The sequence below is a fragment of the Cibotium barometz genome, chromosome 63 (assembly GCF_041138505.1).
Source record: "Cibotium barometz isolate CiBa-2024 chromosome 63, ASM4113850v1, whole genome shotgun sequence".
In the NCBI taxonomy this organism is placed as follows: domain Eukaryota; kingdom Viridiplantae; phylum Streptophyta; class Polypodiopsida; order Cyatheales; family Cibotiaceae; genus Cibotium; species Cibotium barometz.
The window spans coordinates 33105244-33249422 of NC_141108.1; positions in this window are offsets into that span (position 1 = coordinate 33105244).

Here is a 144179-nt window from a genome sequence, read left to right on the forward strand (position 1 = left end):
ACCAAAGGAACTAGACAAATTTCATTGCTACTACCCGATTTTCATGATGCTGTAGGCCATCCTACTGCTTTTTCTCATTCTCATTCTTCTCTTACAATTGAGCCAAGCCCTCTTAAGATCTTGCTAACCATCATTTAAGAAACCCACGGCACAAAACTAAGCAATTTTGGTCCACTGGAGTCGTAAAGAAGTAGAAAACAAGTCAAGAAAAATCACCCTAAATTCGCATTTTATGCACTTAGCAACCTAATTGAGGATGAACAAGTGGAGGTAGTGCCACTTTAAAATAACAAAGCATTGGGCCTCATTGCTTAAAACCTTGGTGATAATGTGATTAGTCTCACAACAAGGATGCCAAATTGGCATAGTAGGAGCTTGATAAATTTTTTGGCACTGACTTAAAGAGCTCAAAGATCAATCTTGTCATACAGTTTTATGAGCTCAAAGGACACAAATACCATGGCACAACATATATAAGTTTAAAGCTATCAAGAAACATTTAGTGCTTTAAAGAAAGTTATCGAAGAAGATAAATCCATTACTATGTACTGTTAAAGAGTGTTGACAAAGAACCATATGAATTACTTGTTGTGCTACACTTAAAAATGTGCCCAATACTAAAATTCAAGACATAGAATTATATTTATTTGAACATGAATCAAAAATCAAGGATAAAGAACCATTAAAATCATATTCAAGTTGTTATGGCTCACCCTAACCCCCCTTTGAAACACATCCAACAAGAGATTACCTGGTGAACCACAACTATTGTAAGATTCCTCCTCAGCCTGAATAATGAATAAGCTTTACTTCAATCCCCTGAAATCATTCCCTATTTTTGAATACAAGAAAATATTATTTTTCCTTGTTTTTGCCTAGAGAGATAAAAATTCTAGAGAGTGATAATTCAATATTGAGATATTTTTGGATAAACAAATTCTCCTAATATCAAAAATATTTTTTCTTGAAACAAAAATTCATAATAAATTTTCCAAGGTGCATTAGGAATCAATTAAAAATGATTTAAAAGACCTTAGCCTAAGGGTCAAGATTTTTAGAAAATTTTGGATTATGGTCCAATTAAGGTTCCTATGGGCCAATAAGATTAATCCAAGTGTTGAGGTGAGATAAATCCAATGAATAAAAGAAAATACCCAAAAATGAGTAAATGCTCACATAAGATGAAGAGTTGACTGACTATAAGGTTTATTAGTTAAAAACTATGAGATATTACTAAAAGAATGAGATATTTTGGTAATGATACATTTTTGACACCTTGGTAAGGAGGGGGGAGACTTCAAGGAGGCACCTATTTCACACATGTGAATGAGATTTAAAATAAAAAACATTAAGATATTTTTATCTTTCCTCTCTCTTGGATCAAACTAGATCAAAATGGGAGCTAAACTGGTCTAAATCTTGTCTAAATTCAGCCAAACTGAACCTGAAAAATTCTAGAACTTAGTTGGACTCAGTTAGTGGCCTCCCTCACCTATAAATAGACTCTCATTCTTTTGTATTCTCATCTGTGAACTAGACCATGCCAGTATTACATTAAAATAAGTATATTTTCTATTATCCCCTAATAATCCTCTACAATTTGGAGAGATTGGAGTTTCTCTCTCTCTTCAACCTTCCTTGGAGATTTTCTCTCAACATACTAACCAATTGATTGGCTGGGGACTTCTTCTAAGAATAGAGAAGCAAGAAAATCAAGAGGTAAGATGTGATTTTATGGTTTTTTCTCTAATATTCTAAATGTTTTCACTTCTCAACCCCTCTCAAGCTTGAGAAGTATTCAAATAAATGATTTTTTTAATGCAAATGAAGCTCTCTAATGAATTCTAATGATTAATCATAAAAAGATTATCTTTATGCTTAATTAGGATGTTTTTTAAGTATATCTCTCTCCCCCCCAAAGAATGGTCATTCCTATGACCAATTCTCTATTCAAATGATGCTTCTCATGGAGAAATTCTCAATTCTAAAATCAAACTCTATGCTAGTTAAGCTAGAGGCTAAGAAAATAGCTTTTATGCTTTAATGTTACATAAATTATGAAAAACTTAGGAATTAATTCCATAAATTGGATTTAGTTCCAATTGATAGTTACTCTATCATAATCGTATTACTAAGTTTTATTCTTTTTAAAATTATTAAAAATTATCAGTAGCTATGGTAAATTTTTTATAAATTAATACATAAGTCATTTTTTTTGCATAATGTGAAAAAAGGACTTCCTACCATATTCTAGGATTAGTCATCCTATGCTAAAAGAATAATTCTCATCATATCCATGGAAAATTAATTTTTAATATTTATGCATAAATAGTTAAAATGAAAAAAGAGAAATTTTTAGTAATTTCATTTTATGATAAAAGAGAAATTCCCATGATAATGGAGATCCATGTATTTTCAATGGAGAAAGAGAAAAATAGGTATATTAAAATAATGAATATTTTTATTTAAAATTAAAGAGAAATTTTAGATAAATTATTTTTATGCATGAATAAATTTAAATGATGAAAGAGGAATTCCCATCTTATTTGGAATTCAATCATTTAAATGGAAAAAGTAGAATTCTTGTCATATTTAAATTAATGGATATTTTTATTTAATTTTTAAGAGAAATTTTAGTTAAAATTATTTTATGCATGAATAAATTTAAATGATGAAAGAAGAATTCCCATCATATTTGGAATTCAATCATTTAAATAGAAAAAGAGAAATTCTTGGTATATTTGGAATATTGAATATTTTTATTTAATTTAAAGAGAAATTTTAGATAGATTTATTTTATGATAAAAGAGGAATTTCCATGACATTTGGATTGCCCTCATTAAATGAGAAAAAGAGGAATTTTAAGCTTATTTAAAAAAAGGATAATTTTATTTAATTAAAAGAAGAATTTTTATGATATTTAAGTAGAGAAAATTTCGAATTAATTTTTAATGACAAAAGAGGAATTTTCACCATAATTCCACCTAGGAAATTAAGGTTGAGAAATTAAATGGTAGAAAGAATATCTTTAGATATTTTATGTGGCTAAATCACCAAATTAGTATTTACCCAAAAATAGATTAAATGGAAGAAGAGTATTTTCATTAAAACCCAATATTCTCTAATAAAACCTTTTCTTAATCTACTATGGAAAAGAAAGAATGAAATTCACAAACTTGGAATTTCCTTATGATTAGAAGTTCAGTAGTTATTTATCTGAGAAAATCCTTGTTAGAACTAAATCGAATGATTATGGTTACTCTACGAGAGGGATGGATAGTAAACCTACTTGTCCATCTCTCGATCTGAATCAAGCAAAAACTTCGTGACCAATTCCAGTTCCTAAATACAAAGAATAGACTACCATTGAATCAAACTAGTTTTTCTTTGACTGAAATTACCAAGAATCTAGTTGGACAATCAGTCAAATGATGGGTAGATTGCCTTGATGAGAGATCAAGGATTCTCGTTATGAAATTGGGAAATTAAGGAAAAAGGGGTTTTGTGGAACCAATCTCAAACTGGGAATTTTACTTGCATAGAACCTTTGTTTTCATTTAAAAGACTGTTTTACGCTAGAATGCTGGAGGAAGCATTTGGCATGTGTTTTACTAAGAGGAGATTCATTTTGCAACAGCTGGTGATGGGGAGTCATCGAGGGTCATCGCCGCTCGCGGCAAAGCCTACCGAAGTCTTGAGACTAGACTCGATATGGTTAAAATGGTGCGCTTTCGGTACGATGGGCAAGGACCGACGAAGCAGTTCTTGAGTGAAGTGCTAGGACACCTAAGTAGGATCCTAGAGGGTTCTGACCAGGTGATGCACGGGCTCGCGGTTGCTAGGACACCCATGCGTGTGTCAAGGAAGATTCGGATGGACTAAAAAGAATGACTTTTGTGAATCAAATTTTGATATTGGATCTTGTTGGTTGGCCAATGGAGAGTCCAGGTGACATATTTTGTAACACAATGGACTCAGAATTTTGGAGGATGATCATTAGTAATATTATGATTTCTATTGAAGGATTGTTTTAAAGACAATCGAATCTATTATAAATGGCAATTTCATATTGGGTGTGTATGTGGAATGCCTACCTTAATTTTTGCATGAAACGACGGCTCTAGGGGGCCCGGGAACTCTTTTCCTCACGTACCTGGGCAAAACATAACCAAATCTTAATAAAGGAATCCCACCAATACAATGGTCGGCTAACCCATGGGCCGTGGTTGGCTAGATCGGAGGATTCCTGTGATTCCATTAAGATAGGAAATGTTGCGTTAGTTAGATTAAGTCCTGAGTGAGAAGACCCTTGTTCTATGGGAGGGAATCAGCGGGGCTGTGCCTCATTAAAGGAGGAAAAAAACGGTGATTCTATGGACCAAGTGCAAGTCTCTTCTTTGATCTAACCATGTGACTTCAAGTTTGGTCGGATCAATTTAACTAGTTAAGACTTTGACTCGTTAGATTAATTCCCCTGTTAGAAGATTTTCCCTGGAGGAATCGTCCGTGCCTTCTAGGGGAGGGAAGTTTTTTCAGGGTTGGTTTCGGAGGAACCGCTGGGCTAGTCTCTTGTTCGCGATGGCGGGCGAGGCCCCGAGTGTGGATCCCTACCCCATGCGCGAGGCTGACACTGCTTCCGCGGCCAATACCCTCAGAGGGGCACTGCGAAGGAGGGGCGGGGGTCTCACAACTGTCGTGAGGATCTTTCTATTGGTCGAGCTCATAGCCCTTGAGGTCTCCAAGCTCTACAACTGTCGTGAGGATCTTTCTATTGGTCGAGCTCATAGCCCTTGAGGTCTCCAAGCTCTACAACTTCTTGAGAAGCAATTCCACCGTGCGTCGCGAGTCCCGAGCGTTGTCACACCATTGCGTGGCACTATGAGTACTCGTCCCTCCTCTCACCTCACTTCACACACACACACTCACTAGCATGCATTAGGGAGAGAGATAAGCAAGAGCAAGACTCAATTGCATAATGGGAGAGTATGTTGTATTATGAGAGAAATTCACTTATATACATGGCCATAAGTGTTCGCACTCACTTAAATTATGGCCGAACGGGCACTTTAGGGTCATAAGAGGCCTAATGCTATTACAATTACTACTCTCATAATATATCCATGAAGTACATCACTTTGGACTTCATCCTAACTTGCTATACCACATGCTCTTGAAGCAGAAATCGCCCCATAAATACTCCGTCATACCATTATGGGTGCTTGTCCAAATTGTAGATTTGGAAACCATTGCTTCATATCTTGAATGTATGACTCTTTGGTGTATCTACCTTGACTCCTTGATCAAAGATAATGGTGGTAGCTCTTGTTAACCCTAAGAATGGGTTAACAAGAGATGGGTGCTAGTGCACATGCTTCAACAAGGATACTATGATGGTAATCCCATCATATGGTTGCCCAAATCGAAGAACGTGAAGAAAGCCTCACCACCACCACTGACTTCAACCCGAACAGCTTTACCTAAAGTTTGAAAAGAATGGAGGCCCAAGCATGTCTCACTCATGCCCTTTTTTCCCACCATTTAATCTATTTTCAACCAACAAATCTAAGGGTTTCTATCATCTAAAGAAAAGACTGAAGAGTTATTATAGTTCTATTGACTCAATAACAATGTCTTGGAGCAAGCATGAATGACCCATAATGAGGACTAAGCCAAGACTATAAGAACGAAGACTCAAAAATAAAATATGCATAATCTAGATTAAAAATTATGTGAACAAATGAAATAACATTTTACCATTAATATACATAATTTTTCAAGTTAAACTTTTAAAATTGATATTTACAAGCACTTTTTAATTTAAATTGCTCACAAACTTATACTTTGGAATAAAAATAACCTTGTATATTATTATGTTCTTTGTAGATATAAAAACACAACCATAAATGTTATTATAATATATTATATAGCAAGTTAAATGCTTTGTCTAAAATCTAATCAGAATATGAGATAAATTTAGGATTATAAATACAATAAGTTTTTCAAACTAGAGTGTGTAGAGTTGAAAATATGAAATTGTTAGACAAAGTCCTAATAAGAATAATTAAGAAGATATTCTGGTCAATCTATTTTCATGGTGTCTTGCTAATTCATGGGGTTTTCTCTACGATGGGTGTGTGGAATTATATGACTACATGTTCTTTTTTCTTGCAAAAATGTTGTGCCCTAGTTGGCAGTGGGGATGCCAAGGCAAACCTTTAACAGTGTGAATCCATCTTATAAACTAAAATGACATCCCTAAATCCTATCCATAGGCTCATTAATCAACGCCTTATTCATGATTAATCTTACATGTCAGACACAAGAACTCATGCTATTGATTATTCAATTTCATGGATCCATGCTATATAGTATAACCTTTCCACTTATGTGAATGCTACCTATATGCCCATTCTCAAATGAAAGTGTGCGCATACTTTATCTAAGTAAGAAAATGATGATGCTATACATAATAGTGGTGTTAAAAGTGAAGAAAGTGCTAATGCGATACATAGTAGTGATGACAAAAGTGAAGAAGAGTAGGTGAACTCAATGATGACATTGAAATTTTTGTCCATAGTTTGTATTTTAATCTCTTTTCTCTTGTGTAGAACTCTGTAAAAACTAACACAATCAATTGACACTTCAATCATTAACTATTATTGAATTTATGAAAGTATGTATTTTGTTTGAGTACTTGAATTCAAAAATTAAATGCACGAGAGTGGTTGAGTGACTTGCTTTGGTGTTGCTTGGGTCTCCATTCTTGTCTAACTTTAGGTGAAGCTGTTGGGGTTGAAGTCGGTTGGTGAGGCTTTCTTCACGTTGTTTGATTTGGGCAACCATATGATGGGATTACCATCATAGTATCCTTGTTGTTGAAGCACATGCATAGGCACCCATCTCTTGTTGACCCATTCCTAGGGTTAACAAGAGCTACCACCATTATCTTACATCAAAGAGTCAAGGTAGATACACCAAAGGGTCATATATTCAAGATATGAAGCAATGGTGTCCAAATCTACAATTTGGATAGGTTCCTATAATGGTGTGACGAAGTATTTATGTGGTGATTTCTACTTTAAGAGCATGTGGTAGCAAGTTACGATGTAGTGAGTCATGCACACATCATGATGAGTCAAGGATTAATCTCCTAATACTTTGTTAAAATCAAAAATTTTAGTTCACTTTTCTTGATCTACAGAGTGAATTTCAATATACAATGTTAATATCCTACTCCTTCCATGTATCCCTTAACTCACACCCCCGACTCACAACAATGTGAGGAGCACGCGTCCCCTTGGTGCTCACGTGCCTCCTCGCATTGTAGTGAGCCACGCACACATCATGATGAGTTGGGGATAATCTCCTAGTTATTTTGTTAAAATTAAAATTTTTAGTTCACTTTTCTTGATCTACAGTGAATTTCAATATACAAAATCCATATCCTACTCCCTCCATGTATCCCAACTCACACCCTTGACTCGTGACCGCGCAAGGAGCATGCATCTCGTTGGTGTTGACGTGCCTCCTCGCATTGTAGTGAGTCTGTTGGGCCCTTAGAGATAGCCGCCTGTAGACTGGGACAACTGTTTCCGGCAGAGCCAGCGAGCTGGAGCAACATCGGAATGTTAGAGCCGATGTACTTACACACTAGTTAATTAGGTCATTACTTTTGTAAATCAGCCATGCTTGGAGCATAAGGGTATCTTTGTACCACTCTATGACTGCAAGTTAAGCAGTATAAAATGATGTAACCAGAATTCTAAAAAGGCTACTATGCTGTGGCTGATTTTTGATTGCCATTATAAATTCTATCGCATATTGCTAAGGCTATATATTTATCTTTGTGAATCGAAGAAGACCATTCTATATCATTCTATTTATTCATTAACTATCTGTCTATTCTGTATGATCTGTCTTGTCTATTATTTCCTATGAATCGGTCTGTTAAGTCTTTTGCATTTCATGTGATAAATCGAGATCATTTGCATAAGTTGGTCAGTCTTAAGTAATCGTTCCATTGCACAGTCACCTGTAATCGATAAGTTATTTTTGCATCGTCTTGTGCATGAATCATATCAGCCTGGTGTATTCCTATATGCATAACTAGAGACACTTAGTAGGTTGATCGGGATAACGATCAGTCCCAACAATACTTTAGCAATGACGATGCATCTTGTTGCCTTGTTATTTTGCTGCTTGATTTTCTTTGTGTTCGAATCAATTTCCTTGTGTTCAAATAAATCTTTCATGTCACCACATGAACTGCGCTACTTGGTGCGACTCGAAGAATTTCCTCTGCATTATGTCCACAATCATGAGACTGTAGTGGCTTCTGTAAGTTTGAGTGAATCTCTAAGACCCATCATTAAACCTGAAACATTACATTACTTGTATGGTATTTATTAATTGACACTTACCCTTGGCTCTATAACCCAATATAATGAGTCGGTTGAATTCACCCATCAGAACCACTGAGGGATGCCTAGGTAGGAATAGCTATCCAAAAGTAGAGTTGTCCATAATAGGGAATCTACAATATAAACTTCATTCTGTTTTGCGATAATGGAAGTTTAGTTATAATATTACTGCATAAACAAAAAATATACAGATCAACACCCTACACAATAATAAAAAAAATCCCTTACAACTCAAAAAAAGAAAACTTACCAAAGAACAACAAGCATGATGCTGCCGTTCACCTCCCTCAAAGAATTCAACAAATAGTATAGTGTCATTGTTGGCAACCACCGCCTTTCCTGATACATACTGAAGGTGACGTACTAGACGGGGCCAAGAATAGTGATTTCCTACAGCTGGATCTATGCAGCTTTGCACAAGCCTCATAGCGGCCCACAAGAATAACCTCCACTGCAGTATGCCTCCACTCGGCATGCACTCTCACCCTCCTCCTTCACCTGCTATGGGATGACTTTCACCAGCTTGAATGCTGGGGCCCACTTCCCTGGAAGAATTGAGACAAGTGTCCCTTCCATACACGAGTACTTAAAAAACTTTAACCTCATTGCGAGGCCTTCTCGAAAGAGGTAGCAAGGATACTCTTCATTTTCGGGTCTCAAATTGGAAGAATATCGAGGACCCGATTGTACCTATACCTAATCTGCCTTATGGACCTTAGGTCCCTATAAAAAATAGTCACATGGTGTGTGTGTGCTACCATGTAATCAAAGTCTTCAAAAAACTCTACAAAAAAGTCTTCAGTTGCACCGTAGAGACTAAAGGTAGCCCAGCGTCGACACCTGCCATTTGACGTTTAGGTTGGCGTCCTTGCAGATTTGTCTCACGACCCTCTAGAATGGAAATTTTGCAATAGCCGACTATATGTACCTCTGTGCTGGCTTGATCTCTCTGAGGACACAAGTATACTTCTACAGCCTCCTCCATCTCCATGCTTGCATCATCGTCCTTGCCGATTTACCACTATCTTACAAAGTTGCTATTTCGGCAAGGTGTGGATTGTCGACCCTATGAGTAGTAGACTTTGTGCAATCCATCTTTGAAACTCTCAAGAAGAACAAAAGTAAGGAGAAACGTAAGCAAGCAAAAAAACAAGAAGGCAAAAGTGTAAGGGGGGCACCGGTCTTGAGGGAGGGATACTCGAGCTATTAATGTGTGAATATATGGATATATACGATGCAAGCATGCAAGCATTAAATGCAAAGAATGATCAGTGTTTTTAATTATGACCTTGCATGCATATGGCACACTCATGTACATCTCAGACATATGGTGGCGAGGAGGATCTATACAACCATGCACATTTAATGCAAGGAACTTGACGGATATGTAGGTGGACATGTTTCATACATGCATGTCTTTAAGCTATATATATATATAGACTTCCCTCTTTGTTTTGCACTCATATGAATACAATAGATGCATTTCCAAATCCCAATTGTATGTTTTTTCTTGTGTTTTTTTGTTCACCACCAACAACTTACCACAGCGCAAGGGGGCACCCCCTCCCCACGAGAGAGGGTGTCCCTTCGTGCTATTAAAAGTTGGGCATGACCAACTCACCACAGCGTGACAAGGCATGCCCACCCCCACAATTTGTGCCCCCTCGCGTTATGGTAACACGAGGGGGCATCAGGTGGACATGCCTCTTTGTGTTATGTTGAGTTGGGCCCGCCCAACTCACCATAGCACGAGGAGGCATGTCCACCCCCGCAAACTGGTACCCCCTTCTGTTACCATAACGCGAGGGGGCACAAATCGCGGGGGTGGACATGCCTCATCACATTGTGATGAGTTGGGCAGGCCCAACTCACAATACCCAACTCACCATAGCACAAGGAGGCATGTCCACCCCCCATGACCGGTGCCCTCTTGCGTTGTGGTGAGTTGGGTATTGTTTGTGCTATATTTTGCAATTAGGCTTATTATTTCTTGCTACTTTTGTTTTAGATGGAGAAGTGTGGGAAGAGAAAAGCAACCGGTGCCGACATTCTCTCATCATTCCTTGGCAGACTACACCTTGAGAGCAAGGAGCCCGACATTGCAAACAATGCTCAATTGTGATTTTCCTCTTAGCACTAACATTATTGTGTCGAAATAGGAGAAAATAGTTGAGAAAGAGAAGGAATTTTGGAATCTCACTTCATCGAGTGAAGTGATTATTGATTTTGCAAAGTTTATACATATCAGTGATTTCAAAATATTTGACTCCCATAGTTTCAGTCAGAAGGTTAAAAGGGATCTTCTCAAGGTGCCAGAGACTTTCAAGCTGGTGAATTGGATTTACCCCATCCATTGGTGCAAGTGTCCACTCATCATCTATGAATATGGTTTGCTCTATTTCTTACACGTGCTCGATGATGATTGAGATAAAGATGCTGATGATAAGGTCGAGAAAGAAGCAGTTGAGGTGTCAAGATGAAGATGAACTTGTCGAAGTAGAGGAAGAAATTGATGAGATCGAGGAAGAAAGGGAGAGCTAAATGTTTGATATTGACCGGCTCGGGTGTGAAACTTTGCTAGTTTCTCAAGAAGAGTGCAATGTGTATGTAACGAGGAAGTGGACATTGTCATCACTCTAGCTCTTCCATCAATTCCTATAGGAGGTTGCAATTATGTTTTGGTATTGAAATTTTAGATCTTAGGGAAGACTATTGTCTTGGGATCATTGCCCAAAATCTTGAATAGTTGGTAGTTTTTTTTTTTTGGAGAGGATGATAGATATGTATCCTTCGACCTCCATAGTGATGATCAATTTCATTCGACGTCGGGCATTATCAATGCTATTTGAGGATGCTACTAGCTATGAGGAAGTGGGTCTCCCCATAGAAGAAGAATTTCAAAAGATTCAAGAGAGACTCAACATTTCAACCTTGAGAAGGAATTTGGAGCAAGGAGAGTCCTTTAGGGGGAAAGAGATGACAACTAGCATCAACCTCTAGCATGATAATCTACTTATTCTTTCATCATCCCTATCCCTAGTGCATAATTTTTTTGTATATTCTTTCAAGGTGACTCTAAACTCTCTGAAGTCTTTTTTTTTTCATTTTGCAGTTATTTATCTTTGAGGATGATTTTCTCCATCGTAGAAGTAAAGGTAAACATACCGGTGTGTTTGGAAAGGACTTTGCACTCGCCAAGTATATAAAGTGGTTCAAGTATCCATAGGTTGTTATTTTCCACAAGAATTACTCCAAAGACAACACAGCTTTTCCTTTGTTTATAATCAAGAACTTGTTAAGATATCTTGGGGGCTATCCAGTTAGGTGGAATAGTGAGACAGAGTAATGTTTTTTGGAGAAGAAAATAGCTCTACGAATCTTTGGCCAAGGACCAGCCACCCATGCACTGAGAAGTTCATACTACTTGTCATACACAACGTATGCCGCTATCGGTTGGTGTCAAGGATCCCAAGGTGCTAACGGATTATGGAAAGAACGAGTTTCTTAGAAATGGAAGGCAAAGGTTTGATCAAAGGAAGAAACTTGAGGGAAAAGCAAAAGATTAGCCTTCTTCAAAAAGGATTAAGCTTGACAACGATGATGCTACAAAGGAACACAATAGTCTTTAAACTTCTGAAAGTTAATGTCAATCCTTTGCATTGTGATACATTCTCAATACAGTTTTCCATCTTTTTGGCACAACTGTTAATACATTCTCAATATAGCTTTCCATCTTTTTCCATCAATATAATTAATCTTTTTGTGATTGTAATGTTTTCTTCTTGTATTCAAATATGTGCAATTATAATCATTCCACTATCTCAAGGATATGTGCTTTTTTTACAATCATTCCACTATCTCAAGGATATGTGGTTCTTTACAATCATTTCACTATCTCAAGGATATGTGATTCTTTACAATCATTGCATGTCTTATAACTTTCGTTTCTAGTTTCAAACTTTCTACAATCTAACTTAAGTAGAAATTTTGAGGGGTATCATTGCACATCATTTGAATCTCTTGTCTCAGTAAACTCATTGGCCAATATCTCTCTACATTGATGATGATTGGCTCATGACCCTGCCAAATGAACTACTACATCTATGATAGGATAATGCTTAATGTTTGCCTTACAATGAAGTACCTCTTTCAAAACAATTACAAATTTAGTTACATGAATCTTGCATCCTTGCACTCTCATTGGTTCAGCCTTTATTTATTTAATATTTAGTTAGAGGACCAATTTGAGAGTCTGAATTCCTCCTAATGATGACAGAAAAATTTATCCGAAATCACCACAACATGAGAGGGCTGTGTATACAAATAAATAACTTATCCAGAATCACCACATCATGAGAAGGCACCATTGCCATGTGTTTGTCACATATGCATGAGCATTTAATGCACCACTGCCATGTCTCTATCACACGTATAGAAACTTGTCCATGTCATCGCTCTCCCACCTCTGTCACATGCAAATTTGTTATCAATGTGACACAATACTACTATCTATCATGCAGTCGTACACCTTTATTTCTATGTAGATTTGTTTATTTATACCCCATGTTTGGCAATGCGTACACTTTTTCTTCGCTCCCTTGACATAACAATTCGTTCCCCTCTCTCAGAGTGCGCATGTCCTTTGTCTCACCATGCTTCTTGCTATCAAAGCTTCACCCCCTCTCTTAGTAAGGCATGCACCCTAAACCCTTATACTATATTCAAAATGTGATGTTTTTGTTCATTTCATAACGTTTATTCCTTTACTGTCTTTGAAATCACCACAACACAATTAAGGCTATCTCCATGCATGTTGGAATAGTCTATTCGCGTTGTGGTAATTATATCTTAATAATAAAAGAAAATTATTACTTTATGCATAAGAATAATAATAATCAATATGCATCTTCTATGCATGAAAATGACACTTTTAGAGTATAGAATTGATAGGAATTACTCTTTTAGCATAATAAAACATCATTCTTATTTCCAAAAATTTTGCTATAACCTCCTTTGTATGGCTGACCATTTTTTAAAATTTTTTACTTAATTTTATCTTAAAAATTAACTCTAATTGATTTAAAGTAATCTATACTAATCAAAATTCACTTATAAAAGAGAAAACATTATAAAAAGTTTAATTCTAATAATTTTCACTTAACTAGGATAAAGAAGGGTTGATTCTAAGAAGAGAGAGGGGAAAAGCCTTTCGATCAAGGCATAACATCCATTTATCACTTCAAACAATCATAAACATTAGAAAAACATAAAATCAATAAACAAGAATCTCTACTTACATAATTTCTTGGAGCTTTAGGCTTGTTATTACAAAGGGGGGTTTGAAACAAAAGAGTTGCTTGTTACAAAGGGGGGTTTGAAACAAAAGAGTTGCTTGTTATTACAAAGGGGGGTTTGAAACAAAAGAGTTGCTTGTTACAAAGGGGGGTTTGAAACAAAAGAGTTGCTTTAAAAAAATGGTTAACATCTAAGATCTCTAGATCATGTCTCGCTCGCCTCGAATGCGCCGAGCTAGTTACATGTCCTTGGTAGATATGGTAATCCTCTTTGCATGTATTGCAAGAAGGTTGGTGTCTTCAAGAAGCCCAACAAGGTAAGCCTCGGAGGCTTCTTGCAATGCTTCAAGGGCAATCCCCTGCACACGAAACTCTATTCTATATCGTTGGAGAATCTTCTTCACTGTGCGAGCAAAAGGGGCTCTTCTTATGAGCAACTCAGTGTTCCTCTGATAAAACTTGATTTCTTGTAGAGCCCTATGCCCTTGGCGCATCCTTCTCCTTGGAGCTCTCTGTGTTGTGTTAGTGTGTTGGCGAGGTTGGGACTTCCTTGGCTTGAAGAGCTTGACCTTTCTACGCTTGCGCGCACTTGCAAGAACCTCCTCTTGGTCTCTCTCATAGTCTGAATCCTCCTCCTCCTATTGCTGTGGTACCTGTGTATCAAGTTCCTCCCGAGTAGGTAGGGGACCCTGTCGTCCTGGTAGTAGGGTCTTGCCACCTATGGTGCTACGCAATGTAGGAATGTTTTCACCAACCCAGTCGAACTACTCATCATTGGCCTCTCTGTCTTGATCTCTGGGGTGGCTGCATTGTGGGGTCTTCTTCACACGCTTCCTCCCACTAGAAGAGCCTACATGTGTGTGCACTGGAGTTGCTGTGGGAGGAGGGTTGCTCTAGTGATCCCATTGGGCGTGTCCTAGAATCCAAGGGGTCACTCTCTTCTGTGGTGTCGCCAGTATGTGGTTGTTGGGTGCCTTGCACTGTGTTTTGTGAAGGCATGGTAACACGTGCGGTGTTCTTGGTGCATGCCATATCCATGTACGACTATGCTAACATGGTGATGTGCTGGTGTCCTTACATGGGTGTCTATGTAGATCTTGAGCTCAAGCTCTCTAAAAAAGTGAAATGAAAATGAAGTGAGAGAAGGAACTATTAATAGTTTTTTTAAGGGAAAAAAAACTAACTAAACTTATTTTCTTGGCCTTATTACATCTAGATTTATGCTGGTGCGTGCACAACCCAATGCCTCCCTTGTCTCATTCATGCATGCCAAGCACCATGCCTATGGGGAGCATTGGTCTGTAATCATTCAAGACGAGCATGACTTTTTGCAGCCTTGCGTGCCTCTTGCGCAAGCTTAGATTGTTGGGGCCGCTCCCTAACCAATACCCTTCCAAAGGTTGTGCGATAAAACCAATTGAACATCTCTTGTAGATAGTTTGTACGTGTTCCTCTTAGAGAAGCTCCACCTCCATGTCTTGTATTTTTGAAATAAACCCCTCTTGCTTTATAATGTGATTTCTCCATCCCTTGGATACTCCACATGTCGAGCGATCCATACTTGTTCATGAAATATGTACCATGCGCATAAACTATGTGCTGTACACATGACAATAGAATTTAATTAGAAAAAGTCAAGGTTAAAACACCAATTTATTTTTTTACTGTATAACTTACCATATAGTGTGTTACTTTACTCTCTCCCCAGCGCCTGGTACACTTTTGGTGAATTCTATGATATGTTGTTGGAATGATGCTCGTTCTTGGGCAGTTGTGCTACTTTGATTCATAATGCGAACCACGTTATTGAAATTTATCCAAAGCTATTTGCCCATATTTACAAGAGCTGGCATTGGACAATCTACATTTGTGGTGATTGCACACAGGTCTCTCCAGATTCCCCGAGTCTTCTTTGAATTCTCAATGTTTGCTGGCTTCTCCAAAAATCTCCTTGCCTTTGATTCAGTCATGGAGACCTTTTGAGCAACCTTGTATGACATACTAGAGGCCTGCTTATTCACTCCAATTTTCACGTTTTCGCCATGGCAGCCCAGAGAATTCAGAAGATGCTCTAATTTACCAAGGGCTGCAACTTTCCTCTCTTATGTAGTAGGCATTGTGAATGCATAATCGATATGGCACTTAAGCAATCGATCAAAGATTCTCATGAATGCATGAAGTGTGCAAAAGTGAATATTAGTGGAAAATTAATGATGGGGCTCCAATGGACAAGGACATCTTGATGTCGTGCCTTGAGCACAACCCATCATGCATTTAATTGTCTTCAAATCTCCCCCAAGATGCCAATCCACCTTGAACTTTCCTATGTTTTCTACATCTAAAAGTTGACCATCAATTTGCTTTTTGATTACATCTGTTATCCAGGGAGTCCTTTCAAACATCCATGTCAATACCTCATGTGTCTCCTTCGGTACCTAGAATGCACCAAGCCACCAGACCTCTTTCTCAGATTGCACACTAAAACTTGGTTTGGTAGTCTTTTCCCATGCACAAATCATGGCCTCATTCATGAGTGTAATGCTCATACGTTCTAGCTTCCGATCTTTCACAATTTGGTACTCATCTAGCTTGAGCACAAATGAAAGTGTGCTCCCCAAAACTGTAAATAAACAATAATTTATAATATTCAAAATAAAATAATCGTTTCATTTTCTACTGAAAAACATGAATAGTAGCAATTGCAAGTTCTCACCTTCGAGTGAAAGACCATAGAACTTCACCATAGCTTGTTGTAGTCTCTCAATATGAACAAAGATGTTATTGTAAACATCATAATGAAATTATGAACTTGTTGTCTTGATTTTCTTTCTGCTTGACCTTGTGTCTAATGTTAGTGTGTCCTCAATGTGATAAAACTGTCCTATAGCTCGCTGCACATCATCATTATTGATACACTAGACATTGTGAATCACCTTAAGTGTAGGAAATAAAGTGCCAGTGATTCCTTGTCTTAGAAATGCATCTTTTACAACCTAACGGATTGCTTGGTACCCTTTCATGCTGATTCCAGCTGCATCACAAGCATGTTGAATTAATGAAGAATCGATGGAGGTGGTAATCTCGCTCACTACATTGCTCACAATAGCTTGGTGTATTTTAGGATGATGAGGGTCAGTAATATTTGAGAGAAAATCCTTGGTATTCAGAATGGCTTTGACCAAATCCTTCCATCCCTCTTCATTAGAACCACACACCTCTGCAGAAAATTCCTGGTAGAACACAAATCATGAATATTTTGTTTAAATCACTGAGTGCATAATGAAAGTTTATGTTACTTTGTTGTACAAATCCTTTCTTCCATGCTCCACATTTAACGTAAGAGATTTTATACCAGCCAATGTCTTTTTGCGTTCACACGAGCACCATTTGGCGTTGCTTTGAGTCGTTTGATAAGTTCCTCTAGCCTTTGAATCTTTGCATCCTTCTCCACATTCTTTGCCGACGAGGATCTCCTTCATTTTATCTGATGACGTTTTAAGTCCTTCTTGACATTGTAAAAGGCTGAATTGTGATGCTTGCAATTGAGATTGGAGAATATGGGTTTGCCAAGCTCCACTTGTAGTCAATCTTCTACAGTATCCTAACAAGCCAAGCTCTCCTTCACCACCAACAAATTGCATAAAAGATGATAAATTAAGGAAAGGAGGGTTCGCTCTTACTGGAGGGTCAACTGGATAGAGATGCCCATCAACCCAAAGATCTATATTTTTCTCCTTAGCTATCCTACGAGCTTGGACAGATTGTGCATCAGTAGGATGAGTTTTTTTAGAGCTGCCATACTCTTCAGGAATACGAATGTGTAAATCAACCTTCCATTTTCTAGCTTCACAAGGGGCTATACACATAGCTTACAAAGGCTCCATAGCTAAGCAGAGGAAGAAGCTAAAGTAGAGAGAGAGATCTTTTTGATATACAAATATACTAACATGGAGTTTTTCATCTCACAATAAATTATATTTATAAGAAAATTTAAAGAATAATAATTTTTGGGGTCCCCACAATTTCGAGATCTGACAGTTAGTTATGTTTATGGGGTTGTGGTGGGGACCTGACAATTAGTTATGTTTATGGGGTTGTGGGGACCTGACAGTTAGTTATGGATGTACTAGCTTCTGACAGGCTTCTGACGTGACCCTTGAATTACAAGCTTTTTGGAGGGAAAATTTTATTTTCATCATACATATTGGTTGGGTGGTGTTTTTCCACCTCAAAATGTAAAAAAATAAAAAATAAAAAAATTTTACTTTTTGGGACCCACCTAAATACGAGAATGTTTTGCTGATGTGGAAGGGAGATATGGTGGGAGTTAATGAGAAAGGAGATTTCAAACTGACAAGAAAGATTCAATTTATAGAGAGTGAAGATAAAAAAATTCAAAAAGTAAGAGAGAAAGTATGAGAAAAGTCAAAAAGTAAGAGAGAGAGTATGAGAATATTCCCTTTAAAAAGTGAAACTCGAGGGGTATGGCTGATGTGGCAAGGCAAAAAATAGGGGTCATCATAGCCTTTGTCTCCCTTAAGCCCAGCTTTTTAAGCTCTAATCCCTTAAAATTAGGAATCCTTTAGGAGGCCCTTTTTGGGTCCAAAAAATTTCTAATGTTGAGTTTCACATTCTCCAAAAGCCTAATGGGCCTTAAAGATGTTCCATTTGCCATTTTAACAATTAGATCTCCTCTTTTTAGATCGGGTTTTTCCCAGTTTTCCCAACACCATTTTGTGATGATGCTAACCCCCACGCCACCATCCAGAATAGCCAGTGCCTTTACCCATTGTGATGAATCGAGATTGTAGCATTAGTGTCGTCACTTTCATAATAACTTCCCAATTAATTAACTAGTATCTTGACGACTCTGGTTGTTCTTTCCCTTGTGTGCTTTAGGGTTATTTCTACCAGAGGTGATAGAACATCCTCTGTAGTGTTGGCTAGCCTTAGTCCACCTTCTACCCATTCCTTCATGTCTGCCCATAGTGTTTGTGAACTACGTAGTAGCAATTGTCCCAATGGCATTTGCACAGAAGTGGACAGTGCAGCCCCGCAAGCTTCCTATGTCTCTGGGTTCTCTGGCAATTAAGGGTTCCTTCCATGTTTGTTGCATATCCATACCTAGGGAAGGAATGGATGGACTCACCCTGTGCATCTTCCTCAAACATTCTTGACATTGTGTTTGCTTGAGATCCTCTTCCGTCTCTTCTAGAATTGGAGTAGGTACGTCCAATTCTCTTTCCCTTGTTGGCTCGTTTCTTGGATACATTGTATCCCTAACCCAGTTAGCCCTTAGCTTAGCCCTTATCTTGGCTTCATGAAGCCGTTGACATTCTTCTACTAAGGCCCTGGCATCTTCAAGCTTCCTTATCTCCTCTTTGGCATCTGGGTATTCCCGACTCCTTCAGGGGTTGATGGTCTTTCCCCTTGCATCTCTAGGTTGGGCTCTTATTGGTTTACTGCTTGATCCCCTTCTTCTCTCTCAATTGGGTGGATCCAGTGTCAATCGTATCTTCTTCGGATCCATCTTGGATTTTGACCCTGGTGTCACCCTTACCCACTTTTTTTCACTCTTCTTCTTCAACCAATTCTGGAAGTGGTTGCATCTACTCGGTTCTTCCCCTTGTCCCCCAATTGGGTCTGGGCTCATGTTAGGACATTGAGTGGCATGATATTTCTAGGCTACACACTAATGGTCCGAATAGTGGCTTGGTTATTAGAAGTGGAAGTCAAACCACTTGTGCGGTATGAACAATCCTTGATCAAATAATCAATGCCACATTTAGTACAAGTACTAGCATGTCATTGGGCAGAGCAAGCAATTGTTGGGGTTGTGGTGCGTATGAACCACATTCTTGTTTGGACACTTAGCAATTCGATGCAGCCCACCATAACCAAAACATTATAGCGGTCCTTTGTCCTTACCCTTCCACTATACCGTGGTTCAAAACACAAGTACTGGCGTGTTATTCTATAGGACATAGAATTTTGGTGCGATCTCTGCAACTTTCTCATAGTACTCTCCACTAAGTTCTACTTCACGCACCATATCAATATCTTCTGATGGCTCTTCAATCAATACTTGGTTGATTTTAGCATGTGGTGGTTGTGGTGGTAGAACAGGTGGCGGCGGTAGAGGTGAAGTATCTTATACCCAAAACATCCCCCTAGGTAAATAGGAAGCATTAGGCTATCCTGTAGAGCTGCAGTGATTTGCACAGGTGGTGCTGGTAAGGCCAATGGAGCTCTAGGTGCCGACAGTTGTACCGACAGTTGTACAACTGTTTGAAACCTTAGATATCTGCACATTGAAGTGTCATGATTCCCTAATTTGACACAGTGTGACAATAGAGTAGTGGCTTGCTCTTAACTGTGGGCATTCGGTGGTAGTGTGATTTAATCTGCACATAGAGCACCACACCAATTCTCTATGGGGCTAAAGATGGGTATGCCCATCTTTAGCCCCATGCTTAGATGTTTCTCTTCCCTCCTTTACCTTAAATTTCTCTAGTATTGCATTACTAAGCTCTTCCACAGTCATGTTTCTAACTTGCTTGCTCCGAGTTCCCATCTCATGGTAACTCGAAACATGCGAAGTCGTTGTTGTTGAAGATATTATGATATCTTTCGGTTGTGGTAATTCTAACATATTATCTTCATATTCAATTTGCCAGTTTACAACATTTATGATGTGTACTTCTATGTTGATAAGCTATCCACCTATATTTTATATTGATTGTGTAGGGCCACAGTTTCACAACTACGGTTCTACTTCATGCCAGGCTGAGGAGAGAGTTGGGACAACATCACCTTTACTAGCACCCCCTAGCCATATGACAACATTGTTTAAATTATTTTCCCATTGCTCAAGTATGCTTTCTTGTATTTGTCTTAATATTGATCACTTTCACTTTTCAAGACACCAAACTAGATGCAGTTCGGTGATAGGTGTCATAGCTCACTCTGGAGTTGCAAGAGTCACACACACCAAGAGATTGAGCGTCAGAGACAATTAGTCTGTGAGGTGAACGTGGAGAGAAGGATCGCATACTATCGCGTGGAGCACTACATGAGGGAGTGTTAATCCCATTTTGGATTAACAAGTATGCTCCTCCAATTGAGGCATCATGTAAAGGTACTATAAAAGTTGTACATTATGAGATATTAGCCACCCAAGGCCTTAGTTAAGTAAGTTTGGACGCCCAAGTGTGAATAAGGGCTAAATGTATATAGGGTATTTTCTCATAATGAATAGACACAATCCCCCTTTATGCTATATTGAGAGCTCTTCTTTGTGTCTTGAGAGAGATTGAGTGAGAGCATTCTAGCACTTGTGCCTCTTCTATGCTTGTATGTTGTATGCTTGTGTTGGAGAGTGAGAGAGAGTGATTGCCTTATGTGACGGTGCAAGCGACTGTATAGTGACAGCATGGCAGTGGAGCTTGGAGGTTTGGAGCTTAACAAGTGAGCTTAGAGGCCTCAAGGGACTCAATTTTGAAGCATTGGTAAGTGCCCTACGACAGTTGTGTTCTATTGCTCTTCCTTTAGGTGAATGCATTGAGTTGTGGACAAATTTGTGTGCAACTTCAATGGAGCTAGGCAATGGTAACATGTCAAGGGTGCAAGAAAGATAAGGAAACTATTCCTCATCTCTTCATCTCTTGCACCAGAAAGCAAATCGGCACTATCCTTTTTACAACAATGCATATATCCCAATCACCCACAAGAGCTTAACTAGAAAGAGCTCCTATTGGGAAAAGCTAATGGGTGTTCTACTAAAATATCGAATGTAATTAGATCAACCTTTCTGTGGAATGCATGGATCAGTAGAAATATGATGCTATTTCAAAAAAAAAAGTTTGATATGCTCTAGGGATTGAATAGCTCCTTGATTCTGCAGATGCGGACTGCACTAAAGGATGCGACAAAATTGCTGCTAGCTAAGATAGAAGAATTGAACAGTTTCTGGTGGATAAGAAGGATGATGATGGGGATAATACCATGGAAGAAATCAGAGTTACAGAGTCAAAATTGATTTACAAAAAGAGGAAACTAATGGCAGCTACAAATAAAGATGAAGAATTAATGCATTATATCATGGACCTCATTGAGATTGAGGCTTCTCTATGAATCTGTAGTGTTGATAAGGAGTTAAGCTTCTCCGTGAAAAAAGCTTTTTTGTATTTAGTATGTTAGACTATTTTCTGCCCCCTTTTTACTTAATATAAATTTTAAGGTTTGTCTCAAAAAAAATACATATTCTAAATGAGTTATTTTTGTGTATTAAGATAGAATCACCACAACGCAAGTAGGCCATTTCTACGTGCATGGAGACATCCCTATCACATTGTGGTGATTCAAATGGAAGTCAAAGAAAAATGCTAACATGCCATTTCTACATGCACGTTACTTTCATCAAAATAGATTTTTATGCATAAAGAAATAATTTTCTTTTATTATGAAAGTGTTACTTTCATCAAAATAGATTTTTAGGCATAAAAGATTATTATTTTATTATAAAAGTGTTACTTTTATCATATTTGATTTTCATGCATAGAGGTATGCATAAAAGATTATTATTTTATTGTAAAAGTGTTACTTTTATCATAAAATAATTGATTTTCATGCATAGAGGTATGCATAAAAGATTATTATTTTATTGTAAAAGTGTTACTTTTATCATATTTGATTTTCATGCATAGAGGTATGCATAAAAGATTATTATTTTATTGTAAAAGTGTTACTTTTATCATATTTGTTTTCATGCATAGAGGTATGCATAAAAGATTATTATTTCATTGTGAAAGTGTTACTTTTATCATATTTGATTTTCATGCATAGAGGTATGCATAAAAGATTATTATTTCATTGTAAAAGTGTTACTTTTATCATAATTGATTTTCATGCATAGAGGTATGCATAAAAGATTATTATTTCATTGTAAAAGTGTTACTGTTATCATATTTGATTTTCATGCATAGAGGTATGCACAAAAGATTATTATTTTATTATAAAAGTGTTACTTTTATCATATTTGATTTTATGCATAAAAAGGATGCATAAGAAAAATTATTTTATTCTAAAAGTGTAATTCCTACTAAATTGGATTTATGCATGGAAAGATGCATAAAGAAATCTATTTTTAGTTCAAAAGAGTTATTTTCGTCAATTTTGATTTTATGCATAGGAAGATGCATTAAAGATTTGATTTGCTATTCAAAAGTGTCATTCTCATTTAAAATGAATTTATGCATAGGAAGATGCATAAAAAATTGATTTTTATTTTGAAAGTATTAGTCTCCTTAAATTGGAATTTATGCATAAATAAATGTGTAAAGAAATCTTATATCAAAAAAAAAAGAATTCTGTTGTATTCTATAAATAGATATGAGGATGTGAAACGAATCAATTAGATGAAAATGAACGAGGAATAGATGGAGATGTATGTATGTGAAAGAATAGATGTAGTTATATGTATGTGAAAGAAATGATGTAGTTATATGTATGTGAAAGAAATGATGTAGATATGGAATGTGGATGTGGATGTATGTAAATGTGAATAAGGATGTGGAATGTGGATATGGATGTCTGGATGTGAATGGAATGTGGATGTGGATGTATGTAAATGTGAATAAGGATGTGGAATGTTGATATGGATGTGAGATGTGAATGTGTGGATGTGTGAATGGGGATATGGATGTAGATATGGAATGTGAATGTGGATGCATGTGAATATGAATGTGGATGTGTGAATGGAGATATGGAATGTGGATGTGGATGTATGTGAATGTGAATGAGGATGTGGAATGTGGATATGGATGTATGGATGTGAATGTGAATGTGGATGTATGAATGTAGATGTGGATGTGGATGTATGAATGTGGATTTGGATGTGGATGTATGAATGTGGAAGTGAAAATGGATGTATAAATGTAGATGTGAATGTGGATGTACGAATGTGGATGTGTGTGTGGAATAATGAATGCAAATATGAATGTGAATGGATATGAAGTCGATATGAGCGAATGGATGAGATGAGATGTCATGTGAATCAGAATGTGTGAATAATATAAGATCTAAACGAATGAGATATAATGAGAAATGGATGTGAGGAGACGTAATGTAAATTAAGAAAGATAGGAATAGATGTTATGTGAAGTGAATGAATCCTATGTGATGGGATAGAAAATGATGTATCTGGTCAAGAATGGATACACATATGAATTGGAATTGGATTATGTAATATGGATTAATGTGGAATAATGTGGAAAGATGAGAGTTCAATATAGAAACTGTATTTGTGACCTGTTTGTAAATGACTGTTTTATGTCAAGAATACTGGGGAAGCATTTTGACCATCTTGTGATTAAGGTCGTGCAGACCTAACTGATAAAGTTGCAACTGTTGATGGAGAGTCAATGGAGGATGTCTCGCATAGCAAGGTCGGCCGAGGTCTTGACCAGCCTCGGTTCGATTTAAATGGTGAGCTTCCGGTACGGTGGATGAGGGACCAAGGAAGTGGCCTATGAGTGAAGTGCTAGGTGACTTGCGAAGGATCCTAGAGGGTGCTGACCATACGGTTCTCGGGCTCTGGGTCGCTGAAGATACCCACACCTACATCGTGGAAGATATTGGAACAAGGAGTAAGAGTTGTTTTCTGAAGCCGGGCATGGATCTGGTTGATTGACCTTGCTGGTCCTCAACGGATGAGTCCATGGCTCTCTTATATGGATCTGTTGATTGATCTTGCTGATCTTCAACAAGGATTCCATCTTGATTTTTATATGTGAAAATATTATCGGGTATTATGAGCTAGGAACTATTGAAAAGGCCTCTGAGTGAACAGGTGGTAAGCGTTCTGGTTGCCAATGATGACATAAGTGCACCGATGAATGTATGATTGGAAATATGGATTCAACCAAAGATTTTGAGGATTGTCATCAGTGACATAATGGTTTCATTAAAGGATTGTTTTAAAGTTAGCTGATGTTGAGAAAAAGGTAATTTCATATTGGGTGTGTAAGTGATGTGACTAGTTTTATGTTTGCATGAACTTCTGGCTAGGGGACCTGGGAACTCTTTTCCCTGGTACCTGGGACAAAACCTAACCAAATTCCTAATTGGATCCCATCACTATAGTGGTTGGGAGTTGGCTAACCCATGGGACTGGATGGGGTTAGGCTGGACTGATGGATCCTTAAATCGAGACTCAATTTCTGTTTAGTTCGATAGATAAAGTAAATCCCAGACAAAAATTATTCTATGGAAAAAGGATCAACGGCTGTGCCTCTCGATGAGGAAAAAAGCGTTGGTCTCTATAATCCAAGTGCAATCTGTCCCTTGATCTGACTATGGAACTTACGAGTTTGGTTAGATCAGTTTAATTAGTTAAGGCTTTTGACTACGTTAGGAAAAAGTTATCCTGGTGGAATCGCCTGTGCTTTCCGGGCAAAGGAAGTTTTCCGGGTTCGGTTTTGGAAAAACCGATGGATTAGTCTCTAGTCTGGATATCCGCCGTGGGCGAGGCCCCGAGTGTGGGAACCTACCCCGTGCAAGAAGTGCTACTTCCGCTCTACTAGCACCCCGAATCCGTTGCGCGGTGGGGACATTGATCTCACAGTTGGTATTAGAGCTATTTGGCTAATGAGGATCAATCGAGAAGCCAATTATGTCAAAAATTTATCAAGAGGCACTAAAAGGTTGTAATTGTGTGATAAAATTCATACAATTTGATATTCAAACTGAAATTCGTAAATTGGTAATTGGGTCTTCAGACAGAAGTACTGCAATTGTATGGAATCCCTGACTTGCTTGAGGCCTAGACATGATGGTATTTACCTTATAGTTCCAAGAACCATGACTACCCGTATATACCGAGGGTATAACTGCAGCTCTTTACTGGCTATATATACGAGTAAATCTAATACTTGAAATTATAAGCATTAATGCTATCCAATTGATGAATTCGAATGTGGTTGATATGATTTTTAAATTCTGGTTGAGAACAGATGAGTTGATTTGGATTCTGATTGAAAACTGATGATCCCTGAAAATTGGTTGAAATGTAATAAGCTGAGCGAAACTGCAATGAGGATGAATGGGACGAGTCCCTGTGATAATGTTCGTTAGCTGGAATGACGTTAATGACTTCAGCCAATCACTATGAGATTAGTGGATTGTGGTGGCAGATTGCTACTATTAACTTTTGATCAGTGGATCAAGTTAAGGGACGATAAATTAAAAATATGAAAAATTGAAATCCCCATGGAGGACTGTTCAGATGGAAAAATTTAGTCTAATGGACCATTATTGTGATAAAGATGTTAATGAGATATTCTGAATGATTTGTTATCTGATAATGCATTCTATATGAGTATCTTTATCCCTTGATTCTGTGGGGAGCCGACCTATTTAGAGAACCTCGAAATCAGTTGAATCAAAATTCGGATTGAATCATAAATAAAGAGACTTAACAAGAATTTTCGTGTTGATAGGAACATGGACCGAGGTCGTCGTGGTAGAAATGTTAACCCCCAACTCGATGAAGAAGAGCTCAACTTGGATGTTCGTAAAACTCTTCATAGTTCACAGCCTGGACCTTTCAAGGGGGTGAAGGGAAAAACTTGGGCGAGATTGTGGAGAAGTGGATCGAATCAATGGAAGAATACTTCGATGTCACTGGGTACAATGAGAAGAGAAAAATGGCTCTTGCAAGGCTAAAGATAGTGGAGACAGCTAGAGTGGCATGGAGAAACCATTGCGAGACAAACCGTCTCGACCAAAATACCCAAACATGGACCGATCTCAAGTCTTACCTCAGAAAGAGGTTTTGTCCCCCAGGCTTTCTTGAAATTAAGATGAATGAGTTCTTGGAACTAAAACAAGAAATCCGAAAAATTGAAGAGTAACATCAGGGGCTTTTGCCCTTCTCCTTAAATATTCCCCTCAATTGGATGAAGAGCAACTCATGGCCAGGTTCATTCGGGGAATGAAGAACGAGCCATTAGATACTTTAGTCAAGAATGCCAAACCTATTTCCATGGCCGAAGCAGTTCGGTGGCGGATGGCAAAGGATTTCGCCAAAGCCTTTGATGTCAAAGTCCCGCCAAAGCCAGCACCATTGCCTTTCAAAAGATTTTTATTTCCAGAAGGTGATTCCAGCCTTCCTCCACCTAAGAGATATCACGGTCAAACCTAGGGTATGGGAAGTTCCGAAATAGAAGAAATGTCCTTTTCTCGAAACTCAATCCCCTGGAATTCAACTTCAGAAGTTCCACCCTTGAGCAAGAGAGTGAAATGCTATAACTGTCATGGATTTGGACATTGCAGCATGGATTGCCCAACTCCTTTTGGATCAAGGTTTTCAGGGCAAGAATATCAAGGATCAAGATTCTAGACTCCGGCCCCTTCCGTCTAAAGGTTCTATCTGCCAAAATCAGGGAAGTCCCAGAGGTAGAGACCCTCTATCCAACCTGCAGTTTCAACCCAAAGTAATGCAAGATCTCCACCTTAGAATAGGGGAAGTCAAAGAGAGTTATTCCCAAATCGGTTGTCCACTTCCAAAGCAGTAACGCTGGAAGTGATTGAAGAAGAAGAAAAAGAAGTGATTGAAGAAGAAGAAGAAGATGAAAAAGATCATACTCCACCCGTGAGATGAGGACATCTCGCGTTTTTTAAGTGGGGTAGAATGTAAGATTCCTCCCCCCAGCCCTCATGATGTCCAGTATCTTCCCCTGTAATTCATTCCCCTCTTCAGAAATATAAAAGATCTTGTTTCTAGCTGTTTTTGCCTAGAGAGAGAAAATATTCTAGAGAGATAATATTCAGATTTTAAATATTTTTGGATAGAAAAATACCCCATCTTATTAAGAAACAAAAGTTCAAAAAGATTTTCAGAAGGTGCATTAGAAATTAAGTATAATCTGTTCAAGAGGCATTATCCTGGGAGTGAAGATTTTTTTAAAATTTTAAATTAAGGTTCCTATGGACCAATAAGATTCATCCAAATGTAGGGAGGAGATAAATAGAAGAATAAAAGGAAAATCCCCTAAAAAATGAGTAAATACTCACATAAGATGAAGAGTTGACTAAGGACAATGTTAATAGTTAAAAAAGAGAGATATTTAGGTAAAATGATGCATTTTTGACACCTCTACATAGGGGAATTCCCCTCATGAAGAGGGCACCTATTTCACATGCTTGAATGAGTTTTAAACTCCCAAATAATGAGATATTTTCATCTCTCCTCTCTCATGTTTCAACTAGATCCAAAAAGTGACCAAAACTGATCCAAAAATGGTCAAAAATTGACCAAACTGATCTGGAAAATTCTAGAATCAGTTGGCTTGGTTAGAGGCTCACTTTTTTCTATAAATATAAGCCCTCCCCTTTGTTGAAACTTAATAGTGTTTTATGCACTGTTACTCTGCTCCTCCTAAGCCAAGAACTGTGAATTTATTAATAATTCACTAGTTTTTGACATTTTCCTCTTTCAAAGATTGGTGGCCACTCTTGTTATAAACAAGAGTTGAACCCTCAAATCATCAAGCCAAGGAAAGCTCCAAGAAATTATGTAAGTAGAGACTCTTGTATTTTTCTTTATTGATTTTATGTTTTTTTAATGTTTATGATTGTTTGAAGTGATAAATGGATGTTATACCTTGATCGAAAGGCTTTTCCCCTCTCTCTTCTTAGAATCAACCCTTCTTTATCCTAGTTAAGTGAAAATTGTTGGAATTAAACTTTTTATAATGTTTTCTCTTTTATAAGTGAATTTTGATTAGTATAGATTACTTTAAATCAATTAGAGTTAACTTTTAAGACCAAATTAAGTAGGAAAATTTAAAAAATGGTCAGCCATACAAAGGAGGTTATGGTAAAATTTTTGGAAATAAGAATTATCTTTTATTATGCTAAAAGAGTAATTCCTATCAATTCCATACTCTAAAAGTGTCATTTTCATGCATATTGATTATTATTATTCTTATGCATAAAGGAATAATTTTCTTTTATTATGAAAGTGTTACTTTCATCAAAATAGATTTTTATGCATAAAGAAATAATTTTCTTTTATTATGAAAGTATTACTTTCATCAAAATGGATTTTTAGGCATAAAAGATTATTATTTTATTGTAAAAGTGTTACTTTTATCATATTTGATTTTCATGCATAGAGGTATGCATAAAAGATTATTATTTTATTGTAAAAGTGTTACTTTTATCATAATTGATTTTCATGCATAGAGCTATGCATAAAAGATTATTATTTTATTGTAAAAGTGTTACTTTTATCATATTTGATTTTCATGCATAGAGGCATGCATAAAAGATTATTATTTTATTGTAAAAGTGTTACTTTTATCGTATTTGATTTTCATGCATAGAGGTATGTATAAAAGATTATTATGTTATTGTAAAAGTGTTACTTTTATCATAATTGATTTTCATGCAGAGGTATGCATAAAAGATTATTATTTTTTTGTAAAAGTGTTACTTTTATCATATTTGATTTTCATGCATAGAGGTATGCATAAAAGATTATTATTTTATTGTAAAAGTGTTACTTTTATCATAATTGATTTTCATGCATAGAGCTATGCATAAAAGATTATTATTTTATTGTAAAAGTGTTACTTTTATCATATTTGATTTTCATGCATAGAGGTATGCATAAAAGATTATTATTTTATTATAAAAGTATTACTTTTATCATCAGGGATTTAATATTCACGTGATCACAAGATTTTTTGTGATAATAACACATGTGAACAAGTTATTCACATGTTCTCATGTTACCGTTCACAAAATAACAGGTCATTTGCCATTTGGGAACCCCTTAAAAGCTTAGCTACACCAAAGAAGTGAGGGATGTCATGATGTAAGAAAGTGTGATTGCCTTTGAGCACATGATGGAAGACAATTGCAAAATGACAAAAAAAGGAAAGAATTTTGAATTTATGATGCAACCATCGGACTAGGTGACTGCCTTAATGAAGAATTACATGTGTCATTGTACGATTGGTCCAAGAAAAGTAATCGTTTCACGGTGTGAAGCACTTTGGACCAGTTCACAGCATGAGCTATTTTGTACCAATTCACGGCGTGAACTATTTTGGATTAGTTCGTAGTGTGAACCCTTAAGATTGGTTCACGTTGTGAACCTTTTTGTACCTAGTTCACGGTGTGAATTTTTTTGGATCAAGTGTGTGCAAGATTGATACCTTCTATTTCTCATCATGCTCAATCATTCAAACATGCATTTAAAAAAGCGAATGATACCCAGTTTTACCTTCTATCCATTTTGTGTAATGGATACCTTCATCTTTTTATTGCCATGGGAACTAAGGTGGCACTTTGGCACTTCTGGGAAGGTGTTGTTGCAGGCGTTTTAACTCCGTGTGGGAGTGTTTGATTCTTCCCTCCATCCAACTAAACAATTTTTCCATTGAGTCCTATGGATTGGGGCTTGTATCAGTGTCTATTTGTTGAACTTTCTTTTTTCTCCCTGTAAGGTCCTTGTCTAGCTCCTTCATTGAGGTGGTTACTGGTATTGTTTTGGTTATATTTAACCCATCTTGTTGGGTTGGCTTCTTCCTCCACAATAGTGTTTGTGCATTTTGAGCATTGGTTTTAGTTGGGAGTTGGTTCCGCATACCTTTACTACCCTTTTCTTTGTATTCGAAGGTGTTTGCCAACAACAACAGTGCCACTAGGTGGGGTTTGGCACCCATACTGTCGTATTGCCTTGTTAGTAATCTTGTGCCATTAGCAAATCCTTTCAGACCCATTGCTTACGAATGCCTTGTGGAGTGTTGATTTATCTGGAGTACCGCCAACTTACTTGTGAGAGTGAAGGCCATTTCTGTTCCTTGACTCCCTTTTGAACCCTTCTTGTTGTTTCCTTATTAACGTCCTTATGGAGCTGGTTTCTAAGTTGAACCTTAGACACCCATTGCTGTGACTTAGGGAGATTTTTGCATAGGGATTGCGGAATTGCTGCCTTTTTGCTTCATGAGTTGATGTCACTGTGCTTGGTGTTTCTATCTCCTCAATCATGGCTTGCTTCCCTATGTTTATCGGGCTCCATAAGGGTACGGATATGACATTGTCACCCTCATTTAGTAGTCCTGACCTCTTATCCCATTGGATATTACAATTGCTGGTGCAAATCTAGGATCGTCCTAGGATCATCTCCTCTTCCATTGAACCTACAGGCATGACAAACACCTTCCCCACCAAGGAATTATTTCTGATGGACATGTTAACACTTAAAAATCCCTTAGCTTTCATAGTTTTCAAGTGCACACTGCATACTTGTGCATTGGTGGTTTCAAGGTGTGGTTTATCTAAGGCTACCCATGTCTCATATGAGATCAGGTTATGACTTGATCCCATATCTATCAATGCAATTTGTTGCATGACATTTAGCCGTAGAGAGTCCCACCTTGAGTCATGTTGGCTCAATGTTCAATTCCTCTTCGTCCAAAAGAGTTAGTGAAACCATGTTCATGTGAAACATTCTCTTCTAGAGTAATTGTTTGTTGGCTTTGGCCTCCCTTGTTGTCACCTCTTCTTGAGCTTGCTGGATTTTTTCCTTTGCGAGTTGCTTTTGTTGTTTTAAGAGATGTTCTTGCAAGAGCATCTCTTGGGTCAGTGGTCTAAAATATTTTTTGAATTTTCTCCCATTGACGTAACCCTCCATTTGTATGCCCTCAATTGTCTCAATTCTAATCGCCCCCCCTGAGAGTGTGATCTTAGACACTCGGAAGGGTCCTAGGCCTCTGTACTTGAGTTTCTTTTTCCTAGTGCTTCCTACACCATACATGAGTGAGGAAAAGGTCCCCCCTTTCCAATTCTTTTTGTTTTAATTTTTTGTTGAGCCAATGTTTTCTGCGTAGTTTCTCAACCATGAGTCCATGTGATGCAATTAGTCTAGTCTCATCAAGCTTCTCTAAATCTATTAGCCTTTTAGCTAATGCATTCTTCCTCAGACGTTCTTGCACTACAATCCTTAAGCTCGGAACTAGGTATTCCATTGGCATTACTACCTCAACACCATAAGCTAGACGAAAGAGAGTGTATCTTGTCTCGCTACCTTATATGATGTTCGATATGCCCATAAGGCTATTGTCAGCTTATGCTCCCAAACAATCTGTTTGACTTGCTTCCAAATTTTTTGTCTCGGGACAGTACACACAATCTTTTTTGTACTCTTTGCTTAGCCATTAGCCTGTGGATAATAAGGTGATTATTTCCGATAGACTAATAAGAATCCGACAAGTAAATGATCAATCACCTCATTAATGAAATGTGAACTGCGATCACTAACTAATTCTAATGGGTAGCCCAATCTCGAGATAATTTGCTTATATAAGATTTTTGCTATTGTTCGTGCATCAGCTTGCTTCGAGGATCTGGCTTCTACCCATTTGGTAAAATAGTCTATGGCCATGATTACATATTAGGCTTGTGAGATGGATGTGCCGTTGGACTAATGGGTCCAACAAAATCAATCCCCCATTTCTCGAAAGGTTATTTTACAATAACAGGGGTGAGCGGCATCCTGTCCCTTTGTTGGGGGATAGCAAATCGTTTACATTCCTCGCACCTTTTAACAAACTCTATGTGGCATCCCCAAACAACGTAGGCCACCATAGTCCTTCTTGAAGTACCTTGTGAGCCGTAATCTCTCCAGCAAAATGCCCTCCAGCTATCCCCATGAATGAGCTTTATCTAATATCATGTGACGAACTCATCTTCTCTCACACATCTTCTTAGGACATTGTCCTTACCTAGCTTATATAGTTAACCCGCAATCAATTGATAAGGTGCAGCAAGCTTGATAAGTCGCTACATTTTATCTTTGTTCAAGGGTGTTTCTTGTGGAAAACCATAAGCTAGATAATTTGATATCTCCTCACTCCATTCGGGCACCATGTCTAGTTTGAACAAACACAAGCATCAGGGAGGTCATCATCAAAACCAGTTGTTGGATCCCCATTTGGAATTCTTGACGTATGATCGGCCAACACATGTTGTTTCTCCTTTCTTATTACTGTAACTATAAAGTCAAATTCCAGTAGTAATAGTAGTCCAGCGTGGGATTCTTCCCATGTGGTGCAAGGCTTGTTTACTAAATATAATAAGTCCTGATGGTCCACGAAGAATACGAATTTGTTGGCCAATAGGTAATGTCAATACTTCTTGAGTGCATAAGCCATGGCCAACTCTTGAGTGCATAAGCCATGGCTTATGCATTCAATACTTCTTGAGTGCATAAGCCATGGCCAACTCTTCTCACTACTCTGTGGTGGTGTAATTCACCTCTGTATCATTAAATTGACGACTAGCAAAGCAGACTGGATAGTACAATTTGAACTCGTCAGGCTATGCTAGTACGCATCCAATAGCAAAGTTGGATGCATCGATATGCACATGAAATATGAGGTCCCAATTGGGGGTCTTAGAATTGGCGCACTAGCCAATGCCTACTTCAATTAATCATATGCTTCCTCCTTTATTGATTTCCTCCTTTACAATTGATGCATATTTAGGATTAATCTGGTATAGTTTCCATTTGGTTGGTCTTGATCCTTCCATGATTGGGATCATATGTTGCACCACCTCGGGTGGTACACTCTTCATCTCCTTGTAGTTCCAAGCACAAAACAATCCTTAAATTCCCTAAGGAGAGTAACGAGCTCATTTTCTTCAGCCAAAGTCAAGTCCTTAGTAATATAAATAGGTTTGGCTTCCTCCCATGGTCCCGTAATATCAACTTCCTTGACTTTAGCAGGGCCATCGTATGATGTGGACAATCCATCTTCCTTATTCCTTTTTTCCGTCAATCGGACCACTTTTCGTTCGTGTCATAGTGTAGGTTTTGAAGTGGTTTGGTACTAAAAGCAAGTCTAGTTTATCTTCATTCTCACTTTTTGTTTTAGCCCCCATGAATTTCTTGGCCTCTCACTCGACTTCTGGCCAAAGTTTTGTTCCGTTTTCGACACCCGGCTTTTGTAAGCTTAGGTGTTTCTGGTTCTTGAAGGATGACTTTCTCCTTATGTTTCTTGTTCTTGAAGGATGACTTCCTCCTTATGTTTCCCTTCAAGTGAACTACTACCTTTGGCTAGAGGGCACCTTGTAGTCTAATGTGGCACGACAGACCAAATTAGCCAATCCACAATTGGCTCACCTGCTCAAAATCAGAGTGGTAACATTTATTATCAGTTATTGCTTCCGTAGGTGGAGGAAAGCTCCCCCAGTACACACACAAGAGGGGGCTATGCAACATTTATCACAGATGATGCACACCCCAAGTTGTAAGATTTTGGAATACAAGACTAGAGAAAGGAATTCTTAACAATTCTAGAATACAACCATGTATATATGTGTGCACCACCAACTCAATGATTTGATCCCTTGTACATGCCACTAGGAGATGGACACCTCTGGAATTTCAAGAGGCCAAGCAGTGAGATTCGCATGTCTATTATAACTTCCCAATCTTCATGCTAGCTACATTTAGAGACATAAGGGAACAAAGAAAACACATGCTGAATTGCATACAGGCATGGCGTCGTATTCTAGACCCAGCAATAGTGGCCAGTGTTAGATTCTTAAAATTTCTTGTGGTCCTTATCAATCAACCCAAGGAACCATATGATAGATATGAAGCTGAGAAACTACGATTTGACATGAATCAAGGTCCATCTGATAGAGGCATGATATTGTACTATCATTGCCTAAGGTGTCTTCCTGCCTACATGCATGTCGAGGACATGGTGGACATAGGGTTCTGGAGATCACACTCAACATTTAGAAGAACCCTCAAAATGCTTCAATCACACCAAAACTTTTACCGTCTCATGAGTTCGGTGACCAGGTCTTTCGACCTCGGTAACAGGTTCTGAGGACAAAAAATACATCATGTGGGGTGGGGACGTTAATCCCATTTTGGATTAATAATGTTGAAGTGATTTTTTTTTAACTCCCACCTTATGAGCAACAGGATCATTGTGGCTACTCTCCATTTTGAGAGAATAGGTTCTTATGTCAACCGCGTAGCTTTTGCACTTACACTTCACATCCAGAGGGGTGAAAAGGGAATTGTGAGTTTGTCTTTGATGCACTCATAAGTCTCCGTTTAGATGTGGGAATTGATTCTTGAATTTTTGGCCCAAATGTTGTTGAGGCGGTAGGTAAGAATGCTGGTTGGTTACCATTGGCGTTATTCGAACACATAAGCTCTTGTGTGTAGGTGCTGAATGCACAAGAGTGGTTGAGTGACTTGCTTGGTGTTGCTTAGGCCTCCATTCTTGTGTGTAGGTGCTGAATGCACAAGAGTGGTTGAGTGACTTTCTTGGTGTTGCTTAGGCCTCCATTCTTGTCGAACTTTAGGTGAAGTTGTTGGGGTTGAAGTCAATGGTGAGGTTTTCTTCACGTTGTTTGATTTTGCCAATGTGAGATCCTTGACCCCACTGCACAACGAATTCTTGGGTGCTAGCAGCAGAAGTAGCACTTCTTGCACGGGGCAAGGTCCCACACTCGGGGCCTTGCCCACGAATATCCGGACAAGAGACTAATCCATCGGTTTATCCAAAACCGAACTCGAAAAAATTTCCTTTGCCCGAAAAGCACGGGCGATTCCACGAGGATAACTTTTCCCTAACGTAGTCAAAAGCCTTAACTAACTGAATTGATCTGTCCGAACTCGTAAGTTCCATAGTTAGATCAAGGGACATGTTACACTTGGATCATAGAGACCAACGCTTTTTTCCTCATCAAGAGGCACAGCCGTTGATTCTTTTTCCATAGAACAATCTTTGTCCGAGATTTACTTCATCTATCGAACTAAATAGAAATTGAGTCTTGATTTACGGATCCATCAGTCCAGCCTAACCCCACCCAGTCCCATAGGTTAGCCAGCCGCCCAACCATTGTAGTGATGGGATCCAACTAGGAATTTTGTTAGGTTTTGTCCCAGGTACCAGGGAAAAGAGTTCCCAGGCCCCCTAGCCAGATGTTCATGCAAACATAAAACTAGTCACACCACTTACACACCCAATATGAAATTGCCTTTTTTCTCAGTATCAGCTATCTTTAAAACAATCCTTTAATGAAACCATTGCATCACTGATCACAAATCCTCCAAAATATCCGGTTGAATCTTAATTTCCAATCATTCCTTCATCGGAGTATCTATGGCATCATTGGCAACCAGAACGCTCACCACCTGTCTCAGGGACCTTTTCAATAGTTCCTAGCTCATAGTACCCGGCAATATAATCACTTATAAAAATTCAAGATGGAATCTCCATTGAAGATCAGCAAGATCAACCAACAGATCCATATAAAAGAGCCATGGACTCATTCGTTGGTTGAGGACCAGCAAGGTCAATCAACCAGATCCATGCCCGGTTTCAGAAAACAACTCTTACTCCTTGATTCAATATCTTCCACAATGCACGTGTGGGTATCTTTGGCGAACCAGAGCCCGAGCACCGTATGGTCAACACCCTCTAGGATCCTTTGCAGGTCACCTAGCGCCACTCATAGGCCGCTTCCTTGGTCCCTCATCCACCGTAACCGGAAGCTTGCCATTTAAATCGAACCGAGGCTGGTAAAGACCTTGGCCGACCTTGCTACACGAGATGTCCTCCGTTGACTCTCCGTCAGCTATTGCAACTTTATGAGGTAGGTCTCCACCATGACCACATTCTCAAGACAGTCAAAATGCTTCCCCAGCATTCTTGACATAAAACAGTCATTTACAAAATAATTTCTATAAAAACAGTCATTTATAAACAGTTTCTATAAAACAGTCATTTATAAACAGTTCACAAATACAGTTTCTATAATGAACTCACATCTTTCCAGATTGTTCCTCGCATCAATCCATATTACTTAACCCAAATCCAATTCATATGTGTATCCATTGTTGACTAGATACATCATTTTCGATCCCATCACATCAGATTCATTCACTTCACATAACATCCATTCCTATCTTTCTTAATTTACATTACGTCTCATCACATCCATTTCTCATTACATCTCATTCGTTTACATCTTATATTATTCATTCACATTCTGATTCACATGACATCTCATCTCATTCATTCGCTCATATCGACTTCATATCCATTCACATACATATTCGCATTCATTATTCCACATACACATCCACATTCATACATCCACATCCATACATCCAATTCCACATCCGCATTCATACATATACATCCATATCCACATCCATACATCCACATCCACATTCATACATCCATATCCACATCCACATCCATACATTCATTTCCACATCTACATCCACATCCATACATCCATTTCCACATCCACATTCATACATCCATATCCACATTCCACATTCATATATCCACATCCATATCCACATCCATACATCCATATCCACATTCCACATTCATACATACACATCCATATCTACATCCATACATTCACATTCACATCTACATCCATACATCCATTTTCACATCCACATTCATACATCCATACATCCACATCCACATCCACATCCATATCTACATTCACATTCATACATCCACATCCATATCTACATTCATACATCCACATCCATATCTATATCCATACATCCATTTTCACATCCACGTTCATACATCCACATCCATATCTACATTCACATTCATACATCCACATCCATATCTACATTCATACATCCACATCCACATCCACATCCACATCCACATCCACATCCACATCTATACATCCACATCCACATTCATACATCCACATCCACATCCACATCCACATTCATACATCCACATCCATATCTACATCCATACATCTATTTTCACATCCACATTCATACATCCACATCCACATCCATATATAGAATGTAAGAGAATTCTAATTTTTTTGATATAAAGATTCTTTACACATCTAATTAGGCATAAAGACAACTCTAGCAGGAATAACACTTTTATAAAAATCCTTTTATGCATCTATTTATGCATAAATTTAATTTTAAGGAAAATAACACTTTCGAATTTAAAATAAGCCTTTTATGCATTTTACTATGCATAAATTCCATTTTAATGAGAATAACACTTTCAAAATAAAAATAAATCTTTTATGCATCTATCTATGCATAAATTCAATTTCAATGAAAATAATACTTTCGAAATAAAAATAAATCTTTTATGCATCTTTCTATGCATAAAATCAATTTCAATGAAAATAATACTTTCAAAATAAAAATAAATCTTTTATGTATCTTTCTATGCATAAAATCAAAATTGATAAGAATAACTCTTTTGGATTAAAAGTAAAATTCTTAATGCATCTATTTATGCATAAAATCAAAATTGATGAAAATAACTCTTTTGAATTAAAAATAAAATTCTTTATGCATCTATTTATGCATAAAATCAAAATTGATGAGAATAACACTTTTGGATTAAAATAAATTCTTTATGCATCTTTCCATGCATAAATCCAATTTAGTAGGAATTACACTTTTAGAATAAAAGAATTTCTCTTATGCATCTAATTTATGCATAAAATCATTTATGATGAAAATCACACTTTTAATATAAAAAATATCTTTTATGCATATGTTTATGCAGACAAATCATTATGATGAAAATCACTCTTTTAATATAAAAAAATTTCTTTTATGCATCTAATTTATGCATAAAATCATTTATGATGAAAATCACACTTTTAATATAAAAAAAATATCTTTTATGCATACAAATCATTTATGATGAAAATCACTCTTTTAATATAAAAGAATTTCTTTTATGCATCTAATTTATGCATAAAATTATTTATGATGAAAATCACACTTTTAATATAAAAAAATATCTTTTATGCATACAAATCATTTATGATAAAAATCACTCTTTTAATATAAAAGAATTTCTTTTATGCATCTAATTTATGCATAACATCATTTATGATGAAAATCACTCTTTTGAATTAAAAATAAAATTCTTTATGCATCTTTCTATGCATAAAATAAAAATTGATGAAAAGAACACTTTTTGGATTAATTTAAATTCTTTATGCATCTATCCATGCATAAATCCAATTTAGTAGGAATTACACTTTTAGAATAAAAAAGTAAAACTTATTTTTACACAATTTTAGAAAATTTTACCATAACCTCCTTTGTACGGTTGACCATTTTTTAATTTCTAACTTTCTAAAATCAACTAGAATTTCACCAAGAGTATTTAATTCATTCTAATGTAAGCAATTTCTACTTATTTAAGAGAAGCATGATGAAAAACTTGATTTTATCCATTAATCATTCATCTAGGATAAAGAATGGTTGGATTTACTAAAGAAGAGAGGGGAATGCCTTTTTTTAAATGAGGCATAACATCATATTAATATTAGAGAGGAAAAAAAATCATAAAAACCATAAAAATTAAGCATATATGAAAATTTATGTAGTTCCTTACTTCCATTCATCAATTAACTTCAATAGCATTAAAAAGCAATTTCAATTAAGCTTCTCAAGCTTGAGAGGGGTTGAGAAGAGAGAAACATTGAGAAATTATGGAAAAAGATCAAAATTCACACTTTACCTTACAAATTGCTTGATTCTTTGATCACGATAGAGGTCCCCAACCAATCAATTGGTTTAGTATGCTGATGGAGCCACCAATGGATATTGAAGAAGGAGGGAAGCTCTAATTTCTTCAATTTGGAGAGAATTTTAGAGAATAGAAACAATTAGCATTATTTCAGCATAATTTTGGCATAGTATATTTCTCCTATTTTTTTACAAAGGGCTCAGGTTCTATTTATAGGAGAGGGAGGCTCTAACCAAGACCAACTGATTTCTTGAATTTTTTAGATTCAGTTTGGTTGAATTTGGACTAGATTTGGACCAGATTTGGACCTAGTTTGGTTCCTTTTTGATTTGGTTTGATCCAAGAGAGAGGAGAAAAAAATATCACATTATTTTTTAGTTTAAAACTCATTCAAGCATGTGAAGTAGGGATCTCCTTGAAGGGACTCCTTTTTCTTACACATGTGTCAAAATGGAATCATTATACCCAAAATATCTAATTTTATTAGTAATACTCATAGTTTTTTACTAATAAACCTTGTACATAGTCAACTCTTCATCTTATGTGGGCATTTACTCATTTTTGGTTATTTTCTTTTACAAATTGGATTTATCTCCTCTCCACACATGGATTGATCTTATTGGCCCATAGGAACCTTAATTTAAAATTTTTCAAAAATCTGGACCCCTAGGATAAGGCCTCTTGAGCAGATTATACTTGATTTCTAATGCACCTTCTGGAAATCTTTTTGAACTTCTGTTCAGGGAAACTTATTTTAATAAGATGAGAAATTTTTCTATCCAAAAATATTCAAAATTTGAATAATCTCTCTCTAGAACGTTTTCTCTCTCTAGGCCAAAACAGACAGAAACAAGATCTTTTATATTTCTGAAGAGGGGATTGATTACAGGGAAAGATACTGGACATCCTGAGAGGCTGGGGAGGAATCTTACAGCCAACCATATGATGGGATTACCATCATAGTATCCTTGTTGTTGAAGCATATGCACAGGCACTCATCTTTGATGAACATTATAAATTAGTAGTAGCTGATGTGCTTGGTGTTGAGGTTTCCTTCTTTGTGCAAGCTTATGGGCTTTGTGATGCGCTTGGGAATCCAAGGTTTGGTATTACTTTGGTAGTACCCTTGTGCTTGCAGTAATCTTTTTGGTACCCACAGATATTGACTTGGTGGAGTTCTTTGAGGAACTCGCATAGGCTTTTGTGGATGGTGTTGTGGAGTACTTTTCTTTATCCTTAGCCTCTTAGTGTTGCATTGAGGAAGAGGGATTGACTATCGAGGCACCCATCTTTGATTGGCACCTTTGTAGTAGCTTTGAGCTACAAGTAGTTGCTTCTTCACCCATATATTGATACCATTAAGATACCTTGATTTTGGTTGTCTTGGGGGATGGCAATCCCTCTATCCTTGCCATGTATGATTGCCTAAATGCTCCTTAATAAGCAAGCACACCTTTTTTTTTCTTTTCATATTTTCTCAAAGCTCAGCCTCAAGAGGCCTAGTGTTCTCGTCGTGGGGTCAGCCGTTCGCCCTAATTAGCTTAGGTGCTATACGCACGTGAACGACCTTAGAGATATTTTTTTAAAAAAAAGTGCATGCTAGTAACTTCCCAGATGGAAAAGGTCCTAAAACCTATTTTCCATCGTCTCAAGATGAAAATTTTTTCCCTGTTTCGTAGCACATTTTTTGAGGGTGTTTCAAAAGGAATTTTGAAAAACTCTGTATGAGAGAGTTATAGTATTTTTGGAGTATTATAACTGTGTCTCCCTGAGTCATTCGTGATTTTGTTGTTTAGACTCTCAAAAAGTAACCCGAATATGGTTCAATGTCATTTTCGCGCTATTTTTTGTAATTTTTCGTGCTTTTCGGGCTATTTTTTGCCTCGATTTCTAGGTTGAATTTTGAGGCTGCTGGTCGGAAGTCAAAACGATTGATTTTGATTTTAGATGACCAAGACCAAAGTTGAAGAGCTCGATGTCAGCTTTTCGATGAGCCCTTATGTGCCTTTATTGGATATACGGTTTACGAGCCTCCAAACAGGGGTGTTTTCCACAGTCTTTTTTTTTGGGCCGATGGACCCCCTTTCATGCTGTGAAACCTTAGGGTTTCATGCCATGAACTAGACTTCACAGAAAAATTAAATTCAAATTTTTTTTGGGCATGAATGAAGTCTTTCATGCATGAAACCTTAGGGTTTCACGCCGTGAACTGGACTTCACAGAAAAATTAAATTCATTTTTTTTTTGTGGGGGCATGAACGAAGTCTTTCACACCATGAAGAACCGGACTTCACGAAAAAATTACATTCATTTTTGTGGGCGTGAACGAAGTCTTTCACACCGTGAAACCTTAGAGTTTCACTCTGTGAATTGGACTTCACGAAAAAATTAATTTTGATTTTTTTTGAGCGCAACGAAGTCTTTCATGACAGACTTCATGAAAAATTAAATTCGATTTTTTTTGGGCGTGAATGAAGTCTTTCACGTTGTGAAACCTTAGTATGCTTCTCCAATTGAGGACATTAATATGTGTCATCATGTAAAGGCACTATAAAAGTTATACATTATGAGATATTGGCCACCCAAGGCCTTAGTTAAGTAAGTTTTGGGCGCCCAAGTGTGAATAAGGGCCAAATGTATATAAGGCATTTTCTCATAAATGAATAGACACAATCTCCCTTTGTGCTATTGAGAGATCTTCTTTGTGTCTTGAGAGACATTGAGAGAGAGCATTCTAGCACTTGTCCCTCTTATGTGCTTGTCCCTCTTATGTGCTTGTATGTTGCATGATTGTGTTGGAGAGTGAGAGAGAGTGATTGCCTTATGCGACGGTGCGAGCGGACTCTACGGTGCTGACAGCATAGAGGTGGAGCTTAACAAGTGAGCTTGGAGGCCTCAAGGGACTCAAGTTCGAAGCATTGGTAAGTGCCCTACAATAGTTGTATTCTATTGCTCTTCCTTTAGGTGAATGCATTAAGTTCCCTCTTAGAGGTGTGGTAGCCCATAATAGGGAGTGGAATAGACTTGGCAGAGATGTAGCTTGCCATTGTGTGATGCCGAGCATTGCTTTCTATCCCCTTCCTCCAGAATCTTTGGTTGACGAGGCCACGAGTGCAGACACCAATATTGCAGCTTGTGGAGTTTGCCTCAGCAAGTTTGACACTTGGAGGTGGTACACATTAGGGTTCCACCACCAGTTTCATATTGCCTTGTCCGCTCATTGGCAATGATTGCTAGGTGTCCAACTTGTCAGTGCAGTGTAGAGTTTGGCCTATATTGCCTTAGGGGATAGATGAATTGTATCTAGGGTCAGCAGTGAATGTGGATCTTGTCTCATGGAGGCCCATCGGTAGCACTGAGATCATCGGGGCAGGCTATCCTAGATATCATGGCAAATGATGGATATGTTGCTGAGGATATGCCTAAGGATTTTGAGATTCCTATAGACCGGTATTTATCACTAGAAGAGGAGGAGGCATAGAGAGTATGATGGGCCCTCATCGACGAGTTCATCTTACAAGCTTGGTAGGTTGCTTTTTACGCACCCCAGTTGGAGCAAGGAGTTTGGTGGACTGAGGTCTCGAGGCACGTATATCAGGTCGGTGGAGAAGTCTACATGTGGTCGTTTTGTTGCTCCCGTGTACGCTGACCTCTACTTATGGGAGGTGAGGCATGAGCATAGAGGCCAGGCGATTGACCAGGAGCTTAGTGATGCTGCTGCTCCTACATGTGGTGAGTCCTCAGCCATGGCAGAGGAACGTCTTACTTAGAGGACCATTGCAGAGAGTGAGTTGTACAAGAGATGAGGAGGAGGTAGCCATCTTGAAGCTTATCAGATCCTCTCAGATGAGGATTAGTCATCATGTACATGTATATCACATCATGCTTTTGTATCGACTAGTCTACATGCCATTTGTATTTATGATCTCATGTTTCTATATATGACATCCACCAGTTAGATCCCATTTGATTTATATATTAGACTGTCTTTTGTGATTTTTTATTTCTATAAATTTTAATATATTGGACTATGTATTTTGTGATTTTTAATTTTTATAGAGTTTGTATATGTAAGGTGCCATGCTATTCTCTGCATAGGGGACCCCTTGGGCACTATGCAAAAAATAGTGAGTGGTGGTAGCACATCGTCCCGCCCATCCGGTGTCCAATGGCAATCTTTATTACGAGTGGCGAGGTAGCAGCCCCATGGATCCACTCACAAAGTTTCACCACCATCTGACATCGTATGATAATGTTGTCCCACCCAAACCCAATATTTTTTGCATAGGGGACCCTTTGGTGGGCACTGCAAAAAATACGAGGTGGCAAACACACCGTTCCACCCATCTGGCGTCCGATGGTGAAAATTTGTGAGTGGTGGGGTAGCAACCCCATGGATCCGCTCGCAAAGTTTCACCCCCATCGAATGCCATATGATAAATTTTCCCCACCCAAACCCGCTATTTTTTTGCATAATGGACCCACCCAAACCCGCTATTTTTTTGCATAATGGACCCCTTGGACACTATGCGAAAAATAGGGGGTGGAAACATACCGTCCTGCCCATCCAGCATCTAATGGTGGTAAAACTTTGTGAGTGGTGGGGTAGCAGCCCCATAGACCCAGTTGTAAATTTTCATCACCATCGGACATCATACGATAATGATGCCCCACCTAAACCTACTATTTTTTACATAGGGAACATGGCAACACACCGTCTCGCCCATCTGGCGTCTGACGGTGGTGAAACTTTGTAAGTGGTGGGGTAGTAGCCCCATGGACCCACTTCACAAATTTTCACTATCATCATCGAACATCGTATGATAATGATGCCCCACCCAAACCTGCTATTGTTTTGCATAGGGGACCCCTTGGGCACTATATGAAAAATAGCGAGTGACAAACACACCGTCCCACCCATCTAGCGTCCGATGGTGGTGAAAATTTGTGAGTGGTGGGGCAACAACCACATGCACCCACTCGAAAAGTTTCAATCCCATCGGATGCCATATGATAATGTTGCCCCACCCAAACCCGCTATTTTTTGCATAAGAGACCTCTTGGGCACTATGCAAAAAAATAGCGGGTGGCAAACACACTTTCCCACCCATCTGACATCTGATGGTGGCAAAACTTTGCGAGTGCTAGGATAGCTGCCCCATGGACCCTCTCTGAAAAAATAGCGGGTGGCAAACAAACTTTCTTGCCCATCTGACATCTGATGGTGGCAAAACTTTGCGAGTGCTAGGATAGCTGCCCCATGGACCCTCTCTGAACATTTCACCCCCAACATCAAATGTTGTATGATAATTTTGCCCCACCCAAACCTGCTATTTTTTTAAGTCACATGGTCAGATGAAGAAGAGACTTGCACTTGGTCCATGGAATCACTACTTTTTTCCTCATTTACGAGGCACAGGCGATGATTCCCTCCCACAGAACAAGGTCTTCTCAAGATTTAAAACTAAATAACGTAACTAATCGTATCTAGTTGTTTCTTAGGAATCCTCCGATCCAGGCCCATGAATTAGTCAACCACTACCGGACCACTAAATTGGTGGGATTCCTTTATAAAGATTTGGTTGGGTTTTTTTGCTCGGGTACCAAAAAAGAGTTCCTAGGCTCCCTAGTCGGCAATTCATGCAAAAATCAAGGTAGGCATACCACGTACACACCCAATATGAAATTGCCCTTTATAACAGATTTGACTGGCTTTAAAAATAATCCTTCAATAGAAATCATAATATTTTTGATCATCATTTTCCAAAATTATGAGTCCATTGTATTACAAAAATGTATCCTCCTCTGAACTCTCCGTTGAAGACCAATTGGCCAACCAACGAGATCCAGTATCAAAATTTGGTTCCCAAAAATCTTTCCTTTTTGTCCATCCGAAATCTTCCTCGACGTACGCATGCGCGAGCCCATGCATCGCCTGGTCAGAACCCTCTAGGATCCTCCTTAGGTGTCCTAGCACTTCACTCAGGGACCGCTTCGTCGGTCCTCGCCCATCGTACTGGAAGCACACCATTTTAACCATATCGAGGCTGGTCAAGACCTTGCAAGCTTTGCCCGCACGCAACGTCCCTTGACAACTCCCCAGTTGTTCAACGAACCTCCTCTTAGAAAAACATAAGCCAAATGCTTCCTCCAGCATTCTAGCGTAAAACAGTACTTTGAACGAAAAAGAGAGGCTCCAATGCAAGTAAATATTCAGTTTGAGATCAGTTCCAAAAACCCTTTTTCCATAATTCCGAGTTTCATAATGAGGATCCTTGATCTCTCATGAGGGTAATCTACCCATCATTTTGTCCATTTGTCCAACTAGATTCTTGGTGAGTTTGGTCAAGGAAAAACTAGATTAGTTTTAGTAGTCTATTCTTTGGATTTAGTAATTGGAATTGGTCGAAGTTTTTGTCGAGAGAAGGACAATTAGGTTTACTGTCCGTCCCTCACGTAGTCTAACCAAATTCATTTGGTTTAGTTCTACAAGGATTCCCTTCAACTAAACATCTAGATTTTTGGTAAATATCAATTTAGTGATTTTACCAATTAAAATATCCAAAGATATTCTTTATGCCACATAATTTCTCAACCTTAATTCATTAGGTAGAATTATGATGGAAATTAATCTTTTGACACTAAAATTTAATTCAAATCCATCTTTTCTTAAATATCATAAAAATTCTTCTTTTAACTAAAACAACAATACCTATTTTTTTGAATAAACTTGAAATCCTTCTTTTTCTCATTTCAATGAGTGCAATCCAATTATCATGGGAATTTATCTTTTACAATAAATTAAATCTACTTCCAATATGGTAATCCTCTTTCATCATTTAAATTTATCTATACAAAAAGATAAATTTAACTAAATTTTCTCCTAAAATTTAAATAAAAATCTTCATTAATTCCTTTACACTAGGAATTACACTTTCCTCATTTAAATATTTGGATTCCAATATAGTGGGAATTACTCTTTCATCATTTAAAATTTATCTATGTAAAAAGATAAATTTAACTAAAATTCTACTTTAATTTTTAAATAAAATATGCATTATTTTAGCATCACAATTTTTCTCTTACTTCATTAGAGTACATGGATTTCCATTGTCATGGGGATTACTCTTTTAACATAAAAATGGATTACTAGAAATTTCTCTTTTTCATAATTAACTATTTATGCATAAACATAAAAAATAATTTTTCATGATTATAATGAGAATCATTCAATTAATCTAGGATGATTAATCCTAGAATATGGTAGGAATTCCTCTTTTCATAATATAAATGAAAATGATTTATGTGTTTATTTTTTAAAAATTTTGCCATAGCTTCGCTGCTATTACTGATAATTCTCAATAAATTTGAAAGAATAAAGTTTAGTATTATTCATGTGATTAGAATAACCACTAATTAGATCATTATGCAATTATGGATTGATTCTTAATTTTACCATAAATTTAATAGCATAAAAGTATTAAAAAGTCATTTTTTTGGCCTCCAATTAGACAAGCATAGAAATTACTTTTAGATTAGAGAAATGCTTCATGAGAAGCTTCATTCGAATTGAGAAAAGGTCATTGGAATGACTATTCTTTGGGGGAGAGAGAGAAATGCTTAAAAACCATTATAAATTAAGCATAAATGAAAATTTATGTGTTTCTTCATTACAATACATTAAAGAACTTCAATAGTATTCAAAAGCCATTCAAATTAATGCTTCTCAAGCTTGAGAGGGGTTGAGAAGAGAAACATTTGGAGATTTAAGAAAAAGAAGACAATAATCCACACTTTACCTCCTAGTTTACTTGATTCTTTGATCACAGTAGAGGCTCCCAACCAATCAATTGGTTTGGTATGTTGTTGGAGTCTCCAAGGAAGATTGAAGAGAGAGAGAAGCTCCAATCTCTTCAATTTGTAGAGGGTTTTTAGAGGATAATAGAAAATAAGCTTTACTTAGAGTAATACGGGCATAGTTTAGTTCACATATGAGAATACAAAGGAATGAGGCTCTATTTATAGGTGAGGGAGGCCACTAACTGAGTCCAACTGAGTTCTAGAATTTTCCAGCTTCAGTTTGGCTAAATTTGGACAAGTTTTGGACCAGTTTGGCTCCCTTTTTGATTTGGTTTGATTTAGGAGAGAGGAGAGATAAAAATATCCTATTATTTTTGAGTTTAAAACTCATCCACAAGTGAAATAGGTGCCTCCTTTTCCTTATCCATGTGTCAAAAATGAATGATTACTCCAAAATATCTCATTTTTATTATTAATACTTCATAATTTTTAACTAATAAACCTAGTACTTAGTCAACTCTTCATCTTATGTGGGCATTTACTCATTTTTGGATATTTTCTTTTATTCTTTGGATTTATCTTATCCCAACACTTGGATTAATGTTATTGGTCCATAGGAACCTTAATTGCATCATAATATTTTTTTTTCCAAAAATCTTGACCCTTAGGCTAAGGTCTTCTAAATCAATTTTTATTAATTCCAATTGCACCTTGAAAAATCTATTTTTATGTTTTGTTTTAGGGAAACATTTTTTTTGATATCTGTAGAATTTATTTATTCAAAAATATCCCAATATTTATTTACCACTCTTTAGAATTTTTTATCTCACTAGGCAAAATAAGGAAAAATAATATTTTCTTGTATTCAGAAACATAGAATGATTACAAGGGATTGAAGTAGAGGCTTAATCAATATTTAGCCCAAGGAGGAATCTTACATCCTCTCCCACTTGAAAAACGCGAGGTGTCCTCATCTCGCAAAGTGGGGGTAATCCTTCGCTAACTCTTCTTCTTTCTCCCAAGTGGTGTCTTCTAGAGGGAAGAACTTCCACTTTAGTAAGAATTCTCTGAGGACTTTGCTCCTGAGAATCTTCTCCTGAACGTCAAGGATTTCCTCAAGTTGGAGTACCATCTAGCCTTGAGTCAGAGAGATCAATTGTTCATCACCCATCAAGCATGTGACTCGGGCTAGGTACATACTTCTTAAGCAAACTGACATGGAATACATCATGTACCTTGAGATGGGGAGGCAGAAGAAGTTTATAGGCTAGATCGCCCACTTTCTTTATGACAGCATACGGCCCACAGTATCTGGGAGAGCTTCTTGTACTTCCCTAAGGATAAGGAACTTCTTTTTGGTCGTACTCGAATGAAGACCATATTTGATTCTTCAAACTCTCTCTCAGATCTCTTTTTATCTGCATAATGGTTTTGTCTGTCTTGGGCTACCTTTATATCTTTGATTGAATGCATCTCTTGGTTCATGTCGTCAAGCATTTGTCTGGACATTTTGATTCTGATCAAAATGTCCAGACAAATGCTTGACAACATTGATTGCATCTCCTGGTCCATGTCGTCAAGCATTTGTTTGGACATTTTGATTCTGATCAAAATGACCATTGACTTGGTCTGATCAATGGATCAGACCAAGTCAATGGTGTAAGGCAATCTTGTCCATACAAAGCTTTGAAAGGACTTATCCTAATGCTCCGATGATAAGAAGCATTATAATCGAATTCGACCAAATGTAGATGACTTGATCACTTCTTGGGTTCCTTGCTGTAGCATGACCGAAGGATATCTTCAATTACTTGATTCACACTTTCTGTCTGGCCATCGGTTTCAGGGTGATAGGCTATGCTGAGATCCAAGAAAGTTCCTACTGCTTCAAAGAACGCAGTCTAGAATTTTGATGTGAATTTGGGATCTCGATCACTTACTATCCTCATGTGGGTAAACCATGCAATCTAAAGATCTCCTTAAGGAAAACTTTGGCAACGTCTACTGTAGAGTATGTTTCTTTCACTGGAATCAGATGGGAAACTTTGGTTAGCCTGTCAACTACCACAAAAATGGATTTGTAACTTGATTGCACTAAAGGTAATCCAGTGACAAAGTCCATACTGATGCGTTCCCACTTCATCTGTGGAATGTCTAGAGGCTATAGTTTCCCTGGCATCTTGACTCTCTCTGCCTTGACTCTTTGGCACATCAAGCATTTTCACACATGATCAAGTACATCCTTTTTGAGTCCTGGCTAGAAGAAGCTTTTCTTCACTCACAGACATATAGGTTTTTATAAACCCTGGATGTCCAGCTATCACGCTACACTCATGGGCTTCTCTCAGAGTTCTTCCCTTTATTCCCTCATCATTGGGGATACATAGTGGATTATTATAATACATGCATCCTTCATCCAATTTGTACCCAAGAACTCGCGGCCTCTTTGTCTTGATCTCTGGGGTGGCTGCATTCATTAGGAACTCAATGGAGTCTTCTTGGGCCCTTTTATTTGGCAGTTTAAGGGAGTCAAACCTTTTCTCTTAAGAAGAAACGTTTTCTAATTTGAAGCTTCAAAACGGCTACTTTATTCGAATTTGAATTTTGGAGGAAAAATGGATTTTAAAATCTAGCAGATAAAACCATATCATGTAACATATCTATGGAAAGCTCTTGATGCATAGATCACAGATCTGTAATCTCCGCTCAAATCGGAGCTTGTATGTAGAAGTTATGGAGGTCCAAAAATTGTAAAATTGCCCCCTCCCCCTTTTGGGGGGAAAAGTGCACCCTTTGACCACTCTTACACCTCTCTTACAAACCCATGGTTTTTGCTTACATGGCGAGCTCCTATTTGTCAAAAAGTTAAATGTTTCCATAACCTCATGGCAAATTAAAGGGCCCAAAAAGACTCCATTGAGTTCCTAATGTGTGGGGTCTTCTTTGTTGAGATATCGAGCTCATCTAGTGAGGCGGTGGACACTGATGACCTGCTTGGGGGATAGGCCCCACACTTACACCACTGGCATGGTTGGTGAGATCATGGGTGATATACAGCTAGTGGGATGACAGGCTGTGTGGTGACAGCCATTCTAGAGACTAGCATAGTTATAGCACCAGCTCATTTAGTTGGGTTCACACTATAGAGAACCCTAGTATGTATTTGGTTGAGTACCTTTTCATATGGTGTGTACTCTTATCCTTGTATATGGTGTGTTGAGTGTTGTGTGAAGAAGAAGATTTTCACCCTCTCACCTTGTGTTCTCTTTTAGGGTTTTATGAGTGTGTGTGTGCTTGCAAGAGCTCAAGCTCTCTTCTCCCCTACATCTTTTCATGGTATCAGAGTTTGGTTCATGCTAAGGGCTGAGCTGCAAGCAAGAGAAGCACAGGAAACGGTACGAGGGTAAGAGCTTCATCTACTCTTCCCTATTTGTGTTGGCGAGACTACACCCTTGTCGGGAGCTCTACGGGAGGCACTGACAAACGATCTCTGATTGAGGAGCTTTCTTCGTGGGGCTAAAGCTATAGGGCAACTATACTGTACTATTGGATGACTTTTTTTGGACCGAAAACGCGTTTTGGGCACGTCACGACCTCCGTTTTTCAGAAAGCAAGCGATTTCGAGCTTTACGCGGGTAAGTCATCAATTCTCTCCAGAACTCTGTTTTAAGAACTATAGGAAGACAGATTGGTTGTGCAGACATTGTGTGTGCTGCAAGGAGGTCAACAGTTGCCATTGGGTGTATGTATACACATTGAGGTCACTGGTTGTGACATTTGAGTGTAGTACAGTACTACTGCAGACAATACAGTAGTTTGTGCAGGACAAACCAGAGTGACATTTGAGTGTAGTACAGTACTGCTGCTGCAGACAATACAACAGTTTGTGCAGGACAAACCAGAGTGCTGTTTCTGGTAAATTTGTGTGTCTGGCAAGATGTCAAATGATGGCATAAACCACATTGTTGCTGAGAAGCTTGATAAGAACAACTTCCATGCTTGGATGTTCAGGCTAACAAATTTCTTGATGGGAAAGGGTTACCGGGACTATATAGAAGGTGAGCATGAAGAGGCACCGGAGATACCGGAGATCAATCGGACTGCTACAGATGTGAAAGAGTTCAAGGATTGGAACCAAGGAGCCAGAAAAGTTATGTATTGACTCTCTACTATCAGTATACAGGACACCATGATTGGGCACAGAGGAGGCGTGGGACACCTTGGTAAAGCTCTATGAAATGAATACCAAGGCACGAAAGATACAATTGAAGAATGAACTTCATACTATGTGGAGAAAAAGAGTATGTCTGTGAATGACTATGCATTGAAGATCAAGGGTATTATGGAATCCCTTGCATCTATTGGTGTTTCAGTAGTTTTAGTAGATGATGATGATAAGGTGGAAGTCTGTCTACGTGGTCTCGGGCCACAATACAAGGCATTCAAGATGTCTATTCAGACTAGGGAAAACATTCCCAATTTCACAGATTTGGTGTCTATGTTGATTATAGAAGAGAAGAGCTTGGGTGAAGACCAACAGTTTTCACAAAACAAAAACAATTCAGAGCAACAGGCCTTCTACATAAGTTCAGGAAGAGGACGAGGTAGAGGAGGCCGTGGATGCGGCCACGGAGGTGGCCAAACAGGTAATTAGAATTATGGCCAACAGCAACAGCAACAACAACAACAGTCCCAAAATTCACAATAACAATAACACGCAAGTGGAAGAGGCCAATTTAGAGGCAGGGGGAGTCAAAGAGGTCGTGGCAAAGGCAATATAATGATACACATGGATGCTTTTATTGTGGTAAGCCTGGACATGTGTAGGCAGATTGTTATAAGAAGCAGGCTGACATGCAAAATGGAAAATTACAGCAAAACAACTATGCATCCTCGAGCAGAAACAATGAGGATAATGAAAGGTTGTTTGTTATACAGCATGCCGTTAATGCCATGTCGAAAAATGTTGAAGCAGCACATAAAGATGATGTATGGTACGTTGATTCAGGTGCTTCGAACCACATGACAAAGTCATGGGGAGTGGTTCAAGGAGATGAAAAACCTTGAAAGACTAGGTTTTGTGGAAACAGGGGATGACACTGCTCATCCCCTGCTGGAGATGTACCATTGTCTATGCAGGATGGCAAAGTGAAGTACCTTGCAGATGTACTTCACGTTCCAAACATAACAAAGAATCTGGTTTCAGTTGGCCAGATGATTGAGCAGGGTTTGCAAGTTCGGTTTAACCCTGATGGTTGTTATGTTGAAGACTTTAAAGACAAGTGCAGGTTGGTTGCAAAAGGCAACAAAGTGGGCAGAATGTTTACTTTGAATGTAAACATGCCTGAAGTGAGTGCTGCGACGTTTGCAAATGGTTCAGGAATTGTTGCAGACACAAACATTTGGCATAAAAGAATTGGACATGTGAATGTACAGAGAATGAAGTCTATGCAGACTAAAGGAATTGTGATAGGGCTGCCAAAGTTTAAAGTTGAATGTATGCAGAAAATATGTGAAGCATGCCAATTTGGAAAGCAAACAAAGCATGTATTTCCACATGACAAAAATGTGAGCAGAAATGCACTAGATGTTGTGCATTCAGATGTATGGGGTCCTACAAAGACCGTCTATGGGAGGCTACAAGTATTATGTGACATTTATTGATGACCACACAAGGAAAGTGTGGGTATACTTCATGAAGGAGAAGGGTGAGGTGTTCACTCATTTTCACAATTTCAGAGTTATGATGATTGAAAAGCAAACAGGGAAAGATGTAAAGTGCCTAAGGTCAGATAGAGGGGGAGAGTACTTCTCCAATGAGTTCTCTGCATTTTTGAAGAAGAATGGTATTTGGAGACAATTTACATGAAGATACACTCCGTAGCAAAATGGAGTTGCTGGAGCGCAAAAACAGGCACATTGTTGAGATTGCGCGAGCATTGATGGGAGAGAAGAATATGCCGCATAGCTATTGGGCTGAGGCTGTTTCTACTGTAGTTTACATCATGAACAGGACTTCAACTGTAGAATACATGATGTAACTCCAGAGGAGAGGTTTACTGGCAGAAAACCTGATTTGTCTCATCTGAAAGTCTTTGGATGCATTGCATATGTGCATGTGCCAGATGAGCTGAGAACTAAGCTGGATCCAAAAGCTGAAAAATGTGTGTTTATTAAATATTCCCTTGAGCAAAAGGGATATAGGTGTTATAACCTTGCTACACGTGAGTTAAGGGTAAGCAGGGATATAGGTGTTATAACCCTGCTACACGTGAGTTGAGGGTAAGCAGGGATGTTGTTTTTGATGAGATGAGCAGCTGGTATGCTGCTAAAAAAGAAGTTGTTGGGCTGATGTGAGTGGAAATGTGGTTGTACAAAATACAAGTCAGCAATCACACAGTCTTTGAGTGGACTAGGAGAGTCCTCATCTAGTGGTTCAGTTGTTGATAGACCATGGAATGGTAGGCTGTGTCATAATACCAGTCCTGCAAATGTGATTAGTACATCACATAAAGGCAAAGAGAAAGTGGTTGAGCCCCTCAGTATGCCTGGCATTTCTGCAGGGCATTCTCATGTTGATGGAGAGTCTAGTGACTCAGAGATGAGCCTTGATGAGGATCTTGGGATACCAGCTAGAGAACACCTGGTGTCAAGAAGGGTTTGGAAGCCAAAGCTGCGAAGATCTGGGAGAGTGAAGAATCCTGTGTAGTGGTTTACCTATGATGGTTATGTGGCACATCACTATGCATACATGGCAAAAGTTGTATAGGTTGTAGAGCCCACACGCATTGATGAGGCTGTTGGAAATGTGTGTTGGGAGAAAGCTATGGATGAGGAGATAGATGCACTATATGGAAATGAGACTTGGGATTTAGTGCAATTGACTGAAGGTAAGAAAGCCATTGGATGCAAGTGGGTATACAAAGTAAAACATAACAGTGATGGAAGCATAAGTAGGTACAAGGCTAGATTGCTGGTAGCCAAAGGATATGCGCAGACATATGGCATTGATTATGAGGAAACTTTCAGCCCAGTTGCCAAGATGGCAACAGTGAGAGTTGTGATAGCAGTGGCTGCGTCAAAGCAATAGTCTTTACATCAGATGGATGTAAAGAATGCATTCTTGCATGGATATTTGCAGGAAGAGGTGTATATGTTACAGCCACCTGGTTATGAGGATGTGAGTCACCCCGAGCATGTTTGTAGGTTGAAGAAAGCCTTGTATGGCTTAAAACAAGCACCAAGAGCATGATTTGACAAGATTTTTGAATATCTTGTCACTATTGGCTTTCATGTAGCCAATGCAGATTTCTCGCTGTATGTGAGACATAGTGATAGAGGGGTTGTGCTTGTTGTCATCTATGTAGATGACCTGATCATTACGGGGGACCATGATGCAGAGATCTTTGATGTAAAGATCTTGCTTAGACAGAAGTTTGAGATGAAGGATCTGGGGGAGCTCGGATATTTCTTGGGCATTGAGGTGATTAGGTCATCACATGGTATTGGATTACTGCAGAGACAGTATGGCTTGGACATGTTGTCCAAGTATGGTATGATAGGCTGTAAGCCTATCTTTGTGCCATTGGATCAGAATGGCAAGTTGAGTGAAGATTCAGGAGAGATTTTTGAGGATCCTACTATGTATAGGCACATAGTAAGCTTGATCTACATGACGATCACCAGGCCAGATTTGAGCTATGCTGTTGGGTTGGTGAGTCAGTTTATGTAGGTTCCTTGGAAGCCAGTTTATGTAGGTTCCTTGGAAGCCACATTTGGATGCATTGAGCCGCATACTGAGGTATGTGAGGTATACTTTGCATTGTGGACTATTTTATGAAACTGGGACAGAGATATGTGTACATGGGTACATAGATGCTGATTGGGCTGGTAGTATCTCAGATAGAATTTCGACTAGTGGCTTCATGTTTTCTTTGGGGAGTGCTGCTGTGACTTAGAGCAGCAAGAAGCAGCCTACGGTTGCTCTATCCAATACAGAGGCCGAGTACACAGGTGTTGCTATGGCAGCATGTGAAGTAGCTTGGTTGAGAAAGCTACATGCAGATTTGGGTCTATTAGTGGATAGACAAGTTGTCATTTTCTGTGACAACATTAGCAGTATACAGTTGGCTAGGAACCCAGTTTTTCATGCTCACACGAAGCATATAGAGGTCCACTACTCGTCCACTACCATTTTGTCAGAGAAAAGGTTTTGGCAGGAGACGTTAACCTTGTTTATGTCAGCACACAGGATCAGGTCGCTGACATCTTCACCAAAGCATTGGGTACAGAGAAGCTCCGCAGATTCAGGGCTTCGCGAGATGGAGTTGAGCTCAAGGGGGAGTGTTGAGATATCGAGGTCATCTAGTGAGGCGGTGGACACTGATGACCCGCCTGGGGGATAGGCCTCACACTTACACACTGGCATCGTTGGTGAGACCATGGGTGATATGCAGCCAGTGGGATGACAGGCTGTGTGACAGCCATTCTAGAGATTGGCATAGTTATAGCGCCAGTTCATTTAGTTGGGTTCACACTATAGAAAACCCTAGTATGTATTTGGTTGAGTACCTTTTTATATGGTGTGTACTCTTATCCTTGTATATGGTGTGTTGAGTGTTGTGTGAAGAAGAAGAAGATTTTCAGCCTCTCACCTTGTGTGTTCTCTTTTAGGGTTTTGTGAGTGTGTGTGTGCTTGCAAGAGATCAAGCTCTCTTCTCCCCTGCATCTTTTGATTCTTCACATGCTTGCTCCCACTAGAAGGGCTTGCATGTGTGTGCACTGGTGTTGCTATGGGAGGAGGGTTGGACTCTGGTGATCCCCTTGGGCGTGTCCTAGAATCCAAGGGGTCACTCTCTTCCGTGGTGTCGCCAATATGTGGTCGTTGGGTGCCTTCTTGTAGCACTGTGTTTTGTGAAGGCATGGTAACACGTGCGGTGTTCTTGGTGCGTGCCATATCCATGTACGCCTATGCTAAGGTGGTGATGTGATGGTGTCCTTATGTGGGTGTCTACGTAGATCTTGAGCTCCTCTCTAAAAAAGTAAAATGAAAATGAAGTGAGAGAAGGAACTATTAATAGTTTTTTTAAGGGGAAAAAAAACCTAACTAAACTTATTTTCTTAGTCTTTTTACATCTAGATTTATGCTGGTGCGTGCACAACCCAATGCCTCCCTTGTCTCCTCATTCGTGCGCATGCAAGCACCATGCCTATGGTTGGGGAGCATTGGTCTGCAACCATTCAAGCCGAGCATGACTTTTTGAAGCCTTGCATGCCTCTTGCGCAAGCTTAGATTGTTGGGCCCACTCCCTAACCAATACCCTTCCAAAGGTTGTGCGATAAAACCTATTGGACATCTCTTGTAGATAGTTTGTACGTGTTCCTCCTACATAAGCTCTATCTCCATGTCTTGTATTTTTGAAATAAACCCCTCTTGCTTTATAATGTGATTTCTCCATCCCTTGGGTACTCCACATGTCGATTGATCTATACTTGTTCATGAAATACACACCATGTGCATAAACTATGTGCTGTACACATGACAATAGAATTTAATTAGAAAAAGTCAAGGTTAAAACACCAGTTTATTTTTTTACTGTACAACTTACCATATAGTGTGTTACTTTACTCTCTCCCCAAGCACCTAGCACACTTTTGGTGAATTCTATGATATGTTGTTGGAATGATGCTCATTCTTGGGTAGTTGTGCTACTTTGATTCATAATGCGAACCATGTTATTGAAATTTATCTAAAGCTGTTTGCACATATTTATAATAGCTGGCATTGGACAATCTACATTTGTGGTGATTGCACACAGGTCTCTCCAGAGTCCCCAAGTCTTCTTTGAATTCTCTATGTTTGCTGGCTTCTTCCAAAATCTCCTTGCCTTTGATCCAGTCATGGACCTTTTGAGCAACCTCGTATGATATACCAGAGGCCTGCTTATTGACTTCAATTTTCACGTTTCCGCCATGGCAGCCTAGAGAATTCAAAAGATGCTCTAATTTACCAAGGGCTGCAACTTTCCTCTCTTGTGTAGGCATTGCGAATGCATAATTGATATGGCACTTAAGCAATCGATCAAAGATTCTCATGAATGCATGAAGTGTGCAAAAGTGAATATTCTTTAGTGGAAAATTAATGATGGGGCTCCAATTTGAATTCCTGTTTGGTTCTCCTAGCATATCATGAGACATGATACCTTCCACCCATCTTGCATTTGGTTGTTCCTCATCTTCATCATCAGTTGACTCGGTTGGATCTACTGCATCTTCTTGTTGCTTCTTCCCTTTCTTAGGACCTTTTTTGAGGCATCCTTTCCAATAGAACCAACCTTCTGTATACCTTTTCCATTTGTCCTTTTCTGCCTAGGAATATCAATCTGAGCATTGCAGTATGGACAAGGCCATCTTGATGTCGCGCCTTGAGCACAACCCATCATGCATTTAATTATCTTCAAATCTCCCCCAAGATGCCAATCCACCTTGAACTTTCCTATGTTTTCTACATCTAAAAGTTGACCATCAATTTGCTTTTTGATTACATCTGTTATCCAAGGAGTCCTTTCAAACATCCATTTCAATACCTCATCTGTCTCCTTCGGTACCTCGAATGCACCAAGCCACCAGACCTCTTTCTCAGATTGCATACTAAAACTTGGTTTGGTAGTCTTTTCCCATGCACAGATCATGGCCTCATTCATGAGCATAATGCTCATACGTTCCAGCTTCCGACCTTTCACAATTTGGCACTCGTCTAGCTTGAGCACAAATGAAAGTGTGCTCCCCAAAACTGCAAATAGACGGTAATTTACAATATTCAAAATAACATTCTCTGCGAGGATCTCTTTCATTTTATCTGATGATGTTTTAAGTCCTTCTTGACATTGTAAAAGGCTAAATTGTGATGCTTGCAAATTAAGATTGGAGAATATGGGTTTGCCAAGCTCCACTTGTAGTTAATCTTTTACAGTATCCTAACAAGCCAAGCCAAGCTCTCCTTCACCAACAAATTGCATAAAAGATGATAAATTACGGAAAGGAGGGTTTGCTCTTAATGGAGGGTCAACTGGATAGAGATGCCCATCAACCCAAAGATTTACATTTTTCTCCTTAGCTATCCTACGAGCTTGGACACATTGTGCATCAGTAGGATGGGTTTTTTTAGAGCTGCCATACTCTTCAAGAATACGAATGTGTAAATCAACCTTCCATTTTCTAGCTTCACAAGGGGCTACACACACAGCTTGCAAAGGCTCCATAGCTAAGCAGAGGAAGAAGCTAAAGCAGAGAGATCCTCATAGGGAGGGAGAGAAAGAGAGAGAGAGAGAGAGAGAGGGAGTGAGTGAGAGAGACTGTTAAAACTTTGCTGTTGGTTGCACGTTTAACACAAATCCGTTTTTTTAGTAGAAAATGATATTTTTGATATACAAATACACTAACATGGAGTTTTTCACATCAATAAATTACATTTATGAGAAAAAATAAAAAATAATAATTTTTAGGGTCCCCACACTTTTGGGATCTGACAGTTAGTTATGTTTATGGGGTTGTGGAGACGTGACAGTTAGTTATTGATGTACTGGCTCCTGACACGCTTCTGACGTGACCCTTGAATTACAAGCTTTTTGGAGGGAAATTTTTATTTTCATCATACATATTGGTTGGGTGGTGTTTTTTCCACCTCAAAATGTAAAAAAATAAAAAATAAAAAAATTTCACTTTTTGGGGTCCACCTAAATACGAGAATGTTTTGCTGATGTGTATGGAAGGGAGATATGGTGGGAGTTAATGAGAAAGGAGATTTCAAACTGACAAGAAAGATTCAATTTATAGAGTGAAGATACAAAAATTCAAAAAGTAAGAGAGAAAGTATGAGAAAAGTCAAAAAGTAAGAGAGAATATTCCCTTTAAAAAGTGAAACTAGGGGGGTGTGGCTGATGTGGCAAGGCAAAAAATAGGGGTCATCATAGCCTTTGTCTTCCTTAAGCCCAGCTTTTTAAGCTCTAATCCCTTAAAATTAGGAATCCTTAGGAGGCCCTTTTTGGGTCCAAAAAATTCCTAATGATAAAACAATCATTTAAAAACAGGTCATGAATACAGTTTCTAAGGAACTCTCATCTTTCCACATTATTCCATATCATTTCTCGTTATTCCACATTCTTCTAAATCAATTCACTTTGCTTATTCCATATCGAATCCTACCTATTCCCATCATCCTTCATCCATTCTCATCCAATCATATCATATTACATCACATCACATCATATCATATTCCCATCATCCTTCATCCATTCTCATCCAATCATATCATATTACATCACATCACATTCATCCACATCACATCCAATTACATCTATTCAAATCCTTATCACAACACATCACATTCTTCATATTCCCATCATCCTTCATCCATTCTCATCCAATCATATCATATTACATCACATCACATTCATCTACATCACATCCAATTACATCTATTCAAATCTTTATCACAACACATCACATCCATCCTCATATCTCATCCATTCACATCTACCCATATCCACATCACATCACATCTACCCATATCCACATCACATCACATCTACCCATATCCACATCACATCCATTCACATCACATCTACCCATATCCACATCACATCCATTCACATCACATCTCATCCATTCACATCTATCCTGATCCACATGACATCACATCTCATCCACTCACATCTACCTAGATCCACATCACATCACATACATTCCATCATATCACATCACATTCATTCCATCCATATCACATCACATCCACATCTATCCACATCACATCTCATTCATTCCATCCACATTACATCACATCCACATCTATCCATATCTCATCACATCCATTCACATCTCATCACATTCATCCACATCCATCCATTCATTCACATGCACATCTATCCACATACATCCATTCATTCACATGCACATCTATCCACATCCATCCATTCATTCACATTCACATCTATCCACATCCATCCATTCTTTCACATGCATATTTATCACATCACATCTCATTCTCATCCATTTACATCACATCACATCCTTTCACATATCATCACATCTCATTCTCATCCATTTACATCACATCACATCCTTTCACATATCATCACATCTTCTTCACATCTCATCACATTCACATCTCATTCTCATCCATTTACATCACATCACATCCTTTCACATATCATCACATCTCATTCTCATCCATTTACATCACATCACATCCTTTCACATATCATCACATCTTCTTCACATCTCATCACATCCACATCTATTTACATCACATCACATCGCATCTCATCCACATCCCATCACATCCACATCCACATCCATTTACATCATCACATCACATCCCATCCATATCTCATCACATTCACATCCACATCCATTTACATCACATCACATCCTATCCACATCTCATCACATTCACATCCACATCCATTTACATCACATCGCATCCCATCCATATCTCATCACATTCACATCCACATCCATTTACATCACATCGCATCGTATCCACATCTCATCACATTCACATCCACATCCATTTACATCACCACATCTCATCACATTCACATCCACATCCATTTACATCACATCACATCCCATCCACATCTCATCACATTCACATCTACATCCATTTACATCACATCACATCCCATCCACATCTCATCACATTCACATCCACATCCATTTACATCACATCGCATCTCATCTACATCTCAACACATCCACTCACATCTTATCACAAGTTACAAAATACTTTGATTGATTATAAATGAGAAATAGATTATCCTATCAATTTGGGAAAAGAGAAATAATGGAATTAGCTTAATCTAGTGGGATAATCATAATTAAGTTTATGATTATAGTTAAAATTATGATTTAAATTCATAGTTTGATTTTAAGCATAAAAGAGGAACTACTATCATATTTTTATTAAAAGCTTTTATTCTTTAGAAAAAATTTGAGAATTATCAGTAATAATAGCAGAGCTATGGTAAAATTTTCAGAAAATAATACATATCTTATTTTTATGCATAATGCTAAAAGAGGACTTCCTACCATATTCGAGGATTAGACATCCTATGCAAAAAGAATGATTTTCATCATATTCATGAGAAATAATTATTTTGTAATTATGCATAATTAATTGATTATGAGAAAAGAGTAAATTTTGGTAAATTTACTTTTATATAAAAAGAGGAATTCCCATGATATTTGAGATCCAATTAATTTTTGGTAAATTTATTTTTATGCAAAAAGAAGAATTCCCATGATATTTGAGATCCAAGTAATTAATTGATAAAAGAGGAATTTTTGGCATAATTCAAATTATGAGTATTTATCAAAAGTGAAATTTTGAGCATTATTAATTTTATTGAAAAATTTGGGTAGAATTGATTTTTGTAAATCCCATGAATCTTTTACTCAAAAAGAAGAATATTGAATATATTTCACTTGAGAAATTTGAGAAAGAATATGAAAATATCCATCGAGAAAAAGTACCTTTAACTAGGCAAAGCAATTGGCAGAAACTTAGAAAAAGTACCTTTAACTAGGCAAAGCAATTGGCAGAAACTTAGAAAAGTCCCATCGGTATCGAAAGTAGAACGAGATGTGATAAGATGTGATTGCGATGTGATAAGATGTGAGTGGATGTGGATGAGATGTGATGTGATGTAAATAGATGTGGTGGATGTGGATGTGATGAGATGTGGATAGATGACAATGAGGTGTGATGAGATGTGGATAGATGAGAATGAGGTGTGATGTGATAAGATGTGAGTGGATGTGGATGAGATGTGATGTGATGTAAATAGATGTGGATGTGGATGTGATGAGATGTGGATAGATGAGAATGAGGTGTGATGTGATAGATATGCATGTGAATGAATGAATGGATATGGATAGATGTGAATGTAAATGAACGAATGGATGTGGATAGATGTGAATGTAAATGAACGAATGGATGTGGATGAATGCCATGAGCTGTGAATGGATGTGGTGTGATATGGATAAATGTGGATGTGATGTAATGTGGATGGAATGAATGAGATGTGATGTTCATGGATGTGAACAAGATGTGATAAGATGAGGATGGATGTGATGAGATGTGAATGAATGTGGAATGTGAATGAGTGTGATGGATGTGAATGGATGTGGTGAGATCTAGTGATGATATGTGAGTGGATGTGGTGAGATCTAGTGAGATATGAATGTGAATGGATGATATGTGAGTGGATGTGGTGAGATCTAGTGAGATATGAATGTGATGATATGTGAATGGATGTGAATGGATGTGATGATATGTGAGTGGATGTGGTGAGATCTAGTGATGATATGTGAGTGGATGTGGTGAGATCTAGTGAGATATGAATGTGGATGTGGTGAGATCTAGTGATGATATGTGAGTGGATGTGGTGAGATCTAGTGAGATATGAATGTGATGTGGTGAGATATGAATGTGATGTAATGAGATGTGAATGGATGTGATGTGATGTGGATCTCGTTAGATATGAATGGATGAGATAGGATGTGGATAGATGAGATGTGGTGTGATGTGGACTTGGGTAAATGTGAATGGATGTGAAGTGATGTAAATAGATGTAAACGTGATGTGATGATATGTGGATGTGATGTAGATCTAAATGAATATGAGGATAGATGTGATTGTTTAGATATCGAGCTCTAGTGTGAGGCGGTGGACACTGATGACCTGCCTGGGGGATAGGCCCCACTCTTACACCACTGGCATGGTTGGTGAGATCTTGGGTGATATGTGGCCAGTGGGATGACAGGCTGTGTGACAGCCATTCTAGAGACTGGCATAGTTATAGCGCCAGCTCATTTAGTCGGGTTCACATTATAGAGAACCCGTGTATGTATTTGGTTGAGTACCTTTCATATGGTGTGTACTCTTATCTTGTATATGGTGTGTTGAGTGTTGAGTAGAGAAGAAGAAGATTTTCAGCCTCTCACCTTGTGTGTTCTCTATTAGGGTTTTGTGAGTGTGTGTGTGTGCTTGCAAGAGCTCAAGCTCTCTTCCCCCCTGCATCTTTTCATGGTATCAGAGCCTGGTTCGTGCTAAGGGCTGAGCTGCAAGCAAGAGAACCACAGGAAGCGATACGAGGGTAAGAGCTACAACTACTCTTCCCTATTTGTGTTGGTGACTACACCCTTGTCGGGAGGTCTACGGGAGGCACCGGCAAACGGTCTCTGATTGAGGAGCTTTCTTCGCGGGAGTAAAGCTAAAGGGCAACTATACAGTCCTTGGGCCAAAAACGCATTTCGGGCGCGTCTGGACCTCCGTTTTTCAGAAAGCAGGCGATTTCGAGCACTGCGGATTCTCTGCAGAACTCTGTTTTAAGAACTGCAGGAAGACAGATTGACTGTGCACACTCTGTGGGTGCTGCAAAGAGGTCTACAATTGCCATTGAGTGTATGTATGCACATTGAGGTCATTGGTTGTGACATTTGAGTGGACTATAGTACCGCTGTACAGAAAATACAGCAGTTGTGCAGGAAAAACCAGAGTGCAGTTTCTGGTAAAATTGTGTGTTTGGCAAGATGTCAAATGATGGGATAACTCAAATTGTGGCTGAGAAGCTTGACCAGAATAACTTCCATGCTTAGAGGTTCAGGTTGACGAATTTCCTGATGGGAAAAGGTTATTGGGACTACATAGAAGGTGAGCATGAAGAGGCACCGGAGATACCGGATATAAATCATATAAATCCGACTGCTGCAGATGTGAAAGAGTTTAAAGACTGGAACCAAGGAGCCAGGAAAGTAATGTATTGGCTTTCCATTAGTATACAGGACACCATGATTGGGCACATTCAGGATGCCAAGTCTCCCAAGGAGGCGTGGGACACCTTGGTAAAGCTTTATGAAACAAATACCAAGGCACACAAGATACAGTTGAAGAATGAACTTCATACTGTGGAGAAAAAGAGCATGTCTATGAATGACTATACGCTGAAGATAAAGGGTATTGTGGAATCCCTTGCATCTATTGGTGTGTCAGTAGATGATGACGATAAGGTGGAGGTCTATCTACGTGGTCTCGGGCCACAATACAAGGCGTTCAAGACGTCTATTCAGACTCGGGAAAACATTCCCAACTTTACAGATTTGGTGTCCATGCTGATTATTGAAGAGAAGAACTTGGGTGAAGACCAACAGTCTTCACAAAGCAAAAACAGTTCAGAGCAACAGGCCTTCTACACGAGTTCAGGAAGAGGACGAGGTAGAGGAGGCCGTGGACGCGGTCAAGGAGGTGGCTGAACAGGTAATCAGAATTATGGCCAGCAGCAGCAGCAGCAACAACAACAGTCCCAGAATCAACAACAACAACAACACGCAGGTGGAAGAGGCAAATTCAAAGGCAGGGGGAGTCAAAGAGGCCGTGGAAATTAGCAAAGGCAATATAATGATGCACGTGAATGCTATTATTGTGGTAAGCCTGGACATGTGCAGTCAGAATGTTATAAGAAGCAGGCTGACATGCAAAATGGGAAAGTGCAGCAAAACAACTATGCATCCTCAAGCAGAAATAATGAGGATAATGAAAGGTTGTTTGTTATGCAGCATGTTGTGAATGCCATGTCTGAAAATGTTGATGCAGCACAAAAAGATAATGTATGGTATGTGGATTCAGGCGCTTCGAACCACATGACGAGTCATGGGGAGTGGTTCAAGGAGATGAAAAACCCGGAAAGACCAGGTTTTGTGGAAATAGGGGATGACACTGCTCATCCAATTGCCCACATTGGAGATGTGCCATTGTCTATGCAGGATGGCAAAGTGAAGTACCTTGCAAATGTACTTCATGTACCGAACATCTGGTTTCAGTTGGCCAGATGATTGAGCAGGGTTTGCAGGTTCGGTTTAACCCTGATGGATGTTATGTTGAAGATTTTAAAGACAAGTGCAGGTTGGTTGCAAAAGGCAACAGAGTGGGCAGAATGTTTACATTGGATGTAGACATGCCTGAGATGAGTGCTGCAATGTTTGCAAATGGTTCAAGAATTGTTGCAGACACAGACATATGGCATAAAAGAATTGGACATGTGAATGTGCAGAGATTGAAGTCTATGCAGACAAAAGGAATTGTGACAGGGCTGCTAAAATTTAAAGTGGAAGGTATGCATAAAATCTGTGAAGCATGCCAATTTGGGAAGCAAACAAAGCACGTGTTTCCACGTAACAGATATGTGAGCAGAAATGCACTAGATGTTGTGCATTCAGATGTATGGGGTCCTACGAAGACCATATCTATGGGAGGCTGTAAGTATTATGTGACTTTCATTGATGACCACACAAGGAAAGTGTGGGTATATTTCATGAAGGAGAAGAGTGAGGTGTTCACTCACTTTCAGAATTTCAGAGTTTTGGTTGAAAAGCAAACAGGGAAATATGTAAAGTGCCTAAGGTCAGATGGAGAGGGAGAGTACTTCTCCAATGAGTTCTCTGAATATTTGAAGAAGAATGGTATTCGGAGACAGTATACATGCAGATACACTCCGTAGCAAAATGGAGTTGTTGAGTGGAAAAACAGGCACATTGCTGAGATTGCGCGAGCATTGATGGGAGAGAAGAATATGCCGCATTGCTATTGGGCTGAGGCTGTTTCTATAGCAGTATACATCATGAACAGGACTCCAACTCTGCAGCCATACATGATGTAACTCCAGAGGAGAGGTTTACTGGCATAAAACCTGATTTGTCTCATCTGAAAGTCTTTGGATGCATTGCATATGTGCATGTGCGAGATGAGCTGAGAACTAAGCTGGATCCGAAAGCTGAAAACTATGTGTTTATTGGATACTCCCTTGAGCAAAAGGGATACAGGTGTTATAACCCTACTACACGTGAGTTGAGGGTAAGCAGGGATGTTGTCTTTGATGAGATGAGCAGCTGGTATGCTGCTGGAAAAGAAGCTATTGGGGCTGATGTGAGTGGAAGTGGAAGTGTGGTTGCACAGAATGCAGGTCAGCAAATCACAGTCTTTGAGTGGACCAGGAGAGTCCTCATCTAGTGGGTCTATTGATAGACCATGGAGTGGCAGGCTGCGTCATAATACCAGCCCTGCAAATGTGATTACTACATCACGTAAAGGAAAAGAGAAAGTGGTTGAGCCCCTTGGTATGCCTGACATTTCTGCAGGGCATTCTCATGTTGATGGAGAGTCTAGTGGCTCAGATATGAGCCTTGATGAGGAGCTTGGGATCCCAGCTATGAGAACACCTGGTGTAAAAAAGGCTATGGAAGCCACGAATGAAAAGCTGCGAAGATCTAGGAGAGTGAAGAACCCTGTGCAGAGGTTTACTTATGATGGTTATGTGGCACATCACTATGCATATATGGCAAAGGTTGTGCAGGTTGTTGAGCCCACATGCATTGATGAGGCTGTTGGAAATGTATGTTGGGAGAAAGCTATGGATGAGGAGATGGATGCACTATATGGAAATGAGACTTGGGATTTAGTGCAATTGCCTGAAGGCAAGAAAGCCATTGGATGCAAGTGGGTGTACAAAGTTAAACATAACAGTGATGGAAGCATAAACAGGTACAAGGCTAGATTGGTAGCCAAAGGATATGCGCAGACATATGGGATTGATTATGAGGAAACTTTCAGCCCAATTGCCAAGATGGCAACGGTGAGAGTTGTGATAGCAGTGGCTACGTCAAAGCAATGGTCTTTACATCAGATGGATGTAAAGAATGCATTCTTGCATGGAGATTTGCAAGAAGAGGTGTATATGTTGCAGCCACCTGGTTATGAGGATGTGGGTCACCCCGAGCATGTTTGCAGGTTGAAGAAAGCCTTGTATGGCTTAAAGCAAGCACCAAGAGCATGGTCTAACAAGATTTCTAAATATCTTGTCACTATTGGCTTTCATGTAGCCAATGCAGATTTCTCATTGTATGTGAGACATGGTGATAGAGGGGTTGTGCTTGTTGTCATCTATGTAGATGACTTGATCATTACGGGGGACCATGATCAGAGATCTTTGATGTAAAGATCTTGCTTAGACAGAAGTTTGAGACGAAGGATTTGGGGGAGCTCAGATATTTCTTGGGCATTGAGGTGATTAGGTCACCACATGGTATTGGATTACTGCAGAGACAGTATGGCTTGGACATGTTGTCCAAGTATGGTATGACAGGTTGTAAGCCTATTTCTGTGCCATTGGATCAGAATGGCAAGTTGAGTGCAGATTCAGGAGAGATCTTGGAGGATCCTACTATGTACAGGAGCATAGTAGGAAGTTTGATCTACATGACGATCACCAGACCAGATTTGAGCTATGTTGTTGGGTTGGTGAGTGAGTTTATGCAGGTTCCACGGAAACCGCATTTGGATGCAGTGAGACGCATACTGAGGTATGTGAAGTCTACTTTACATTGTGGACTATTCTATGAGACTGGGACAGAGATATGTGTACATGGGTACACAGATGCTGATTGGGCTGGTAGTATCTCAGACAGAAGATCTACCAGTGGATTCATGTTTTCTTTGGGGAGTGCTGCTGTGACTTGGAGCAGCAAGAAGCAGCCTACGGTTGCTCTATCGAGTACGGAGGCCGAGTACAGGGGAGCTGCTATGGCAGCATGTGAGGTAGCTTGGTTGAGAAAGCTACTTGCAGATTTGGGTCTATCAGTGGATAGACAAGTTGTCATTTTCTGTGACAACATTAGCAGTATACAGTTGGCCAGGAACCCAGTGTTTCATGCTCGTACGAAGCACATAGAGGTCCACTACCACTTCGTCAGAGAGAAGGTCTTGGCAGGAGACCTTGACCTTGTTTATGTCAGCACAGAGGATCAGGTAGCTGATATCTTCACCAAAGCATTGGGTACAGAGAAGCTCCGTAGATTCAGGGCTTCGCTTGGTGTACATGAGATGGAGTTGAGCTCGAGGGGGAGTGTTGAGATATCGAGCTCTAGTGAGGCGGTGGACACTGACTGGGGGATAGGCCCCACTCTTACACCATTGGCATGGTTGGTGAGATCTTGGGTGATATGTGGCCAGTGGGATGACAGGCTGTGTGACAGCCATTCTAGAGACTGGCATAGTTATAGCGCCAGCTCATTTAGTCGGGTTCACATTATAGAGAACCCGTGTATGTATTTGGTTGAGTATCTTTCATATGGTGTGTACTCTTATCTTGTATATGGTGTGTTGAGTGTTGAGTAGAGAAGAAGAAGATTTTCATCCTCTCACCTTGTGTGTTCTCTATTAGGGTTTTGTGAGTGTGTGTGTGTGCTTGCAAGAGCTCAAGCTCTCTTCCCCCCTGCATCTTTTCATTGATGAGATGTAATATGATGTGATTGGATTAGAATGGATGGAGGACGATGGGAATACATATGACTAGATGTGGAATAAGCAATGTGAATTGATGTAGAAGAATGTGGAATAATGAGAAATGATGTGGAACAATGTGGAAAGATGAGAGTTCGTTAGAAACTATATTTATGAAACCTATTTTTAAATGACTCTTTTATGTCAAGAATGTTGTGAAAGCATTTTGATCATCTTGTGAATCAGGATGTAGAGATCTACGTGATAAAGTTGTAACAGCTAACGGAGAGTCAATGGAGGACGTCTCGCGTAGCAAGGTCGGCCAAGGTCTTGACCAGCCTTGGTTTGATTTAAATGGTGAGCTTCCAGTACGGTGGATGAGGAACCAAGGAAGCGGCCTATGAGTGAAGTGCTAGGTGACCTGCAAAGGAGCCTAGAGGGTGCTGACCATACAATGCTCGGGCTCTGGGTCACCGAAGATACCCACGCATACATTGGGGAAGAAAATGGAACAAGGAGTTAGAGTTGTTTTCTGAACTCAGGCATGGATCTTGTTGATTGTCCTTTTGCTGGTCCTTGATGGATGAGTCCATGTCTCTTTTATATGGATCTATTGGTTGATCTTGTTGATCTTCAACGGAGAGTCCATGTGGATTTTCTTATGTGATTATAATATTGCCTGGTACTATGAGCTAGGAACTATCGAGACGAAAAGGCCCTTGAGTGAGTAGGTGGTGAGCATTCTGGTTGCCAATGATGCCATAGGTACACCGATGGAGGAATGTTACAAAATGGAACTCAAGCTAGATCTTTCGGAGGATTATGATTAGTGATACTATGGTTTCATTAAAATATTATTTTAAAGATAGCTGAATCTGTGAAACATGCAATTTCATATTGGGTGTGTAAGTGGTGTGACTATCTTGAAATTTGCTTGAAGCGTCGGCTAGGGGGCCTAGGAACACTTTTCCCTGGTACCCGGGGCAAAACATAACCAAATTCCTAAATGGATTCTATCACTACAGCGGTTGGCTAACCCATGGGATTAGGCTAGACTGATGGATCACTAAAATGAGACTCAATTCTGTTAAGTTATGATAGTTGAAGTAAATCCCGAATAACCCTTGTTCTATGAAAAAGAATCAACGACTCTGTCTCTTGATGAGAAAAAAAGGATTGGACTCTATGATCCAAGTGCAAGTCTCTTCCTTGATCTAACCATGAGACTTACGGGTTTGGTCGGATCAGTTTGGTTAGTGATGACCTTGACTACGTTAGAATAAAATATCCTGGAGGAATCGCCCGTGCTTTCTGGGCAAGGGAAGTTTTTCGGGTTTGGTTTTGGAAGAACCGAGCGATTAGTCTCTTGTCTGGATATCCGTGGTGGGGAGGCCCCGAGTGAGAGGCTCTGCCCTCTGCACAAGAAGTGCTACTTCTGCTGCTAGCACCCCCGAATTCGTTGCGCGGAGGGCAGGGATCTTTCACAGTAGGTGTTGAGGCCAGAGTGAGGAGCATTACTCCCCACCACTTTTAATCCTCTCACACTACCTGAGGGGACATTTCATGATTTTTTGACAGATATTTTGATAGTGGGTGTTTTTTGACAGATATTTTGATAATGGGTGTTTTTGCAGTCATTTCTCAGGAGGGCAATGAGGAGACATTCTGAGGTGCGCCAAGCCCAAGTGCACCTTGAGTGTGTTGTGATTGATGATTATGGATACTCATTTGATGCCCACAACATGATAGTGTGACAGGTCACTACTGTGCGCAGGGTCAGATGCGCAAGGGTAGCATTGAGTTTTTGTAGTATAAGTGGACCAAGGAGGTGATCATATACTCTCATCTAGTTCTTGTTGTGAAACTCATGCTTTGGCGAGTTAACAGCAACAAGAAGGCAAACCCCCCATGCTTGACCTTACCCCAGTACAAGCATGTGAGCATCTTGGAAACCCTTAGAGCTAGAGAGTCTATGGATTGATATTATAGCTCCCTCCCTCTTATTATTTGTATCTACTTCCCTTCATTTGGTATCTTTCTCTCGGTTTGTATCTTATACCCATATATATTATGAGTTGTCTTTTCAGTTATGTCCATATATTTTGTATCCTTATGTTCATGGTTTGGGAGTGAAACTTTGGGAGTGAAACTTTGCAAGTGAGTGGTGTCTGATGGTGGTGAAACTTTGCGAGCGGCTCCATGGAGATTCTACCCTGCCACTCAAAATGTTTCACCACCATCGGATGCTAGATGGTCGGGATGCTATGTTGCCACCTGCTATTTTTTGCAATGCCCAAGGGGTCCGGGTCCCCTATACAAAAAATAGGGGGTTTGGAAGGGGCATCATTATCATTTGATATCCGATGGTGGTGAAACTTTGCGAGTGGCTCCATGGGGTCCTACCCCTCCACTTGCAATGTTTCACCACCATAGGATACCGGATGAGCGAGACGGTGTGTTGTCACCTGCTATTTTTTTGCATAGTGCCCAAAGGGTCCCCTATACAAAAAATAGCGGGTTTAGGTGGGGCATCATTATCATACGGCATCTGATGGTGATGAAACTTTGCTAGCAGGTCCATGGAGCTACTAATCCACCATCCGTAAAGTTTAACCACCATCGGACATCGAATGGCCCAAACGATGTGTTTCCACCTGCTATTTTTTGGCATAGTGCCCAAGGGGTCCCCTATCCAAACAATAGCTGGTTTGGGTGGGGTATCATTATCATACGGCATCCGATGGTAGTGAAAATTTGTAAGTGGGTCCATGGGGCTACTACCCTACCAATCACAAAGTTTCACCACCATTGGACGCAGGATGAGTGGGAGAGTGTATTGCCACTTCTATTTTTTGCATAGTGCCCAAAGGGTCCCCTTTGCAAAAAATAGCGGGTTTGGGTGGGGCATCATTATCATATGGTGTCGTATGGTGGTGAAACTTTGCAAGTGGGTTAATAGGGCTACTAACCCTCCACTCGCAAAGTTTCATGACCATTGCCGAATGGGTGGGACGGTGGGTTGCCACCCGTTATTTTTTGCGTAGTGCCCAGGGGGTCCCCTCTGCAAAAAATAGCAGGTTTGGGTGGGGCATTATTATCATACGATGTCCGATGGAGGTGAAACTTTGTGAGTTGATCCATGCAACTACTACCCTACCACTTGAAATTCACTACCATTGGATGCCGAATGGGCGGGACAGTGTGTTGCCACCCACTATGTTTTTTGGCAAAGCGCCCAAAGGGTCCTGTATGCTAAAAATAACGGTTTCGGGTGGGGCATCATTATCATAAGGTGTCCAATAATGGTGAAAATTTGTGAGAGGGTCCACGGGGCTACTAACCTTCCACTCGCAAAGTTTCATCACCATCGAATGTCGGATAGTGGGACAGTGTGCTGCCACCGTTATTTTTTGAATAGTGCCCAAGGGGTCCCCTATGCAAACAATAACAGGTGTAGGTTGGCCATCATGATCATACAATGTCCAATGGTGGGTGAAACCTTGCAAGAGGGTTCACAAGGCTACTACCCCACCACTTATTTCAAAGTTTCACCACCATCAAACACCGAATGGGCAGGACTGTGTGTTGCCACCCACTATTTTTTGCATATTGCCCAAAGGGTCCCGTATGTAAAAAATCACGGGTTTGGGTGGGGCATCATTATCATACGATGTCCGATGGTGATAAAACTTTGCAAATTGGTCCACGTAGCTACTACCCCTCCACTCAAAAAGTTTCATCACCATCAAATGCCGGATGGGTGGAACGGTGTGTTGCCACACCCACTATTTTTCGCAGTGCCCAAGGGGTCCCCTATGCAAAAAATAGCGGGTTTGGGTGGGACATCATTATCATACGATGTCCAATAGTGGTGAAACTTTGGGAGAAAATCTATGTAACTACTACCCCACCACTCGTAAATTTTCACCAGTGTGTTGCCACCCGCTATTTTTTGGCATAGTGCCCAAAGGGTCCCCTATGCAAAAAATACTGAATTTCGGTGGGGCATCATTATCATATGGTGTCCGATGGTGGTGAAACTTTGTGAGAGGGGCCATGGGGCATCTACAAATCCACTCACAAAGTTTCATCACCATTGGATGTTAGATGGGTGGGACAGTTTGTTGCCACTCGCTATTTTTTGCATAGTGCCCAAGGGGTGCCCTAATAAAAAAATAGCGGGTGTGTATGGGGATTAATTATCATACGATGTCTAATGGTGGTGAAAATTTTCAACTGGCTCCATGGGGCTTCTACCCCACCACTCGCAAAGTTTCACCACCACCATTGGATGCCGAATGGGCTGGACGATGTGTTGCCACACCCACTATTTTTTTGCATAGTGCCCAAAGGGTCCCCTGTGCAAAAAAATAGCGAGTTTTGGTGGGGCATCATTATCATATGGTATCCAATAGTTCTAAAACTTTGCAAGAGGGTCCATGGGGCTACTACCCCTTTACTTGCAAAGTTTCACCACCATCAGATGTCAGATGGGCAGGACGGTGTGTTGCCACCCGCTATTTTTTGCATAGTGCCCAAGGGGCCCCCTATGCAAAAAAAAGTGGGTTTGGGTTGGGCATCATTATTGTAAGATTCCTCCTCATGCTGAATATTGATTAAGCCTCTACTTCAATCCCTTGTAATCATTCTATGTTTCTGAATACAAGAAAATATTATTTTTCCTTGTTTTGCCTAGTGAGATTAAAAAATCTAGAGAGTGGTAAATGAATATTGGGATATTTTTGGATAAATAAATTCTACAGATATCAAAAAAATGTTTCCCTAAAACAAAAAATCAAAATAGATTTTCCAAGGTGCATCTGGAATTAATAAAACTTGATTTAGAAGACCTTAGCCTAAGGGTCAAGATTTTTGGAAAAAAAATTATTATGATCCAATGAAGATTCCTATGGACCAATAAGATTAATCCAAGTGTTGGGACAAGATAAATCCAAAGAATAAAAGAAAATACCCAAAAATGAGTAAATGCCCACATAAGATGAAGAGTTGATTAAGTACTAGGTTTATTAGTGAAGTATTATTTAAAAAATGAGATATTGTGGAGTAATCATTCATTTTTGACACATGGGTAAGGAAAAGGGGGGGCCTTCAAGGAGGCACCTATTTCATATGTGTGGATGAGTTTTAAACTCAAAAATAATAGGATATTTTTATCTCTCCTCTCTCCTAAATCAAACCAAATCAAAAAGGGAGCCAAGCTGGTCCAAAACTTGTCCAAATTCAGCCAAACTGAACCTGGAAAATTCTAGAACTCAGTTGGACTCAGTTAGTGGCCTCCCTCACCTATAAATAGACCCTCATTCCTTTGTATTTTCATCTATGAACTAAACTATGCTGGTATTACTCTAAGTTAAGCTTATTTTCTATTATCCTCTAAAAACCCTCTACAAATTGAAGAGATTGGAGCTTCTCTCTCTCTTCAATCTTCCTTAGAGACTCCAGCAACATACCAAACCAATTGATTGGTTGGGAGCCTCTACTGTGATCAAAGAATCAAGTAATTTAGGAGGTAAAGTGTGGATTATTGTCTTCTTTTTCTTAAATCTCCAAATGTTTCTCTTCTCAACCCCTCTCAAGCTTGAGAAGCATTAATTTGAATGGCTTTTGAATACTATTGAAGTTCTTTAATGTATTGTAATGAAGAAATACATAAATTTTCATTTATGCTTAATTTATAATGGTTTTTAAGCATTTCTCTCTCTCCCCCAAAGAATGGTCATTCCTATGACCTATTCTCAATTCGAATGAAGCTTCTCATGAAGCATTTCTCTAATCTAAAAGTAATTTCTATGCTTGTCTAATTGGAGGCCAAAATAATGGCTTTTTAATACTTTTATGCTATTAAATTTATGGTAAAATTAAGAATCAATCCATAATTGGATAATGATCCAATCAGTGGTTATTCTAATCACATGAATAATACGAAACTTTATTCTTTCAAATTTATTGAGAATTATCAATAATAGCAGGCGGAGCTATGGCAAAACTTTTAAAAATTAAACACATAAATCATTTTCATTTATATTATAAAAAGAGGACTTCCTACCATATTCTAGGATTAATCATCCTAGTACTTTTCTTGAGAAGGTTAGTCAAAGGGGACGCTATCTGAGCATACCTAGGTATAAAGATCATATATCATCTGGTTAACCATAGGAATTCTCTGACTTCCTTTACTGACGGGTTTTGGCCATTCAACTACTGCTTGGATCTTTGAGGGGTCAGGAGAAATCCCATCCTTTGACACTATGAATCCTAAGTATTCAACCTGGTCACAATAGAGAAAGAACATTTGCTCTTCTTTGCAAAGAGTTAGTGTTTCCTTAGGATTTCCACGACCTTGTGCACATGATCTTCATTGCCTGCAACATTCTTTGAGTATACCAAGATATCATCAAAGAAGACAAGAACAAAATCATCCAAGTATTCTCTGAGAATATCTTGCATAAGATGATTGAATGTCGCTGGGGCATTAGTCAATCCAAACGGCATGACTGTGAGATCTACTTCACGAGACGGAGGCATCTCAGTCAACTCTTTAGGAAATACATCTGCATACTCACTTAAACACTCTAGTTCTTTAGCCTTGCATTTTATGTCTACTAGATTCATTTTAACGACATACATAGCTTGCTTCTTTCTGAGCCCTTTTAATAATTTAGAAGCCTTGACTAATTGTAGCACTGGGGATCCAAAAATTCCAATTCCTTGAACTGTACTCCCGTGAAGGTCAAGGAAAGAGATGGTTCCTTTGTGACAACGAATGTCAGCCTGATTCTTTTGAAGCCAATCCATTCCAAGGATTCCATCATATATTCCCAGGGGTAGAACTCTGAACTGGCACTCTATTACGTTCCCATCTGAATAAGGTCAGTCTCAAGGTGAGTAAAAAGAATCTTCCCACTGGGCTAATTCCACTTGCATAGGTTTCCTTGATTTTTGATTTAGGACTAATTCACGCAGACATCCTGGGGAAATAAAAGAATGAGTACTACTTGAATCAATCAAAAGCTTGAATTTTTGACCCTGGTACTCTGCTGGAGTCTGGAGGACTGAGAATTGACAGTTATTCCCCTGATGCTCAATTGTTGCATAGATCTGTCCTTTCTCTTTCTCCACTTCCTCAGCTATAGTGACTGCTCTGGCTACTACAGTCTGAGGTGGAACTCTCTCTTTAAGTCAATATTAGATAAAATGGGAAAAATCCCTCAAAATGGGAATGTATTTAAAAAATTTGTTTTGGCCATAACTTGAACATGCAAACTCCAAATTTGTCGGACAAAGTAGATCTAGATTCTACTTTTCAAGCTCTTTCCAATGATATGTCACATGAATATGTTTTGACAAACTTTTAAATGAGTTTACCATACCCCCACTTTTTTCATGGGAATGGGATTTTTCCCACTTTATCTAATATTGACTTCTTTGGTTAATCCAATTCTGGGAGGGACTTTGAAAACTGCTTTGCATGGAGGCTGCAAGCTGGGCTGGCACTCTTCTTGGGTTACCTTGATTCTGGTGCGAGGGACCCTGATTGGACTGATATGAAGGAGTCTGTTTGGGAACTATGGGACCCTGATTGGACTGATATGAAGGAGTCTGTTTGGGAACTATGGGACCCTGATTGGACTGATATGAAGGAGTCTGTCTGGGAACTCTGGGACCCTGATTGGACTGATATGAAGGAGTCTGTCTGGGAACTCTGGGACCCTGGCTTCCTTGGCCCACCGAAGGATATGGGCAATCCTTGAGCTAGTGTCCAAGTACCTGACATCCAAAGCATCTGTTCTTGCTTTGAAGCTCTTCCCTTTGCATTCCAGAGAGAGCTGGAGTTCTTGAGAATGTACTTCGGCGGGGGAAAGGTCTTCCTTCATTTTTGAAGCTTCCCATCTCCGCATTCAGGTTAGGACCTTGGAGGTAGAAAGTTGGAAGAACTTCCCGGAGTCTGAAATCTCTTGAAGGATGGGGAGCTGGCTTTGGCGGGACTTTTATGATGAAGGCTTTGGCAAAGTCCTTTGCCATTCTGACAGCTTCAGCTATGGACACTAACTTGGCATTTTTGACCAGTGTGTCCAAGGGTTTGTTCATTCCCCGAATTAACTTGGCCATGAGTTGCTCTTCATCTAGAGGTGGTGAATATTTGAGTAGAAGAGCGAAGGCCTGATGATATTCCTTGATGGTTTTGCTCCCCTGCTTCAGCTCTAAGAATTCGTTCATTTTGGTTTCCAAAAATCTAGGGGGACAAAATCTCTTCCTTAAATAGGTTTTAAGGTCCTTCCAGGACTGAGTATTTTTGTCCAGAGACGGTTGGTGTCACAATGGTTCCTCCATGCCACCCTGGCTGTTTCCACTATCTTCAGCCTGGAAAGAGCCATTTTGCTTCGCTCATTGTAGAGCCGGTGACATCGTCAAAATATTCCACCCATTTCTCCATAGCCTCGCCCAGGTTCTCCCCTTCTCCTTTTGAAGGGTCCTGACTGAGTTCGTCAAAATATTCTTCCATGGCTTCCACCCATTTCTCCACAGCCTCGCCAAGGTTCTCCCCTTCTCCTTTTGAAGGGTCCTGACTAAGTTCTATGAAGAGCCTTGTGAACGTCAGGGTCAAGCTCATCATCTTCAGAGAGAGGGTCTGGCTGATGGCCACGGTTTCCTTGTCTCATGATTCTGCCAAAAAATGATATATTATTAAATTTTTATTTTTGATATCGTCCACGAGATTGTAAGACTTAAGAGCTTCAAAAAATAATTTCTTAAACAAGACAAATGATCTTATTGGAGATCTATGACATATGTCCGATAACAGATTTTTCTTTATCAGTTTGTCCATAAACAATCACTTATACAACAGGGAATTTTTCTCCAAAAAACATTTCTTTATTTATATAAAAGTTTCAATATGTACATAGAGCAACTCGGCTCCAGAAATCAAAATCTCCTCGGGAGACGCATAAGATAGCAGTACTGGGCCATAGCCATGCCCTGATACAAACGTTCACTTACTGCCAAGGGAGCTATTATCTTCTCCTTTTAGTAGGAATAAAGCGACTAAAGTCTATAGATTTGGCATGAGAGTCTGAAATTCCGAGGCGTTGAATGATATAGAATGACACCATGTACCACTTTCAACTTTATCAGAATCATGGCCAATGAGAGGTTTTGCCTCAGCGTTGCATGCCGGTCGCAAGAGGTGTGGACATACTGCCCTCCAAACCACTTATGCTATCGTCTCTCTCTGCTGGGTCGTTATTAGGAAAATATAAATCCTCGAAATGGCATGTGAGACTCACTCGGCTTGTTCGAGTTGCAGTGGAAGAGATGAGATGCTCAAAGGTGAACGTAGTCATGTCTTGTGGACTGAGTGAGGTTGGGAATACCAGATAAGTACGGAACTTCCATCTATAAAAACAATTTCTTTGATTAAAAATTCTTCATTAAAGAAGCTTACGGAATGAAACTACATTATGAAAATGTTTTTTTGAGTTTTTAATTATCAATTTTTGATAAGAATTCACTTACCCTTATTAGCTTTCAACAAAGCTCTAATACCAGCTGTGAGGTCCCCCCCCACTCCAGGGCTCCTGTCGGTCGGGTGGCGGAAGCGGCGTCGGCCTCCCGCGTGGGGCGGTGTCCACACACTTGGGGCCTCGCCTGCGGATGTCCGGGACGAGAGGCTAGCTCGGGCGGCCCCTCCGAGATTGGGCCCGAAAGACTCCCCTCGCCCAGAAGGCACGCCCGATTCTGCCAATTGGAAAAAATCTTCTAACGAGGAAATTACTCTAACGAGTCAAGTCTTAACTAGATAAACTGATCTAACCAAACCTCAAGTCACATGGCCAGATCAAGAAGAGACTTGCACTTGACACATGGAATCACCGCTTTTTTTCTCATTTACGAGGCACAGCCGATGATCCCCTCCCACACAGAACAAGGTCTTCTCATGATTTAAAACTAAATAACGTAACTAATCGTATCTAGTTGTTTCTTAGGAATTCTCTGATCTAGCCTAACCCCATCGAGACCATGGGTTAACCTCTCTCCATCCCCCGGCCCATGCTATTCTTTGGATTTAGTAATTGGAATTGGTCGAAGTTTTTGTCTGATTCAGATCGAGAGAAGGACAATTAGGTTTACTGTCCGTCCCTCACGTAGTCTAACCAAATTCATTCGGTTTAGTTCTACAAGGATTCCCTTCAACTAAACATCTAGATTTAAGATAAATATCAATTTAGTGATTTTACCAATTAACATATCCAAAGATATTCTTTATGCCACATAATTTCTCAGCCTTAATTCATTAGGTAGAATTATGGTGGAAATTCATCTTTTGACACTAAAATTTAATTCAAATCCATCTTTTCTTAAATATCATTAAAATTCATCTTTTAACTAAAATATCAATACCTATTTTTTTAATAAACTTGAAATCCTTCTTTTTCTGATTTCAATGAGTGCAATCCAATTATCATGGGAATTCCTCTTTTACCATAAATTAAATCTACTTAAAATTAAATCTACTTAAAATTATTCTTAAAATTTACATAAAAATATCCATTAATTCCATTAAGCAAAAATTTCCATTTTTCTCATTTAAACATTTGAATTCCAATATGGTGGGAATTCCTCTTTCATCATTTAAATTTATCTATACAAAAAGATAAATTTAACTAAATTTTCTCCTAAAATTTAAATAAAAATCTTCATTAATTCCTTTACACTAGGAATTACACTTTCCTCATTTAAATATTTGGATTCCAATATAGTGGGAATTCCTCTTTCATCATTTAAAATTTATCTATGCAAAAAGATAAATTTAACTAAAATCCTTCTTTAATTTTTAAGTAAAATATGCATTATTTTAGCATCACAATTTTTCTCTTACCTCATTGGAGTACATGGATTTCTATTGTCATGGGGATTACTCTTTTAACATAAAAATGGATTACTAGAAATTTCTCTTTTTCATAATTAACTATTTATGGATAAACATAAAAATTAATTGTCCATGATTATAATGAGAATCATTCAATTAATCACTTTTTCAGTGGACTGCAATGTGTCAAAGTGCCTTTGACAAGCTAAAGACAGCCTTAGTAACCAACCCTGTTCTTGAATTGCCAGATTTTACCAACAAACCCTTTGCTAGTTATGCCAGTGGATTTGCCTTAGGCGGTGCTCTAATGCAGAAAGGTCATGTAGTGGCCTATGGATCCGGAAAACTCAGAATACATGAGAGAAATTATGCCATCCATGACTTGGAGTTACTCTCAGTAGTGTATGCTCTGAAGTTGTGGAGACATTATCTTTTGGGACAAAGGTTCACCTTGATGACAGATCAGTAGTTTATGCTCTGAAGTTGTGGAGACATTGTCTTTTGGGACAAAGGTTCACCTTGATGATAGATCATCAAAGTCTGAAGTGGATCTTCACCCAAAGGGGTCTCAACATGCGTCAAAGGAGATGGATGCAGACCTTGCAGGAATTTGATTTTGAAATAAAGTATCAGCCAGGGAAAGAAAATGTGGTTGCAGATGCGCTCAATAGAAAAGCCTCCTTGCTTGCAATTACAGTGGTGTCAAATCCATTGATCAATGAAGCAAAGGAGAAAATCATGCAGGACAAATTCTTTGCCCCTATTTGCTACCCTTCTAAAGCTAGAAATCAAGACTGATGTGAGTAGTTTGACTGGGTTGGTGAAAACATTCCTACATTGCGTAGCACCATAGGTGGCAAGACCCTTCTACCAGGACAGGGTCCCCTACCTACCCGCCGGGAGGAACTTGATACACAGGTACCACAGCAACAGGAGGAGGAGGATTCAGACTATGAGAGAGACCAAGAGGAGGTTCCTACAAGTGTGCAAGCGTAGAAAGGTCAAGCTCTTCAAGCCAAGGAAGTCCCAACCTCGCCAATGCACTAACACAATACAGAGAGCTCCAAAGAGAAGGATGCGCCAAGGGCATAGGGCTCTACAAGAAATCAAGTTTTATCAGAGGAACACTGAGTTGCTGATAAGAAGATCCCCTTTTGCTCGCATAGTGAAGGAGGTTCTCTAACGATATAGAATAGAGTTTTGTGTGCAGGGGATTACCCTTGAAGCATTGCAAGAAGCCTCCGAGGTTTACCTTGTTGGGGATTTTGAAGACACCAACCTCCTTGCAATACATGTAAAGAGGATTACCATATCTGCCAAGGACATGCAACTAGCTTGGTGCATTCGGCGAGCAAGACACGATCTAGAGATATTAGATGTTAACCTTTTTTTTGAAGCAACTCTTTTGTTTCAAACCCCCCTTTGTAACAAGCCTATCTGGCTTTCATTTGTAACCTTACAATGTCTCGGTGTCATCATGTTTGTTTAACATGGAGTGTCTATCATGTGCCAGTCTATCACCCACCAAGGCATAAAAAATGCTCCTGGAGGACTGAGGAAGTTGTGCCAGAACAGTGCCAATTTGGCCTCTGCAACTGCAATGTAGACTCAAAATTTGCACTATTCTGGCACTTCTCCCCTAGCCACTCAAGATCATTTAAGATGCATTTATAATGAAGTTGAGCACACTAATTGTGAGAAAATAGTTTATAAGATAAAAATACCTTTAATCATGTGTGAAAATATAGTGTTTATCATCCAATGCATCAGAATTGCTCCTGGAGGACTAGGGAAGCTATGCCAGAACAATGTGAATTTAGGCTCTGCAGAGCGGCAGTGCAGGCTCAAAATTTGCACTATTCTGGCACTGCTCCCCCAGCCACTCAGGATCATTTCTGATGCATTTATAATGTTGAGCACACTAATTGTGAGAAATAGTAGTTTATAAGATAAAAACACCTTTAATCATGTGTAAAAATATAGTGTTTATCATCCAATGCATCAGAATTACTCCTTGAGGACTGGGGAAGCTATGTCGCCAAAACAGTGCGAATTCAGGCTTTGCAACGGCGATGCAGGCTCAAAATTTGCACTATTCTGGCACTGCTCCCCCAGCCACTCAGGACTTTGTTTCACCATTGTGCACTGTTCTGGCACTGCTCCCCCAGCCACTCAGGACTTTGTTTCACCATTGTGCATAACCAATGGTACACTTCCAACATGTGTGATAGCATGTTGAGAATCATCTCCTGTTTCCACATAGCCTTTCACATCCATTGGCTTCATATGCTCAAACCATTCCCTATGATAAGTCATATGGTTTAATGCTCCAAAGTCCATATACCAAGTGTGATCATTGTCACCATTTGTCATCATAGATCCCACGACATGTTTTATGGCAAACAAGTGATTTGCACTGCCATCATTACTACTTGATGTAAAATTTCTACCATTTGCATAATTTCCACCATGTTGTGCATAATGTCCACCATGTTGTGCTCTACCCCCTCTCAAATCATTTTGTTTGCAGAAATAATCACGTGCCATATGACCAAATTTTCCACAGTAATGGCATTCCACATTTTGCATAGATGCTTATTGGCCTTGCCAACATCCTCTTCACAGACGAGGATACGTCCAATTCTGTAAACGAGCCTTCCTCAACTCACCACTCTAATAAGTGTTCCAGATACTCCAAAGTACTCAACAAATTTCACTATTGAAGTAGAAAATCAAATTGATTGCATTCAAATTAAACTGATTGCATTCAAATCAAACTGATTGCATTCAAATTAAACTGGCATATGGAGTCCAAAGTACCCTATTTTGGCATGCTTTCCAAGGCTTCAAATTGCAATGTAGTGGTTCAATCAAGTGTGGATACCTTGAATTGACACCTAAACAAGCTCAATGTTGCATATTAACACCAACCAAGGTGCGTACATACCAAAAATATCAAATCCCCTTCTCTGTTTTGAGAAAAACTCGTAAAACCAGTAGTAAAAGTGCTCTAATTCCTTTGATTCTTGTCCAAATTGAGAGACCAGGCATTCATTAGCTTAGCAATGATGTCTACTAACTCCATGTAAAAGGAATTAGACCAATTGTTTAAGTTGAGAGAGTAATTATCTGATTAATGACCCTCTGTTTCACTAATCACTATAGATAGCTTGTTTAATTAGCTAATAATTACTAATCACTAATCACTAATAGACAGCCTGTTTCACTAATCACTAATCACTATAGACAGCCTGTTTAATTAGCTCATAATCAGCTCCATAATGCATAATTGCTCCAACCAATCACATATCAACCTTTTCAAGTATGTGTATCACAAAATTGGTAAGCAAGTTTTGGGCTTAATCAATCACACAACTAGAATTTGGCCTCCACTTTTCAAACTATGAAACATCTGCTCTGTTTCTTCAATTTTGTCTGCACTGCTTGCTGTAAGGGTGATTTAAGAGGTTCGTTGTGATAATTGAGGGCATATATAGTTACCCAACACTCCAAGGCATGTGCACAATCCATCAATGAGGTTATTTTTACAAAAACCGACTTTAATTTCATCCACAATGGACATCTCTTCTCTGTTTTTGTGAGGACTTCAAACCAGTGAATTTCCACTCACTAATATGCAACAAGTTTGCTCCAAATTCAATGTAGGGCTTGCACATGAGTTGCCAATACATTCCCATTTGCCAGATACATGATTCTTTGTCAGATTTGCAACCATTTGCCTCGTACATTCACCACACTAAAGCTTCAATGGAGAGCTTGCAAAATAGAATTTTTCTATGCTTTGGGCAACTCAAATCTGGTATTGTTTGTTGTGTTCTTGCACCTGCAATCTGCTCAAGGATATTTAGTAGTCCTTACCTGGTAGGCTAAGCTCTCCGATTTGATGACAATTGGTGTGCTCCAAGCTTCACAGCTCCAATGGCAAGCTTCACAACTTCTTCTCCCTCTTCTCTCACTCACTCATAAACCCTAATAGAGAGCACCAGGCTCTAATACAATGATGAAAAACAGGTAGAGGGAGAGAGGAGGCACTGTTCTTGAATTAAAAATCCTTCCACACATGTGAAAGAGGCGCCTACCTCAAGAGTTCTCCTTTCCTTTCCAAGGTGTCAAAAATGCATCATTATTCTAAAATATCTCATTTTTTTAGTAATATCTCATAATTTTTAACTAATAGACCTTGTACTCAGTCAACTCATCTTATGTGAGCATTTACTCATTTTTGGGTATTTTCTTTTATTCTTTGGATTTATCTCATCCTAACACTTGGATTAATCCAATTGGCCCATTGGGACCTTAATTGGACCATAATCCAAAAATTTCTGAAAATGTAGACCCTTAGGCTAAGGTCCCTTATACATATTTTCAATTAATTCCTAATGCACATTGGAAAGTTCATTTTGAACATTTGTTTTAGGGGAATGCATTTTAGACACTCGAAGGATTTTTATACCCAAAGATATCTCAATTTTGGATTATCTCTCTCTAGGCGGCCAAAATAGGGTAAAACAAGATCGTTCTTCTATTTCAGACAGGGGAATAATTACAAGAACAGAAGGGGGAGGTTCTTACACCATTACACCTCAAAATTTAGAGGGAGGAATCTTACATGTTGCAACCATGGATCAAAAGATCAGAAGGGGAGGTTCTTACACCTTTACACCTCAAAAGTTGGAGGGAGAAATCTTACATGTTGCAACCATGGATCAACCCACTCTCGCATCTTGCATAGTGATGAGTAGTCACCATTGATGCATGGCCCGTAAAAGCATGAACGATGCCATGTAAAGATGGTGGAATCATCATAGGATGTGCTCCTAATGGACTGTAGACTATGTGTGCCTGCAACTATCAGCAATCTAGAGAATAAAAATCAAGGACACTCCTGTCAACACACCAAAAGAACCTCCTAACAATCCTAGCATCTAGCGTAGGGAAAGAAGAGGCAGCACTAGTGGTTAAATGTGCATTGCACCAATCCACTACATGTTGTGCAGCTCAAAAGCGCTCACTTTCATGGCAGAGTTGGTGATATTTGAGGGTGCGTTTGACACATGCACCCGCACCATTGTGCTCCCCCTTTTCATGCCTTGTCTCAAAGAAGCTCCAAATCACTTGAAATCCTGTCATGTGATGCCAAGAATATAGCCAATAAAACTGATGAAGCACTCTTGAACTGTGCCCCACATCCATCAGACCATATCCACCACCCTGTCCATGTGACTCCATGCTCTCTCAAAAAGTCATCATGACAATGGAAGCAATGCTACACAAACTGGGCGCTATGAGAGCGATCATCTCACTAATGTAAAAGTGATACTCTCTTATGATGACTCGCTCCTTTGGGGTGCTTGCTATGCCATCTATTGCCGCATGTGCTGCATGTATGCTGATAATATGCACCAAAATGTTATGGCTCACCCTAACCCCCCCTTGAAACACATCCAATAAGAGATTACCTAGTGAACCAGAACTGTCATGGTGGGGATCTTTCCAATGGTCGAGTTCATAACCCTTGAGGTCTCCAAGCTCTACAACTCCTTGTGAAGCAATTCACCATGCCTCTTGCCACCACCGCGAGCGTTGTCACACCACCGCGTTGCATTACTACGGGTACTCGTCCCTCATCTCACCTCACCTCAATCACACACACACTCACTAACATTCATTAGGGAGAGAGATTAGCAAGAGGATTAGCAAGACCAAGACAATTGCACAATGGGAAAGTATGTTGTATTATGAGAGAAATTCACTTATATACATGGCCATTAGTGTTCACACGCTTAAATTGTGGCAAGGTGGGCACTTTAGGCTCATAAGAGGCCTAATTCACTTATATACATGGCCATTAGTGTTCACACACTTAAATTATGGCAAGGGGCAATTTAGGCTCATAATTGTGGCAAGGTGGGCACTTTAGGCTCATAAGAGGCCTAATGCAATTACAATGACTACTCTCATATTATATCCTGTTGAGATATCGAGCTCTAGTGAGGTGGTGATTGTGGCAAGGTGGGCACTTTAGGCTCATAAGAGGCCTAATTCACTTATATACATGGCCATTAGTGTTCACACACTTAAATTATGGCAAGGGGCAATTTAGGCTCATAATTGTGGCAAGGTGGGCACTTTAGGCTCATAAGAGGCCTAATGCAATTACAATGACTACTCTCATATTATATCCTGTTGAGATATCGAGCTCTAGTGAGGCGGTGAACAGTGATGACCCGCCTGGGGGATAGGCCCCACACTTACACCACTGGCATGGTTGGTGAGATCATGGGTGATATGCGGCCAGTGGGATGACAGGCTGTGTGACAGCCACTCTAGAGACTGGCATAGTTATAGCGCCAGCTCATTTAGTCAGGTTCACACTATAGAGAACCCGTGTATGTATTGGTTGAGTATCTTTCATATTGTGTGTACTCTTATCTTGTATATGGTGTGTTGAGTGTTGAGTGAAGAAGAAGAAGATTTTCAGCCTCTCACCTTGTGTGTTCTCTATTAGGGTTTTGTGAGTGTGTGTGTGTGCTTGCAAGAGCTCAAGCTCTCTTCCCCCCTGCATCTTTTCATGGTATCAGAGCCTGGTTCATGCTAAGGGCTGAGCTGCAAGCAAGAGAACCACAGGAAGCGGTACGAGGGTAAGAGCTTCAACTACTCTTCCCTATTATGTTGGTGACTACACCCTTGTCGGGAGCTCTACGGAGGCACCGGCAAACGGTCTCTGATTGAGGAGCTTTCTTCGCGGGAGTAAAGCTATAGGGCAACTATACAGTCCTTCGGACTGAATTCCTTCGGATTGAAATTTTCGGACCGAAAACGCGTTTCGGGCACGTCTGGACCTCCGTTTTCCAGAAAGCAGGCAATTTCGAGCACTGCGGGTAAGTCATCGATTCTCTGCAGAACTCTGTTTTAAGAACTGCAGGAAGTCAGATTGACTGTGCAGACACTGTGGGTGCTGCAAAGAGGTCTACAGTTGCCATTGGGTGTATGTATGCACATTGAAGTCACTGTTGGTGACATTTGAGTGGACTGCAGTACCGCTGTGCAGAAAATACAGCAGTTGTGCAGGAAAAACCAGAGTGCAGTTTCTGGTAAAATTGTGTGTTTGGCAAGATGTCTAATGATGGCATAACAGAGATTGTGGCTGAGAAGCTGGATAAGAATAACTTCCATGCTTGGAGGTTCAGGTTGACTAATTTCCTGATGGGAAAAGGCTATTGGGACTACATAGACTACATAGAAGGTGAACATGAAGAAGCACCGGAGATACCGGACATAAATCCTACTGCTGCAAATATGAAAGAGTTTAAAGACTGGAACCAAGGAGCCAGGAAGGTTATGTATTGGCTATCCATTAGCATACAAGACACCATGATTGGGCACATTCAGGATGCCAAGTCCCCCAAGGAGGCGTGGGACACCTTGGTAAAGCTCTATGAAACAAATACCAAGGCACGTAAGATACAGTTGAAGAATGAACTTCATACTGTGGAGAAAAAAAGCATGTCTGTGAATGACTATGCGCTGAAGATAAAGGGTATTGTGGAATCCCTTGCATCTATTGGTGTGTCAGTAGATGATGATGACAAGGTGGAAGTCTGTCTACGTGGTCTCGGGCCACAATACAAGGCGTTTAAGACGTCTATTCAGACTCGGGAAAACATTCCCAACTTTACAGATTTGGTGTCTATGCTGATTATTGAAGAGAAGAACTTGGGTGAAGACCAAAAGTCTTCACAAAGCAAAAACAGTTCAGAGCAATAGGCCTTCTACACGAGTTCAGGAAGAGGACGAGGTAGAGGAGGCCGTGGATGCGGTCAAGGAGGTGGCCGAACAGGTAATCAAAATTATGGCCAGCAACAGCAGCAGCAACAACAACAGTCCCAGAATCAACAACAACAACAACACGCAGGTGGAAGAGGCAAATTCAGAGGCAGGGGGAGTCAAAGAGGCCGTGGAAATTGGCAAAGGCAATATAATGATGCACGTGAATACTATTATTGTGGTAAGCCTGGACATGTGCAGTCAGAATGTTATAAGAAGCAGGCTGACATGCAAAATGGGAAAGTGCAGCAAAACAACTATGCATCCTTAAGCAGAAATAATGAGGATAATGAAAGGTTGTTTGTTATGCAGCATGTTGTGAATGTCATGTCTGAAAATGTTGATGCAGCACAAAAAGATAATGTATGGTATGTGGATTCAGGCGCTTCAAACCACATGATGAGTCATGGGGAGTGGTTCAAGGAGATGAAAAACCCGGAAAGACCAGGTTTTGTGGAAACAGGGGATGACACTACTCATCCAATTGCCCACATTGGAGATGTGCCATTGTCTATGCAGGATGGCAAAGTGAAGTACCTTGCAGATGTACTTCATGTACCGAACATAACAAAGAATCTGGTTTCAGTTGGCCAGATGATTGAGCAGGGTTTGCAGGTTCGGTTTAACCCTGATGGATGTTATGTTGAAGATTTTAAAGACAAGTGCAGGTTGGTTGCAAAAGGCAACAGAGTGGGCAGAATGTTTACGTTGGATGTAGACATGCCTGAGATGAGTGCTGCGATGTTTGTAAATGGTTCAGGAATTGTTGCAGACACAGACATATGGCATAAAAGAATTGGACATGTGAATGTGCAGAGATTGAAGTCTATGCAGACAAAAGGAATTGTGACAGGGCTGCCAAAATTTAAAGTGGAAGGTATGCATAAAATCTGTGAAGCATGCCAATTTGGGAAGCAAACAAAGCATGTGTTTCCACGTAACAGATATGTGAGCAGAAATGCACTAGATGTTGTGCATTCGGATGTATGGGGTCCTACGAAGACCATATCTATGGGAGGCTGCAGGTATTATGTGACTTTCATTGATGACCACACAAGGAAAGTGTGGGTATATTTCATGAAGGAGAAGAGTGAGGTGTTTACTCACTTTCAGAATTTCAAAGTTTTGGTTGAAAAGCAAACAGGGAAATATGTAAAGTGCCTAAGGTCAGATGGAGGGGGAGAGTACTTCTCCAATGAGTTCTCTGAATATTTGAAGAAGAATGGTATTCGGAGACAATATACATGCAGATACACTCCGCAGCAAAATGGAGTTGCTGAGCGGAAAAACAGGCACATTGCTGAGATTGCGCGAGCATTGATGGAAGAGAAGAATATGCCGCATTGCTATTAGGCTGAGGCTGTTTCTATAGCAGTATATATTATGAACAGGACTCCAACTGCAGCCATACATGATGTAACTCCAGAGGAGAGGTTTACTGGCAGAAAACCAGATTTGTCTCATCTGAAAGTCTTTGGATGCATTGCATAGCCAGATGATCTAAGAACTAAGCTGGACCCGAAAGCTGAAAAATGTGTGTTTATTGGATATTCCCTTGAGCAAAAGGGATACAGGTGTTATAACCCTGCTACACGTGAGCTGAGGGTAAGCAGGGATGTTGTGTTTGATGAGATGAGCAGCTGGTATGTTGTTGAAAAAGAAGCTGTTGGGGCTGATGTGAGTGAAAGTGTGGTTGCACAGAATGCAGGTCAGCAATCACAGTCTTTGAGTGGACCAGGAGAGTCCTCATCTAGTGGGTCTATTGATAGACCATGGAGTGGCAGGCTGCGTCATAATACCAGTCCTGCAAATGTGATTACTACATCACGTAAAGGAAAAGAGAAAGTGGTTGAGCCCCTTGGTATGCCTGACATTTCTGCAGGGCATTCTCATGTTGATGGAGAGTCTAGTGGCTCAGATATGAGCCTTGATGAGGAGCTTGGGATCCCAGCTATGAGAACACCTGGTGTAAAGAAGGCTATGGAAGCCATGAATGAAAAGCTGCGAAGATCAGGAAGAGTGAAGAACCCTGTGCAGAGATTTACATATGATGGTTATGTGGCACATCACTATGCATATATGGCAAAGGTTGTGCAGGTTGTTGAGCCCACATGCATTGATGAGGCTGTTAGAAATGTGTGTTGGGAGAAAGCTATGGATGAGGAGATGGATGCACTATATAAAAATGAAACTTGGGATTTAGTGCAATTGCCAGAAGGCAAGAAAGCCATTGGATGCAAGTGGGTGTACAAAGTTAAACATAACAGTGATGGAAGCATAAACAGGTACAAGGCTAGATTGGTAGCCAAAGGATATGCGCAGACATATGGGATTGATTATGAGAAAACTTTCAGCCCAGTTGCCAAGATGGCAATGGTGAGAGTTGTGATAGCAGTGGCTGCGTCAAAGCAATGGTCTTTACATCAGATGGATGTAAAGAATGCATTCTTGCATGGGGATTTGCAAGAAGAGGTGTATATGTTGCAGCCACCTAGTTGTTATGAGGATGTGGGTCACCCCGAGCATGTTTGCAGGTTGAAGAAAGCCTTGTATGGCTTAAAGCAAGCACCCCGAGCATGTTTGCAGGTTGAAGAAAGCCTTGTATGGCTTAAAGCAAGCACCAAGAGCATGGTCTGACAAGATTTCTGAATATCTTGTCACTATTAGCTTTCATGTAGCCAATGCAGATTTCTCATTGTATGTGAGACATGGTGATAGAGGGGTTGTGCTTGTTGTCATCTATGTAGATGACTTGATCATTACGGGGGACCATGATGCAAAGATCTTTGATGTAAAGATCTTGCTTAGACAGAAGTTCGAGATGAAGGATCTGGGGGAGCTCAGATATTTCTTGGGCATTGAGGTGATTAGGTCACCACATGGTATTGGATTACTGCAGAGACAGTATGGCTTGGACATGTTGTCCAAGTATGGTATGACAGGCTGTAAGCCTATCTCTGTGCCATTGGATCAGAATGGCAAGTTATGTGCAGATTCAGGAGAGATCTTGGAGGATCCTACTATGTACAGGAGCATAGTAGGAAGTTTGATCTACATGACGATCACCAGACCAGATTTGAGCTATGCTGTTGGGTTGGTGAGTCAGTTTATGTAGGTTCCATGGAAACCGCATTTGGATGCAGTGAGACGCATACTGAGGTATGTGAAGTCTACTTTACATTGTGGACGATTCTATGAGACCGGGACAGAGATATGTGTACATGGGTACACAGATGCTGATTGGGCTGGTAGTATCTCAGACAGAAGATCTACCAGTGGATTCATGTTTTCTTTGGGGAGTGCTGCTGTGACTTGGAGCAGCAAGAAGCAGCCTACGGTTGCTCTATCGAGTACGGAGGCTGAGTACAGAGGAGTTGCTATGGCAGCATGTGAGGTAGCTTGGTTGAGAAAGCTACTTGCAGATTTGGGTCTATCAGTGGATAGACAAGTTGTCATTTTCTGTGACAACATTAGCAGTATACAGTTGGCCAGGAACCCAGTCTTTCATGCTCGTATGAAGCACATAGAGGTTCACTACCACTTCGTCAGAGAGAAGGTCTTAGAGCAGGAGACCTTGACCTTGTTTATGTCAGCACAGAGGATCAGGTAGCTGACATCTTCACCAAAGCATTGGGTACAGAGAAGCTTCGCAGATTCAGGGCTTCGCTTGGTGTACATGAGATGGAGTTGAGCTCGAGGGGGAGTGTTGAGATATCGAGCTCTAGTGAGGCGGTGGACACTGATGACCCGCCTGGGGGATAGGCCCCACACTTACACCACTGGCATGGTTGGTGAGATCATGGGTGATATGCGGCCAGTGGGATGACAGGCTGTATGACAGCCACTCTAGAGCATTAGGAACTCAATGGAGTCTTTTTGGGCCCTTTAATTTGCCATGAGATTATGGAAACGTTTAACTTTTTGACAAATAGGAGCCCGCCATGTAAGCAAAAACCAATGGTTTGTAAGAGAGGTGTAAGAGTGGTCAAAGGGTGCACTTTTCCCCCCAAAAGGGGGAGGGGGCAATTTTACAATTTTCGTACCTCCATAACTTCTACATACAAGCTCCGATTTGAGCGGAGATTACAGATCCGTGATCTACGCATCAAGAGCTTTCCGTAGATATGTTACATGATATGGTTTTATCTGCTAGATTTTAAATTCCATTTTCCCCCCAAAATTCAAATTCGAATAAAGTAGCCGTTTTGAAGCTTCAAATTAGAAAACGTTTCTTCTTAAGAGAAAAGGTTTGACTCCCTTAAACTGCCAAATAAAAGGGCCCAAGAAGACTCCATTGAGTTCCTAATGGACTGGCATAGTTATAGTGCCAGCTCATTTAGTCGGATTCACACTATAGAGAACCTGTGTATGTATTGGTTGAGTACCTTTCATATTGTGTGTACTCTTATCTTGTATATGGTGTGTTGAGTGTTGAGTGAAGAAGAAGAAGATTTTTAGCCTCTCACCTTGTGTGTTCTCTATTAGGGTTTTGTGAGTGTGTGTGTGTGCTTGCAAGAGCTCAAGCTCTCTTCCCCCCTGCATCTTTTCATATCCATGAAGTACATCACTTGGGACTTTATCCTAACTTTCTACTACATGCTCTTGAAGCAAGAATCGCCATAAATACTCTGTCACACCATTATGGACACCCGTCCAAGTTGTAGCTTCAGACACTATTGCTTCATATCTTGAATGTATGAACCTTTGGTGTATCTATCATGACTCCTTGATATATGATAATGGTAGTAACTCTTGTTAACCCTAGGGATAGGTTAACATCCCCCCCTTCCTGATGGTGATCGTGTCCTCACTCATGATCTCATTGAAAACCTTTGTGTGGGGATAATGGATAAGCTTTGTCGATGGCTTTGATGTTGGTCTTTGTCCCTCCGTCTCGGCGGCGGCCGGAGAAGGAATGAGAAAGGTTAGTTAGTGAATGAAAAGGTTAGTGGTTTATTGGGAATTCCTAACGGGGTGGGGGGTGGGGTTTTTGCGAATGATTGCATTTTTATATTTGTGTGAGCATTTATTTTTTGGGTTTTTTTGCTCACTTTGTTTTTTGCAATCAATCATAAGCAAGGTTACATGCCAGATTTGTGTTAGTGGGTATGCTAAGAGATGTTAATAAATGGGAGAGAAGAGAGGGAAGGATCCAGAGAAACGTAGACTTAATCATCAGAACGAGATGGTGCTTTTTTCAGTTCTTCATTTAATTCATTGAAGCAACATTCATCATTTGAAGAAATTGGCCTTCAATGATGTCTCTTTGTGTGGTAGGATTATTGTCAAATGTTGTTGAGTAGGACTTGTTTTTGTATGCTTCTTCCCATGTGCTTTTTATGTTTTTATCTATATTTAAGTGCTCTTACGAACTAGATATACATGAAGTACAAGAAGTGAGTCATATAGACTCTTATTAAGCTGCTTCACGTCATGAACCAGACTCCACATAAAAATTAAATTCGATATTTTTTTTGGGTGTGGACTCTTAGGGCGTGAAACCTTAGGCCGTGAAAGTGTAGAAATGGTTGACGGCGTGAATGATTTTTTTGATTTTTTTTTTGAGTCTAGTGGGAAATACAAATTTCTTTTTTTGGGGGGATATTTTTTGAATTGAAAATTAAGGAGATATGGGCATTTTTCCAAAAAGGTAAGTGGGAATCAAAAAAGTCAACCTTTTTATAACACCCTCTACACCCTTCATAAATGACCCTCAAAATGGACAATTTGACAACTCATAAGCATCTACTCATTGAATGCTCATTTAGCCTTAATAAGTTATGTAAAAAAGTGATTAAGAGTTAATCAAAGATTAATTCTTTCACTAATATTTTTCTCTTTTACACTAATCAAGGACTGTAATTAACCACTAATCCCTGATTAATGCACACAATTGAGCACATCATTGGATAGAGCAAGGGAATGCTAATCTATGTGCATCAACCAATGTGTAAATTAATATAAAATAGGAGACTAATTAGACTCTTAATTTTGGTCTCCCCTTTTAAGGTAAAATTAAGCAAAGAGAGTTAAATTCTTCCGATTGATGTAATTAGGTGTTTTGATGCATTTAGATACTCTCAAAACACTCAAAAACACTAATTTCACCTACTCACATGATCAATTTAGATCCCAATCAACATATTTTCTAAAATTTTTACCTCTTGAACAAGATTAATCATCCTTAATGATAAAAATCAGTCCATTAAGAGAAATTAGTCGAATGCAAGGATTTTTTCATGGTTTTGAGAAATTTTTTGAAAGATTAAGCTACTCCTAATGCTTACTAACACTCTAATGCAAACAATTCCAACAAAAAACACACAATTAAGCTAAAATTAATGATTTTAGTTCTATGTTTAACACTAAAGAGAGCTAACATTCACTAAGAATCGCATTCTATTATTACATTTTTTAATGCAATGGATGCAAACTAGGCCTAATACAAACTATATGCAAGCCCTAAGAACATGAAAAACCATAATAACAACAACAAAAACAACAAATTAAGCTAAAAACAAAGCAAAAAAATATTCTTTACAAAAAAAAAGAGAGCTATTCTACACCAAATCACACACAAATCACCACCATCAAGTCCACATCTTTTTCATGGGAAACCATTAATCAAGATAATGGGAAATGGGCAATGCATAGATTAGAGGAAAAACGATGGAAAAAGCCAAGGGATTGGTCCCCGACAACGGTGCCAAAAATGTTATGGCTCACCCTAACCCCCTTGAAACACATCCAATAAGAGATTACCTGGTGAACCATAACTATCATGAGGATCTTTCCAATGGCTGATCTTGTAACCATTGAGGTCTCCAAGATCTACAACTCCTTGTGAAGCAATTCCATCGCACCTCCCCCGCCGCGAGCGTTTTCACACCACCACGTTGCACTACGGGTACTCGTTCGTCCTCTCACCTCACTTCACTCACACACACTCACTAGCATGCATTAGGGAGAGAGATTAGCAAGAGCAAGACTCAATTGCACAATGTGAGAGTATGTTGTAAATTGAGAGAAATTATATACATGGCCATAAGTGTTCACACTCACTTAAACTGTGGCAGTGGCCAGGCGAAAACTTTTGGCTCATAAGAGGCCTAATGCTATTACAATAACTACTCTCATAATATATCCATGAAGTATATCACTTGGGACTTCATTCTAACTTGCTACCACACGCTCTTGAAGCGGGAATCGCCACTCCATCACATCATTATGAGCGCCTGTCAAACTTGTAGCTTTGGACACTATTGCTTCATATCTTGAATGTATGACCCTTTGGTGTATCTATCATGTCTCCTTGATATAAGATAATGGCGGTAACTCTTGTTGACCCTAGGAATGGGTTAACAGCACCATGATGGCCACCTAGTCAAGCAGATTTGAATGGGAATTATTAGATTCATAAACAACATCAATATAAAATATCTTGAAGACCTTAAATTGAAAATGAGGTAATGTCTCATGCAATACCTGCTTTGAAAAGTAGTACTCTACCTGAATCTCTTGATGTGGAGCAAATGTGTAATTCTCTGTGAAGTCAATCACAGAGACAACTACACGAGTAGAAAATTACTATAGGCTAGCACAAAACTGACGATCCTACCACTTGGCACCGTGAGCATGATGTATGTAGGCATAGACAGAATTTGTGAATGTGCTCATGAACTCACCACATGCCGAATGGTGCTCCACTAGTTTTAATCTCCTTGATTGCCCATGTGTGACATTCTCATACTGGCTCCATATCACCACCTCAGCCACCATCGAGGAATCCTTCTCACACAAGTGAAGCCTGGCCAAGCTGTCGCATAACGTACAAGTCCCCATGACACAAGCCCTACGATGGTAGACGTCATCCTCCGCCCGCGGGAATAATAGCGAGTGAACAAAGTCCGATGGGCTATAAGGCGGGTCCACCCCCCGATGGCTAGACAAGCCATGAAACACATCATACAAAAGCTAAAATCCAATGTGATGCCTACAAAGACGAGTAGCGCACAAACCAAGGCTTGCAAGCCTCAAATAAATGCTGGCTGATGGTGATCTCAAGGTGGGTAGACCTAAACTCAAAGTATAATTCTATCTATGTCATCTCAAGAAAGCAAGCCCTATGCACTATGTACTCCCCACGATGAACCCTATGTCGTAATGCCTTCTTGTACTATGGTGATGCATGACAATGCTCCTCCCAAAACCTCTCTATCATCGCCCTCATCTTAGGGTCCAATAAACGACTGCATCTAGGTGCACGGCCACTACTAACCCATAGAGAACCCTCAATCCCACTGTCCAAGCTCTGTCTCCTCACAAACCCTGCATGAAGTGCTCAACAATGAATTTGAAGTATGTGAGAAGTGGCGTGATGCGTACCTGGCAAGACATTGTTGGAAACAAATGCTGTGGGCACATCTTGCAGCCAATCCATCTGGATGCATCTTATGCTTGATTGTGCTATAGGGCTGCCTCAAGCTTCGTAGCACACCAGCACTGGCCCTCGTGGGCTGCAAATTGCGGAAGCGACAGTACACTAAGCCATGCACGAGTGCCGTAGAGCAGCGCATCTAGCACGCTAGACTATGATGCCACACAGAGGTCAACAAAGTACTTGTCGAATATAGCATTGGAACGGTTTTGTGCACCAGACTTGGAAAGGGATTTCCCATGAGAATATGCCTCATGAGCAACATCGGAGGGTGGAGTGTCAAGCATATGGTCGATAGTGCCATCGGCATTGCTGAAGTGAGGAGTGCCTGCAGTGGCAGGAAGAGCATGTGCACAACATCGAGGAGTGGCATCAAGGTCATGGATTGTGCTAGATGGAGGAGTGTTGACACATAGATGTCACCCAAGAGAGGTGAGGAAAACTCGTGGGTTGCACCCGAGGCTAGAGAGGCACCAGGTAGATGAGTGGAAAGCTCATGGGAGGTGCCCGAAAAAGGAGTGGTGAGCTTAGATGGTGGAGAGGCATCCAATGGAGGAGTGCCTATAGCTCATGGTGGGAAACACCCAAGAGAGAAGTTCTAAACTTGGAGGGCATGCCAAAAGGTGGAGAGCCACCAAAGATAGGAGTGTCCACCTCATGGGCGGTGCCTGAGGGTTGAGTGACAACCGCATGGGTAAGGTGTAAGGGAGGAGTGGCAAAGGGCTATAAATAGTGTGGAGAAAGAATTGTGGGAGAATGAGGAGGAGAAGGAGGTGGAGTGGGGTCATGGGGAGGAGATGGAGAATGGGTGGGGAAGGAGATGATGCCTCATCAATTGAACCCGCCGTGCGTTGCAATGCTCAAGCCCTTACTTTGCGCTCACGATCTCTTCTTCTCCTATCTTCCATGTGAACCCTCACTTGCTCCTCATGATTAAGGTGGATTGGGAGATCCTATTGCCTATTTCTTTTTCTACTCCTACGAATTTGTGAACCCATGCTAAGAAGTAGGAAAAAAGAGATTAAGCAAAAAATTAAAGATAATTAAGATTAAAGTAATACTAGAACAAGATTAACATATGCTTGGAATGGAGCTATCTCCAAAGTTGGTAAAGCTCTAAGAATGAGGAAGACTCCAAAAAATTGGGCTATATATACAAAGCTAGTAAGCATTTCATTGGTTAAATTGGATTATGGATAAAATCTAGATTTTTACAGATAATGATAATTTATTATAAAATACTAGAAAATATTAAAATATAATTATAATTTTTAGAAATTATGAATGAATTATTTAATTTAAGAAATGAATATTTATTTATTTTTATTTAACAAATAAAGATTATTTATATAATACATAAAATTTATTTGATTAATTAATAATATTAAAATTTCTTTAGATATATATATATATATTTTTTCCAAAAAAGTTTTTAAAAAAATATATATTTTTTAATAGTAAGAATTAATTTAATTATATCATAATATTCACTTGCTTGAAAAATAAAATAAATATTTAATTTTTATAATATATTTTATTCAATAAATAATATTTATTTGATCAAAAAATTATAGATATTTTTTCTTTTCTGGAGGAGAGCCTTAAAATTATATTACATAATTTTATTCTAAAATTTTGTATTAAAGAAATTATTAATTTTTTTCATATATTAATTAAATCATGAAATATAATGGTGAGGTGGCAGGCGTTTTGCCACATGGTAAAATTCTGCTAACATGGAACCTCCAGGTGGGCATTCCTCATGCTCAAGTGTGAGGTGGCAATGCCATCTGTGTATATGATGTGTCATGCAATGTAGGCACAAAAAGTCAACCAAGTTCACTGTGCTGAGGTGGCAAGATGACATGGACATTCTTGATTACGTGAAAATTCCATGTATGCATGTGATGTGGCATGCCATGTAGGCTTTAGGGAGTCAACCTTGCTGACTAAGTTCAGGTGGCATAATGACAAGGCATGATGAGATGGCAAGTTGCTTATGTGGAGTCTCCTCCATAATGACAAGGCATGATGAGATGGCAAGATGCTTATGTGGAGTCTCCTCCATATAATGTGGCATGTACGTGTAGGACGAAGACTATGTTACCATAGCTAAATTGCTTGATGAATGACGTAATCTCTAGGATTGGTGAAACACCAAGCCTAATAGGGTTCCTTTGTTTTAGACTTTGGGTGGACAAATAGTGAAAATTTAATTAAGATGGCTGGAAAATGGGCTTCCCTTACTCAAATTCACTCAAATTTTTTTTGGTTAAATTCATCATGACAAGTAATTTGATCCACAATAAATTTAAGTGCAATGAGGGTTGTATAAAATTTATATAATTAAATTATTAAACTTTCACAGGCCCTTTGAGAGACTAAGTGAATTTTCTATAGAAGATTGGAAGAAATTCAACTGGTTAAAATTGAAGTTTGACAATATGGCCACATTCTATACATATTTTTCTAACTTCTCATCACTGTTGGATCTTCAATGACGAGCTTTACATTTGCCAAGATCTTGAATAGAAAATCACATGTTCTGTGCAATGAAACCATCACTAAAATAAATTAGATTTTTGATTCAGAGGGTGCCATTTGAACACTCACTATATGTATAGTGTGCCCCAAACACCATGCCACTGAATTCCAAGCATAATTACGAGAGATTGGACCTTTAAGTTATGAAGATGCCTATTTTCAAGCTACCTTCAAGGTGCCCAATTGTCAAAACTGGTGTCTCTTATCTTGTAACAACCCAAATCCTCTAAGAACAATGAGATTAGCCTATGTTTTTGTCAGTAGGGAAATCTGTTGTTTAAGTTCTTAAGGCAGTTTATACAATCTCTCACTGACTTATGTTGATACAATCTGTTGTTTAAGTTCTTAAGGTAGTTGATACCATCTCTCACGTGTCTCTCACTGACTTGTGTTCAAGCTGCTTAAGTTGATTCAACTATGTAATAGAGATGTGACACAAGTATTCAAGAAGCCCATGGTAAATGCTAGCTTGAGATCCTCCATGTTCCCTTTTTATGAATCTTCCGGCATTTGGAACCATAACAAAACGTTTTCCTCTAAGGTCAATCTAAGGTCAATCTAAAGGCATCAATCTTCGTTTTGGGATTGGTTACTCTCTCATAGCCATTGTACAAATTTATCTAAATGTAGCTAGGTGGTTGCTGTAAGGATCTTTGGATCTTAATTTGGAACCATAACAAAACGTTTTCCTCTAAGGTCAATCTAAAGGCATCGATCTTCGTTTTGGGATTGGTTACTCTCTCATAGCCATTGTACATATTTATCTAAATGTAGCTAGGTGGTTGCTGTAAGGATCTTTGGATCTTAATTTTGTGATCAGTTACTCTGTCAGCCATTGTTTGAATTTGTCTAAATGTAGGTAGGTGGTTGCTACCTTGTATCTCTCTTATTCTTAATTATCTTCTCTACGTGGTGATTGTGTAGAGATTTATGTCACCTCTCATTTCTTTCTTCTTCTCTTTCTTCCAGCTCTCTCGTCTCATCCTTCTCACTCTTCGATGCTGGTGCTTGTTCGTCCTTTAGGCCAACAGTTTGAATGCACTAAGGGGTGACATTTTTTCTCCATGTGCTAATCCAAAGGCGGGTTGGTTAAAGAACTTAAAGGTTAAGAGTGTGTTTCTTTATTAAGTATGGAAAATATGCCAAAGGGAATTTCTTCATGATTTATTAATGATATGGCATAGAAAGGAAAGATGGTTAGGTAAAGAAATCCAAAGAATTTTGTTTTACTGAGTTAAGAATAATATTTCTATATCTTTACTTTTTGTTTAGTTCCAGCTTTGTAATGTTTTCTCCTACTACACCAATTCTTGATTCTTTAATGGGTGACCATTGCTCATCTACAAAAGATAATAAAGGAGTTGAAAGGAAGTAACAAGATAAACATTGAATGTAACAGCCTATTTTTCTAGTAAGAGTAAAGACATACTCAAGTTGCCTCAAAGATATGATGCTTGCAAAGGATAGAGATGAGTCTATCTTAGAAACTCCCACATATGATCAAATTTTTCAACCTCCAAAGATATGAGATCATGAATGTTAGAAAGAGTATGCACCATCCGGACACACCTCTACAAGTAGTACTTTATTATATAAAGCAAATAAACTACTATATAGACAATTTAAATTTCCTATGAAGGAAAATTTTGTCTATATATCAAAGATATGAATGTATAAATTGAGCGTCTTCTACTATATCGTAGGGTTCCTTGTGCGTAAGACAGGCCGGATACACGAGTGTCGCGAGCGAGTTATCTTGTAATTGAGCATCAAGGGCGCTCGTTCAGTCGCAAATATTCTTGCTGCAAGCGCTGCCACATCGCTTCCGCATAGTGCCGGCAGTTGGAGAAGAGCAGGTTGTAGCTCGGCTCAAAATCGTGCAGAATCTCCTCTATCCGCCGCAAGCCCAAGCTCCTGCCGCCATCGGACCGAGCTGTAATCATCTCCCTGGAAGCAGTGCCGGGGATTCGCACAACTTCATCCTCCATCAACCATGAAATCCGAATGCCCGCCTCTTCCCGTGGAGCGCCCACTTTCTCGGCTAGAATGTATCGTTGCACGTGCCCGTTCCCCAGCTCCAGAACGAGCATATGGCGCTCCAAGCAGCCTGCCTCCCCGTCTGCAGACGCCGATGATCCAAGAAGCCTATGCCGCTGATCCAAGAAGCCTGATTGCCGGCCAGACGTCGGCGCAATATCCGACCGTAAATAGGGTTGTGTTACGTAGGAAATTTTCTGAAGGCTGAAGCTGTCCAAGAGGCGGTCCCTGGGCACCGTGCTGTGGATGCCCCTGCTGGCCGTGAAGATGGTGGGAAGTGAGGCGACGGAACCCTTTGATGCTGCAATCACTGAGGCGACAGAACCCTTCGATGCAACTGAGGCGGCAGAACCCATGGAAATTAAGTGCCTGTGGGCAAGTCGACTGAGCTCCTCGAGATGAAGCAATATTTCTAGAAGCCCTGCGTATATGAAGCCTCACTGATGTGCACTGATTTTATTCGGTAATCTGTTATTCTCTGGTTGTAGTGCATTAGTTACGGATATGCTTCTTTTATTCCTTCAAGAAAGTAAGCTTTATGCTGTATATGCATTTAGGGGGCTTTGCTCGAAATCGAATATCTTTTAAAAAGAGGTATTATTATTATTGAATACAGAGTGCTAACAATGATGACGGGGAAAAAAATGCACGTAGCACCCACACTTTCCAAAAGGCATTTCAATAATACCCCCTCCCCAAAACATACACACACACACATTCTGATTGCAAATCAACTTGCTCCTTGAAATACTCATATTAATGGTGCATATACTAGACAAAATACAAGGTTTGAGCCAATAACATCTTAACCTAATAAAGAGGCTTAGTTCCAACATGAACACTTTCCAATCGATTTTATTCAATGCGGTGATATAATTTTATTCTCTTATGTGATCGCTCTGCTAAGTTGAGCTTTATGGTTCCCCTTGAAAAGAATGAAATCTCTCAATGTGTCCTATGCATTGGTAGGGGCATGAAAGGAGATGCTCTTCCTTGTGGTTTGGCTCAAAATTGTAAGGGACATGAGAGACTACTTCATCATGAAGCTAAGAGCTTAAGAGAAGAGGAGCATGGGCTAGGTTTCTCATGATAACCCCTACCATCAAATAGCTAGAAAAGAGGTAATTTTTTAAATGAATGAACAATATTTCTTAACATCACCATGAGTTGTGTCAATTTACACCACAATTTGTGATGCTAACACTGATGACACTAAGTAAATGTACCAAAGTGACATTTATACCATAACAGCTCACTCACGTTACACCAAAGTGTACCCATGCTTTCCAAATGTTAATTCAAAATACTAACAACTCATTTGCATGTACCTACACTTTCCAAATGTTAATTCAAAATAGTAATCTCTTTGTCTATGTCTCTCTCCGCCACTAAGATCCATCATTTTGTTTGAAATATGCTTGGTCCTTGAAATTCTTTGTTTCAATGTGCATATTGTTGCTTCTAACTTTGTAATTCGATGCATCATAGCTCAACCAGGTGAACATAAATTGGACTACCCTATACACTTTGCTAGTCGGTTGACTATTGTGTGAGGCTTAGATGAATTATATCCCCACAAATCATGAAGGTTTAGGAATGGTATATGCCATGAAGAAATTCTGACATTACCTTTTAGCTAGTAAATTTGTTTTCTATGTTGATCATCATCAAGCCTTGCTATACCGTGTCAATAAACCTTGCTCCATGGAGAATCACTAGAGGTGGTTGTTGATTCTTCTTGAATTTGATTTCATAGTGGTTGTAAGACCTAGTATAGAAGAAATATGTCATGGCTAATCATCTATCTTGTGTACCTAATGGTGAAGCATCAATTAGAGTAGATGATGATCTATGTGATGTTATACTATTTAAAGTTGAGGCCATACTAGAGTGGAGTGCGAAAATTGTTACATTAGGCAAAATTTGCACTAAAAAAGGGGCCCTCTAAGAACTGCCTTGTCAGCTTTTTCTTAAAAAATGGGTGATGGTTAAATTTTTGCAAATCAACCAAAATTTGTCGGAGATTGTAGATTGAGAATCTACTCTTCTAGATCTTTCCAATGATATATAGTATGATGGGCAATTTTGCATATTCAACAAGTTCCCAAATCGGTGATGCATGTGCAGCTTGCAGACTGATGGGTCCCACAAAGTCAATGCCCCATTTCGTAAAGGGTTCTAGAACTTTAACAGGGTGCAAGGGCATCATGTCCTTCTTTTTGTGGTCTAGCACATCGTTGGCACTCGTCACATCCTCTAACACAAAATGGGCCAAAGCAAGAGCTTCAAGAAAAGTAGACACTCTGGCTACATCTAGGTTGAAACCATTGACCGGGTTGAAACCATAGGATTCCTTAATGGTGGCAATAAATTCAAAAAGTATTATGGTCCTCTTGCTGCTGAGGAAGCCTTACAGGCTGCACATGATAAGAAGACAGCTAAAAAAAAAAACGAAATTAAAGAAATCTCAAGATCGACAAAGAAGCTAAAGAAAGGCAAATACAACAGTAGCGGACTATCCTTGGATCCGCACAAGCCTTTGTTGGAGAAGTTGAAGGAGACACAAAGGAGCCTGGAGCATATAGCACCTTTGTGAACATTCATTCAATTTCCTAGCCCTCATTGTGCACTATAATTTATTGCTTGACACAGGGACTAGTCATAATTTAATTTCCTTCAATGCATGGAACCACTTGTGGGAAAACCTGAACTTTTAATTTCTTTCAATGCATGGAACCAGTTGGGAAAACCTCAACTTGTAAAACACCTATTTGAAGGTGAAAGGTATCAATAGTAGGAACAACAAGGTTCTTTGACTACAATAAATTGAAATATATTGTGATAAAACAAGCATCTAGTGGGAGATATATTGGTTATGCCACCTTACAAGAACATTACTTGAACCAATAATACTTGGTTGCACATGGATGAAGGCTATAGGATATATGATGGTCAACGAGGGGTGTCCCTGTGGGTGAAGCCACAATTGAACATTCTACTCACCATAACCTCCCTTGCCACCTCTCACTCTTGTTGGAAGTTACAACAAGAGGAAGCTTCTATAGCAACCAAATCTATAGAAACCTCCTCCACTTCATTCTCTATTATTCAAAGGACTCTTGATTCTTTTCCCTCCACACATGGCAAACATCTTCATGTCAAAAGGACCAACCTATACAATAGGTTACAAAGTGGCAACCTAAATCTACCTTGAAATGGGTTTCCCAAGATTTCTCCATCTGTTCCACCTCAACCAACTAAGCAAATAAGCCCTCAACATAATAATCAGCACAAAAAGTCCAAACTATAGGTCACCCCAAAATGGATACCTAAATGGTTATTGAAAGCTCAAGACTATTACGAGGGAAACTGTTGTATTTGAATCCCAAAACATAAATGTATACCACTTGCCTCACTACCATCACTTGCCAATTCCCAAGTCTCCTCAGTGTGATGGACAAAGGCTTCATAGGCTCAAATTCAAATAAAGGGTTGTAGAGGAACCTTTACCACCATCACCCAAACAAGTCTGGATCCCTAAGAGAAACCCTATCATAAGAGGTAGGGTAAGGGGAAGCTTCTACTTCACAAAATGCGACAAAACCCTTGTTGGTTATCCAAGCTTACTTTCCCTAGAGGGACCCACTATGCAAATAGAAATTGCCTTGCCCACAAATGTCAACTCTATTGCTCATCTCTATAAGGAAGAACCCATAAGCTCCATCCGGTCTTATGAAAGCCCCTTATCGCCCTTAAAATTGGAGATCGATATGACATAACAAGTAACAAAGCACGCTCCTAGCCAACAAACACTGATAGAGTAAATTTGGAAAGGATGGTTACATAAAAACTACAATACCTTCCGCGAAGTCAAGGTATGACAAGAAGAAGGCAAGGGCAATTTATGCTAATATCATCACTTTTACGCCCATGTTTCTCTTCTTGACAAATTTCATGTCCATTATAGGAGAGAGCTTGTTGGAAAAAGCTAATCCATGACAATATAGCTTGTACAAAACATGTACAACAATATAGCACATATGCACACGAGAAAAATCCAAATAATAATAAAAATTAAAAACAGATGGTGAGAAAGAGCACATACTAAAATAAGAGAATGAAAGTACATCTCTATTATTACTACATGACTTGAGCATGGACTTTTCATGGACTATTACGAGTGACCCTATCTTGGACCCAGATTGTCTGGATTAGTACTTTAGTGTAGCTTAGTATTCTTGATTTCCAAACCCACTCATGATATTTTTATGATCCATTAGGAGAGTGATGTTATGGAGCCACCTTTGCGGATCTATTCTACTTACAGTTTCATCCCCTTGTACCATGTTTTAGCTGTGAGTGTTATATGTTATCCATAGCATCCTACTTATGTTGTCAATGTAGAACTATGGGACAAGACTCTTGTAGTCCATGGTAGGAGAGACCTTACCAACCACATGATGACGTGAGTGTACTTTACCTAGTTATACGTAGCATCCTACTTATGTTGTCAATGTAGAACTATGGGACAAGGCTCTTGTAGTCCACGGTAGGAGAGACCGTACCAACCACATGATGACGTGAGTGTACTTTACCTAGTGTGAGAGGATTCTATCAAGCAAGGCATGCATAGGAAGAGCTCATAGAGAAAGGGAGGAGAGCAAGAGCTTATGCACTTACTCCATCATTCTATGCTCCTTGTCCCTTACGGAGAATGGTGGGCCATTTCCTTCACAACTTACCTAGCGATAGCTATTTCACTTACTTGCTTGTAGTACCCTTGCCATATAGAATGCACTCAGACCATTATCTCATACACCAGAGGAGGCATATATTTTAGAATTAAACCTTGAGGAGGATGATGACCTTAGTGACACTAGTCTGACCCAGCATATGAGTTAGGGCTATTTGATGATGACCTGTTTGCGATGATTTTGAAGATTTTATTAAAGATTCATAGGAAGCAACAATGGAATTTCTCAACATTACAAAGTATAATTCTACAAGACTAACTTCATAACCACACAACTAACTAGGTGTATTCTGAACCCATCCTCAAATGTTGCTATTGTTTTCAGTTTCATTTAAAAATAAAATAAAATTTCAATTCAATGTTTTCTTGAGTGCTTGTTTGTGTTTCTTCTACAATTGGCCTAACCTTCTTCTAGTTATTACTTAGATAATCATTAAGGCTAAAGCCTTCCTTTAAAATTAGTCCTAGTTCAATCTTTAATTATATTTACCTTAAATCATGCCAAAGGAGTATGACAATTACTCCACCTTCTTTAGTATGCCCTCTTTAGTTAGTGTAGAGCCTTTTGGTAAATTATGAAATTGAAAGTAGTTTAAAAAACAAACAAACAAATAAACAAAAAAGGGACCAAGAAGATAACCACCATCGCCATGTGAGATCTTGGTAGGACTTTTGGCTCCTAGTGATAGAGCCTTGAACTTCATGGGATAGGATCTTGTGGCTAAAAACTTACCAATAAAGGGCTAAAAAAACATCACTATCATGGAGGTACTTAGCGGTTCTTAGATACCCTTGAAGGAGATCTCTCGGCCATTGCTTGGGTCTCTTTTGTAGGGTGGTGCCCTACTCTTACTTTTTTATCTTATAATTAAAAGCTATAATTTCTTTTATTTAAAAAAGAAAAGAAGGAGAAGCTTATAAATACATCACTTAGTAGTTTCATTTATGAGGCTAGATGATAGCTAGAGAGAGTTTCACAAAAGTGATAGTTTGTAGAGACTACCCATGTGAGATCCCCCTGTTCCCACCGAGCAACGGATTCGGGTACTAACAGCGGAAGTAGCACTTCTCGCGCGGGACAAGGGTCCCACATTCGAGGCCTCGTCCATGGATATCCGGACAAGAGACTAATCCATCGGTTTTTCCAAAACCGGACTCGGAAAAACTTCCCTTACCTGGAAAGCACGGGCGATTCCACCAGGATAACTTTTTACTCTAACGTAGTCAAGACCATTATTGATCAAGCTGATCCGATGGCACCTATAAAGGTACTCGTTCGGATCAAGGAAGAAACTTGCACTTGGATCATTGGAATCAACGTTTTTTTCCCCATCAAGAGGCACAGCCGTTGATTCTTATCCATAGAACAATTACTATCCGGGATTTACTTTATCTATCGTAATAACAAAAATTGAGTCTCGATTTATGGATCCATCAGTCCAGCCTAACCCCATCCAATCCCATGGGTTAGCCAACCACCCAACCACTGTAGTGATGGGATCCAATTTGGAATTTGGTTAGGTTTTGTCCCGGGTACCAAGGAAAAGAGTTCCAAGGCCCCCTAGCCGGAAGTTCATGCAAACATAAAATTAGGCACACCACTTACACACCCAATATGAAATTGTCTTTTTCTTAGCATCAGCTAACTTTAAAACAATCCTTTAATGAAACCATAATACCACTGATCACAGTCTTCCAAATTATCCGGTTGATTCTCAAATTTCCCATCATTCCTTCATCAGAGTATCTATGGCATCATTGGCAACTAGAACGCTCACCACCTGTCCACTCAGGGGCCTTCTCAATAGTTCCTAGCCCATAATACTCGGCAATATAATCACTTATAAAAATCAAGATGGACTCTCGTTGAAGATCAGCAAGATCAACCAACAGATCCATAAAAAGAGCCATGGACTCATCCATTGAAGACCACCAAGGTCAATCAACCAGATCCATGCCCGGTTTCAGAAAAACAACTCTTACTCCTTGTTCCAATATCTTCCTCGACGCACGCGTGGGTATCCTGGGCGACCCAGAGCCCGAGCACCGTATGGTCAGCACCCTCTAGGATCCTTCGCAGGTGACCTAGCGCTTCACTCATAGGCCGATTCCTTGGCCCCTCATCCACCGTACCGGAAGCTCACCATTTTAATCGAATCGGCCGACTTTGCTACGCGAGACGTCCTCCATTGACTCTCCGTCAGCAGTTGCAACTTTATCAGTTAGGTCTCCACGACCTTTATCATCACAAGACGGTCAAAATGCTTCCCCAGCATTCTTGACATAAAACAGCCATTTACAAACAGCATTTACAAATAGTTTACAAATACAGTTTCTATATTAACTCTCATTTTTCCACATTATCCCTCTTTAATCCACATTACTTATTCCACATTCCATTTATATGTGTACTCATCCAATCACCTCATTTTCCATCTCTTCACTTCAGATTCCTTCACATCACATATCATATATTCACATCCACATCCACATCCACATCCACATCCACATCCACATCCATATCCACATCCATACATCCACATCCACATCCACATTCACATCCATACATCCACATCTACATGCTTATCTCCATTTTCACATCCTCATTTATACATCCACATCCCATATCCACATTCATACATACACATCCATATCCACATCCACATGCATACATCCATTATCACGTCCTCATTCATACATCCACATCCACATACATACATACATCCACATCCACATTCCCATTCACATCTATACATCCACATCTACATGCACATTCACATCCATACATCCACATCTATATCCTCATTCACATCCATACATCCACATCTATATCCTCATTCACATCCATACATCCACATTCATGCATCCACATCTACATGCATACATCCATACATACACATCCACATTTACATCCATGCATCCACCTCCACATCCTCATTCACATCCATACATCCACATTCATGCATCCACATCTACATGCATACATCCATACATACCCATCCACATTCACATCCATATTCTCACCCTATCACAACCCATATACATCTTATCCCATCACATACACTTCTTACCTCATCCCATACACATCCTATAACTTCTTAACTCATCTTATCACATCCTAACTCATCTCATATGCATCTTATCATATCTTATCACTTCTCATATCTTTTATGCATACCTCTATGCATTTATGCTAAAAGTAACACTTTTATAATAAAATAATCATCTCTTATGCATACCTCTATGCATGAAATTCAATTATGCTAAAAGTAACACTTTTATAATAAGATATTCATCTCTTATGCATACCTCTATGCATGAAATTCAATTATGCTAAAAGTAACACTTTTATAATAATATATTCATCTCTTATGCATACCTCTATGCATGAATTTCAATTATGCTAAAAGTAACACTTTTATAATAAAATATTCATCTCTTATGCATACCTCTATGCATGAAATTCAATTATGCTAAAAGTAACACTTTTATAATAAAATATTCATCTCTTATGCATCTCTATGCATGAAATTCAATTATGCTAAAAGTAACTCTTTTATAATAAAATATTCATCTCTTATGCATACCTCTATGCATGAAATTCAATTATGCTAAAAGTAACTCTTTTATAATAAAATATTCATCTCTTATCACAAGCTGTCATAGCAGCACCCCTGTAATCTCCCTTTGTACTCAACAAGGCAACTGTTGGCTACTTCTTACTACTCTAACTCACAAAAGTACTCCCAAATGATAACATAAAACCATTGGTACAGATCTCCTGTTGGCAACACTACCAACCCAATTAGCATTTGCGTACCTATATAGCTGTATCTCTGAACTAGCCTCTTAGAAAAGTCCATAATCAATTGTGGACTTTATGCACCTGAGAATCCATCTAATTGCATCCAAGTGTGGCTTCCTAGGGGCCTGCATAAACAAACTCACAAGTCCAATAGCATAGCTCAAGTTTCACCTAGTAATGGTTATGTAGATCAAGCTACCCACTATGCGTCTGTACGTAGTGGGGTCCTCCAAAAGCTCACCTGTATCTGCAAAAACCTTTGTGTTCTGCTCCAATGACATTGAAATAGGCTTACAACTTGTTATACCATACTTGGGAAATGTATCCAAGCCATACTGCCTTTTTAGTAACAAAATTCCACACGAGGTGATCTCACCACTTCTATAGCCAAGAAATATCGCAGCTCACCCAAATCCTTCATCTCAAAATTCTACGTCAAAAGCCTCATGACATCATGTATGTCAACATCACTATCACAAGTGATAATCAAGTAATCCACATAGATGACTAGTAGCATGATCCCTCTGTATGTCTTTTTCACATAAAGTGAAAAAATCTGCATTTGGTATCTGAAATCCAATGGTAACAAGATACTCCTTGATCTTGTTTGACCATGCTCTGGGTGCCTGCTTCAATCCATACAAGACTTTACATAACCTGTACATAAAATATGGGTGGGCATCACTCTCATAGCCTGGTATCTGTATCATGTATACTTGTTCTTGCAAATCACCATGCAAGAAGGCATTCTTTACATCCATCTGATGTAAAGACGAACCCTTTCCTGCAGCCACAGCAATAGCCATAGCAATGAAAGCCATATTAGGGAGTTTGGGAAATCCCGTTACTTTGGAAATTTTCTCTTCAAACTAGTTTTTGATGTACCTTGACCATACCAATTCCATGGTTGTCGGAGAAAGTGGATTTAGAACCTAATCTTGAAGAGCTTTCAAATGACGTCACACGAGGGGGTTTTGTCAAAATTTTAAAAGGGTTCACCGTGCCCCCCTTTTTTGATCTTGCAAAATGGGAATCAAGATTTTCCCAAACTCCCTAATATGGTCTTAATGATAGCTCTCATGGTTTTGATTCTTGCAATCAGGCTGAATGTCTCCTCATAGTCAATTCCATAAGTCTATGCCCTTGGCAAAAACCAATCTTGCCTTACACTTGCTCACTGAACCATCAACATTATGCTTTACTTTATACACACACTTACATCCGATTCCCTTCTTTTCCTTAGGCAAAGGCACTAACTCCCATGTTATACACACACTTACATCCAATTCCCTTCTTTTCCTTAGGCAAAGACACTAACTCCCATGTTATATTTGCATTTAATGCTATTGCCATCTCCTCATTCATGGAATCTTCCCATTTCTTATTTCCAAGTGCCTGCTCAAAACAAGTGGGCTCCAACTCCTGTATTTCTTTAATCATGTAAGCATAATAATGGGTTGTATATCAATCATATATCAAAATTACAATAGAGTATCTAACCCTCATGGGTGAAAGCATGTATAGGTGGTACCACTTTTTTCACCTTTCCGGGTGGTACCACCAATAGCCCCTAAAAGGAGGGAAGTTTAGTGTTTTTAAAATTAGTAATATGGAAAATAGTGGGCCATCATAAAATTAATTGGGCCCCCTCTTCAAAGCATGCAATGATTTGGCGCCCCTCTTCTCGTAATATGGAAAATAGTGGGCCATCATGAAAAGGATTGGGCCATCCTCTTTAAAGCATGCATTGATTTGGCCTGTCTCGCGCGTGCCCCCCTTCTCCCTCTACTCCTCTTCTCCCTCTGCTCCGTTCCTGCATTCCCTCTCACCAAGCGAGCTTCCTGCCCATTAATCCCTCTGCTGCCTTGCATCACTCACGGTTTCACCGTTTCACAGCCGTGTGCACAGAGATGAGTGATCCCATCCCCAAGAAGAACACCCCCCAGGAGGTGCAAGAGACCCTTTGCGGATGCTGACTCAATCGTGTAGCAGACCCCTTTACCAATGCCAAAGCAAGGTGAAGCTTCCCAGACAACATGCGTCCCCCAAACAGACAAGTCCGCTTGGAAAGGTATTGTGCTCCTCTCTTCCATGTCTGCTGCATGCACATATCCTCCTTACACATCTCCTCCATTGGCTTTTGTTTGCACATTGTTTCCCTGTCAATGCATGCTCCCCTTGAGAACTAACGTTTGCTTGTTCTCTTATTGACAGCTGCATGTCTGCTGCATGCACATATCCTCCTTACACATCTCCTCCATTGGCTTTTATTTGCACATTGTTTCCCTGTCAATGCATGCTCCCCTTGAGAACTAACGTTTACTTGTTCTCTTATTGATATGTGCATGTCTGCTGCATGCACATATCCTCCTTACACATCTCCTCCATTGGCTTTTGTTTGCACATTCTTTCCCTGTCAATGCATGCTCCCCTTGAGAACTAACGTTTGCTTGTTCTCTTATTGACAGCGTCATCTGAGTACCCCAAGCTCTCCCGTTTTTGCTACTCAGTAGAGCAGCAGCTGAGTTGCATGCTGAGTACGGCTTGAGCATGGAGGGTAAGCTACCCAAAGACCTTATTGTTGAGGATTTGCCACTTGAGGAGTGGCTGACTATCTTCAAAGTTCCCAAAAAGAAGAAGACAAAGGTCTTCCTGCATATGGTGCTGCAGGATCACCTATACGACGCTTGTCATCTTTTGTATCAGAAAGTGTACCAGGCTGCCCCCTCTGATGGGGAACTAATGGCAAAGTTTACTAGGGGGTTTGCCTTTGAGAATTGTGCAGCTGCTAAAGCTCAACCCGAAAGTCACAAGATTGCATGGACTGTGGTGGTGGGTGGTATGGCCTTGGAGAATGTGAAGGCTCAACGGGGAGGTTTGAATCGCAAAGTGAGCAAGTTCATGTCCGATTACGGTGTTTCTGTCTTATATGGACAAATAGAGCATGCTGTTGACTCCTATGCCTTGACAGTATCTAATCACCCTGCAAAACCGACTGAGGGCTTTGAAGTAAGGAAGTGAAAGTCCTCGGGATGACTTGGTGAACAACAAGATCTTTTCGAGTTTTTGCTTGACCATTCTCATCGTCATCAAAAAGCTTGACAATCATCATAGAGATGTCATCGCTTTTGTCATGTGGACACAAGGAGATCTGTTTAATGCCACAATTTTGGCATGTACCCAAAAGACATTGTCTACGGTGATAAGCACAGTCAATGGGTTTTGGGCACAATACAGACTCCCACAGTTCTGTTAAGCTTGGAAATATGGCATTGGAGGCCGTGCACTACGCTGTTCCATCATGAGAACTGCAAACAAGGTACCTGCAAAACTGCATGGCCAGCCATGTAGCCCATATCTTCCCTGGTGCATCTAATTAAGAGCTTCCTTACAAGTTGCACATGGTATTCACATATCGCATATATCGGATATGAAAACCTGTGTACACCTAGATCACTGCCAAGTGTTCTCAAAATAGCCCTGGATCTCCTTACACTAGGAGTAACCACGAACAGAATGCAAAAATCCTCATCAAGGCTGTCATCAGAGCCACTAGAACCACCATCCACATATGAGTGACCTGCTAATAGATCAGACGCACAAGGTTAATCTACCTTTTCCTTCCCCTTGCATGATATATGTGTACCTACATCTATCCTCAACCTACCTAACCATGGACTAACATTGGATCCATTGCTAGATGACTCTCCATGTCCACTAAGCACCTATGATTTCTTCTCTACTACATGTGGTGTAGCATCAACACTTCTTACATCTGCATCTTTAATTGTCTTCACTCTGCTGGTGCATACAAGCTACTCATCTCATTAAAGATAACATCTCTACTTACTCACATCTCATGAGTGGTAGGATTATAACATCTATAACCTTTTTGCTCCATATTATAACCAATAAATATGCATTTATCTGTCTCTGGATCTAATTTTGTTCTTACTTCATCAAGAACATGCACATATGCGATACACCCAAAATTTTAAGTGAGACACATCTCGTCAAGATATGCCTGTAAACTTCTACTTAGGCATCATACCATGAATAGCAGCAGTGTGGGTGTCCTGTTCATAATGTACACATCAATTTTCTACTGCTTCTACCCAAAAACAATATGGCATATTCTTTTTATCCATTAAGGCATGTGTCACTTCTGTAATGTGCCCATTTTTTCTTTCTCCAACTCCATTTTTGTCAGAGTATACTTGCATGTAAACTATCTCTTAATTATGTGTTTCCTCAAGAAATCACTGAACTCGTTGGAGAAATATTCTCCCCCACCATCTAATCTCAGGCACTTTATTTGCACACCTTTTTCTTTCTTGACCAAGGCTTTAAATCTCTACAACTGTACGCTGTCTTGTTTTCTGCCGGGGCTGGGATTGCTTGCCAGCCAGGTCGGCGGAGCCAGGTCAAATTGGAGCAACCATTGCATGGAAACATAGCTCTATTATATGAAAACCAAGAATTGCGTCCATCTACATGAAAGCTTCTGTAGATAGAGTAATCACTAGACCATACAATATACACATGCCGCCACAAGGGGGGTAAAAACCCGAAAGTGAGCAAACACCTCACTCTTCTCCTTCATGAAGTAAACCCACACTTTCCTAGTGTGGGTCAACGAATGCAACATAATACCTACAACCTACAATTGTTGCAATCTCAGTTGGTCCCCATATCTGAATCTATAATATCTAATGGCCTTGCACTGACATTCTTTTCATGTGGGAAAGCATGTTTGGCGTGCTTACCAAGCTGGCATGCTTCATATACTTTATGCATGCCATCAACCTTAAACTTTGGTAAACCTGCAACAATATTTTGGGCTTGCATAGACTTCAGTCGCGCCATTGTATATTCACATGACCGATGTGCTTGTGCCATATGTTAATAATGACACATGTTCCATGCACAAATATGGCTGCATTTACCTTAGGCATGTTCACATTCAAAGTAAACATCTTGCTATTTATGTTACCCCTTGTGCAACCAAGCGACACTAATTTTTGAAGTCTTCCACAAACTATCCTTGAGGATTAAACCTCACTTGCATACCATGCTCGACCATCTGTCCAATAGAAACTAGGTTCTTTGTAATATTTAGAACATGAAGTATATCTACCAACATTTTGTCATCCTGCAATAGACACTAGCACTTTACCAACATGCACAATGGGATGCGCAATATTATCACTTGTTTCTACATAACTTGGTTTTTCCATTTTTTGCATGTCTCTAAACCACTCACCTTGACTAGTCATGTGATTAGAGGCCCTAGAATCCACATACCATATATCTTGAGATCCTCACACATCTCATGTTTACTAGTAGATGATCCTCACACATCTCATATTTACTAGTAGATGATGCATAGTTTTCTTGCTTCAACTTTCCACTTTTAATATCATCCTACTTTTTATAGCAGTCCTTTGAAATGTGCCTTGGTTTGCCGGAAGAATAGCACTCTATGCTATTTGCACTCCGATTTATTTGAAAACCACCTTAGCCTCTTTGTCTCCCCCCTGCCTCTAGATTGGCCTCTTCCACCTACGTATGATTGCTGATTGCTGCACATCATTGGACTGTTGTTGTCCAAAATTTTGGTTTCCTTGTCAGCCACCACCTTGGCCTCAACCATGACGACCTGTAACTCTATCTCTACCTGAAGTAGAGTAGAAGGCCTATTCTGATGTGTTCTTGCTTTGTGAATAAGATTCCTCACCTAGAGACTTTTCTTCTATGATTAACATAGACACCAAGTCCCAAAAGTTGGGAATATCATTGGACTATTGTTGTCGAGAATTTTGGTTTCCTTGTCGGCAACCACCTTGGCCTCGAACCACGATCTCTACCTCTACCTCTACCTCTACCTGAAGTAGAGTAGAGTAGAGTAGAAGGCATGTTCTGATGTGTTCTTGCTTTTTGTGAAGAAGATTCCTCACCTAGAGACTTTTTTTTTCTATGATCAATATAGACACCAAGTCCCAAAAGTTGGAAATATTCTCTCTAACCATAATGGAGGTCTTAAACGGATTGTACTCTTGGCTAAGCCCATTCAAATAGACACTCACCAAATCATCATCTTACACTGATACATTGATAGACCCAAGGGATTCAACAATGCCTTTGATCTTAAATTAAAGAATACTCATTGATAGATATGCTTTTCTTTTCCACTGTATGTAACTCTTGTTTTAACTTTAGTTTCCTTGTCTTTGTATTAGTTTGGAACATTTGCAAAAAGTTCTGCCATGCAATTGCTGGAGTGTTGGCATCCTGTATGTGTCCTATTGTTGTGTTTGTGACACTGATCGAAAGATAATATATTACTTTCCTTGCACCCTCATTCCAATCCTTGAATGCCTTTATATCTATTGGAGTGGCATTCTCTTCAGGCAACTCTGGAGACTCCTCATTGTCTCCTTTGACATAGTCCCAAAATCCTTACCCATCAAGAAATTGGTCATTATGAACTTCTAGGCATGGAAGTTGTTCCTGTCCAGCTTCTCTCACTGAAAATTTGATTGAGTTCGTCAAACATTTTTGTCTACAATAATTAAAAACCTACAAATAGACAATTTCTATATACAGCCTATAATAGAGTAATGTTCTCTGTAAACTACTACAAAAAATGGTACTTCACTCCACAACCTGTATGTCACCAGATCAGACTAAAGTACATATACATACACCCAATATCATTAATACATGTGAAAACACTATCTGCACTTCCAAAATACACTTTTGCACTACAGTAATGAAATTTCGACCAGAGATAGTTCTCCAGTAGAACTTCCTGAAACTACTTTCAGAAATACCTTACAGTGATCGAACCACGCTTGAAACGTGAATCTGGCCACTAATCTTCAATACAAAGTACTTCGTACCATACAGGCACCTCCAAGCCTATGAAAGCTCCTCAATCGGAGATAAGTATCTCTCGGAGAGCTACCGAGGGGGTGTTGTACCTAAACAAGAAGGGAAAGAGATAATGATGCTCTTACCCATGTACCGCTTCCTTGCTTGCTTTCTCTTGCCTCTTGCTTGCCTCCTTAGCTCTTACATGAACCAGAGCTCTGATACCATAAAGAGAATGTGAGGGAGAGGAAGAGCTTAAGTTTGCAAGCAAACACACACACACACAAGAGAGTGCAAGACACAAGAGAGAGAGAGATGGATGGCTGAATTTTCTTCTATCTTCTTCTCTTCTCTACAATCATATCACTAAAAGATAAGAGTGCATACATAAGGAGAAATTACTCTCCTACAATAACATACAATGGTTAGTCCATAGTGTGAACTTGACTTTATGAGTCGGTGCTATAACTATGCCATAACTCTAGTACTCCAAAGTGGCTGTCACGCAACCTGTCATCCACTAGTGGTGGCATATCAACCATAATCTCACCAACCATGCTAGTGGCACAAGTGCGGAAGATATCACCTAGGTGGGTCATCAATGTCCACCGTAGCACTAGTTGAGCTTGATATCTCAACATATCTTAATAAAAGACATGCACCTCATTGGGTTTCACAATATTCTCTCTAATAACCTCACCTTATAATTCTTTAGCTCTCTAAATCCTTTCATGAAACTCTATTAAGTTGTGATCGCAATTTACCAATTTTCCATCCCTTCTTTTGTAGATCATACATGGTTGGGTGATGTTGTGTTACAAGATCTTTGCCTTGGTGGCTCAAATGAACCTCCACTTACTTTACTCAAGACAACTCCTGGAAGCCACTAACAGGGTTGCATGCACTTCCTTTGTTATAGAGGTACCTTCTCCAATATTCCATACCCCAGGTGCATCACCAGGAATACCAAGTATTGATCGATCAATATTCCAAGTGTGCAAGATAGTGGTATTATAGAACCAAATAAATTTTTAAAAATCCCATTTGGGTGTTGTCTCCTACCTCTAAAGCATGGATCCAACACACCTTTTGTGGCACCCTTTCCTAACTCATTTATCAGAGCTCCACAATGCAATCTTGTTGTGATGATATGAAACCAAAGCACATCACCACATTGTGTGGTTCTATTCTTATTATAGCCCAATTTACTTCATACACCTTGTACTCATTACAAATAACATTACAAATAACATTGTCATCATCCACCCTCCTTGATTTTTTATTCTCATCTCTATTATTTATGTGTGTTAAGGCGATTACATATTCTGGCCTATGATTGTCAATGTCTACAATAACATGTGGATTCCCTAGACCTCTTTTTCATCTCACACTTTCTTCCATTTGATGGCCTATTCATTTCAGTTGATTATATACATGCCTCTTCAATAACTATATGTGTCAACTATATTCTTCTTTGTTAGTTATGGTTGATTCTTGTGGAACAATTCTCTCTCAAAGTTTTTCCCTACTAGCAGTTCCAAGGTGTTTCCCTATCAGAAATGCATAATAGTGCACTTTGCAGGATTTGTCATTGCCAGATGTGAAGATGATGCTTTATACAATGAGATATACTTTAAATGACCATGGGCTACTCTCATACTATAATTCTTGTTTTTAGAGAGGTTCACCAAGGGAGAAAAGCATGCATTCTCTTCTTGTTGTTCAAGAACATACCTCCCTGATGTGATACTCATATGCCACCAAGCTAACCATGTTTTTAGGACTGGCAACTCAACTTCCCTCACATATTTTTTATTCCACCACTTTCTGAGATCCTCCTTCTATATCTCCATAGAGGCTTCTGAAGATGCATTCTTCCACTTTCTACATAGCACTTTATGATCTTCTTGAAACTTAGTTTTGATGCATCTTTTGGTACGATCCACCATGTTCATTACCCAATAAAAACCACATGATCTCTCTTTGCCAATTAGTTTTTCCTAGGGTCCACATTGTACATAGTCCTGAGTGCAAAAGCTAATTAGCACTAGCCTTATTGGTCATAAATCCTCAAACTTTTGGTATTGGTTATTCATTCTTCAACATCTGTGCATTTAGCATTCTCCAAAACTGTATCGATGCCTCTTGATGCTCACATTTGAATTCACACGTTGCAATTGTAAGAAGTTCCCAAATGAAATGATTATAAATGTGGGCTCCCATTGTTGACCAACCTTTAACATGATGCACATGATCAAAATATACCCATTTCTCTCTAAGGCTTCCTCATGGATATATCCTATTAACTAGATCAACCCTAGAACCAAGACCAATACTAGATGTCTTAAAAACATGAGGCTGGCTGCTATCATCTCCCAATTGCCTAGGGCATATTACTCTTTGTAAGAAAGGATACTTACACCTTCTCTTAAAGTCAAGAAATGAGTCTAAAAATATTTCACACCTCTGTATATCTCTTCTTAAAAATTGCAGAGCCTCCCCAGCCTCTCAGGATGTCCAGTATCTTCCCCTGTAGTCAAATCCCTCTTCAGAAATATAAAAGATCTTGTTTCTACCAGTTTTGGCCTAGAGAGAGAAAATCTTCTAGAGAGTGGTAATTCAGCTTTTAAATATTTTTGGATGGAAAAATATCTCTTCTTATTAAAATAAGTTCCCCCGAAATAGAAGTTCAAAAAGATCAGAAGGTGCATTAGAAATCAAGTATAATCTGTTCAAGAGGCCTTATCCTGAGGGTCGAGATTTTTTTGAAATTTTAAATTAAGGTTCCTATGGGCCAATAAGATTCATCCAAATGTGTGGAGGAGATAAATAGAAGAAATAAAGAAAATCTCCCCAAAAATGAGTAAATACTCACATAAGATGAAGAGTTGACTAAGGACAACATTATTAGTTAAAAAAGAGAGATATTTAGAAGAAACGATGTATTTTTGACACCTCAGTTCAAAAAAAGTAATTCCCATCGTATATGTATTCTTAAAGTGTTAATTTTCATCCTAGGTATAAGAAAATGCATACTAAAAATATTTTATTAAAAAAGTGTTACTTTCTTTAGAATTAAGTTCCTTGCATAGAATGACGTATATTGAAATTGTTATTCTGATTATAAAAGTGTGATTTTCATCATAAATGATTTGTATGCATAAACATATGCATAAAAGATATTTCTTTATATTAAAAGTGTAATTTTTATCATAAATGATTTTTATGCATAAAAGAAATTCTTTTATATTAAAAGAGTGATTTTCATCATAAACGATTTGTATGCATAAACATATGTATAAAAGCTATTTTTTAATATTAAAAGTGTAATTTTCATCATAAATGGATTTTATGCATAAATTAGATGCATAAGAGAAATTCTTTTATTCTAAAAGTGTAATTCCGAAAAAATTGGATTTATGCATGGAAAGATGCATAAAGAATTTATTTTAATACAAAAGTGTTATTCTCATCGATTTTGATTTTATGCATAAAGAATTTTATTTTTAATTCAAAAGAGTTATTCTCATCAAATTTGATTTTATGCATAAATAAATGCATAAAGAATTTTATTTTTAATTCAAAAGAGTTATTTTCATCAATTTTAATTTTATGCATAGAAAGATGCATAAATAATTTTTTTTAATTCAAAAGAGTTATTTTCATCAATTTTATTTTTTTGCATAGAAAGATGCAAAAAGAATTTTATTTTTAATTCAAAAGAGTTATTCTTATCAATATTGATTTTATGCATTGAAAGATGCATAAAAGATTTTTTTATTTCAAAAGTATTATTTTCATTGAAATTAAATTTATGCATAGTTAGATGCATAAAAGATTTATTTTTATTTTGAAAGCGTTATTCTCATTAAAATGGAATTTATGCATAGTAAAATGCATAAAAGATTTATTTTTATTTTAAAAGTGTGATTCTCATTAAAATGGAATTTATGCATAGTAAAATGCATAAAAGGTTTATTTTTAATTCGAAAATGCTATTTATGCCTAAATAGATGCATAAAATGATTTTTATAAAAGTGTTATTCCTACTAAAGTTGTCTTTATGCCTAATTAGATGCGTAAAGAATCTTTATATCAAAAAAATAGAATTCTCCTACATTTTATAAATAGATGTGATAAGATGTGATATGAATCAGATAGATATAAATGGATGTATGGATGTGAATGTGAATATGGATGTATGAATGTGGATGTATGGATGTATGTATGTGGATGTGGATGTATGAATGAGGATGTGAAAATGGATGTATGGATGTAGATGTGGATGTGGATGTGGATGTGGATGTATGGATGTAGATGTGGATGTGGATGTATGTATGTGGATGCGGATGTATAAATGTGGATGTGAAAATGGATGTATGGATGTAGATGTGGATGTGGATGTATGGATGTAGATGTGGATGTGGATGTATGTATGTGGATGTGGATGTATGAATGTGGATGTGATAATGGATGTATGGATGTAGATGTGGATGTATGGATGTGAATGTGGATGTGGATGTGGATGTGGATATGGATGTATGGATGTGGATGTGGATGTGGATGTATGGATGTATGTATGTGGATGTGGATGTATGAATGAGGATATGAAAATGGATGTATGGATGTAGATGTGGATGTGGATGTAGATGTGGATGTGGATGTAGATGTGGATGTGGATGTATGTATGTGGATGTGGATATGGAAATGGATGTATGGATGTGGATGTGGATGTGGATATGGATGTATCAATGTGGATGTGGATGTATGGATGTGGATGTATGAATGAGGATGTGAAAATGGATGTATGGATGTAGATGTGGATGTGGATGTATGGATGTAGATGTGGATGTGGATGTATGGATGTAGATGTGGATGTGGATGGATGTATGTGGATGTAGATGTGGAAATGGATGTATGGATGTGGATGTGGATATGGATGTATGAATGTGGATGTGGATGTATGGATGTGGATATGGATGTGTATGTATGAATGTGGATGTGGATGTATGGATGTGGATATGGATGTGTATGTATGAATGCGGATGTGGAATTAGATGTATGATGTGGATGTACGAATGTGGATGTGTATGTAGAATGATGAATGCGAATGTGTATATGAAATGATGTGTCATCGATATGCGTGAATGGATTTGGGATGTGAATATATGATATGTGATGTGAATGAATCTGAGGTGATGAGATGGAAAATGAGGTGATTGGATGAGAATGAGTACATATATGAATGGAATGTGGAATAAGTAATGTGGACTGATGAGGGATAATGTGGAAAGACGAGAGTTCAATATAGAAACTGTATTTGTGACCTGTTTGTAAATGACTGTTTTATGTCAAGAATGCTGGGGAAGCATTTTGACCGTCTTGTGATTAAGGTCGTGGAGACCTAACTGATAAAGTTGCAATTGCTGAGATGGAGAGTCGATGGAGGACATCTCGTGTAGCAAGGTCGACCGAGGTCTTGACCAGCCTCGGTTCGATTTAAATGGTGAGCTTCCGGTACGGTGGATGAGGGACCAAGGAAGCAGCCTATGAGTGAAGCTCTAGGTGACCTGCGAAGGATCCTAGAGGGTGCTGACCATAAGGTGCTCGGGCTCTGGGTCACCGAAGATACCCACTCGTGCATCGTGGAAGATATTGGAACAAGGAGTAAGAGTTGTTTTTTAAAACTGAGTATGGATCTGGTTGATTGACCTTGTTGGTCTATAGCTCTCTTATATGGATCTGTTGGTTGATCTTGCTGATCTTCAACAAGGATTCCATCTTGATTTTTATAAGTGATTATCTACCGGGTACTATGAGCTAGGATTCCATCTTGATTTTTATAAGTGATTAACTGCCGGGTGCTATGAGCTAGGAACTATCGAAAAGGCCCCTGAGTGAGCGTTCTAGTTGCCAATGATGTCATAGATACTCCGATGAAGGAATGATTGGAAATTAAGATTCAATCGGATACTTGGAAGTTTATGATCAGTAACACTATGTTTTCATTAAATGTCTGAATTAAATACATTTGAATCTAGGAAAAAGGCAATTTCATATTGGGTGTGTAAGTGGTGTGACTGGAGTTAAATTTGCTTGAAAATCCGGCTAGGGGGTCTGGGAACTCTTTTCCCTGGTACCCGGGACAAAACCTAATCAAATTCTAAATTGGATCCCATCACTACAGTGGCTGGGCGGTTGGCTAACCCAGGGGACTAGAGGGGGTTAGGCTGGACTGATGGACCCGTAAAATGAGACTCAATTTTGTTATAATACGATAGATGAAGTAAATCCCGAATAGTAATTGTTCTATGGATAAGAATCAACGGCTCTACCTCTCGATGGGGAAAAAAGCATTGATCTCTATGATCCAAGTGCAAGTTTCTTCCTTGATCTGACCAAGTGTTTTTTTTTTTCAGTCGGATCAGTTTGGTCAGTAATAACCTTGACTACGTTAGGGAAAAGTAATCCTGGTGGAATCGCTCGTGCTTTCCGGGCAAAGAAAGTTTTTTCGGATTTGGTTTTGGAAAAACCAATGGATTATTCTCTTATCCAGATATCCGTGGACGAGGCCGCGAGTGTGGGACCCTGCACAAGAAGTGCTACTTCCGCTGCTAGTACCCGTGAATTTGTTGCACGGTGGGGACAGGGATCTTACAGTTGGTATCAGAGCAAATTGACTAATGAGGATCAACCAAAAAGCCAAAAATATCAAAAATTTATGAAGTAGCAGTATAAGATCATAATTGTGTGATAAAATTCATACAAATTGTTATTTGAACTGAAATTCATAAATTAGTAATTGGGTCTTTAGATGGAAGTACCACAATTGTATGGAATCCATGACTTGCTTGAGGCCTAGACATGATGGTCTTTACCTTATAATTCCAAGGACCATGACTACCCGTATATACCGAGGGTATAACTGCAGCTCTTTATTACTGGTAGTATATACGAGTAAATCTAAGACTTGAATTATAAGCATTAATGCTATCCAGATGGTGAATTCAAATGTGGTTGATATGATTTTTAAATTCTGGTTGTGAACTGATGAATTGATTTGGATTCTGATTGAAAAATGATGATTCTTTAAATTTGGTTGAAATGTAATAAGCTGAGCAAAACCACAATGAGGATGAATGGGACGAGTCCCTGTGATAATGTTCATAGCTAGAATGACGTTAATGACTTCAGCAAATCACTATAAGATTAGTGGATTATGCTGGCAGATTACTACTGTTAACTTTTGATGAGTGGATCAAGTTAAGGGTTGATAAATTAAAAATATAAAAATTTGAAATCCCCATGGAGGATTGTTTAGATAGAAAAATTCAGTCTGATGGACCATTATTGTGTTAAAGATATGAATGAGATATTTCTGAATGAATTGTTAACTGATAATGCGTTCTATATGAGTATCTTTATCCCTTGACTCTGTGGGGAGCCGACCTATTTAGAGAACCCTGGAATCAGTTGAATCAAAAATCGGATTAAATAAAAAATAAAGAGACTTAACAAGAATTTTCATATTGATAGGAACATGGATCGAGGTCATCGTGGTAGAAATGTTAACCCCCAACTCGATGAAGAGCTCGACCTAGATGTTCATAAAACTCTTCATAGTTCGCAGCATGGACCTTTTAAGGGAGAAGGGGAAAACTTGGGCAAGGCTCTAGAGAAGTGGATCGAATCAATAGAAGAATACTTCAATGTCACCGGGTACAATGAGAAGAGCAAAATGACTCTTGCAAGGCTAAAGGTAGTGGAGCCAGCTAGAGTGGCATGGAGAAACCACTGCGAGACAAACCGTCTCGACCTAAATACCCAAACCTGGACTGATCTCAAAATTTACCTAAGGACGAGGTTCTGTCCTCTCGACTTTTTAGAAACAAAGATGAACAAATTCTTAGAGTTAACCTAGGGGAGTAGAACTATTGAAGCATATCATCAAGCATTCGCCCTCCTCCTCAAATACTTGCCTCCATTGGATGAAGAACAGCTGATGGGGCCAGGTTCATTCAGGGACTGAACGAACCTTTGAATATCTTGGTGGAGAATGCCAAGCCAGTTTCCATGGCCGAAGTAGTTCGGATGGCGAAGGATTTCGCCACGGCCTTTGATGTCAAAGTCCCGCCAAAGCCAGCACCATCACCTTTCAAAAGGTTTTTATTCCTAGAAGGTGATTCCAACCTTCCTCCACCTAAGAGATATCAGGGTCAAACCCAAGATATGGGAAGTTCCAGAATGGAAGAAATGTCCTTTCCCGAAACTCAATCCCCTGGATTTCAACTTTAGAAGTTCCACCCTTGAACAAGAGAGTGAAATGCTATAATAGTTAAGGGTTTGGACATCGCAGCATGGATCGCCCAACTCCTTTTGGATCAAGGTTTTCAGGGTAGGAAAATTAGGGAGGATCAAGATTCTAGACTCCAGCCCCTTCCGTCCAGAGTAATGCAAGACCTCAACCTCAAAATAGAGAAAGTCAAAGAGAGTTGTTCCCAAATCGACCGTCCACTTCCAAGGTAGTAACACTGGAAGTGATTGAAGAAGAAGAAGAAGATGAAAGAGATCATACTCCACCTGCGAGATGAGGACATCTCGCGTTTTGTAAGTGGGGTAGAATGTAAGATTCCTCCCCAGCCTCTTAGGATGTCCAGTATCTTCCCCTATAGTCAAATCTCTCTTCAGAAATATAAAAGATCTTGTTTCTACCAGTTTTGGTCTAGAGAGAGAAAATCTTCTAGAGAGTGGTAATTCATTTTTTAAATATTTTTGGATGGAAAATATATCTTCTTATTAAAATAAGTTCTCCCGAAACAGAAGTTCAAAAGGATCAGAAGGTGCATTAGAAATCAAGTATAATCTGTTCAAGAGGCCTTATCCTGAGGGTCGAGATATTTTTGAAATTTTAAATTAAGGTTCCTATGGGCCAATAAGATTCATCCAAATGTGTGGAGGATATAAATGAAAGAAATAAAGAAAATCCCCCCAAAAATGAGTTTTTTCCTATAAATAGAAGCCTCCCCCTTTGTTGAAGCTTAACAGTGTTTTTTGTTGAAGCTTAACAGTGTTTTTTGCACTGTTACACTGCTTCTCCCAAGAGCCAAAAACTATGAATTTACTCATAATTCATTAGTTTTTGACCTTCCTTCTTCTAAATATTGGTGGCCACTCTTGTTTCAAACAAGAGTAGATCCCTTAAACCATCAAGAGTAGATCCCTTAAACCATCAAGCCACTCTTGTTTCAAACAAGAGTAGATCCCTTAAACCATCAAGCCACTCTTGTTTCAAACAAGAGTAGATCCCTTAAACCATCAAGCCAAAGGAAAGCTCTTAAATTCTCCTTGTAAGTTGGAGATTCTTCTCTTCTATTTCATTTTATGGTTTTTATGATTTTTGTCTTCTCTAAAATGATTATGATGTTATGCCTCATTGGAAAAAGGCATTCCCCTCTCTTCTTTAGTAAATACAACTATTCTTTATCCTAGATGAATGATTAATGGATAAAATCAAGTTTTTCATAATATTTCGCTTTGATAGAAACATATGCATAAAAGATATTTTTTTATATTAAAAGTGTGATTTTCATCATAAATGGTTTTTATGCATAAATAGATGCATAAAAGAAATTCTTTTATATTAAAAGAGTGATTTTCATCCTAAATGATTTGTATGCATAAACATATGCATAAAAGATATTTTTTTATATTAAAAGTGTGATTTTCATCATAAATGGATTTTATGCATAAATTAGATGCATAAGAGAAATTCTTTTATTCTAAAATTGTAATTCTTACTAAATTGGATTTATGCATGGAAAGATGCATAAAGAATTTATTTTAATCCAAAAGTGTTATTCTCATCAATTTTGATTTTATGCATAAATAGATGCATAAAGAACTTCATTTTTAATTCAAAAGAGTTATTCTCATCAATTTTGATTTTATCCATAAATAGATGCATAAAGAATTTTATTTTTAATTCAAAAGAGTTATTTTCATCAATTTTGACTTTATGCATAAAAAGATGCATAAAGATTTTTTTAATTCAAAAGAGTTATTTTCATCAATTTTGATTTTTTGCATAGAAAGATGCATAAAGAATTTTATTTTTAATTCAAAAGAGTTATTCTTATCAATATTGATTTTATGCATAGAAATATGCATAAAAGATTTATTTTTATTTTAAAATTATTATTTTTATTGAAATTAAATTTATGCATAGTTAGATGTATAAAAGATTTTTTTTTATTTTGAAAGTGTTATTCTCATTAAAATGGAATTTATGCATAGTAAAATGCATAAAAGATTTATTTTTATTTTAAAAGTGTTATTCTCATTAAAATGGAGTAAAATGCATAAAAGGTTTATTTTTAATTCGAAAGTGTTATTTTCCTTAAAATTGAACTTAGGGCTAAATAGATGCATAAAAGGATTTTTATAAAAGTGTTATTCCTACTAGAGTTGTCTTTATGCCTAATTAGATGCGTAAAGAATCTTTATATCAAAAAATTAGAATTCTCCTACATTCTATAAATAGATGTGATAAGATGTGATAGGAATCAGATAGATATAAATGGATGTATAGATGTGAATGTGAATATGGATGTTTGGATGTGGATGTATGGATGTATGTATGTGGATGTGGATGTATGAATGAGAATGTGAAAATGGATGTATGGATGTAGATGTGGATGTGGATGTATGGATGTAGATGTGGATGTGGATGTATGTATGTGGATGTGGATGTGAAAATGGATGTATGGATGTAGATGTGGATGTATGGATGTAGATGTGGATGTGGATGTATGGATGTAGATGTGGATGTGGATGTGAAAATGGATGTATGGATGTAGATGTGGATGTATGGATGTGGATGTGGATGTGGATGTGGATGTATGGATGTGGATAAGGATGTGGATGTATGGATGTATGTATGTGGATGTGGATGTATGAATGAGGATGTGAAAATGGATGTATGGATGTAGATGTGGATGTGGATGTGGAAATGGATGTATTGATGTGGATGTGGATATGGATGTATCAATGTGGATGTGGATGTATGGATGTGGATGTATGAATGTGGATGTGGATATGGATGTATCAATGTGGATGTGGATGTATGAATGAGGATGTGAAAATGGATGTATGGATGTAGATGTGGATGTGGATGTGGATGTGGAAATGGATGTATGGATGTGGATGTGGATGTGGATATGGATGTATGAATGTGGATGTGGATGTGGATGTGGATGTGGATGTGGATGTGGATATGGATGTGTATGTATGAATGCAGATGTGGAATTAGATATATGACGTGGATGTACGAATGTGGATGTGTATGTAGAATAATGAATGCGAATGTGTATGTGAAATGATGTGTCGTCGATATGAGTGAATGGATGAGATGTGATGACATGTGAATTGGGATGTGAATATATGATATGTGATGTGAATGAATCTGAGGTGATGAGATGGAAAATGATGTGATTGGATGAGAATGAGTACATATATGAATGGAATGTGGACTGATGAGGGATAATGTGAAAAGACGAGAGTTCAATATAGAAATTGTATTTGTGACCTGTTTGTAAATGGCAGTTTTATGTCAAGAATGCTAGGGAAGCATTTTGATCGTCTTGTGATTAAGGTCGTGGAGACCTAACTGATAAAGTTGCAACTGCTGAGACGGAGAGTCAATGGAGGACGTCTCGCATAGCAAGGTCGGCCGCCTCGGTTGTTCGATTTAAATGGTGAGCTTCCGGTACGGTGGATGAGGGACCAAGGAAACGGCCTATGAGTGAAGCGCTAGGTGACCTGCGAAGGATCCTAGAGGGTGCTGACCATACGGTGCTCGAGCTCTGGGTCACCGAAGATACCCACACGTGCGTCGTGGGGAAGATATTAGAATGAAGGAGTAAGAGTTGTTTTCTGAAACCGAGTATGGATCTGGTTGATTGACCTTGCTGGTCCTAAACTGATGAGTCCATAGCTCTCTTATATGGATCTGTTGGTTGATCTTGCTGATCTTCAATGAGGATTCCATCTTGATTTTTATAAGTGATTATCTGCCGGGTACTATGAGCTAGGAACTATCAATCTAGGAAAAAGGTAATTTCATATTGGGTGTGTAAATGGTGTGATTGGAGTTAAATTTGCTTGAAAATCTGGCTAGGGGGCCTAGGAACTCTTTTCCCTCGTACTCGGGACAAAACCTAACCAAATTCTAAATTGGATCCCATTAGTACAGTGGTTGGTGGGCGGTTGGCTAACCCACGGGACTGTATGGGGTTAGTAGGCTAGACTGATGGATCCGTAAAATGAGACTCAATTCTGTTATAATACGATAGATGAAGTAAATCCCGGATAGTAATTGTTCTATGGATAAGAATCAATGGCTATGCCTCTCGATGGGGAAAAAAGCATTGATCTCTATGATCCAAGTGCAAGTTTCTTCCTTGATCTGACCAAGTGATTTTTTTTGGTTCGGTCGGATCAGTTTGGTCAGTAATAACGACTACATTAGGAAAAAGTTATCCTGGTGGAATCACCCGTGCTTTCTGGGCAAAGGAAGTTTTTTCGGGTTCATCGGTTTTGGAAAAACCGATGGATTAGTCTTTTGTCCGGATATCCGTGGGGATGAGGCCCCGAGTGTGGGACCCTGCCCTGCGTAAGCAGTGCTACTTCCGCTGCTAGTATCTCTAAATTTGTTGCACGGTGGGGACAGGGATCTTACACCAAAGGTGTAATTGATTCCAGCATCTCTTGAAGGTGAGTGTCATCTAATTTCTCCAATGTTTCATCATTATTTGCTAATAGCATCTCCACCACCAAATCCTTTTTTACATCTACCTCAATGTTTTTGGTAGTAGCATCTCAGGGGGTGCACTACTAAGAAACCCTACATATCACGTTCATTTAAGGGGTATTAAAAAAACCCCTAACCTGTGAATTTTTCATGAATAAAATGACCCCTCTTTCTTTACGGTCTTATGGGTTTTTTTTCAAAAACAATTAAAAAACCCCTTTTGTAAACGTATTTTTGTAAATTTACCTTACTGTTTGAATTATGTGAAGTGATTAGAAGGTATTAGATGCATTAAGATGTCAATGTGGTGGATAAGGTTTCATACTTTTGAGCTCAAGGTTTTATTGCTTTGTTTAGATTATTGGTAGCATGGTGGTAAAGTTCTCAGGTTTGAGAAGATGGTTGGTTATGGTCATCTCAAGGACTTGTTTTGCTTTGATTAGGGACTTGTTTTGCTCTAGATATGGGTGTTTCAAGGTATGAATGCCTTGAATGTGTTGAATAATGCTTTATATCCCCTTCTATATGACTGTATGCAAATTACACTTGGTATATGTGAATCTAGGGATAATAAGCAGGTGTAACAAAGATTGCATATTCACATTATGCTTCTCCCAACATCATCTTGTGTATAGATCTAAATTTTCTTTCTCTATTTGCATTTTAATGATCTCTTAGCTCCCTTATTTAAAGGCAAGTGGTCTTGCTTAAGTATGTATGATTTACGTTTAGTCTACCTCCCAAATCTTGGTGTTGTGGGGATCATCAATTTGTCTATTAAGTAGTGTGGAAGTGCCAATTATGTTGCATGGTACCATCTATTCTCATTGAGGTTATATACATCCTAAATAGTTGTTTCCTCTTCCTTTGAGGCTTGATTAGTTTGTTGAGTATCGTGATTGATTAGATTTTGGGACTAATTAGTTAGTCCTTCCTCATGCTCTTTCTATTCCCTTGTTATTTTATGTTTCTATACAAGATGATAGTTATGCACAAGTCTAATTGTAACCTATTGTAATCTATTATAGATGAGAAAAGAGAGTGGAAATTCTCTACATTTCAACCCAAATCTCATGTGTAATGGTATCAAAAGTATCATCAACCCATGCTTGGAGAAATCACATTTTGTTTTGATGTTTGAAAACTTTGTAAGCTTCTTTGTGCTGCCAACATTTAATTTTGCATTGACTATAGTTTCATGTGTGCTTGTAAATAATATACTTTCTTTGCACAGTGTGTTTTGCTAGATGGATAAAGGAGGTGAGAGCCAGTCTATAAAAAAGATAGTAGTGTTAGCTACAAGAAGAAAAGGGGGAAGGAAAAAGGGCCCTCCACTAAGCCAGTGAGTGGAGGCACCTTGGAGGAGATTGCTAAAACTACGGCCATTGAGGGTGTCCACACTTCTCATGTTCATGAGTTGGTTGATGATGTGGGGCCGGGTGCTTTGGTGCCATTCCAAGTGAATTTTAGGGGAAGTTAAGATGGGGAAAGTGGGAAACATGAGGTCAGTGACCTTGACCTCTAAAATTAGCACGTGGAGGTGATGTGAAAAAAAAGTGCAAGCTTGTGGAGTTTGACCAGTGTCCTCAAGTTCCTTTGTGCAGAGTGATCACTCATGCCACTTTTGAGAGGATTGAGAAATGATGTATCGGGCCTCAAGTCTATGAGGGGTACATGATGGAGAAGGGCATAGTTATTGTATCAGTTTGTACATGTAAGGGAGATGAGATTATTGTGGATGATGCTATGAGACCCTCTTGGTCTCATTTATGGTGTGGCGAGAGGTTGAGGGCGAATTATTAAAATTAATTTCTATGCATAGAAAGATGCATAATGGAATTTTTTTATTATAAAAGTGTTATTTTCATTAAATTTAATTTATATGCATAGAAACATGTATAATGAAAAATTTTTTTATTATAAAAGTGTTATTTTTATTAAATTTAATTTCTATGCATAGAAAGATGCATAATGGATTTTTTTAAAATTATAAAAAAAAATTATGCATAGAAATTTATTTTTATTTCAAAAGTGTTATTTTCATTAAAATTGATTTTATGCATAGAAATATGCATCATAAAGGATTTATTTTTATTTCAAAAGTGTTATTTTCATTAAATTTGATTTTATGCATGGAAAGATGTATAAAGGAATTATTTTTATTTCAAAAGTGTTATTCTCATTAAAGTTGATTTTTATGCATAAATAGATGCAAAAAAGGATTTTTATAAAAGTCTTATTCCCACTGAAGTTGATTTTTATGCATAAATAGATGCGTAAAGAATCTTTATATCAAAATTAGAATTCTCTTAAATTCTATGAAATAGATATGAATAGAGGTGATGAGATGTGAGGTGAATAGAGTAATGAGATGTGATGAGAATCAGATAGGTGTGAATGAATGGATGGATGGATGTGATGTGAATAGAGGTGATGAGATGGAAGGTGAATAGATGTAATGAGATGTGATGAGAATCAGATAGGTGTGAATGAATGAATGGATGGATGTGATGTGATGTGAATGAATGAATGAATGAATGGATGGATGGATGTGAATAGAGGTAATGAGATGTGAGGCGAATAGATGTAATGAGATGTGATGAGAATCAGATAGGTGTGAATGAATGGATGGATGGATGTAATGTGAAAAGAGGTGATGAGATGTGAGTTGAATAGATGTAATGAGATGTGATGAGAATGAGATAGGTGTGAATGAATGGATGTGATGAGAATGAGATAGGTGTGAATGAATGGATGGATGGATGTGATGTGAATAGAGGTGAGGTGAATAGATGTAATGAGATGTGAGGTGAATAGATGCAATGAGATGTGATGAGAATCAGATAGGTGTGTGAATGAATGGATGGATGGATGTGATGTGAATAGAGGTGATAAGATGTGAGGTTTTAGATATAATGAGATGTGATGAGAATCAGATAGGTGTGAATGAATGGATGGATGGATGTGATGTGAATAGAGGTGATGAGATGTGAGGTGAATAGATATGACAAGATGTGATGTGGATGTGAATGAATGGATGAGATATGATGTCATGTAAATCAGGATGTAAATGAATGATATGGGATATGAATGGATGATATGTGATGAAAATGGATGTGAATGTATAAGTGAAGAATGGATGTGGTTATGTATGTGAAGAATGGATATGAATGTATATGTGAAGAATGGATGCGAATGTGTATGTGAAAGAATGGATGTGGTTATGTATGTGAAGAATGGATGTGGATGTATGTGAAAGAATGGATGTGGACGTATCTGAAAGAATGGATGTGGATGTATGTGAAAGAATGGATGTGGATATGTATGTGAAGAATGGATGTGGATGTATGTGAAAGAATGGATGTGGATGTGTATGTGAAAGAATGTGAGGTGGATGTGTATGTGAAAGAATGTGAGGTGATGTGACATGAATATATGTGGATGTGAAGTGATAGATATGAATGTATGAATAGATGTGGGTAATCATACATGTGAACAATTAGATGGATATGGATGAATGAGATGAGATGTGTATGAATGAGATATGATGTGGATAGATGTGATGTGATGTTATATATGTGTATGAATGAGATATGATGTGGATAGATGTGATGTGATGTTATGTATGTGATGGGGTAATGATGAGAATGAATGTGATGGATATGAGTGAATATGATGTGAATCAGGATGTGAATAAATGAGATGTGATGTCATGTGAATCGGGATAGATGTGAATGATTGAGATGTGAGGTAAAATGGATGTGATGTGATGTGATGTGGATCGGACTAGTTATGAATGGATGAGATGTGAATGAATGTGATGTGAATGAATGTGATGTGGAGATGGATAGATGCGAGTGGATGAGATCTGATGAGATCTGATGAGGATAAATGAGGAAAGATGTGATGAGATGAAAATGATGTGATTGGATGAAAATGATGTGATTGGATGAGAATGGGAATACATATGAAATGCATATGAAATGCATGTGATTGGATGAGAATGGGAATACATATGAAATGCATGTGATTTAAATCAGATGGATGTGGAAGATATGGAACAATGTGAAAAGACAAGAGTTCGCTATAGAAAATGTATTTATGACCTGTTTTTAAAATGACTGTTTTATGTCAAGAATGCTGTGGGAAAGCATTTTGACCGTCTTGTGAATGAGGTCGTGAAGACCTAATCTGATAAAGTTGCAATAGCTGACGAAGAGTCAAGGGAGGACGTCTCGCGTAGCAAGGTTGGCCGAGGTCTTGACCAGCCTCAGTTCGATTTAAATGGTGAGCTTCTGGTACGATGGATGAGGGACCAAGGAAGCGGCCTATGTGAGTGACGCGCTAGGTGACCTGTGAAGGATCCTAGAGGGTGCTGACCAGACCGTACTCAGGCTCTGGGTCACCAAAGATATGTGTCGTGGAAGATATTGGAACAAGGAGTAAGAGTTGTGTTCTAAATTCGGGCATGGATCTGGTTGATTGAACTTGCTGGCCAATAGATGAATCCATGGCTCTTTTATATGGATTTGTTGGTTGATCTTGCTGATCTTCAACGGAGATTCCATTTTGATTTTTATAAGTAAAAATATTGCCGGTTACTATGAGCTAGGAACTATCGAAAAGACCCCGGAGTGGACAGGTGGTGAGCGTTCTGGTTGCCAATGATGCCATAGGTACATCGATGAAGGAAAAATTGGAAATTAGGATTCAACCAAATATTTTGGAGGATTATGATCAGTGACACTACGGTTTCATTAAATGATTGTTTTAAAGACAGTTGATTCTGTGAAAAAGGCAATTTCATATTGGGTGTGTAAGTGGTGTGACTAGTTTTAAGTTTGCATGAATATCTGGTTAGGGGGCCTGGGAACTCTTTTCCCTAGTACCCAGGATAAAACCTAACCAAATTCTTAAATGGATCCAATCACTATAGTGGTTGGGTGGTTGGCTAACCCCCAGGATAAAACCTAACCAAATTCTTAAATGGATCCCATCACTATAGTGGTTGGCTAATCCACGGGACTAGATGGGGACTGATGGATCCCTAAAATGAGACTCAATTCTGTTATGGTATGATATATGAAGTAAATCCCGGATAAAAGAATTGTTCTATGGAAAAGAATCAACGGCTGTGCCTCTCAATGAGGAAAAAGTGTTGGTCTCTATGATCCAAGTGCAATCTTTTCCTTGATCTGACTATGAGACTTACGGGTTCGATCAAATCAGTACAGTAAGTTAAGGCTTTTGACTACGTTAGAGTAAAATTACCCTGGAGTAATCGCCGGTGCTTTCCGGGCAAGGGAAGTTTTTTCGGGTTCAGTTTTGGAAGAAGCCCCGAGTGAGAGATCCTGCCCCACGCAAGAAGTGCTACTTCCACTGCTAGCACCCCTGAATTCGTTGCGGGATGGGGACAGGGATCTTTGAGCTTGTATCAGAGCAAATTGCCTAATGTGGATCAACCGAGAAGCCAAAAATGTCAAAAATTTATGAAGTAGCAGTATATAGTTGTAATTGTGTGATAAAATTCATACAAAATTATTATTCAGACTAGAATTCAAAATTTGGTAATTGGGTCTTCAGATGGAAGTACCGCAATTATATGGAATCCCTGACTTGCTTGAGGCCTAGACATGATGGTATTTACCTTATAGTTCTAAGGACTGTGACTACCCGTATATACTGAGGGTATAACTGTAGCTCTTACTGGTAGTATATACGAGTAAATCTAAGATCTTGAAATTATAAGCAAAAATGCTATCTAGATGATGAATTCGAATGTGGTTGATATGATTTTAAAGTTCTGGTTGAGAATTGATGAGTTGATTTGGATTCTAATTGAAAAATGATGATTCCTGAAGTTTGGTTGAAAAGCGTTAAGCTAAGCAAAACCACAATAAGGATGAATGGGATGAGTCCCTGTGATGATGTTCGTAACTGGAAGAACGATAATGACTTCATCAAATCACTATGAGATTAGTGGATTGTGCTGACAAATTGCTACTATTAACACTTGATCCAGTGGATCAAGTTAAGGGATGACAAATTAAAAATCTGTATAATTGAAATTCCCATGGAGGACAGTTCAGATGGAAATTTTGGTCGAATGGACCATTATTGTGTTAAAAATATGAATGATATGTTCTGAATGAATTGTAATCTGATAATGAGTTCTATATAAATACTTTATCCCAGGATTCTGTTGGGTTCATCAGACTATAAGGAACCCCAGAATCAGTTGGATCTTAAGGGAAAGAGTTGTCCTACTCTAGTTTGCGAGATGAGGACATCTTGCGTTTTTTAAGTGGGGTAGGATGTAAGATTCCTCTCTCCAACTTTTGAGGTTTGTAGGTGTAAGAACCTCCCCTTCTGATCTTATAATTATTTCCCTCTCTGAAATAAAAGAAAGATCCTGTTTTACCCTATTTTGGCCTGGAGAGACCCACCATTTGTGCATTCTAAAAGAAATATTCTAATTTACTCCATGTACATATTCACCTATGGATATGCATGGATATCACTGATATTAATTATTAAAACTAATTTCTATGCATAGAAAGATGCATAATGAAAATTTTTTTATTATAAAAGTGTTATTTTCATTAAATTTAATTTTTATGCATAGAAAGATGCATAATGAAATTTTTTTAATTATAAAAGTGTTATTTTCATTAAATTTAATTTCTATGCATAGAAAGATGCATAATGGAAAATTTTTTTATTATAAAAAATTTATTTTTCTTAAATTTGATTTTATGCATAAAAAGATGCATAAAGAATTTATTTTTATTTCAAAAGTGTTATTTTCATTAAAATTGATTTTATGCATAGAAAGATGCATAAAGGATTTATTTTTATTTCAAAAGTGTTATTTTCATTAAAATTGATTTTATACATAGAAAGATGCATAAAGGATTTATTTTTATTTCAAAGGTGTTATTTTCATTAAATTTGATTTTATGCATAGAAAGAATTTTTATAAAAGTGTTATTCCCATTGAAGTTGATTTTTATGCATAAATAGATGCGTAAAGAATCTTTATATCAAAATTAGAATTCTCTTAATTTCTATGAAATAGATATGAATAGAGGTGATGAGATGTGAGGTGAATAGATGTAATGAGAATCAGATAGGTGTGAATGAATGGATGAATAGATGTGATGTGAATGAATGGATGGATGGATGGATGTGATGTGAATAGAGGTGATGAGATGTGAGGTGAATAGATGTAATGAGATGTGAAGAGAATCAGATAGGAGTGAATGAATGAATGGAATGGATGTGATGTGAATAGAGGTGATAAGATGTGAAGAGAATCAAATAGGAGTGAATGAATGAATGGATGGATGTGATGTGAATAGAGGTGATGAGATGTGAGGTGAATAGATGTAATGAGATGTGATGAGAATCAGATAGGTGTGAATGAATGGATGGATGGATGTGATGTGAATAGAGGTGATGAGATGTGAGGTGAATAGATGTAATGAGATGTGATGAGAATCAGATAGGTGTGAATGACTGGATGGATGGATGTGATGTGAATAGAGGTGATGAGATGTGAGGTGAATAGATATAATGAGATGTGATGAGAATAAGATATAATGAGATGTGAGGTGAATAGATATAATGAGATGTGATGAGAATAAGATAGGTGTGAATGACAGGATGGATGGATGTGATGTGAATAGAGGTGATGAGATGTGAGGTTAATAGATGTGACGAGATGTGATGTGAGTCAGATAGATGTGAATGAATGGATGAGATGTGATGTCATGTAAATCAGGATGTAAATGAATGATATGGGATATGAGTGGATGATATGTGATGAGGAAAATGGATGTGAATTTATTTATAAGTGAAGAATGGATGTGGTTATGTATCTGAAGAATGGATGTGAATGTATATGTGACGAATGGATGCGAATGTGTATGTGAAAAAATCGATGTGAATGTGTATGTGATGAATGGATGCGAATGTGTATGTGTATAAGTGAAGACTGGATGTGGTTATGTATCTGAAGAATGGATGTGAATGTATATGTGACGAATGGATGTGAATGTATATGTGACGAATGGATGCGAATGTGTATGTGAAAAAATCGATGTGGCTATGTATGTGAAGAATGGATGTGGATGTATGTGAAAGAATGGATGTGGATATATATGTGAAGAATGGATGTGGATGTATGTGAAAGAATGGATGTGGATGTGTATGTAAAAGAATGTGATGTGATGTGACATGAATATATGTGGATGTGAAGTGATAGATATGAATGTGTGAATGGATGTGGGTAATCGTACATGTGAATGATTGGATGGACGTGGACGAATGAGATGAGATGTGTATGAATGAGATGTGATGTGGATAGATGTGATGTGATGTTATGGGATGGTGATGAGAATGAATGTGATGGTGGATATGAGTGAATGTGATGTGAATCAAGATATGAATAAATGAGATGTGATGTCATGTGAATCGGGATAGATGTGAATGATTCAGATGTGAGGTAAAATGGATGTGATGTGATGTGATGTGGATCGGGGTAGTTATGAATGGATGAGATGTGAATGAATGTGATGTGGAGATGGGTAGATGCGAGCGGATGAGATTTGATGAGGATAAATGAGGAAAGATGTGATGAGATGAAAATGATGTGATTGGATGAGAATGGGAATACATATGAAATGCATGTGATTTAAATCAGGTGGATTGATGTGGAATGATGTGGAAAGACGAGAGTTCACTATAGAAACTATATTTATGACCTGTTTTTAAAATGATTGTTTTATGTCAAGAATGCTGGGGAAGCATTTTGACTGTCTTGTGAATGAGATCGTGAAGACCTAATATGATAAAGTTGCAACAGCTGACGGAGAGTCAATGGAGGACGTCTCGCGTAGCAAGGTCGGCCGAGGTCTTGACCAACCTCGGTTCGATTTAAATGGTGAGCTTCCGGTACGGTGGATGAGGGACCAAGGAAGCGGCCTATGAGTGAAGCACTAGGTGACCTGTGAAGGATCCTAGAGGGTGCTGACCATACGGTGCTCGGGCTCTGGGTCACCGAAGATACCCACACGTGCGTCTCGTGGAAGATATTGGAACTAGGAGTAAGAGTTGTTTTCTAAATTCGGGCATGGATCTGGTTGATTGACCTTGCTGGTCCTCAACGGATGAGTCCATGGCTCTTTTATATGGATCTGTTGGTTGATCTTGCTGATCTTCAACGAAGATTCCATTTTGATTTTTATAAGTGAAAATATTGCTGGTTACTATGAGCTAGGAACTATCGAAAAGGCCCCTGAGTGGACAGGTGGTGAGCGTTCTGGTTGCCAATGATGCCATAGGTACACCGATGAAGGAAAAATTGAAAATTAGGATTCAACCAGATATTTTGGAGGATTATGATCAGTGACACTATGGTTTCATTAAATGATTGTTTTAAAGACAGTTGATTATGTGAAAAAAGCAATTTCATATTGGGTGTGTAAGTGGTGTGACTAGTTTTAAGTTTGCATGAATATCCAGCTAGGGGACCTGGGAAATCTTTTCCCTGGTACCTAGGATAAAAGCTAACCAAATTCTTAAATGGATTCCACCACTACAGTGGTTGGGCAGTTGGCTAACCACGGGACCTAGATGGGGTTAGGCTAGACTGATGGATCCCTAAAAGGAGACTCAATTCTGTTAGGGTATGATAGATGAAGTAAATCCCGGATAAAAAATTTGTTCTATGGAAAAGAATCAACGGCTATGTCTCTCAATGAGGAAAAAAGCGTTGGTCTCTATGATCCAAGTGCAATCTTTTCCTTGATCTGACTATGCGACTTACGGGTTCGGTCAGATTAGTTCACTTAGTTAAAGCTTTTGACTACGTTAGAGTAAAATTATCCTAGAGGAATTGCCCGTGCTTTTTGGGCAAGGGAGTTTTTCTGGGTTCGATTTTGGAAGAACCGATGGATTAGTTTCTTGTCCGGATATCCGTGTGGGCGCGAGACGCCGAGTGAGGGACCATGCCCCGTGCAAGAAGTGCTACTTCCGCTGCTAGCACCCCTGAATTCATTGCGCGGTGGGGATAGGGATCTTTCAATGGATGCCCCAATGGCACCATCCTATGGATGGGTGGACTCGATGAGTTAGTAGGCAACTTTCCAACATAATTGTTTTTTACGATCCGTAATAGAATAGCACCTAAACAAGTCTGTTTTAGGAGAACAAGCTAGTGGTCGTGCCTCATAAAGAAAAGAGGAAAAATGCATTAGCTTCCATGAACCAAGTGTGAACTTGTTCCACCCTTGATCATGCACATTCAGATTGGAGGAATAGATTTCTATTAGAATAATTACATTTCCCCTACGAGATAGAGTTAGGTCCCTTCGTTTGCTCATATCCTCATATTTTCAAGAGATCGAGGTGTCATCAATTGAAGATAAAGGGAACTTAGTTGCCTATCAAAATGATCCCCTTGAGCCAGCTAGAGCGAGGACCTTACAAAAGTACTCTCTTATAATAATATATAATGGTCGGTCCATAGTGTGAATCCGACTATATGAGGTGGTGCTATAACTATGCCATAATTCTACTGCTCCAAATGGCTGTCACATAGCCTATCATCCACCAGTGGTATATCAACTATAATCTCACCAACCATGCCAGTGGTATAAGTGCAGAAGCTATCACCTAGGTGGGTCATCAGGTGGGTCATCCCATTGTTCACAGCGCACTAGTTAAGCTCGATATCTCAACACTGCCCCTTGATCTCGATATCTCAACACTAGTTGAGCTCGATATCTTAGCACTGCCCCTTGAGCTCAACTCCACACATTGCACTCTAAGTTACGCTCCTAACCTGTGGAGCTTCTCTATTCCCAATGCCATCATGAAGATGTCAGCCACCTAATCCTCTGTGTTGACATATACCACATCTACATCACTTGCTATAGAACCTTCTCCCTCACAAAGTGATAATGCACTTCAATGTGCTTCATTTGCAGCATGGTATACAAGGTTACTTGCCAATTGTATGCTATTCATATTATCACAATAAATGACAACGGCCCTATCCACAGGCTCACCCATATCACCAAGTAGCTTCTAAAACCAAGATACCTCACAAGATTCCATAGTAGCACCTCTGTACTTTGCCTCTGTACTTGACAAGGCATTTGTTAGTTGCTTCTTATTACTACTCCAACTCATAGCAACACTCCCAAAAGAAAACATAAAACCACTTGCAAATCTCCTATATGTGCAACACTACCAACCCAATTAGCATATGTGTACCTATGTAGTTGTATCTATATACGAGTGTTACAAGACACTGAGAAAACATAACGGAGCAAGCCTCAAACTCGAGTGACTGCAAAAACCCATAGTGCTATACATGATGGCTCCATTTGCACATCCAAACCACTAGGTCTTGTAATAGCTTTTAAATATATTAACATGTATTGTCATTTAAGATTTTTCAAATCAACATGTAGTCATAAAAGGTGAATCATAAACATACTTAGAGCACTTAAATGATTAAATCGATGAAACAACCAATGCTTCCTCACCCTACAACTATGTGGTTTTCAAGCATTGATTCATATTGACAATCTATCACTACATGTGAGAGCCATGAACCAAATAAAAAACAAATGGAATTCAAAGTGTACATGTCATGACATCAAAGAGAGCAAGAGTATTCATTTGAGAGGATGGTTGTTAGCACACTATATAACCCTCCTCACACTCATCATCCACTTAAAAGCACGATGCTTGATGACGTGCTCATGTGACAAACTTTTGTACTTCTTGTCAGCAACCATTCTTTGAGTTGTAGCCTCTGCATAAGAGGGCAATACACTACAATGACAGCAAAAGCACACATGTGTCACCAATACAAAGCGTGCATTGAATCCCAAAGGGTTAAGGTTATATTTGTTAATCCCAAAGAGAGAGTGATAAAAAGGACATCACTAATTGCAATATAAAATTAAGTGCCGGTGTCCAAACTACTAGTGCCAAGGACAAGCCAAATACCCAAAACGTAGCACAAAAATAGTCATCCATTGTCACATATAGTGAACAAGAAACACTCTATATGATAGAGACAAAGACATAAAAAAGGAACAATGTTAGTGTAGTAGAATATCTCCACCCCAAATCTAGCAAAAAAGGAAGTCGAAGAGGGACTGTCAAATCTCACTAGTCATAGGGGTTCACCCCCGCATGAGGATCGATCTCATCCTCCAAGTTCTCATCTACTCTTATCCTTGTAGAAGAGCCTGCACTCGTGTAGCTGCAAAACTTCAGATCTACATAGCTTAAGATGATGGCATCATAGGGGTTCACCCCCGCATGAGGATCGATCTCATCCTCCAAGTTCTCATCTACTCTTATCCTTGTAGAAGAGCCTGCACTCGTGTAGCTACAAAAGTACAGATCTACATAGCTTAAGATGATGGCATCATCTACATCCAATGAAACACATGATCTCCTTGAACGGAGGCATGCCTTCAGAGAGCGGGTGCCGTGCCATACCCCAACTCCAAGACAATACCCCATCGATGATAGAGTAGCTCTAAGAAACATGACAGAAATGTATGGCTCATCGCTACCTCAAAGCTCCAATCCTAAACTATTGATCTCACTGACCAGGTAATGCATAACACATGAGTCCATGGCTCCCATTCGCAATGCCTCAAACAATGGTCCGCTTGTAGGAGTGAAAGTGGGCACAAACATTCCTCTTATGCAAACAAGGTACATCATAGAAGTCCAAAACTACGTTTACATAAGAGGCACACGTGCAAACTCAAACACACAACAAAATCTAGTTATATAACACCATAGAAATAGCAACGTATCTACCATAGGGCATTAAAAGACCAAGTCACACTACCTCTGCCATGCTGCCCTCTTGTTCAATGTAACCATATGTCGAGTGATGAAAGATAACAATCCGCCATACCTCAATGCCATATACTCTGGAGTAGCGCTCAATCCACTCCATATAATCTCCTACACAAACCTCTTGACCAAGTCGAAACCTACGACAAACAATTGGTGAACAGGAAATTAAGTTTAAGGCAAGATCTTACCTACCATGTAGGACACCACCATCACTCAACCACTATTGGAGAGAGAAGCAGCCACCAAAGACAAACCATAATGGACATGGTCCTTCCATGGAGGACTCTGTGCACTCTCCCATGGATACTCCCTCCAAATGGGAGGTCCAACATAACAAAGTCCACTGCCCACCATGGGACCTGCTTTCCTTTCCTGGTGTGCACACCACTCATGGGGTTTTCTTTGTGAAGAACTCGTGGATGCGTGTGTACACTGGGTCGCTCTAACCACTAGCAAAAGCCTTACCAATCATAATGTATTCCCCATGAACCACCATGCGTGGAGAGACACCATCAAAGAATATAGCACACTCCTTCAAAAAAATGAAGGTCTATCGAAGCTTCAAAGTAGATGTAGATAAAGAAAGTGCCTCTTCACAAGAGCACAAAACAACGAAAAGCCATCACACCCCACAATGCAATGTTCGCAACAATTAAAAGTGCAAGAGGCAACCCACTCACCAGTATGAGCCAAATCATTCTTGTTGCAGACAAGTCATCATCAATGTGGTCTAACAACACTAGCTGCCCGCTTTGTTTTTGGTTCACCTGTTGCAAGCCCCTCCAAATAAACTTAGGAAGAAAAAATAACATAATTCACATTTAGTTTTCACAAATTGCTTAGTCAATGGTGTGCTGACAATGGGGGATTATTCTATGCATCCTTTTTCATCATAGAATTCGTCTTGAATGCCTTTTTCTCTCATTTCAGGATGTGGACTTTGTCAATGTCCAACCACCATGGATAATTATCCAACTCCCAATGGTTGAGCGAACGGAAATTTTGGGGATACATGGTGGTTTCCACATCATTAGGGCCAATTTGGATGAAAAAAGAGCTGTTTAGGGTTTCTCTATTCTTGATCTAAGGGTCAAGGAGGAGCCACGTGTCAAGAAGTATGGCATTTTTGTACACGTGTCAAGATCTCCTTCACTTACTTTTGGAACATTTTGCACTATTTTAGCCATAACTTTTACATATGAACTCCAAATTTAGCGCTCAAATGGTCCACAGGTGGCGCTTGATGAGCTCTATCCAATGAGTACCCATGTTGAATAGTTTTGGTAAGATCTTCATGGTCTTTTTTAAGTTGCCCCTTTTTAGATCCTTAGACAACCCTTTTCTTGTCCAAATTGGCCCTAATGTAGCCATAGAGATCCATTGCCTTGCCCATATAGGCAAACCACCCAAAAAGCTGGCTGCTCTCTTTCAAACATAGTAAATATCTTTTGAAAAAACATGGTGGTTTCCACATTAGCCATAGAGATCCATTGCCTTGCCCATATAGGCAAACCACCCAAAAGCTGGCTGCTCTCTTTCAAACATAGTAAATATCTTTTGAAAAAACAATGCACAATTACGTTTCACTGCAAAACTCGTCCAAAGCCATACAAAGAGGGTTCCAAAGGAAGAGGCTAGGTTTTATGTACCTGAACACTAGACGTGCAACCATTTGTACCATATCCACTTTCTTTAGAGCCTACACCTCTTTGTCTCTTGAATGAACCTTAGTCTTTCTCACCAATGGAAACATGTATCTCCGTGCTTCTATCTTCACTTCCTCATAGTAATCCTAGAGTGTATAATCATATGGCAACACAATGCTCTCCAGGATGGACACATAGTTTGCTAAAATCTCTAGAGAATGTTTTTGGATTTTGTCCAGAACAAGTCCTCTTGTTGGGAAGGACAACACACCAAAACACATCAAACTAATATGCAATAATAAATCATGAAAAGAAACCACCCATAAAGCCAATGAAGTTGGAAGATCAGATTTTGTACTTGTGGTCACCCTTGGGAAGAGCAAACATAGCTTTTGTAGTCGTGTTTGGTTCAAAAAGTGAAAGCCATCGCAATCTCACATTCGTGCTCACAACACACAAAGCTAAATTAAGCTTCTCCAATGATACATAACTATCCTCACTCCATTTCAAAGAGAGTACTTCCTTCTTCCATTCATCAGCCAAATTTGGATCTAAAATATTCAAGATCTATCAAAGCCAAAGCAATCTTCAACTCTAGGGTGATAATGACATTCAAGTCATGCATTGCAAGCTAGAAGCCAAAGAATGCACCAAAAATATACCTTGTCTGTTCTGTCCGAGTACTTTTGAGTGAGGTTTTTACTTTCTTTCTTGTCCAACTTAGCAAACTCCTCATTGGAAACTTGACCTTTGAAAGGACCAAGTCCAATGCACTTTGATATTAATAGACCACACATGCACACTCAAAAAAAGAACAACACAATACATACACTAGTTATCCAACATGAACATGGAAACTTACATTATACACAAGCTTTCCAAGGGGAACCATGGTTTGACTCCCTTGGTGTTTCTTCAATGAATGGCATATTGTATTCACATCCGAATCGGGAATCTCTCTCAAATAATCATGAGACTTAGCCGAGAAAATATTTGTAGTGTTGACAATCTCATCTCTTAGGGAGGGCACCACAAGGGCATGCGCCGAGATACTACACAATAAAAACAAAATGAGAAGGTAAAATTTTGACAAGCATCCCGAAAATAGGTCATGGCCAACAAGCCATGGTGTGTGAGAAAGTCTCTTCATTTCATTAAAATATCTTGGGAACCATATGTAAGGTATGAATT